The 144,179-nt window shown below is 42.2% G+C and overlaps 1 long non-coding RNA gene across 1 annotated transcript; it reads left to right on the top strand.

The window, feature by feature from the left end:
* The first annotated feature begins 48,248 nt into the window (after positions 1-48,248).
* On the top strand, positions 48,249-118,501 carry LOC309871044. Its single transcript, XR_014314986.1, has 3 exons — positions 48,249-48,432; positions 111,887-112,008; positions 118,430-118,501. It is a non-coding gene; the product is annotated as an uncharacterized lncRNA (long non-coding RNA).
* The last annotated feature ends 25,678 nt before the right edge of the window (positions 118,502-144,179 follow it).

Here is a 144,179-nt window from a genome sequence, read left to right as displayed (position 1 = left end):
CGTTATTTCTCACAAGTCTGGCTAGGCTCCCGCAAGCATGTGCAGACATCTGGACTGTCATCTGGAGACTAACTTGTCCTGGGTGACATGTGGTGGGATCAGCTTATCTCCTCTCCATGGGGCACCCCATTCCCCAGCTCCCCATTCCCCATTCCCCAGCTTGCTAGCCCAGGATTGTTCACATGGTGGCTGGTCAGAGTTCGAAGAGAAATCGTGAAGTGGGGAAAAGGCAGGATGGGGAAAAGGCAGGAGGGCCCGACTCAGAGGAGATGGGATGACAGAAGCAGAGGTTGGATTGATATGGCCATGAACCAAGGCATATGGGCGGCTTCTAGAATCAGGAAAAGGCAAGGAATGGATTCTCCCTTTGAGCCTGCAGGAAGGACACAGCCTTTGCCTTTAGCCCGGTAACACCCATTTCAGACTTGGAACTTCCAGAGCTGTTGTATAAATTTGTGTTGCTTTAAGCCGCGAGGTCTGTGATAATTTGTTACAGCAGCAATAGCCAACTGAGACACCACGCTTTTGCCACAATGTAGACTCCGCTTTTCAAAAGTCCCCGGATGACTGTGGATGTTCTTGCATGGCCAAGAACATTATCACTCAAGAGCCAGACAACCAGACCCTGCTGTGGAACCTGCGCTTCAGAGAAAGCCCGTCTCTGGCCCTCCTCCAGCTGTGCCCATCCCCATGGAGCCAGGCATCTTGCAGGCCCACGCTACACCAACTGGGGCTTCACCACAGCAATGGCGGCCTCCCAGAGGCATCTGTCAGATGTGCCAATTCATGAGTCTTACCCCAGACTTACTGGAGCAGAACCCCCAGGGAGTGAGGCCCAGCCATTTGTATTTTAAGAAGCCCTCCAGCGATTCTGAAGTAGGTTTAGGATTGAAGACCACTGTCACCCAGGGTGTGTGTGTTGGGGGTGGGTGGGTGGGGGGTCTTTTCCCAGGATCTATCCTTCCCAGGGTCAGCCATGCTAGAATGTATGCCTCCTGGAGCCCAGAAGATGGCAGTCTGGAAGAGGGTTGAGAGGCCGACTTGAGTTTTATGGCCTGAGGTATCTGTTTGAGTGCATGGGAGGTCCGGGTTTTGCTGGAAGTAGCCAGGGGAGGGAGGAGAAGAGGGAATAGACTGGAGTTCTCATTTAATCTCTTATTCCCAAGAGCATCTGGTCATAGCAATGAACCAAAAGAGGGGAAAAGCGAAGTGCTTTTGAAAAGTGCTGATTTGTATGTACTTAGAGAAATCGTGTTTTAGGGCTTGAATGTGATAATAAAACTAGTAACAATGACAGTAAAAATAAATAGTGATGTAGTTTTGGAATGTTGGTGAGGTCCACAGGGGACGGACAAGAAAGAATTCTGGAGAGGTCTTTAGTGCAAAAAGGTGATTGTATTAAAGCACAGGGACAGGAAGGGGGGTGCACAGAAAGCTATTGCACTGGGATTGTGAGGGGGAACTGATTATACACTTGCGAGGTCAGGACAAAGGGCTTTCATATGCTAAGGAAGACTCTCAGGATACTGGAAGCCTTGCTATTGTCAAACAGGTCGTTTTTCCCTCTAGCAAAGCATCACTCAGAGTTGCGAGTTTCCTGGAGGAGTGTTACACTGTGCCCGCCTAAAGTATTTGTCAAGGGGCTACAGGCTATAAGGAAATTTAATTTTATTTACATTCCCTTCTACCTTTGTTTTCCACATCACTACGGAGGGAAGGGTGATGTTAGGGCTCCAGGAAATTGAGTTAATGGGTCTCTGAAAGTGAGGCTATTGATAAGAATGCTTTCTCCTTGTAAAGCACGAAGACATTGCTGGCGTAGAGACTCAAGTCCTGCAGGACTGTGCTCTGTTATTTTTCCCCTTCCCATAGTTCTAAGGCAGCAGCCAGGAGTTCCTGAGGAAGGTCACACATAACTCATGGTGGGGGTGCGGTTTGGGGGCGATGGGGTGGATTGTGACGCGTCAAGCTCTTGCTTTGTGCTCAGCTTGCTTTCTGCTCCCTCATCAAATCACCACCATCATCATCACAGTTGCTATCTCAAGTCTGATTCCTGGGAAGCAGAGCCTGAGAGGATTCCTGTGCAAGTGATTTACAGGGGAAGTGCTCTCAGAAGGAAGCTAGGAGCCCCGGAAGCTGGAGAGAAAAGGGAAAGAACCCAAGCAAGGCAAAGCCCCAGACTCCACCTGATCCTGAGGGCAGGCCTGGAGTGGGAGTTACACCTCTTCGTCCATCTGCCCAAAGGCTAAGGACCTGGGCTCTCTGACTGAGGCTCCCACATAACCTTCTGCTTGGGGCAACCCCTGGCAGGCAGGCTGCCTGCTGGGGCAGGTGAGGTGGCTCCTGTAGCCCAGGGCCAGGCCTCTGAAGAAGGTGTCAGGTGCAAGCTGTTTGCAGCAAAGCCTACAGGGCCTTGTGAGGGGTGACGCACAGAACCAGTAGCCTGTTACTCTGAGAACCTGAACATGGCACTGACCTGTCCACTTAAGTTACCCTGAGCTCTTGGTCCATGCCAGACTCTGTTCTCCGGGCTTCTCTTGTATTCAGTCATCAAACTCTTACCTGCCGCCCTCTTCATTTTGCAAATGTGTAACCTGAGGCTTAGGAAGATTAACTAATTAGACCAAGGATCCACCAGAGGTAGGAGGTGGCTGAACTGGGATTCAGACCCAGGCAGTGCGGTCCCCAAACATCTCTGCTAATGGCCCCCTCTTGCCGCTGCTGTCCCACGGGTCCCACCTGCCCGCCCTGCCTCCGGCCACTTGCAGGGACAAACCTTATTGAAGGGCAGAAGGAAGGTGCTTTTCCATCTCTCCTTCACCCAGCAAATCAGAATGAGGCTTATGAAGAAAAGGGAATTTTTTATCAACCACGAGAGAAAATCTTAATCTGTATGCTTAATTAGGTCAGATACCCACTTTCCTCTGAGTCTTTTCTAGTTCTTTGAAGTCAGAGGAAGCCCTGGGCTTTGGAGAGGGAAAAAAATGTAGAAAGGGAATTGGGAGGAAACCCCCCACATACACACAGAAGGAAAAAAAAAAATCAATCGTCAATCTTCTTTAAGGATTGAATGCAGATAAAGTCAGCTATCAACCCTATCAACATGGAAAAAAATGCTTAAAATAAAAACTAGGGCAATCCCCTGAAGGAGGGAAAGCTTGGCATCTGTCTGAAGACTCTTCTACCTTGTTATGAGCCTCACTTGCCTTCTCTCTCCCTACAACACTGGAATTGCTTGCTGTCAATCCAAGGACTCCTTGAGGGTTCTGATATTTTAGGTAAAACAGAAGGCTCAAAACATAGGTCTGAAATTTTCAGAGGGCACGTGAGGGGTATTTGCTGTGGAGCAGTGTGTGCTGGGGGAGTGAGTGTAGGCGTGGTGGGTGAGGAGGTCCCACTTTCCTGCATGTTCAGCTCTGATGCTTGCTACCATGGGGGCCGCAGGGCAGTAACCTCCCTCGAGACCTTCTGGGATTATGGCCATGTCCTGTACCTGCACCATCCAAGACGGGCCACGACTCACACGTGACTGTCAACTTGAAATGTGCAACTAAAGAACTGACCGGTTAATTTTCCTTAATTTCAATGAATTGCTGAAGTTTCAAAAGCCACATAGTGCTAGCGGCTACCGTAACAGACAGCTTAACTCTAGGCCCTAATCTTTTATGGATTTGGTATTTCAAAAAGCACCTGCAAAAAGAGATCTTTAGAGATCCAGCCTTTTTGTGCATTTGTGCAGATGAAGAAATCAAGTATGTCAGTTGACTTCTGCTGCTTGAAATAACAGCCATTTATTTATTCCATGATACCCTTGGATATAAATTCAGGATGGGCATAGCTAGACAGTTTTTATTGTCTCCCAGGGCTAAATTTGTGCCATTGTGGGCAACTCCTGCTTAGCTGAGAACTGGCTGGTCTAGGATGGCCTCAGTGGGATGGCTCATTAAGGCTCAGTGTAGTCTCTCATCCTCTCAAAGGCTAGCCTGGGCTTTTGCACATGATGGCTCCACAGGGTTCCAAGAAAGGGAGCCATAGTGTACAAGACCCCTGAGGCTTAGTCTCAGAACTTCTGCTGCATTCTGTTGGCTAACGTCAGTCACATGGCTGGCCCAGAGTAAGGGGCCAGGAAATGGACTCCTTTTGCTGGGAGATACAGGGGAGTCACATGGAAAGAACGTGGATATGGGGAAGCATGAATAATGGTCTTTTTTTTTTTTTTAAATCAGCCACATTGAGGCCCCAAGGGCACAGTGACTGGCCTGAGGTCACAAAGGAAACTTGTAGTGGGGCTGGGAACCAGGCCTGAGACTCTTGACTCCCAGAACACTGCAGGCCCTAGTTTGGTTTTTGGAATCTTTCTTGTAGCCCTTACTTTTGTGGGCCTTGGTTTCTGTGTCTCCAGAAAGAGGGAGAGGCACTGTGTTATCTCTGACTTCCCTGAGCTCACAGTTCCCACAATTGGACTTGGTGGTTGCCTTCGAGTAGGGGGCCAGGGGAGGGACAAAAGCAGGGGGTGGGCAGATCAGGGATAGCCCCTGTGGTAATCCTGAAGGCTGCCTCTTTTGCAAAGGAGCCAGAAATTGTTACACTCGACCAATGTAAGGTATTTACCTATAGGCTCCACCTCTTGGAAAGAAGTTGGTAAAAAGACTGAGTTGGGAAAGGATAGAGTTTTCTCTTCCAGGTTTTTCTCATTTGTAATCCACCCACTTCCTTTTCCTTTCATAAATATGATGTCCGTGAGTGGAATGATCTGAATATCTTCCTAGTTCCAGAAGCCTGACAGTATTTTCACATCGATCTCACATTCGATAAATCACGCCCTGTGGATCCGTGAACTGAAAGGCCAATAAAATGCCTCCATCAAAAAGGCTTCGGCGGGAGGGAGCGCTTCCCAATTCCCGGCCCTGAGTGTTCCGGAGGCCATACCCCTGACTGCGGGGGCCTTGGACCTCCCTGCTGTCCAGATTTGTGTACCCAGTCATTGGCTCCCAAGTCTTCACTTGTGAAAATAATTTAGTGGAAAGGAAGTTATTCAGAGGAAAGGGATCTTGGAGAAGCTAGCGGTACTCATGAAGATGTTGGTAAAGATGGTTAGCTGGAGGAAGAGGGAGAGAAGGGGGAAGAAGGGGGGAGGAGGGAGCGTGAAGCTGGAGTGGGGGCAGCGGAAGAGGAAGTAGATGGGGGGGGGGAGGAAGGGGAAGTGGGAGGAAGGGCCGAAGGCAAGTAAAGAGAAAGAAGAGAGAGAGGAGGAGGAGGGAGTGGGAAGCTGGGCTGGGTAGAGAGAGGAAGAAGGTGAGTGGGGAAGAGGGGGAGGAAGGGAAAGGGCTGAAGGCAAGTGAAGAGAAAGAGAAGGAGGAAAAAGTAAGGACGGGGACTTGGGGAAAGTAGACATGGAGGGGAGAAGGGATGGGGAGGAGAGATCAAAAGGGCAGGGCCAGTTCTGAAACCCCAGTACCCCAGGATGCAGACACCATGGTGCTCTCTCTCTCTCCCTCTCTCTCTTTTGGAAATTAATGATGTAATGGCATTATTAAAGGATTCTTGAACAAGGCAGCACCCCATCTCGCTAAGCCACACCCATGGCTTTTCCCTCTGCACAACTGTCTTCCCTCTCTCAGGGGCCTGACTCTCAGGGGAATCCAGCCGGAATCCCCTAGTTTAGTGACACATGAATGTGACTCAGGTGCAAGACCCCCTGAATTTGTTCTATCTTCCCAGTCTGTGTGCCTTCCAATGAGTGGGGTCGCTTCTTTGTGTGTTTGTCTTTTCACTTACAGAAAAGGCTGAGCTGTTGGAGGTGGTTTTTATTTTAAATGTTCTTTGGCTAGGAAACTATCTCCAGGTGACCCGTTGTAAAGAAACACACACATACCCTACAGACAAATAGGGCCGCTCTGTTTAAAGACAGTTGGGTTAGACCAGCTTTCTTAGGTTGGGATCACTGGAAACAGACCCTGAAACTAACCAGTGTTCTCCTAAGGAAGTGCTTCCTGGAGGGGATTGAGGGAAGAGGATGCCAAATTCCCAGCCTCTGCTGGATCCTGAGGAATGTTCTAGAGCATCATTTAGGCCTCAGAGTTTATCCCCATAGAAGTAACGGAACTGGGTTTTCTTCTTGGGCTGGAGGCCACAGGAGGATATAATTCTCAGCAACTCCCAGCTGTCAGTCCTGGTGAGGAAGGTGCTAAATCCAAGGACAACCCTCTGAAAGGGGTCACAGGGGCCACTTCTTAGCAGCAAAGCCCTGTCCAGCTGGGAGACAGGCACAAGGAACCAGCAGAAGGGACCCAAGGGAATTTGGACAGGGTACCAACAGTGTCTATCATGCCATCTTTATGAGTTTCCCCAAAAGCTAGTGGTCCACAGAAAGTGAAGCCTTCCTAGACCGGTCAGCCCTTAGACAACCTTCCAGCTGACCACAGCATGGAGTCACAGGGTGGTGCCCAGCCTAAATCAACAGAACGGTGGGGGAGCCCCAATGAATTCTTAGCTAAATAAATTGGTGTTGTTTTAAGCCATTAAGTATTGACACGCTGTGTATGCGGTGATAGCTCTCTGAAGGAATGATCAGGGGGAAGGAAATGATCTGAACCCAGAGTCTAATTTCTATCCCAACAAACATCTGTAAGTAGAAACCAAAGGTGGGGTCACTACTGAAGTCAGAATTGGCTTGTATCCAATTTTTTATTTTACTTTCTTTTGCAATGGCACTGAACTTCATGAGACACCAGATAGTTCTGCCTGGAAGGAGGCAATAAGAATAATGTCTCTGCAGTTATTACTGAATTAATACTAGACAATTGACCCTTTCTTTCAAATCATCCCCAGCATTTCAAGCTACTACTGGGTTTTAATCTACTGCCTTATCATCCTTGAGGTCACCGCTACAATGGCATTTGTTCTTGAAAGATAAGTCAGCTTCTTTAAAAAGAAGGCAGTGAATAATATAAAGAAGGAAAGAATAAAATAAGATTACATGGCTAAGCAAAAAAAATGAGGGGGAATAAAAGAAGAAGGAAGGAGAAATTAATTGAACTGTGCTTTGAATGATTGGCTCAGTGTCCAGCGTCTTAAACAGTCAAGATTACAGTAGGGAGGTTAGTTCAGTATATATTTTGTAGACATCATCCCTGACTTTAATTGAAGCTATTTCTAAGCATCAGAGGAGCCCACATACAAAAGCCTGGTTCAGTATGACCTTTCTGGAGATTTTGCTGATTGTACCTTAAGGATGTATCTTACTGTGGTTCCAGGGAAGTACCTATCACTCTGCTTGACATCATTCCTCCCCAAAATCGCTCCATTTGCATAAAAAATTAATATGAGAAGTGTGGTGAGCCACTAGGCAGATGGAAGCCTTTGACTAATTAGTTGAGAATGGTGACAACTTCAGAGACATGCTTTGGAACAGATTTAGCACTGACACTACTCTGCAGATACAGGAACACAGTGTCACTTTCCCGGGAGTTGGGAGAGCAGGGAGTGCCAGCCTCAGAAAGCCTGGTGTCTTGGCGTTGGAGCAGGAGCACCCTGTCTGTCCACCGGTGACATTCTTGTTTGCAGAGCTCCCAGAATGTCTTCTCCAGCCTTGTTGCACCTTTCCCTTTCTTCTTCCTGGCCTAGAGGGCTGGATTCCTTCCCCTCCGTCAACCCCAGACCCTGTCCTTAACTCTGCACAGGCCTTGCATATCTGGTACTTCTGCTTCTGGACCACTCATATCTTGATTGATAAAAGAATCGCCTTTCAGAGGCTTCAACCAATACCCAGCTCATACTCTCAAGGATCTGGATTTAGGAATCAGGGGTGAGGCCAGACAACTCTCATTCTCAGCCACTTCCCAGGTGCTGTTGGTGTCATTGGTGCAGGGACAACACTTGGAATGGTTCTCCCTTAAGAAAATGATATATTGATCTAAGCACAGTGTCACAAACTAGCCTCCTGCAGACGAAGTTCAGGCCCTCATAATAGACCAACTTTCCCTTATAATATTTTAAAGGGAAATTACCCTAAAATATCTAAATGTTTTGGCTTCTTTTGGAAACTAAAAACATCGGTCACTGTCAATGACTTTGATGTCAGTATGAGCATCTCCATTTAGAGGGGACATAGACTCCTCAATTTGCTACAGTCCTCCCCATCCCTGCTCATAAGACCCTGGGCTTAATCCATCATTTCCTTCAGGTGGTTGGTCTCTATTGGTCCCTAAGTTTGTGTCCCTTTTAATACAAACTAATTTATATTAACCTTCATGGGTAACAAAACTGCATTTTTGCAAGGGCTTTCTGGCAGTGGTGCCTTAATACAGCTGTGTTTTACTGATGGTGAAAATCTCAGGCTACTGGGGTCAGGTTTGTGAAGAACTAGGCGGCTTCTCTAAGGACCTGGCAGAGCAGTCTCCTCGCACATCTCCAGCAGATGAACCTGGTTTCCCAGAAGTTCCCGTGTAATCATTTGGCAATAGATGAGAAAAGACCATGCATGCCCTCTTCTAAAGGAAGAACCTTTATAAAATGGGAGTTTTATTAGAATGAAGCTGGGTTAATACAGGCTTAAGTTCAGAGATGCAAGACATTTACTAGGGTTCTGCTTTGGAGAAACCCCATTCTCTCCTTCCATTTCTCCTTCATCAGTTCCTTATTGCCTGGGTTCAAATTCTGGCCTGGTCATTTACTTTGTATATTACCTTGGTTATATTACTGAGCACTAGAGTGCCTTGGTTTCCCCATGCATAAATCACACCAACTTTGCGAGGTTATATGTGATGGTTAAATGGGATAAGGCACGTAAAGGTCTTAGAACAGCCAATGCCTAGTGAATGGTTAATAAATGCCATTAATACCTGTTGGAGAAGGTAGGTAGGCAGAAGACTCAATCCAATCTAAGCTCAAATTCCTGACCCACTAGATATTGATCATGTGATCTTGAGAAATGTTGCCCTTCCTTTTATCCATTCTTCTGACAGGTACTTACTGAGCCTAAAAGTCCTCACTGGTAAAATTGCAATAGTAGTATCTACTGCATAGAACTGTTGTAAAGATTAAACAAGATAAGTCGTAGAAAATAGTGCTTGATGTGTGAGAAGTACTTAATAATATTACGTTGCCCCACATGAAATTGCTATTTTTATAAGTTCAAAATGGTCAAATCCTAACAATTTTTTGCAATTCATACTCTACAAGTAGTACTGTTCTTGCTCTTGATATGGTGGTTGTTGTGGTTTTATTCCTACCAACTCTATAGGGTTGAGTTAGCTCTTACTGTGAAAAACAACATCAACAGAAAAAACCTGCTCAAAACCCAGAGGGATGAAACCATGAACCCTATGAACCCTATTTCTCATGAGTCTCATGAGCCTCTGGATCAGCTGGGTGGTTTTGCTGTTCTGGACCAGACCTGACTGATCTTGACCGGGCTCGCTCATGAGTCTATAATCACCCAATAAAATGGATGTGGCTGACTGGTCTTGGATGTCCTCACTCACTTGTCTGGGGCAATGAGGATGACTGGGCCATGTGTCTCATTCTCCAGCAAGCTAGTCTGGGCTTATTCATGATGTGATCACAACATTCTAATAGGAACGCTGGCCTCTTGGGCCCAGGTGTGGCTCTTGCAAAGCATCACTTCTGCTGCATCCTTGTGGCGGAAACAAGTTCTCTGGCCAAGCCCAGAATCTAGAATTCAGGAAATAGACTCCACATTTTGGAGAAAAGGACTGAAAGTCACATTGCCAAGGGCAAGCATTCAGAGAAGGGAGGAGGATCCAGGCTTCTTTTTTTTTTTTTTTTTTAAACCAATCAGTCTGGGACATGAGGTATAAATAATACTTGTGTTCCTTTGCTTCATCATTTATATTATTTAACTTAAAGAATGGTATTTGCCAAGCAGTAAAATATCCCCCTGCCTTTGATGATTAAGTATTTTTATCTTCCTTTTGGGTTTCCTGGAGTTTTTGGAGGTTCTGATTGGGACATGCATGGGTGGTCTTTTTTAACACCTCGAAGACTCCTGTTCTCTACCTTAAAATATAAGAAACCCAATCACCTCTGCCAGAAAACATAGTAACTACATAGCAGCTTGGTTGGTTTAACTCACATCTCTTGCTGATGAAATGCACAGCCTCCCTGGATATTCTTTTTATCCAGCACCTCTAATCAGTAGCAAGAACTTCAAAGACACTGCTAAATGTACTGTAGTCGTATCATAAAGAGGGAAAAAAACTCTGAACTCTCCAATTTTTAAGACCTCAGTCACAAAAGACTTTATGAAGACTTAACAAAATCGATACGGATTGAAATAATGAAAGCTAAAATTGCCATGTCACTATATATGCCTTAAACTGTTTCCTCCACTCACTATCCTGATGAAGGTACTAATGCTATTCTCATGTTACAGATTTAAGAAAATGGAGGCACAGATCAGCCAGAACCTTGCCCAGAGTCACCCAGATAAGAAGTGAGAGAGTCAGGATTTGAACATAGAAACCCACTATTGGGACCTACACACTTAAAACATGATCAAATGTGAACCAAATGATATGGTTGTCCTCTCTACCCAAATAATATTAAAAATATTAAGTCCTTTTCAATTCTACCGAAGATCCAGAAACCATGACTAGGCAGATTGTTGCTCAGTAAGAAAACAAAAATACAGTCTAACTTTTAAGAGCTGCCCATCAATAAATTGCAGTGTAAGGTATAGGTTCCCCGATCCAACTGAACATCACTGACACAAGAACTCAGGGACTTAGCGTGTCTGGGTGGCTCATTGGTTAAGTGTCTGTTTTGGCTCAGGTCATGATCCCACATCCTGGGCTGGAGACCCACATTGGGCTCCTTGCTCAACGGGGAGCCTGCTTCTCCCTCTTCCTCCCCTTTGTGTGTGTGACCTCTCCTCTCTCCCCCCCTCTCTCTCTCTTTGAAATAATAAAATCTTAAAAAGAACTCAGAGACTGGATTCAAATCCTGGCTCCTCGCTTTTTCCTGTGAAAGTGTCTAAGGCATCTTCACGCCAGCTTCATCATCTTAAAAAACAAAGAAGACAAAACCACAGAACAACTGTAAGACACTCTGTAAGTTATTGTGAGGATAAAGTAATATATTTAAAAGCTCATGATTCATTATAGATCACCAGTGAGGATTCATTTCCTTTCTTCTACCATCGTAAGAGTTGCCCAACAGAGCTTCTAAGGGATCTTACAGGAATCAGAAACATGAGGCTATGTCATGTATCAGAAAGTATGAGTCCAGCTACTTGGTTCAAAAGCATCACCTGGGGACTTGTTAGATATTCAAATTCATAGGCTCAGCCCAGACCTACTGACTGCTGTCATCTTGGGGTGGAGCCCAGTATTCCCTGGTGATTCTCATGCTCTATCAAGTTTGCAATGCCGTGGCCCAGATGACCTCTCTTCCAGCTCTAATTCTATGGTTCCGTTCTCCCTCCCTCCCCACCACCCATGTAGTAATTGCTACCGTGTGTTGAATACCTCGTCTGCTCAAACATGTGAATAAATACTTGGCATGCATTTATTTAATCCTTGCACCAGTGGGGTTGGTGCTATTATCATCCCCACCGTACAGATGGGGACACTGAGAAGTTAAGGAACTGGCACACTAGGATTCCCATCTGAATGTGTTTGGAGCTCTGGCTCCAAAGCACTCTGCTCATCTCATCACCACATAGGGTCTGTCATGACTCCAAGAAGGACCTAGAGGGAAGCTTTTTGTCTTTCAAATCTATTCCTCTGATAATGCATTAGAATAAAGAAATTAATCTATTGATCCTAGAAAAGTCATAGAGAGGGCCCAGGTGGAAGGTGAGTGGCTATAACCTGAGTCCCCGCAAGAGGAGAAAATGCTGGGAGGCCACAGGGCTGTGGAGAAGGGGGTTGGGAGGTTCCTCCTGGGGGTGTGTTCAGCAAACAGGGACCTGGTGGGTGGAAGTGCTGCCTTCAGGGCCCTGCAACTGAGAGACACAGCTGTAGGTAATTATTTTTTCCTAGCTATAAATAAAATAATCCTAAGAAGAACAAGGTGGGGGAAGAGCAATTGGGGGAGCTTCACTTACGCTCTCCCCCCATCCACTGCTCTGGATGATAAAGCAGTGAGTTGGTTTTAACCATTTCCTGCCACCTGCTAGCCCCCCATGCCCCTCTGCCCGGAATGTCTGGAACAGGTCTTAAAGCAGAATTTGTGGCCACCTGAGCCTGCAGAAGAAGTGGTCCTGCCTGATGCAGAAGACAGTGGCAGCAGAGATCCAGGTAGATTAGTGTGTGAAGGAAGAGAGACCTTGTGTCCTTGTCACGCTGGAGCCCTTACCTCCTCTTTGCTGCTGCTTCGGCCACATAGCTGGTACTGGCCTCATGGTCAGGCACTGTTCATTACAAGTGGGGCGTCAGGATACAGGCAATAGTCAGAATTTCTGATGATTTGAGAAGGATGTTCCGGGCTTAACTCAAACCACTCCAGCTCCAGAATTCCATGAGACCATCATCATTCCTTTGGCAAGAGATTCTTAGTTTTCTAAAATGGCAAATAGTCCTGAGGATGGAAACACACCAAGCCTCCTCTCTCATCTGAACCTTCATGGTCCAAAGTCACTTGCAGTGATTAGATTGTGATGTATTTGAACAGGGAGAATACCGAAGCTCTAGATGGTTGCTGTTTGATGGGTGGTTCTGGGTCAGCAGAGTTGTACAGCCCAGGTGCCTGGTAGAAATACAGAGTCTCGGGCACTGTCTCAGACCTCCTAAATTAGAATATAGATCTTTAAAAAGTATTTGATTTGTTCATTTGTCCGAGAGAGAGGGAGCACAAGCATGGGGAGCAGCACGCAGAGGGAGAAGCAGGCTTCCTACTGAGCAAGGAGCCCGGTGTGGGACTCGATCCCAGGACCCTGAGCCAAAGGTAGACGCCTAACTGACTGAGCCACCCACAGAATCTGAATTTTAGAACGTGTCCAGGTGATTTGTGTGTGTATTAGGGTTTGAGAAGCACTCATCTAGATGTCTGACACTCAAGTGGGGCCACATAGCAGTTGCTGGGGGTTGGGGAGAGAGGACCAGAAGATCGTTCAGCTTGATGAGCAAAATATACATATTCTGGAAATGTAGCAAATTCCTTAAAATGTACGTGAAGTAGAAAGCAGCTGAATGATGTAAATTTGACCCCTGACTGTGAGTCAACTATTAGGTCAATAGCAACATCTTTCGGTGGTCCTGTGGGGACAGCACTGTGGCCCTCCAGTGGACAACAGTGAGGGTAAGGATCCTATTGCCTGGCTGGCACCTGCTAGGCAATCTTTTACAACAAAGTGCTGGTTAACAGAAAACTTCCAGCCGTGGCGTTCTGACAAATTGTCAGCCATCTACCCAGAGTACATTTAGGTTTACAGCCCCTATGGAATGTTGTTCCTGAGGAGCTTGTCTTAGGTAGAGTCAACATGTAAGCTTCCCAGAACCTAGCCTTGTTGTGTAAGGATCTGGAGGTCTCCAGGTTTTTGATCTTGAAGTTGAGGAAGGATCACTGTTCCAGGTACCACAGGTGGAGGAGGTTTAGGAGGCTAGGGCCTGTATTGAGGCCTGGGGACCTTCTGTGAAGTTTCTTGTGATTAAGTTCAGTCAAGACTGCTATGAACTCTTGAGAAGGCAGACCATTGACCTTGGAAAGTCTATACGGCCCATGTTGCCTCTCTCATGATGATAAAATGGAGAGAGAAATTCAAATTAAATCATGTCTGTGTTCTCAAAACATTACTATCATTCCTATTTTAGTAATTTCCATGACCTCTCATAGTCTCAGACACCCAAGATCCTTTGTCATGCCCAGCGGACCTTCTCAGCTTCCCAACCAGTGACTTTGCAGCTAGTATCTGAAATGCATAGGGAGGGGCGCACATGTCTGTGGGGAGCCCACACTGCATTTGCCTGTGTGTCCATACAGGGAGGAGACTCTGGAATCCACAGTACCCTCAGGATGGCTTGGCATCCCAGGTTAGGATGTCTCCTCTTCCATGAAATGGAACACATCCATAGGATGATTAGCCTAAATAGAAATGTTGAATCCTAAATGAGATGCACAGAGATGGCCCCGGTACCCATGATATCTTATGACTTATCTGCCCCATGCATTCTATAGAAGATACACATATCTTCCCCACTTTTGATGTGGTCCTCATCTGTTTCATTCCATTCAAAATTCTCAGAGGTTAGTCTCTCATACCCACATAGTGATTACTGGAGAACCTGGCTGGAGGGGCAGCAATTTATAAAATGAAAATAGACCAGCTGTAGACTAAATCAAATAGATGTGAACTATTTACGGAAATGAAATGAGGGAATTCAAATGAGGTAATTATCTGGAGTGCAATTTCATCGGCTCTAGATTTTCAGGGAGAGGTTACTTCCCTTGTTTACAGGGAAGATTCTTATTGCATAAGGCTTAATTGGGGATGCTAACGTCTGTACCTCTTTTGAGCTGTGAAATCTCACCCACAACAAACCCAAAGGTTGTATTTGAACCATGGGCACTTTGGAGCCTGTGGAAGGGTCTCTGTCAAAAGGCCTGGACATCTTTCCTTGAAGGTCTGCTCTTCCCATTACTAGCAAATTAGATCCATCCCAGTGTCTTAGGCATTGTTTTAGGGATAGGGCAGATCCTACTCTTGCTGGATCTACATTCTAGTGGAGCAAATGACCAAAATATATCCAATAAATATACATCTAAGTATGCACATGAGAATAGAAAAAGACACCAAGACCAAGTGTAGCTAGGGTAGGTGGGCTACCCTTTGGCCATGAGGGTCAGGAAGAGTGACTCCAGACAGACCAACAAAAGCAAAGGCCCTGAGGTAACAATGGGCTCACATGTGTGGTTTTTGTTTGTTCATTTGTTTGTTTTTTTAAGATTTTATTTATTTATTTGACAGGCAGAGATCACGAGTAGTTAGAGAGGCAGGCAGAGAGAAAGGAGGAAGCAGGCTCCCCGCTGAGCAGAAACCAGATGCGGGGCTCGATCCCAGGACCCTGGGATCATGAGCTGAGCCTAAGGCAGAGGGTTTAACCCACTGAGCCACCCAGGCACCCCAGTGTGTTTTTCTTTTTAACAGACTTTTATAGCTCTTAGCACATGTGAGGAATTGATTTAAGCATTTTGCAAATAGCACATCATTTAATTCTTGTAGAAACCCTCTAAGGTAATGCTGGTCTTCTTTATAAAATACTACATTTTACAAATCAGAGTGTTGAAACACAGTTTAAGCAGCTCTCTACCTTTAACTCACAGGGCTGGTAAGTTGTGGAAAAAGGATTCGAACCCAGATCAGACCCCAGGGTCTGTGCTCATAACCACCTTGCTGGTAGTTTTCAAATTACTACACATGGGAACATTTAGGGATCTTTAAATACTGTCGATGCCTGGCTCCCTCCCTCAGCCATTTGGATATAATTGGAATGTGCTGAGAGTTGGACAGTGGGATTCTTAAAAGCTCCCAGATGATTGGGATGTGCAGATGATTTCGAGACCAAGGGCATTGCGCCATGGCATTAAGCATTAGCATTTGAGAGCCTGAAAGAACACCAGTATGTTTAGGCTTAACCAAGGGAAGGAGTGGGATTCCCTCCCTCTGGCCCCTGTCGGTGCACATTTGCCAAAATCAACAGCATCCACATCAAGAAGAAATGGTCTTCTCTTGAATCAAGAACACCTTCCTCACACTAATGATACCATTCCCATAGCACACGCCCAGCTCTTCCACCCTGCAAGGTACACAGACACCTTATTGCCTGACCTCAGAAGAGCACCCTACAAAGGCCATCAGAGGCCAGTTCTGCTGGGGCAGGGGCAGGAACTAATCCCTGAATCCGATGATACTGGCCCATTAGCTTCAAGAGAGGCCATTTTATATATTCTGCATGCGTTGATGCTCAAAGTGGACCCTGATTCTTGCTCCCCATACTAATGGATTAGTTCACACTTGTGCTATAATTTGCTTTTCCATTTACCAGAAAGTTGGGTGAAATCATCAAGTGATTGACCCCAAGCAGTGAGGGAAAGTCCTGCGTTGGGGTTACGAGCAGCGTGGAAACTTAGGGAGTCACTAGATAACTTATTGGAACTGGTAAGGGACAAGAATCATGTCATTGATTCCAATATTTGGTTCAGACATATTCCTAATATCTCAGCAAGACAGGAATTAGGACTATTTTTCTGGTGCCAAGGTTCTCCTTGGTAGAATTCAGAGGAGGTTAAGTGGTTGCCATGTGCCTTTGGCTTGAGTTTTGACTGCTGTATGCATAAGTTGTTTTGAGCATCTACAACAGGCCTTCCAGAGTATCCCATACCTGAAAGAGGGAAGTGACTGCTCTGGAGACAGAGAGGAAATAGCAATTAAATAAGAGAACAGGGAAGTTAACAAAACGTCCTGACACCACATTTGCTGAGTTGTTGAACTGGAATTGGAACTGGAATTGGAAATGAGGATGTCTTTGCCAGGCATGACTGATTAAACTCCACACCCCTATTCGTATGAGAGGAAGCCTTCCAAAGACTCCTGAATGGGCAGTGAAGTGATGAGAAGAGATGATTATGGCACAGATGCCAAGAGCAGGCTCCATATTACTTACAATCCTATAGCAGATTTTACGTGATCATAATGTTTCACGAGGGTAGCAGAGGCTGTGCTGTAAAATACCCCATCAAAATCCCAGCTGGCAAGCTAGGACTTATGAAACCAAGCTGCAGCGTAGGAAGCCAGTGTCATCCACATTCTCCATTAATGTTGTAAACAATTAACATTCACAAGTAGTGGCTCAGAGCTCACTCCTAGTGTGAGGATTCATGGGGTTTTCTTTTTTTTTTTAAGATTTTATTTATTTATTTGACAGAGAGAGAGAGAGAGAGAGAGAGAGAGATCACAAGTAAACAGAGAGGCAGGCAGAGAGAGAGGGAAGCAGGCCTCCTACTGAACAGAGAACCCGATGCGGAGCTCGATCCCAGGACCCTGAGATCATGACCTGAGCCGAAGGTAGGGGCTTCAACCCACTGAGCCACCCAGGTGCCCTTCATGGGGGTTTTCTATACAGCAGAAAGTCAGGTATGAGTCAAAAGCACTTAATTAGAGTCTATCCCTCCAAGACTCCTAAAAATATGATATACTTAGGTCTACAATGAGTTGTATTTGCTTCTAATGTCAAACACTTTGGACAGGTCATGATGCTTTCAATATTCTAAGGTAAAGTTTAAAAATGTTGGTGATATGTGTATTCCCTAAATGAGTTAAGTGCCAGGCATCTGTGGATTCCAGCATGTGGTTTGTGGAGAAAGGATTGTGGTGGAGGGACGTGGGAGGACTCATACTCTTGGCAGGGTTGGAGAAGGGAGGCATCTAGTACAGGGAGTCTGAATGTGTGTGTGTGTGTGTGTGTGTGTGTGTAGATTTGCATACACACTGTGTATGTATACATGTATTTTTAAGTGAATACAGATGCTAGTCAGTTAAATATAAAGTTTACTTATTTCACACTAGCTTTTTTGCCATTTTCTATTTTCTTAATCAGGAAAGACTAGAATGTTAATAATAACTGCACTGTTCCCTTTCCTTGAAGTAACAGGAATCAATTCCTTGGGTTAATGAAGTGGCAATGACAAAACCAAACACAGACACTGCGAGGGAATGTACACCTGCCTTCTATTCCTCCTGGGTGGGGGATTCCTAGGCGAAAGAATTCTAGATCTGCCTCAAAATCCTGGACCAAGTCAGGCCATTGGGCAGAGCGACAGGGCTGACAGGGCCAGATCATGCTGGGCTGACATTGGAGAGAGAGAAAGAGGGGAAACTGTTGTCATAGGAGTTTGCCAGGATGAATCCTGAGAGAGAAAAGTTGGTGATGAAGGGTTGGTGTTTAGTGGGTCTGGTTGGATGGAGAGTTAGCAGAGTTTTAAGAGGGGCAGGAGAGAGAAGACATTTGGGCAGTTACTTTAGATGTGAAATATTAAGAAGGACAAATAGCAGGAAATGGGACTCTAAGTTTTCCTTAAAGTTAAAATGAACTAAGGGGATTCACTTTTGAAAGATTTCAGGAAAGCTTCAATGTCCATTGCAGATAGAGTTTGGCTGATGAATCACATTTCTTTGAATATAACACCATACAGGAATGAATTTTAGGAATGAAACCATGGAAGACTTTATCTTACATAGGCTGTAATGGTTCTGCAATACCCATACCTTTTCTCTTTTTCTTGCCCAACTGATACCTTGTGAGACTGAAAAGGATAACTATTGCAGCTAGACAAGCTTTCTGAGCCTAAGGAGGACAGAATCTCTGATATAGCAACTAGATGTGGACCTTGTTATTCTTAATGAATAGATATTAAAGGCTTTGGTGTTAATCAGTGTAATTTGCTGACAATAGCCTAGTCATAGTTCTAGGTAGTAAATCAACAAAAGAGGTCACGTGAGGAAGAAATTAGGGTATTATATTTGCTGTCATTTTGAGCAAGGGGAAGTGTTGACTAGGATTTGGGAGGGAACAGCTTGCTGTTGCAGATGGCCAGAACCATTATCAAGGGGAGCCAAGGGGCAAGTATGACATGAGGCAATCCAGTATTAATTTGGAGTTATGAAAGTCCAAGACACACCTGCCAACTGTAAGCTCCATGCCATGCTCATCTTCCTGCCAAAAGTGAGTGCAGCCATGAAATACCAAGCGTACACTAGTGGCCATGGTCAAGAGGAAGGTAAAGGGTTATGAGGGAAACTTATAATGCTCTGCCTCACCAAAGACAAGGCTGAGTTTATATGAAACCAGAGGAAGTCATGCAAAGTGGAATCTCCAAGGGCCCAAAAGACTTGATTAGATTTTTTCCATTATTTGCTCTCAGAGCATCCTGTAATTTCCATTCCTAGCACTCCTCACAATTACAAGTAATTATTAAGTAGTTATTTGTTAATGTCTTTCTCTTTAGATTATAAGTTCCGTGTGAGCAGGGATAATCTTGTTTATGGATGTATCCCTAGTGCACAGCCTACTGTCTAGTTCATGGTGTGGTCTTAATAATTACTGGTTCATTGAATGAAAAAAAATTAGTGTGATCAAGGGTAGAGCAGGAATGAACACCAATGTCTAGGGGACTGATGGTGTAGGAATGTGATCCAAAGGAGAGAGGTAAGAAGAAAAGATACACAAGTAAAGTTTTAGGAAAAATAGTAAGTTCCTCCCATTTAGGGTGAGACTATGTCTAGAAGAACCTTGATCAGTAAGGTGTGGCATGGACCAGAAACATCAGCATCACCTGGGAGCTTGATGGGAATGTGGGCTTTTGGCCCCTTCTGATGAAATAGAGTCTGCATTTAAACGGATGTCCAGGTGATTTGTACGTACATTGAAGTGTGAGAAGCATTGTTCGACAGCATGAGCAAATATCTTGCTTCCTAACATAATTCTGAGACTGCTGAGGGCACTCAGAATAACAGTGGCTAAAGAGAATGGAAGCAAGGGGGGATACGCCCTACTGAAACCATGACATAATAGATGTGATGTTCAGTCTTCAGATAGGGAAGTCTCTTGCTATTAGCACAAGGAGAAGATGAAGCAGCTTAATGTAGACTTATCATTGCCAGTCTTGAATTTGGTCTCTGTGAGATAACTAAAAGACAGCAAATCATGCCAAGTTCTAGTGTTATAAACATTATTGACTCACATGGGGAAATGTTACACCATCCAGATAGAGAAATGGAAGGATTGAAGTGTAGGGACTATTTCTCCACAATTTATTCTTACCAAGTGGCTGGATTTAAGTGACAGAAAAGAGAAAACAAGCATGAACAAAGGAACCTTAGAGATAAACAGTTGATTATATGAATGGTATAGGTCAGTGATAGTCAAACTGCATCTTGTAGAATTTGTAGTTCCTCAGGGGTCCCTCAGGGGATGACATAAGTGTAAGAGGCTGAGGAGGAGACAGAACAAGAGACTATATTTCACTAGAAGAGCTGTTTTACCTATCTTGGTTCTACCAAGTCCTGGAGTGATACAATGGAAACATAGATTGGCTTGCATGCCATTTCAGATAGATGACTAAATGAGGGTTTCATCAGTGGGAACAGTTTTAATCTAAACAATTGTAAAAGGTCATGGAGTATGTTCAGACTTCCCTTGTAGGAAAGGACAGAAAATATAGAGACTGAGGGAATTTCCTTTTGTAGGTACCTATTATTTAATCCAAATATGTAGCATTCATGGCATCAATATCACTTGATCCCAGATTTCTTTCCACCCAACCCTAGAATTCCTCTTAGCACAGAACTTGAGGCAGTCATTAACAATTGCTTGGGAATGGTACTAGAATTGATTTTTTAAAAAATAATTTGAGTTCCAGGAAATAGGAAGACATGTCAGTAATTTCTCCAATTATCTATATTTTACTAATGAAATGATGATTTTATATGGGACGAGAAGTGAGCATTTGTTAATTTTCCTAGCTACTCAGTACCTTTTGGACACCCTTCCTATTACTGGGGTATTTCCTATCTTATAGATCACACCTCCCCAGGAATGTAGCGCACAACACTCCTTTGCAGACAGTCTCCAATAATTATATGCACCTGTATAAGACCTTTGTTTGGATGAGAGCAGGAAGATGAAGGTGGCACGTCACTGATTCCATTTTTGGGGTGAATGGGGGCATGAAGGTATCTAGCTTTCTAAGATATTTCTAAGACATTCTGACACCCGTCTACCCACTTTAATGTTGCAAGCTGAGATATCTTAATCCAGCTTCAGCAGGAATGGAGTCCAGGCTGGAGCAGAGATACCCTGTGCTTTGAGCACGTTGTTGTCTTAATAGACTCTAGACCTGATACTCTGGCCCTCCTGCAGATGCTTCAGTACGCTTTAATATGTTTCTTTTCTCCTTAAACTGGCTGGAGTGGATCCCGTTGTTTGCGCCCAGAATCCTGAACTGTGGTTAAAAATAAAAGCTCTAATTCTTCGTCTTTCCTTGTGTTAATTATTGATTGCTGCATAATGAATTATAGTATAACTTAGTGGCTTACAACAGTAATAAAACTGTATTATCTCTCACAGTTCCTGTGGGTCAGAAATATTCAGGTTGATTTTGCATTTGAGATAGGGGCTAGGGCAGCAGTCATCTGAAAACTTGACTAGGACCAGAGGACCGGCCTCCAACATGGTGACAAGTTGGTTCTGGTGGTTGGTAGTTCTTTTCCATATAGACTTCTCTATAGATCTGCTTGGCTGTCTTCATTACAAGTGGTTGGCTTTCACTAGAGCAAGAAATCCATGAAAGGAGGGATGGTGGTAGGGAGAAAGAAAGAGAGGGAGAGGGAGAGAATGAGAACCAGGAAGTCCTTTTTATGACCCAGCTAGAGCAGTCACATACCATCACTTCCACCACATTTTATTCATTAGAAGGGATTCCAAGTCCAGCCCACATTAAGGGGAGGGGAAATAGGCCCTTCCTTTTGAATAGGTCCCTGCCAAAACATTCGTGGACACCTTTTAAAACCATCAACCATGCTCTTTGCCCTAAAAACCTGTAGTGCCTTCCTTTAGTAGGTGAGCTAACCTGCCCTGCCCTACCATGCTGAGCTGAGTCATTTGGCTTAATTTGGCCAAAGGATCTTTGAGACATGATGATGCAAGTAGAGATTTGAAAAGTGCTTGCAGGTTTGCATGTCTCTACTTGCTCTCTTGTGTCTCTGCAGTCACCCTGAGAAGGTATCCAGAGTAAACTATTGAATATTGAGAGCTACATGGGATAGAGTCAAGTGTATTAGTTATCTATGCATATCACATTATCCCAGAACTTAACAGCTCAAGACTAAGCATTTATTATCCTTCAGAGTGTCTGTGGTTTAGGAATTCAGCAGTGGCTTAGTTGGTTGGTTCTGGCTCGGGGTTTTGGCTAAGGTTACGGTCATCAAAAGGCTTGGCTGGGACTGACGAGTCCACGTCCAAGGTGACTCATGCATGTGTCTGGCAAGTTGGTGCTGGATGTTGAGGCCTTGGTTCCTCATCATGAGCATCTCTCCATAGCGTTGATTATGTGTCTTCACAACATGGTCTGGCTTCTACTTAGCTGAGTGGTCCAAATGAATAAGGCAGAAGCTATAATATCTTTGGTAACCAAGCCTTGGAATAACTGTCATCTTTGGAGGATCCTGGGAGGTGATTGCACAAGGGCAAGGATGTACTGCGAGGCAAGCATCACTGGGTACCATCTTGGAGGGTCACAACCACATCAAGTTGTCATAGTCATTCTAGTTGAGGCCAACTTCTATCAGCCAATAGCTAGCCTCACCCCAGGCATGGGAGCAAGCTGAGGAAGATCAGCAGAGCTGCCCAGCCACCCTCCTTGCTGACTCCAGATGCGTGAGCCATAAATGAAGTTTCGTGGGTGTTTGGCAGCATTATTGTGCACAGCCACGATAATGTGCTGATACAAGCACATTAGTGACACTGGGAGACATTTAGAGGATTATGAATTAGAACTGCAACGAGAATCCCTAGGCTTAGTTTTCCAATTGGTTAGTACGAAGATTCATATATAAAAAGGATCTCTGCCTTTGAGGACTTGCATTCTAATAATTCACACACATTGAAGCATTTGAGCCATTGATTTATTTGTTTCTCCTACAAAATAAAGCATAGGAATAAATGCATGCAGTTGCTTTTATTCTGAGTTTGTTCTCAAACTGCTTTTGTGTGCAGAGAGTAGAATTCTTTTGACTGAACTTTTTAAACTTAAAAAAAAAAATTGGCTTGGGGCACCTGGATGATTAGGTCGGCTAAGAGTCTGTCTTTGGGTCAGGTCATGATCTCAGGGTCCTGGGTTTGAGCCCCACATCGGGCTCCCTGCTCAGCAGGGGTCTGCTTTTCCCTCTCTCTCTGCCCCTCCACTTGTTTGTGTGTGCTCTCTCTTTCTCAAATAAAATATTTTCTTTTAATTGGCTTTATTAGGTAGAGTTTACTTATAACAAAATTCACCAACTTTAAGGCTCTATTGAGTTTTAATAAATACATATGGTCTCATAATCGCCATCACTATTGAAATATAGTGCATTTCCATCCCTCCCCAAAGTTCGCTCATATCATATGCATTTTTAAGTCAACTTTTTATTGCAGTAAAAGTACAAGCAAGTGCAAGCTTGATGAATTTTCACAAAGTGTATCCATCATTCAAATCAAGAAAGAAAGCATGACAAACACTCCAGGGGTTCCCACATGTTCTCTTTTTCGAATGGTAACTACTAATCTGGCCTTCATCACCATAAATTAGTTGCCGGTTTTTGAATGTTAATGTAAATGGAATCATAGTATAAGTATTCCATTGCATCTGGTTTCTTTTGTTAAACGCTATGCTTGTGAGATTTTCTCCTATTGCCTCTTCTAGTTGTAGTTTATTCTCATGGCTAGTATTCTATTGTACGAAGATACCACAATTTATTTATCCATTCTCTTCCCGATGAACGTTTGGGTTATCTCCAATTTGGGGCTACTATGAATAGACCTGCTATGAACATTTGGTACATGTTTGCTGGCATTTTTATTTTTATTTTTTTATGGTTTTGCCTGTTTTTAGGGGATTGAAGGAATACAATAGAATAAAAAACTGCCCATTCATTTTGATTAAGTCAACTGATTTGGGACAATCACTAAAAAAAAAAAAAAAGAAAACAGACTTTTCAGAGGACATTTTCCCTGGTGGAAGATGGCGCCTCAGGTTTGCATTTGTTCTGTTTTATGAGAAAAAGAAAATAAAAGAGTGTATTTTGAAATTTGAGAGACAGGTACTGAGACGGTCAAATTGTTCTTCGTGTTGCAGGCTCTCTGCACTGACCTTTTCTGCCTCTCTCTCATTTTTCTTTCCCTCTTCCCCCCACTCCCCCCCACCCTTCTTTTCCTTCAGGCATTTTTAAGTAGATAGGAATTTCAAAGACAGAGGTGAATTTTCCTCTGATGGGGATTTCTTTTTTTCGTGAATGTGAAGATGAAGTCAAGTGATTTTCAGTTTGCTCAAAATGATTTCTTTTTCTGGGAAATAGTTTTGGGCTTTCATAAACATTGAAGCATTTTTGTTGTCTCAAATTTCATTCTGTTTATTGCATCCTGCCAGACAGGTCTCAGTAAGCCATAAGGAAGGCCAGGATGGCCATCATAACCCGCATCCTCTCCATCACTGGGATCCTGGTAGCCCTGCCTTTAGAAGCAACCTAACATTTCATCCACCACCATTGATGGGCAAGGTTCAGTTTGGGCTGGCCAGGCCCCGAGATGATCTACAAATAGCCGTTTGCAGGCTGTTATTTTATAGACTATAGGTTAGTGTGAAAGTCCCGTTCCTTTTAAGGAAGCTCATCTATTCAAAATTGAAATCACTTTTGTACAAGGACTGTTGGAGGACAGTCCTCCTACGTCCCACATGCCACATGTGTTTTAAGGAAAAATTTGCAAATTCTAGTTGCTTCTAGTTCTTTGACAAGTCACCAGTTAATTCATCCTGAGACGTCCTTTCCATCCATGTGGGCATGTGGTAAACATGTGTTGTCAGTGTCCACTCCCCATGGATCCTTTCTCAAGAATGCTTAATGACCCCATCCGGTTGGTCCCATGACTTCACCCCCCAGAGTGATCTCCGATGGGTTCAGTCAACTGTGTTTGAGCCTCTGATCTGGTCATCACTGGCCCTTTAGTCATCACTGGCCCTTTAAGTCAGACCCTTTGGTTTGAGCTATTAGGAGAGCACACTGTATCATTTTGTAGGATTTGAAACTGGAGGATGGGGCCCAGGGGTTCCTTGTAGCTGTCTTCTCTGCAAAGCTAGGGCCCCTTGTGAAAGGATGTGACACCAAGGAAGCAGTAGTTGCCATGTTTAGGCTCTATCATTTGTTCATTCTTCTTAGTTAAGCGGAAAAAAGGAGTTATTTCCTCCCTTCCTCCCAATTGTGATCGTTTCAGTAAACACAGACCCATTTTTGCCAACTGTGCTGAGGACCTGTGAGTGGCCATGAAGCTGCCTATGCCTTCATTTAGCCTGACTTCAAACAGTTTGCAGAGGAAGCCTCCAAGTAGCCACGCGGGTTGGGGTGTGTGTTTCTCCCCCTTCATGCAGATTGGACTCTGAAGTCCACATGTGAGAAGGCATTCTTTTTGAGACAGAAAACTCACTCAATAGAAGTCGTTTGCATTTCTATTTGAGCAGCCTGGAGACAAATATAGTGAAATGAATAGCCTTTTAATTTAATTGGCTTCCCAGTGTGAATCCAAAAATAGAAGGCACAATCCATCTTGGAGTTACTGTAGAAATCACTGAGATCCAAAGCCCAGCACATAACACCCCCAGAGTGTAAGCATCTTTCCCACTGATGCCAGACCTCCCACAGAAACAGAGGCAGAGTCGGGGCGGGGGGGGGGGGGCTAGTCCCAAAGGGACAATTGCGTCTGTTTATTGGTGACTGGCTGCAATTGTCTTCTCTTCTTCAAATATAAACTATGCATTAAAGGCATAAGAAAAAGAAGTGCTATTATATATTTGCATTCTTTTCAAAATCAAAATAGAGCCAGTGGAGAGAAAAAAATATATAATACATTTGATTTTTTAAAATAGAAATAAAAGAGGGTATCATAGCATGGTTAGAAGTGAAAGCCTGGTCAAAAGCTTTCAGAAGGTCCTTCTGACAGCTCAATCTTCTGCCTCTTAGAGCTAACAGCTTATTGGAGAGTCCTGGGGTTAATCTTGACTTTGGGTTGGAAATGAGGAAAAAAGGAGAGGCATGTGCCGTCTGGATTACAGGTCAACATTCCAAAATTTTTATACACTTGAAACACATCTAAGCAGAATACTGGCACCTCGTGCTCCTCCTCTCCCCCCCGCCCCCAGCCCCAGAGCAGGATTTGTGTGAGAAGGCACACCGGAGGTAGTGCCTGGTGCAGAGGAAAGGAGAAGCTGATGGAGAACATTAACCATTGAGGAGAGCAGGTGTTTTTTTCCCTAAAGTCCTCTCCTCTGCTAACTAAAAGAGCCACTTATATCTAACTTCTCCAAAATTTCTATTTTTCTCCACTCTCAAGTGAAAACGTGTGCCTTGGGTTGAATAACATGTTCTTTGCTGAAACTTTGGTGGAATTAAAATGCCAAGGGATGGGGGAGAAAAGAAACATCATCAAAACAAGTCCTTTCATTTGTAAGAGAATAAATTCCATGATTTGGTGAGCCAGAGGCTCCCAAGAGGAGAATACTAGTGTCCTATAAGTAGCAGAGAACTCCCCACTTGATTCAACAACTTTCCTTGCAGTAGGAAACTCCATGTTTTCCATGCTCCATATTGAGCAGAGCTCAACTCCATGTCCGGGGCCGGCCTGGATCTGTCCTCACCTGCAGCGGAGGGGGAGCAATTCCCAGTGTGGAAGGATAGGCTTTAGCCCCCACATCCGAGACCGTGGTCCTGGGCAAAGGAGCCCAGGACCCTCAACCCAGGACCTGCCAACCTCCTTTGTAGGAGGTTGTAGTAAATTTTGGTGTAGTTGCGTACCTCCTGCCCTGCCCAAGATTCTTGGGTGCCTCTCCTTCCCCTCAGTCTCTCATCTGGTTCCTGGCCAGCCTCATCTAAGCCTCTACCTGTGTTCATGTTTTCAGCACATTAACTCTCTTAACTCTCAGAACAACCTGATGAGATGGGGGTCAGTCACATCGTGGGACCCATTTTGCAGATGGAGAAAGTGAGCCTCGGAGAAGTCACTGTTTCAAGTCCCTGCAGCGTTTACATTGTAGTTGGGATTTTCTGAAGATGGAGCAATCTTTCTGCCCCCAAAGATTCTATCTCCGGTAGAGAAATTCCAGGAGCTGGGAGAGGCTGTGTGCACTGGTGTTCTTGAGGTAAACCACTTAGATCGCGCGCTTGTGCACATTTCTTTTGCACTTGGAGCTGTGGAGGGGGCGATTCTATTTGCATTGGAGAAGTGGCAGCAAGCTTTGGAACATTAAAGTGAAGACTGATTCTTAGGCTTTGCAAACAACGAGTCCTTTTATTTTGGAAAACACTTGTCCTCCCTGATGTCAAGTGTGGCATTGAAAGAGGCAGAGTTAGAGAACAGGACGGCAATAAAGAGAAACACATTTCGTTGCCCTATCCTAACTCAAAGCAGGCCGTGCTTTGGGCTTCAGGTTTTTTCCATCTGTGGCATGAGGGCTTTTCATTAGGTGATTGCCAAGTCCCCTTATTTTAGCAAACTTCTGCTTGCTCTTTGAGAAGAGGAATTAGTTTCCCATTTAATATGCAACATTTTTTTTTTTTTTCCTCCAGCGCCTTTATCTTTCTCACCTTTGGGATCATTCCTGGCTTCCTTCTTGGGCTGTTAATAATTAATAGCACTGACGTTTATAAGCCAGTGGTAATATGTTTTGATTTTATCGTTTCTTTTCATGAATTATGGATATTATTAAAAAGCAATTTTTTAAAAAGTCCAAGAAGGGAATGGAAGTTGAAAGGAGGTCAGAGGCGATGAGAGGGCACACTATCCCGCTCCTCCATCATCTGTCAGGTTTAATAAGTAGCTTTCAACTTGAAGGAGCTCCTGCTCTTTCTCCACGTCTCCCTTCATGGGTGGGAAGACACAGCCGTAGCTGGAATATAAATTCATGCTAGAGCCTTGAAATCCCCCACCTGCCAGCAGTCACTACATAAAGCGGATTTTTCTTAGATGTCATTCAAGAGGTAAACCCCTGAACTGCTCCTGAGTGAGCACACTCAAATTCTGTACAGACTGAGAATCAGGAAACTAAAGGTTTCATATTGACATTGTCTTTTATTGACCAGCTGTGTGACTTTGAACCCGGCAATGAACGTGTGGGGCTCCTTATCTCTCAAATGTTAAAACAATACCAGGCTCATCTTGGTAACAGGGCTCTTTTGAGAGTACGATGAAATTGTAAATGTTAAAAATCAAACAAAACACAATGTCTGTTCTTTGAATCACACCATGAAGAGAAGGAAAAGGCAAACCACAAACAGAGGGGAAAATATTTGCTGAACATATCTAACAAAAGACTTCTACCTAGAATGTATAAAGAAATCTTACTGCTCCCTATGTCATTTTTAAATGGGTAAAATATTTGAATAGATGCATTACAAAAGAATATGTATGAGTGGCCAGTAAGTACATGAAAAGATGTTCAATGTTGTTAATCATCAAAAAAAAGCAAATTAGATCCAGGACACAATGCTACATAATCATAAGAACATCTCAAATTTTAAAAATAGGAAAGAAAGACTGACAACACCAAGTGCTGGCAATGGTGAGGAACCACTGAAACTCTCCTACATCCTGGTGAGAATATAAAATGGAATAGCCATTTTTGAAAACAGCTTGATAGTTTTCTTCTAAATATACACTTACCATATGACCCAACCATTGGGTTCCTGGGTATTTACCAAAAAACCTGAAACTTTGAACAAGACCGGTTGTATGTGAATGGTCAGAGCAGCTTTCTTCAAAATTACTCAAAACTGGAAACATCCCAAATGTTCATCAAACATGAACGCAGTTGAATACTACTCAGCAATGAAGAGGGAAATACTTAAACAGAAGGAGTTGGACTCAGAGTACTTATTGTATGATTTCATTTATATTAAACATAAGAAAAGACAAACCCAATAGTTATTAGCAGAAAGCAAATTAGGAGTTGCCTAGAACCAGAAATTGTTGGGTGGGGTTGGTGATCACAAAAGGACACCTGGAAGTTTCTGAGATGATGGAACTGTTTTAGGTCTTGACTGTAGTAGTGATCACACAGGTATATATATTTGCCACAATGTATCAAAATATGCACCTAACAGGGCGCCTGGATGGCTCAGTGGGTTAAGCCTCTGCCTTTGGCTCATGATTTCAGGATCCTGGAATGGAGCCCCACCTTAGGCTCTCTGCTCAGCAGGGAGCCAACTCTCCCCCCCCCCACCTGCCTCTCTGCCTACTCGTGATCTCTCTCTCTGTCAAATAAAGGAAATCTTCAAAAAAATAATAATTAAAAATATGCACCTAAAATGAATGTGCTTTCTCTCTAGGTTTCATTTGAATAATTTTTACTACTAAGTCTTCAAACTTACATATATTTTCTTCTACCATATTTTGTTATTGTTGCAAACATTGCATTGCATTGTGTTTGTCATCTATGGAAGCTAATTTGAGTCTTCTATTACCTCTGTGTCTTTCCTTACATTCATGTTTTCTTCTTTCTTGAATACATAGAATGTATTTATGATCCCATACATTACTTGTATAAGGTCCTTGTATATTAATTCTATCATCTGTATCATTTCTCATTTTTTATGATTGATTTTTTTTTCTTCTTTACATTTCCCTACCTCTTTCAATGGCTGATAATTTTTGACTGGGTATCAGACATTGTAATGTTGACATTGTTGGGTGCTAGAGTTCTTCTTTTGGTATTCTTTTAAATATACATGAGTTTTAAACTTAGAATGCTTTGATTCATTTGAGACTTGCTTTTAAGCTCTGTTAGACAGGACCAGAGCCTTTAGTCTGTGGCTAATTTGGTCACACTGCAGAGGCAATATCTTTCTAAGTACTCAACCATATCTCAAATAAGCGTATGCAAACAAATGAGTAATCAGTACTCAACCAAATGTGTATCATGAGTTTTCTCCATTCTGCTGTTGGAAATGGCAATTATTTTTAATTCGGAATAAGCTCTGAGTAATTTTCCACCTGCTCTTTTCCAGTGGTTCTTTCCTTTGCCCTGGGTAGTTTACTCACATGCAGAGTCTTATCAGTACTTTGCTAAGGATTTGATAGGAACCCCATGCAGAACTCTGGAGCTTGCTCTCTCTGCTTCCATCTCTTTCCTGCTATTCTGCCCTGCAAACTCTAGCTTCCTTGACTACTCCTTACCCCCCTGACTCTGTGAGGGTTCCTCCTCCCTGTGCTGAAACCTAAAAACTCTCCCCAGATAATAAGCTGGGGCAATCACAGATTCATGTTGTTTATTTCTCCTTTCTTATGGACCACTGTACTGCCCTGTTTGTTGTCCAGTCTCTGAAAGCCATCATCTATTTTGCCCCATTTAAAAAAAAAAAATCTCTACACCCAAGAGGGGGCTTGAACTCACACCCCTTGGAACAAGAATCACATATTCTACTGTCAGTCTGGTACCCCTCTTTTGTCCAGATGGTTTTAGTTATTGTGGTGGGGGGCATATCTGGTCTTTGTTACTTCATCACAATGGGAAGCAGAAATTCCAAACGGGGGCATTTTACTTCATGTGACTTACAGGTCAATAGATGTCATGATGCATTCTCATCAATGGGGCTGCACCATAGCCTGGAGGCTCAAGGTAGCTTTGTAAAACTTTGTCGTATTGTGTAAGTTCTGGAATGGGACCGGAGAGTCTGACTAGGAACCACAGAGAAGTAGATCATTGACTCACTTGGCCCCACCACGCATCTATTACCCATAAGGTTGCTGCAACCCATATGGCTCTTACCTTTTCAGAGTTTACTGGCTCTGCATCACTTTGCTGGCTATGCTCCCAGCAGTCTGGGAGTGCCGGAGAATCAGATCCTCCCAGAGCCGACTTCAATCCATGTCTAGGGGGAGCTGGTGTATAGACACTGCAGTACCTTGCTCTTCAGGGAGGCAGCCCTTGAGAGCGTCTTCTACACCGTTTGCAGACTTACCCAGCAAGATCAACCTTCAGCTGCTTGTAGTGGTCAGTTGTTTGATATCATACTCTTAACTCATTATCTTTCCTACCTTGTCTTACTGTTTCCTTCCTCCTCCCAGACCCCTACAATTAGAATTTCCTGGCATCACCTCCCTGCCTCCCGAATAACCCATTTGTAAATGAATCCTTGTCCCAGGGTCGGCTTCTGGAGGGGCCCTAACGGTGACAGTAGCCAACCATACCTTAACCAGAAGCAGGCTGCCCAGGTTGGAGAAAGAGAAGGGATCCCAAGCCTCATCAGCCCTCAGTTTTCTGCTTCTCTGTGCCTGTGCTCTCACACCTGAATGATGTAGCATAGGCCTTTGGTGGTGGAAGGAGCAAACAATAATCCATTTCTAGAGGGCAATTTTGACAGTAAATATAGTTTTAAAGATGCCTATCATTTTTGGTTTAGTGGTGGTATTTCTAGAAATGTACTTAAAGAAAATGAATGAGGGTCTGTGCAGTTTGGCTCAGAGACTTTGCTGCACTGAGGCTCTGTCTGTATATCAGAGAAATGGAACCAGCCTGGAGAAGAGCAACAGGGTACATGACAGTGACAGCGCACTCATAACATGGAATGCTTTGTAGTCATTACAAATGCTGTTAGAGATTAATATGTTTTGGTGGGAGATGTTCTAGTGTAATGTGAGGTACAAGAGGTAGGTTATATAGCAATAAATATAGTATGATCTTATTTACTTCGGTTTTGTAGTAAAGGAAATTTCCATTTGAACCTTGACCATTCACAGAAAAGCTTGACTCCCATGTAACACAGAGCCGGCTTGAGCCTCCAGCAACTCATACTGGACTCAGCTGAGAACTATACACCAGGATTGGACTGGAGAAGCAGATGACATCATGCAGATGACGTCACATAGTGATAATGACTAATCTCAATGGTAACTTTTCAGTCCCCCTTTGGTTACAGTTGCAAAGTTCCATTTGGATCCTTCCTAATTTAGAAAACTGTATCTCACTCTTACCTTCTATTTGACTCTCACTACTCATAAGGAGAGGCCTGCTGAACTCCTCCTCCCAGAAGAATGCAGCTTTCCTTGTCTAGCATACTGAGTTCATCCTCAACAGAGACCATTTGGGGTCTTTGGTTTTTCTTTGACGTATTTGAATGAAGTTGGTCAAAGGTTGTAGTCAAACAAATTTTACCTACAAGTCTTTTCTGAATACTTTTATGTGCCTCTTACTGGTGCAATGTAAAACATAACTTTGAGTGACTGACCTAAGCAGACAGAGGACCCTGAAGAAATAATCTGAATCAGAAATGAAAATTCTTTTACCTCCTACCCACCCTTGTCTCTCTCCCCTCTTTCAGTCCCCCCGCCCCCCTGCTCATATGAGGTTCCAGTTGAGTCATAGGGATGAGAGTAGGGGAGGAGGTTCAAGGAGAGTATTTTGGGTAAGAGCTTGGATATAAATGAAAATAAATAAATAAATAGTTCAGAGCGTATTCCCTGACTAGGTGCATAAGAGAGATATGTAGCCAGAGAATTTTTGAGCCACCTAAGCTAATGTTGCCAATTAATAGTTGAGGGATAAAATCCAATGAGATTAAATGATTTTCAAAAGTCTAACAGCTAACAAGTAAGGGACCAGAACAACTGAATATTTGCATTAAGTAGGCCCTCAAATTGTTTCTATTTATTTATTTATTCAAAGGAGAACCTGCCTCTCATTGTCCCACTTTTTATTTAGAAAAGGCGAGAGCAGGTGGGTTTGCATTGAAGTTATTCATGGGCTTGGGGGAATCATTTTGAGAAGACAGAGTCTATAGACCAGGCCAGGGAGTGAGACTGCCTGAAAGATGTTTGCAAACTAAGAAGCCTCACATTTCATCCTTTGCAAGCTTTGATTCGGTGGGTGAGTGTGGGGAGGGGCTTAGGGAAATGTAGTTTTCAATTGACCCCCAGCTAATTCTCAAGCCAGCCGAATGTTAGACTCTGGACTTGACCAAGCATCCGCAGTCTGGGACCTGAAGGGAATAAAAGTGGGAAGAAGAAAGAGGAAATTGGCTCACAGGATTCGGTTCCGACCAGTTTTTTTCTTCCAGGCAAATTTCTTTTCTACCCTGATTGGTGTTTGTCCTCAAATGAAAAAGTGGAATGTTTACAGGAATTTGCCAGTGTGGGTGGAGGAGGACTGGTGAGGAGTCTTCCAGATTCTCCAAGGCAAAAAGGATAATAGAACCAAGGCCACCCCTGTTTCTGCTTCAGGGAGCAGTGCATGTGACTTTGCTCTGTCTTTTTGCAGAAGAGGGCTGTCGCACGTCACCATTTTCTTTAAAAGCGATTTCCCTTCCCTTCACTCCAACATCAGCTCAAATCACAATATTTTGTCTCCTTTTCTAATAAAAGATGGTGCTTTGCTATTTGAGAGAACTGACAGGTTTTCCTCATCCTTTGTTTGATGAAAGTCTCCAAAAACTTTTAGAAGCCCTGCTGATGGTTTCTTCCCACGTTTGAATGAAATGCACACCGGAAGCCTGGAAGCCCAGGAGCAGGCAGGTGTGTTTATACTGATGCTGCTGCTGTTGTTCAGTTTGCTGTTAGGGAACTGGCTTCTTTATGCTGCAGACTTTAATATTATGGAACCCTAGGCTGAGGTTAGGTCCAAAGACTCTTTTACTGTCCTCTCATCTTTCCAGCTTTGTTCACTTTGGACTTTGAGTGGGTCACGTTCCTGGAGTTGTGGCAAGCCTGAAAGAGAGGTCCCACCCACGACACATAGGAGACCCTATCTATCTTAGAGACTTCGTGATTACCAGCAGGAGAAGGATTGGCAAATTTTTTTCCACAAAAGGCTAGGTAGTAAATATTTTCAGCTTTGTTGGTCTTGGTCACAATTATTCAACTCTGCCATGCTGTCTTGAAAGCAGCCATAGATAAATGAGTGTGGCTGTGTTCCAGTAAAACTTTATTTGCAAAAATAGGTGCCTGGGCTGGATCTGGCCTTTGGGCCATAGCTTGCTGACCTGTGGTCTAGGATGTCAGGAACCTATAAGTGGAGACAGGGCTGAGTTTGAATCCTAGATTGTCTACTAACTAGCAATGTGACCTTGGAGTAGTTACGGAAACTGTGAGGCTTCCTGACGTCAGCAGTAAAATGGTAACACAATCACTAGCTTGTAGGTATACTGGAAAGAGGGCTGGAACAAGTCCTGGATTGATCTTCGACCACATGTAGGAATCTGGCCAAGACTATGACATCACTTCATCTAGAGATCTAACTAGAAATTGGACTTCAGATGCTGGGGCCCCATGGGCTAAATTTAGCTAACTGAGGGGTTTTATCTGGATCCCGTGATATTATAAAGACTTTTCCAGTATGAATACTTTTAGATAATATTGCATGTTTTCGATTCGTCTGTCACTACTACTTTGTTGTCTCATGGCTGGGTAGCTTCACTTTTATTTTTATTTCCTTTTATTTATTTGTCTTTGGATAACTTCACTTTTTAAATGTCCTTCCTGGTGTCTATAGGTATTAAAGTTTATGACCCTTGATTGGAAGGAGTCTGAAGACTTTGCCAACTCCGAATGAACTTAACTATGCCACTCTCTGAGAATGATGCCAAAAGTTTCACATTTCACATTTAGGAACAAGTCACCCAAAACGGTGGTTTAAAACCAAACCAAACAAAACAAAAAAACAAAAACAAAAAACCCCAACAACCTTATGCCTTACTTCTTCTGAGTCTAGGAGTTGGCTAGACTATTCTGTTATCACAGGTTGGGTCCAGCTGACCTTGCTGGCCTCTCTCATGCATTTGTTGTCAGCTGGTGACTCAGCTGGAAATTGCATGGGATAGGTCTGCCTCAGCGTAGATAATGCCACTCTCTTCCATGTGTTTCTCCCAAGCCACCAACAGGACAGCTAAGTCACATCCTCAGAGAAGTGAGAGGGGATGCAGATAACATGCTCTTACAAGCTTCTGCTTGCTTCAAGTTTGCTACTCTCCTGTTGGTCAAAACAAGCACACGGCCAAGTCCAGAGTCACTTCTAAAGGCATAGGGAAGAGTGGAGAGTGGGAACCACCAGTGCAATAAGTCTATCACAGACACTAAAGTGATGGTTTGTGTGACGGTAATGGGAACACCATTATCCTCTTTATCATTGCTGGACAATGTGGTAACTTTCTAAAAACAGAATGGGACCACGTTTAGGCAACAAGGAGGGCTGGTGACTTTGAGTGTGTGTGTCTGTGTTTAGAAGGGGAGATGTTTCTCCTTTTCTTTTTTCCCCTCAAACCAAGAACAAAAACAGAGTTCTGGAGACCTTTGAAAACTCTATCAGTCCTCTGGGGAATTGCAGGAGGGTGATTTTAAGGACACTGTCAAGTGGGAGATCTTTCCAAACAAATACCGCTATCATTTTTGACATCATGAGCTGCTTTTGCATTCTTTGCTTGGGATTCATCTTTGGAAAGATGGCTATTTATTTCTGACTCACACCAAGAAAAAGTATTTATTATAGAAGTGAGAGTGAATAGAAATAACAAGAACAGAAAACCTCACCACTACTACTATCACCAACAAAACATGGATAGGTTATTTTTGCAAAGGAAAAGTTGTGAGTTTTGCACATGGTCTAGTGAAGACAATAAAAGATATGAATCAATACTGATTTCCTGCATCTTTTCCTTTGCATACAGGTGTTGTTAATAAGGTCCCACAGGTAAGCATCCGAGATAAAATGATGAAGGCTGACATTGTTGAGACTACTCATTACTTCCATTAGTTTTTTTTTCTTTTTAAATAAGGTATAATTTCAGGTACAGTAAGAAAAGAACCTGTGTTTTCCCAAAACATTGTTTTCAATGTTTTAATGGAGATGAAAAATGCCAAGGCGCAGAACTCTCAGTCCATCTGACATTCCATTTACTAAGTGCTTAGTAGCACAAGAAAATAATGAGCAGAAAGCCAGAACTGAGAGGGGCAAATCCACTGAGGTGAGGTTGGGTTCCTTGACGCCGGAAGTGCAGTCCCTGGAGAGACAGCATCCCATTACCCGGGGGTTTGTCTCCACGAGGACCTGCGGAATCAGTCTGCATTTTATTAAGATCCCGAGGATTTTATAGCATATGAGCATTGGAGAAGCGCTGGTTTCTACTTAATTATGTCACAAATTAGAGGCTACATCCGGATTTGGTGGAAACATTGGTATTGCAAAACATTTATTTGTAGACCACGTTAATAAAGACGCCAGATCTGTTATCATTTTCGGGCCACAGTGTTTTATGTCTGTCGAACAGGGACTCATAACTCCCTTCCAGGATTTTCAAAGGAGTTGAAGCAATCAAGCCGGAGCTGTAATAAAGTGCTCTGGAACAAAAAAAGAGATACATAAATATTGGGTCTTATTTTATTAATGAAGGGCTTCTATCTAAATCCTTTAGCTAAATTCAAGTCCTCAACACTGAGGAAACTAATGAGGTCCAGAAAACGCGATTCTGTCTTCATGTTCTCACGAATATCCAGCCATCCACCCTGGGTAGCTGGCAAGCTGGCCACTGAATCCGCTCTAGGAATCCGCTCCCTTAGGTCAACGATGACCCATCACTCTAGAGGAAGGTCCTAATGCCTGGCATCTGATCCTAAAATTTTTTTGCTGAAAATATCCTCCAACCGGCAGTATAAGCCTCACTTGGAGGCTTGTTTTGGGAGCACAAACCCTCCAGCCTGAACTCCAGAACTCCAGAACTGGAATTTGCTTTTTGATGAGATCCTCCTTGATTCCTTTTTTTTTTTTTTTTTTAAGATTTTATTTATTTATTTGTCATACAGCAAGAGAGAGCACAGGCAGGGGGAGCAGCAGGCAGAAGCAGAGGGAGAAGCAAGGTTCCTGTAGAGCAAGGAACTGGATGCGGGACTGGATCCCAGGACCCTGAAATCATGATCTGAGATGCTTAACCAACTGAGCCACCCAGGTGTCCCGGTCCTCCTTGGTTCTTAAGCAAATTAATCTTGAGAAGCACTGATCTAAGTGAGTACATGTTAACTGAAGAAGAAAGAACTTCCTCTGCCCTAGGGTCCTTCTAGCTGGACTTAGAATCCAATGGACATGACACAGATTAATAGGAGAAAATCGTATTTAATAGGTGTATGTGCAGGGAATCCACACAGATGTGGAAATTCCAAAGACAGTGAGGCAACATGAAGCTTATTTGAGCTAAGGAGAGGGGGAAGGAGTCTGAGGATACAATGGGGAGGCAGGCCATTAGCCCAGAGGTGAAAGGAGATGTTGGAGATGTTTTGAAAAACAAGGTTGCCCTATTGTGTAGATAAATTTCTTAGGTAAGGGGGGCACTCTGTTAATTGCTCTCTTCCTGGTACAGGCTCTCCTTTCCAAAGTAAATTTAGTTGAGTGGAAGACAGACAGCTTTTCCTGCTGGGTTTGGATTACTTTTAATTCAAAATAATCTTTATGCCAAAGTGGCCCATCTTGGGGCAGCCCTCCCTGGACCCCTCCAGAACCCTGACTACACATTAGAATTCCATGGGGCCTTTAAAGATCCCAATGCCCAGCTTCACCCTAAGCAATGAAATTAGAATCTTTAGGAGAGACCCCAGGTATCTATCTATTTTTAAAGCTCCTAGATGATACTTGGATATACTATTTGGGGAGTACAAAGTGAGATATGGAGAAAGGCCAGGAAGAGTTGGGGGCTGGAGTTACTTGAGGGTTTTTAGATTAGAGATCCTTGGCAAGGGGAAGACAACTGGAGTTTGGGTGTGAGAGGAGTAAGAAGTAAAGAGTTATGACAGAGGAAGACGCCCACGTGGAAGCTCGACTGTGGAAATGGCTGAGGAACTTTCGGGGAAGGGGAGAGCTAGATCCCACACCGAATGTTAAGTAAAGATATGTGCTTCTGTGATAGAAAGACCAATGTCTTCCCAGAACTGTCCTAAAGACTCCACATGTTTGGCCTCTCTTATGGAAAATAAGGAATCAGAGCCGAGCCCAATGTTCGAGTTTATATAGAAAATGTATGTTCAGAGTGGGGCGATGATATAAGTTGCCAGATAAAATACAGGACACCTGATTAAATTCTAATTTCAGATGAAAAACGAAAACGTCTTTAGTGTATGTACGCACTATGCGATATTTGAAATATCTGAAATTTTCAGTTAACTGGGTACCTTGTATTTTTATTTGCTCAATCCAGCGACTTTATGATGAACCCTCAACTGGTTCATGAGAAGCAGGCGCTGAGGTTCTGAGGCCTCATAAAAGACTTAGTGTTGAGCCGGCAGAAATCTTGGCAAGGACGCTGTGCTTAAAATGAACCGAGGCGTCTTATGTACGTTTGGTTTAAACCAGAACGATGTTCTCTTTACTCTTCATTTTCCAAACTTTTTTTCTATTCCACTTGATCCAGTTTTCTTGGATCTTCCCTCCTGCCCCTCCCCCATTCTCATTCCCTTTTCTTTGTTTATTTTTTAAAGGAAACTTGTCCTCGACTTTGGGTTTATTATTTTCTCAGTGTCCTCCACGTCTGGTAAAAGAGAAGCTCCTATTCTTTTTTTTTTTTTTTTTTAAAGATTTTATTTATTTATTTGACAGAGAGATCACAAGAAGGCAGAGAGGCAGGCAGAGAGAGAGGGGGAAGCAGGCTCCCCGCTGAGCAGAGAGCCTGATGTGGGGCTCCATCCCGGGACCCTGGGATCATGACCTGAGCTGAACGCAGAGAAGCTCTTATTCTTGAAGTCAATTCAAATTTGTTGGTATTTTTGGAACAGCCCTTATTTACTTACCATATTCTAGCCTACCACAGCTTTGGAGATGTGTCCATAAATTTATATTTCTGAAGTGCTCCGTCCTCCACTACTTCGTGGTGGACAATTTCCTGAGGTAAGAACCCAAGTCAGCTCAGCGTGCAGGAGAACCAGAGGAGGGTGGAGATGAAGAACAACAGCGAGATGAAAACAAGAGTTTTTGTCTGAATCCAGCCCCCACCACCAACCTTCTCTCCCTGGGCTGGGTACAAAGAGCTTTCTGAGCCGGGGCACTGGGCGGGCAGGGGATCTCTTTCAAAACCACTGAAGTCTGTTTATGTAGATATTATCTTCTTTTGAAAACTGCCCAAGGTGGAGTCTTGTGAGCCATTTCTCAAGAGCTGTCCCAGACCATTCCCAAGCTGGGGTGGTGATGGAGGTACCGGAAGAATGAGAGACAGACACTGGAATGTTCTTTACTAGCTCACCTGACAAAAAGAGAAGAACGGAATAGAGCAGTGGTTCTCAAATTGTGGTCTTTAGACCAGCAGCATGGGCATCACCCAGGAACCCATTAGAAATAGAGTTTCAGGCCTTACCCCAGACTTGCTAACCCAGAAACTGTGGGGGGTGGCCGGTGGGGAGGTGCGGGGTCCAGTAATCTATGGCATAAAAAGCCTTCCAGGTGATTCCAACGTATGCTGAAGTTTGAGGACGACTAGGCAATTCTACTTCTTCACCCTCCATGAGAAAACCTCATCTCTGTTGCCAAGCACCACTGTCTAGGTGGGTGTGGGCTGCCCAGGTGTGCTGGGCTGTGTGGTCCAGACACTGTGCATGCATGTGGGAGGGGGGGTTCTTTTTCACCTAAGGAATCCTTCTCTTTAGTTGGATGACAAAAAGGGGACTAGGATAGCTAAGGACAGAGGGAATGACACAGACAGAAATGAAACTTAAAAAACCAACAGAGACATACAGAAGCGAGGGTAAACTTTATATCCAGAGCAAAAATGTACTGAAACAGAGATTTAAATTTTTATTTAAATACTACATGTAGCCATAATAATACCGGCCACTACTTTTGTTTGATATATGACACGCACTGCACTAAATGTGGTTCGATCTGGTCCTACAGCTAGCTGCATATAAATGCTGGGTCAGGTCGCCACCAGTGAGATCACGGCCCCAGAACCAGGCTTCGAACGGGCTGCTCTGTAGAGCACAGCTCTCATCCTAGTGGTTCAGGGCCTGGGCTGCATACTGGACACTCCCAGGAAGCTTTAAGAAAGATGGATACTTGAGTTCCAGCCCCAGAGATCTTGATATATTAGGTCTGGGGTATACCCTGAGCATCAGAATTTTTAAGCTCTCCTGGGATTCAGATGGGAAGCCAAGTCTGAGGGCCACTGTCTTATCAAGTCTGTAGCTAAGTGGTTCTTCAACCCAGGATGCAAATGGGAAGCCCCAGTTTCCTCTTGAAACCATACTGGTGGTAAGAGCCCATCTCCTGAGATCCTGATTTTAATTGATCAGGGGTGGGGCCCAAGTATTCGTGTTGTGCCAGTGTGTCGCCAGGGTGTGTGTGTGTGTGGGGGGGGGACACTGCTCTCTTAAGGCTGCTGAGAGCCCAGGGGATAGAGGAGCTGGCTTTGCAATATGGCCTTGACCCTGACTGATCACTGCTGATTAAGTCCTCACCTGGAACTGCCTCTGGTTGTCTCAGAACGGCAGGAATCAGACAGTTCAGTTCAGGATTATTGACAATTCAAATGAAGGCTGTGCGTGTGTGTGTGTGTATGTGTGCACATGGTAAGTGCTGTGTAAGGGCAACTCTTAAGAATAAGAGGCTTAATTCCCCCAGTTAAAGATAAGGGAAGAGGGTCCCCTTCTCCTCCTTTTTGTCAGAACGTTTACTTTAGAAAATGTCAGAACAATTACCTTCAGAAACCAAATAAGCCTCTGTCAGCTTTATGACCCAGGCGTGTCCTTATAAGGACCTGGGAGCCATCTCCTTGAAATGCAGACAGCACTCCCACCCCCAGTCTCTTTGGGAGGTAGGAGCCAAAGTTGGTGAGCACCTCATTTCAAGCTGTAAAATTACTGCCTGCCATAGAGCTAGGAGTTTGTGTTTGTTCCTCTGGAGAAAGTCCTTTAGCTAACATCCATGGTCTCCCCAGTTAGCCAGCAGAGTTCGGATGAACTCTGTGTGACCCATAGTGCTGCCCAACCCTCTCACCTGAGGGCTCGTTATTGTTTATCTTGAAAATGTTCCCATAAAACAATTGTCTTTGTTTGCCTATGTAAACAGGAGCGGGCGATTTCTTTCCACCTTTGTGGTCTCTTAGCAGATTGCCTGTGACGCACATCACATTCTGGTTTCATGCTTATCCAGCAGTAGAACTGCTTTCTTTCTCTGCTGACTTTGTGGGGCAGATTTCTGGATTGGGAGAAGATTTTTTTTTTTTTTAAATTGCATTTCCTGGACAATGTGTGTGTCTGTGTGTGTGCATGTCGTCTCCCCCATTGATGCTGAGGGACTTAGCCTGTTAAGATTCCCACCCTCCCCCTCCACTCTACCTCGGTGCCTCATTTCTGCAGGTTTTATCACTTTTTAATTTTGGTTTTCCTTGAAAGGTTTACTCAAGAAGAGGCTTTGCTCTACTTAACAGAAAGGTTCGAATGCCAGTGAACTTTGTTTCCTTGGGGTCCCCTCTGGCCCCGACACTCTGGGAATCTGAGGCTCCTACTAGGACCACAACCCTCACAGTTCTGGAGTTCCCTGATACGTCGGAGTCCCACCCTGGTGCAAGGAGGCTGGGAAGAGGTCCTGTACCACTCCCCAGGGTGTGTGTGTGCATGTGTGCATGTGTGTGTGTGTGTGTGTGCGCACGCCTGAAATTGCTTGTGGCAGTGGTGTGCCTGGGTGTAGACAAAAAGCAGAGATAAGAGAGTGAGGGGACGTAGCAGAAGGGTGGTGGTAAAAGTGAAGAACTAGAGAATGTTCTTCCACTAGGAAACAGCTCTGTGACTTCCAGACCCTATGACACATGATTCTAGCCTTATTTATAATAGTGTTTTTGAGAGTCCATGGGTAAACAAACCAAAATGATATTTGAGTTGTTGAGAAATGGATGGAGGTATCTGAGTTTGACTTGTACCAAAGACTAAGAGTTTGGCCAGGTACAGAGTGACCTGTGGAACTGCCTCCGATGGCCCCAGTGGAGGCCCAAGATGATTAGAGCTGATGGGTGCTCTCTCTTCTCTTTTTACTCTCACTGTTGCTACCATAATTTTAGTGACTCAGTGGGGATCTGTGGTGAAGAGAGTGAGCACAAGACCTCCCAGATTCTCTCTCTCTCCCTTCCACCCACCCCCCAACAAAAAGCCTCATTGTGCTCACTGAACCCTGGTGCCATGAATGGGGCCTTTATTGCAGCCACATTTCTGAGTGTGCTCAAGTTTCCCTAAGTGCGATGGTTTTGACGTCAATTTACAAAATCATAAAATAGAAGACCTGGAAAGAATTTCTGAAATGGTGTGATCCAACCTCTTTCTTTTCCTTATTGGTAACAGAAAAGAAGAAAAAGAAGATAGAAAAGTCAAGAGACTTGTCCAAGATAAAGCAGTTGGCTGGCCACAGAGTTCGTTAATCCACTGCCCCCAAATCTAGAAACACTTGACCAAAACTCAGCAGATTATTTTTTTTCCCCAGTTTTGTCCCATTTACATTTCTATGGGAAAGATATGGACATACAACTCCATTAAGTGATATATGATTTTCTCCGATTTACCTGTTTAGGAAAAGTTTAGATCCGGAATTCAGAATCCCTCTTCAGCCCCTTGCCCTTCTCCACACCCCAGTCCAGGGTGAGATTTGCTGTCGAATGTGTTTGTTCAGTGGATGTATTTCCTTTGAAAGATTTCTGCCTTTCATCATTGTTGGAACAAACGGAGAGATCTATGTCGGAATGAAGCTGGAATCCTTGCAAGTTAGAAGCATGCATTTTACTTGAGTCTTGGATTTCTGTTTGCCTTGATCTCTAGACCAAAGTATGGATCTCTTTGTAATTAGTAGCGTTTGTTTTTAGGAGGCTTGTTCTAATGTCTCCTCATCTTTGTGCCTTGGTTCCTCTACCCATCAGGTTCTTTCCTTACCTTAGCTTTGATGCTTGCCATCTACCTTCTGCTTTTCCTCCTCCCCCTCCTCCTTTCCCTTCTTCCTCCTCTTCTTCTGCTTCCTCCTCCAACTCCTTCTCCTCCCCCCTCCTCTTGCCCCTCCCCCTTCGTTTTCTTCTTTTCTTCCCCTCCTCCCCCTTCTTCCCTCTCCTTTTCCTCCTCTTCCTCCTCCTTCTTCACAGTTTCTATTCAGAAATAACTGGCATACATCATTGTAGAAGTTTATGGTGTACAGTCATGGTTTGATTTACTTTTATTGTGAACTGATTACTGCCGAAGGTTCAGTTAACATCTATCTTCTCATGTGGATACAATGGAAAGAAAAGAAAGAAGAAAAGAAAAAAGGAAAAACAAAATACTCCATGTGATGAGAACCCTTAGGATTTACTCCCTTTGCAACTTGACCGTGTATCAGACAGCAGTGTTAGCTGTAGTCATCCTATTGTATGTTATATCCCAGGTACTTATTTACGACTGGACATTTGTGCCTTTTGACCCCTTTCCTCCTTATCCCCCTACTTAACACCTTCTAGCTTCTTTTTAACCTCAGTTAACTATTTCTTTATCTGAGAAGACCTCTGTGAGCTCTGGGCAACGCTGGTGGGTGTCTCTGTTACTTCCTAAACACACCTTGGCATGACACTTGTCACAGGGACCTGCAACTGTTAGCTAGACTGAGAAAAAGTGAAGTAGAACATTTCACTCTTAAATGCATCATTCTAAGTGAAGGACATGAAACCAAAAATGCTGCTGTATGATTCCATTTATGTGACATTCTGGGAAAGGCAGAACCATGGGGACAGAAAACAGATCAATGGTTGCTTGGGGGTAGGTGGAGGAATTGACTACAAAGGACAGGAGGGGATTTGTTGTTGTGATGGAACTGCTCTGTATTTTGATTGTGGTGGTAGTTACAGGATTGTATGTGTTTGTCAATAGTCATAGAATTGTATGCCAGAAAGGGTTACTTTATTGTATGTAATTTATACCTTCATAAATCTGACTATAGAAAAAAAAATAAGAACATGAAAATACCAGCTCTTAAAAAATAGTTCCAAACTGTTCAAAATTGTAAACTTTCATTTAACAACTAAACTAAAATAAATATAGCCTTCTTTATTCTGGGAGCCCAGCTATTACACCTTATTAGAAAGAAAATTCCTGGGTGCCTGGGTGGCTCAGTCAGTTAGATGCCCAACTCTTGGTTTTGGCTCAGGTCATGGTCTTGGGGTCATGAGATGGAGCCCTGCATTGGGTTCTGTGCTTAGCATGGAGTCTGCTTGGGAGTCTTTCCCCCTTTGTCTCTCTTCCCCTCTGCTTCTCCCTCTCCTTTCTCTCTTTCTCTAAAATAAAATAAATAAAATCTTAAAAAAAAAAAAAAAACCAACGGGAAATAAAACTCCACTTGGTCTCAAAAACTGAGTTATTTTGGAAATTAGTGTGGAAGTGCCCCCCACCCCCATAATAAGCATAGGATTCTCTTTCTGTTCTTTCTCAATTCTGTCACATTGGCCAAGAAGACATTTCAGGGGGCCTGTCTTCCTCTCTTTTCAGAAGGGTGACCCAAAGCTTAATTTGACCTTGAGAAAATGGGCCTACTAAACGTAAGTGGTATTAGGGTGGCCTCCAAACTTAAGGAGTTTGGGTCCATTGAGGGGGCCATAAAAGCTGCTGTGATTCTCCAGGGTTCTGTTTGTACAGTTTAATAGAGGAGCCTGCCAGATGCTGAGCCTGAGGCATTATCATGGCCATTAGGTGTAGGCTGCTGCTCAAGGCTCCAGAACCAGCAGACATGTGAGGACAAGGGACTCAGGTAGCACTTGGCCCCTCAGTGAGTAAAAATATGGTGGGGATCAGATGGAGGCCACAGCGCAGGAAGTACCCAGAGGACCCTGGGATTTGATAAGTCTGAGGATGGGATTTTCTGCCTGCCTCTGTTAAGATGAATTTAGAATGGGACTATATGGCATCCAAAGGGTGATGGAAGTGGGGGCCAAGAGCTAGGAGAGGTGAGTACTTCCCAATCCCTGGCCATTTCCTGGGATGCTGATCGAGGTGGTATTCTTATGTGGATGAGACTGGATTTTTTCAGAAGTCTAACTGAAATTTCGTATTCAGGGTAGACCCTTCGGGGATCCATAATCATGGGTGTGTATCAAATGAGCAGAATATAATAAGCTTAGCCACCCCCAAGAAACTACACTTTGTTCTATCAGTTAGCATCTGAACTTTATTACTTTCACCCTGATTGAATGCTGTTTCCAAGCTTCAGAGCAATTTCATTGTCTAATACAGTAGTCATTAGCCACACATGGTCATGTAAATTTAAATTTAGAATAATTGAAATTAAGGACAATTTAGAATTCAGCACCTGAGCTGTATTAGTCCCATTCTAAGTGCTCAATAGCCCACAAGGTGACTGCTGTTCAGGGCCATGCGGGTGGGCAAAATCTTTTCATCTCTGCAGAAAGATCTATCAGACAACACTGACTATTCCCTCAAAAGCCCAAAACCCAAAGTGGTTCCCATTTGTCAACTGGATAAAAACACATAATCCTAAAAATTCAAGTTCAGCTCGGGGGCCACAGCACCCAGACTCCCCTTTCTCAGCTTTCACAATGATTTCAGCATCCCGGAGATGACAAGAGATTTGGCTCTTACTGAGTCTGTGCCTGGATCGTTTCTTGTTCATGGACAACCTGGTTTATTTCTGTCGCAAAAATCATCTGGACTTCTTTCCTAGTAGCAAGTGTTGAGGTGCTCCAGCCTGTTCTGGGGGGTATGTTTTTGGAAATCTGGGAAAGCTCCAAGGACTGAGTCCCTACCCCTTCGTGGGGACTGCAGGCCAGCCTGTGCAGCACTGCTGAGAAAGTGGCCTTCAGTTATATCCTAAGCCATTGGTGTTATTGTCCCCCTCAGGTTGTCTCGTCTGCATCTGTCTTCCCTGCTGGCTGTTTTTTCACAGCCGTTATCTGTGCCTGTGTTTGCTCTGGGCCTGTGGTTAAAGTTATATTGCTTGCAATTCTCTGGGAGAAAAGCCTCTTCCATGGTGCCATGCTGGTAAATGTTGAAAAACTGATTCTCTGGGTTAAAAAAGGCCATGATTTGTAGCATTTCCTGAATATCATGGTATAAATTCTTGCACCCTAGTCAATTTCAAGTTACCAGCCTGAGGTCAAGGAGCACAGAGCTGGGAAGTCTTCCCACCACTTAGATACCATGGCTGCAAATAGCCTTAAGTGCACGAGGATAGTGAAAGAATTAGAGAGTGATGAGTGTTAAGTATTCGTTATTTTTGTATTTGTTATTATTATCTATTTAACTTTGAGTTTATATAATTAGATTTTTCCTGATGGCTGTATTTAACCATTGGCTCACAGAATTACTGAAAATTTCACAATTGGCTCTCCTGGGCTGCTATGAGCTGGTTCCAGCACACCACTGACCCCCCTCCTGTTCCCCAGGAAGAAATATAATTAGCTTTTACAATGAGTGGTCTGTTCCTAATTTAACCCCTTTGTGTGTCTGGCTGACACTGGGGGAATACTCTGGAAGATCCAGATATTGTAGGAATCTGCCATCTGTGAGCACCGTAAGGCTATCTAATTCAATCAGATCTTCCATCAAGAGAAGTAAATATGCACAAAGATTTAGAGAATGAAAACTGACCAGGAGCAGAAATCGCTGCCTTCTCAGAGGGCTTCATCTGCATGACCATTGTGAAGATAAGCCAGAAAATGTGCTGGTTGGGAAAGCAGGTGGACCGGAATGACTCCTGCCGGCTCGCCCAGAGCTTACTGACCACCTGTTACTCTTACTTGAGAAATCTGTGGGTTTGTCCTGTGTGCCATTTTCTGTTTTTAAATGAGTAGCCCTGTTGCCCTGAAAGCTGGACTCTCGTGTTATACTTTATTGTACTGAAAAATGCCATTCAGTGCTTATCGGTTGCCTCTGAGTTTTCCTGGGATCATTGAGAATTTCTGAAAGTGGGAAACGAGTGTTTCTTTGGTGGAGTGGTTTCTGCAGTTCCTGGTATGATGGCTGGTTCAGAAAAGGTACTTGACACAGGTGGAGGGAATAACGGTTGAGATGCTAGAACACACATGTTCTGTTTAGGGAAGGGACAACTTGCTCCATGCTGTTGGCTCACTTGGCTGTTAATTACAGGCATGCCACTAAAACTGTTAAGCACCAGAGGTGCCTGGGTGGCTTAGTGGAGTAAGCCACTGCCCTTATCTCAGATCATGATCCCAGAGTCCTGGGATCGAGCCCCATGTTGGGCTCCCTGCTCAGTGGAGGGTTCTTCTCCCTCTGCCTTTCCCCTGTTCCTCTACCTTCCCCTCTCCTGCCACCTTCTACCCTTCACTTCTCTGGTCCATTGTCTTGATCTCTCTCTCTCTCTCTCAGATAAATAAAATAAAATTAAAACCCCCAAACTGTTAAGCACTTTCCTACTGTTTCCCCCAGATCTTTACACCCCCATGGAGCAAGAGGGGAGGACAGCAGAGTAAACAGAATAAAAGCCTGGAACCTGAAGGTTCTGTTGATAAATCCCAGGTCTTCTATTTCCTAGCTGAATCACCCCAGATAACAGACATTATTTCCAAAACTCAGTTTCTGCATCCATAGCACGGCCATATCACTTCCACTTCCCTGAGTCATCAAAACTGCATGAGCTGATACATGCAAATTAGCTGGCTCATGGCCGGCACTCACCAGATGACGGTTATTAATATAATGAGTTTCCATTTTCTTATTCGCGTTCCTTCTCCGTTGCTTTCATCAGAGATGACCTAATTTGTGCATACTGTCTCATCCCAGTGGAACCACAACATGAAGGTTAATTCACCCCCCTGTGGCTTCAGATGCCATGCTATAGATGAGGGGGTGACGAAATGAGTCAGACACACCTGCTACCTTTAAAGAATTTAGAAATCGGTGGGTGAGGGGAACATATAGTCAAATCATTATGGTAGGATATTAACCAGGAATTGTGCTATTGGAAACATAATTTGAGAGGGAAATTGACCAAGAGAAAGAAAGGTTCGACTATTAACTCTGAACACACAGGGCCAGACATTTCCCGGATCTCTGACCCGTGACCTTTTTTGAGAGCTTTTGACATTCAAAACTAAATCCGTGTGCATTCCCAAGGTAAGTGGGCCGTCCTATGGTCTTTCTCTGGGTCAGCTAAAGTAAATGATGGTAGCCAGATATCACCGACTTTTTATCCTTATGGCTTGATTCTCTCTGCTGAGCTAAAAAATAAAGCCGAGCTCTGACGCCTCGGGATTGTTAACAATTTTGATTATTTTTGGACAAGAGACAGCACTAGCATACCTCTTATCTCTCAATTATACCACATACCTCAACTACTCCAGAACCTTTCCTCTACAAAACAGGAGATCTCCTGCTAGGATCTTCACCTGTCTCTGTGGAGTCCTCTCCGATTTGGGCATTTCAAGGAAAATGCACTGAGGGTTTTTCATACATTTGTACTTCTCTACTTCCCTTCTGCAGCCCTTATCCCCATTTCCACCGTCCGACAGTTTATTTTCTATTTTTATGAAATCGGCATTATCAATGCTAAAGCTGGCCAGATGTGCGTGCATACTTCTAAGAGGATACAACTTTAAGGAAAACAAATTAAGCTCTCTTCTCCCTCACTTGCCCCTCCCCAGTGTGCCCTGCACTGAGCTTCTTCTAAAGGAATGAAACTCCGTTTGAATGGCCGATCAGGTGTGCAGTTCCTTCCTCCAGCAGTCTGCGTGGTGCTGAGCAGGTAGAATCTCCATTTATGCATAATTTCTCCAGGGTCTTTTGTATCCTTTTCAAGCTTTTTGGTATGCCGGTATATCCTATTAAAATGAAACCACTCTGGGGGCGCTTGGGTGGCTCAGTGGGTTAAAGCCTCTGCCTTCGGCTCAGGTCATGATCCCAGGGTCCTGGGATCGAGCCCAGAGTCGGGCTCTCTGCTCAACAGGGAGCCTGCTTCTCTCTCTCTCTCTGCCTGCCTCTCTGCCTGCTTGTGTTCTCTGTCAAAAAAAAAAAAAAAAGAAAGAAACCACTCTAGAAAATGGTGGTGCTACCTTCAGCAGTTCTCACTTCAGCCGGGAATTGCATAGGGATATTAAAAACTAGAAAAGTTTCAGGATAGGGACTGTAAAAGAACAGAAAGGGACTTGAAAGAGTCCACCTAGGAATTTCATAGAAATGCCAAATCTCCGGCCGCCCCAGATCTGCTGAATCAGGATCTCTGGGGATGGGGTCCAGAAATCTGTGTTTCAGCAAGCCCCCCAGGTGATCCTGATGTGCCCTTAACTTTGGGAAGCACTAAGCTAACCCACCAGTTTAGATCCACTTTTCTTCAACTTCTGCACAAGTTGCAGTAGCCTGGTTTTATAAAATATTAGAGACTTCCTCTGACGTAAGGGTAATTTAGTAAGCGTACCACATTTCAACATACTTATAATGTTTGTGCTGCAGGTTTATGTTGTGGAAGGATGTCTTTCCTCACTGTACTGCAGTGTTCCCCTTCCTTGCAGCTTTTACCAAAAAAGCAACTTTTGAGACACATCTTATTGATAATTGTAAGCAATACAGGAGATAATTTTCCACAATTCTTGTTGATCCAGAATAAGTTGGCCATGATTCAAAGCCAGTCAGGAGGGCTCTCAAACCCCTCATAGGTTTGTGAACAGGACTGAACCCCTGTCTGAGGAGAAATACAGAATATAAAGGAAAAATATATGGTGGGCTAAAAAGTGGAAAAGCTATCGAATATCTGAGAATTCCATCTTTTTTTTTTTTTTTTTCCTGCTAAGATAACAGGATAAGAGATTTTTCCTCCTGGTACTGTATTGTGCTTGATAGGTTTTGGAACTGAGTGAAGCAGATTGCACTTTTGGAAAATCACTAGGGTCATGGAATTACTGGAATGGGTGTCAGAACCCTTGAACCCTTGTTCTGTTCTGTCCTGATGACTCACTAGCTTTTTGAACTTGGATTAAATCAACCACTTCCTGAGCCTCTATGCTCACCTCTGTAAAATGGGGTTATATTATTCTTCTCTATTTTGAAGGTTGCTGTGAGGCTAAAATGAGAAAATGTATACAAAAGTCATACAAATATGCAGTATACAGGCCCAGTGTTACCCTGGGGCCAGTGTCAGAATTCCTCTATACTGCTACCCCTTCTGCTTTCTCTGTGTAGAAACAAAATAGTCTCTGTTTAGAAACAAAATAGTCTGAGGACCAGAAAGGGACATTTGAGGATACACGTGGTCCAGAACTTTCCAGGGAGCCAGTAGGAAGGAGAGTCCGAGGGGCGCCCGGGTGGCTCATTGGGTTAAAGCCTCTGCCTTTGGCTCAGGTCATGATCTCAGGGTCCTGGGATCGAGCCCCTCATCAGGCTCTCTGCTCAGCAGGGAGCCTGCTTCCCTCTCTCTCTCTGCCTGCCTCTCTGCCTACTTGTGAGAGTCTGAGAACCCATGCAGAGGTGGCTGGCCCATTCTGGAGGTCTAGACTGAAGTCTATAGGTTTTGCTACTACCTAGGGAAGCCCATTCAGCAGAAGCCTTGGAGAGGAGATGCACGTATACATGTGGGGTCTTTAGAGGTACTTTCTGAGCTTGTGACCCTGCCAATCTAGAGGAGGCATCAGTGGGCTGGATTGTTATGGGGCATTATATTGTTGGCAGCCAAGATATCTGTGCCATGGCCAGCAATAGGCATCTCTTCTCAGAGTTGCGAAGTCCCAGAGAGTATAGCGTAGAGGGAGTATTTCTGGAAAATGAAACTTCATGAACCTTGACGGAAATATTCAAGGACACAGTCTAACAAATAAGAAGTGATTCACAACATGCATCTCAAGATAGGAAATAGGCAAAGCAGAGAAGGGCGAGATCAGCAATGGCTCCTGCTCTTCTATGTGTATAATTATAGGAAAAGGAAAACAGCACAACAGAGAGCAAACAAAATAATCTGGGCAAATAAACTATTAAATAAACTTTACAGAATAAATTTAAATCAGCTAAATTCCTTTTCCGAGTAGAGAGATGATCAGATTATACAAATTGACAATAATCAACTACATGCTTTTCAGAATTATTACACGTAAAACCAAGTGATAATAAAATATGGATGATAAAGGGTTTACCAAAGGTATGCTAGGAAATCAACTCAAAATGAAGCAAACAGGAGACTCTTAATGTTCAACAAAACGAAATGCAAGGACAAAGCATCAAAGAGGAAAAAGAGAGGGACAGATAATGGTACTACTTTTTTTCAGCAAAGGAGATACGATAGTTGTAAAAATTTATGCAGCAAACATCACATCTGCCAAATACAGAACGGAAACAGAACAGACTAGAAATGTAAGGAAACTGGGACAAAGTACAATTAGAAAGCAGCTGTTGGTAAGCAGCTTTCTGTGTTCCAAATATCAAATAAATGAAAAGTGAGTAACAATGTGTTGAAGAGTATAATCATTAAACTCTAGTAGAAACATGTGAGGATATGGACACGACAAACCGTGAATATAGACCTTTTTCTTTGTGATCCATCAAAGAGTATACTTTCCTCCCTATTTTGATGGAGCAACTGCTGGTAATGATCATGTATTTAGCCACAAAGAAAATCTTAATGAAATATCCTAAATAGACATTTTATAGACCATATTCACTGATTTGACACCATTAAGCCAGAAATCAGCAATAAAAAGGGTAGAAAGCACATTAACTAGATGGAAGTTAGAAGCATTCTTCTAAATAATTCCTGGATCGATAAGCAAATTAAACTGAAATTACACACTATTTGAGGTATTTGGAAAATAGTGTAAAAAGGAACACTTGGAACAAAAGAAAAAGCTATGGAGTGTAGTTAAAGCTCTATTATGCAAAAATAGGTCTTTATTGCTCTTGTTCTTTACAAAGGACAATCAGTAAGTGAACTTCATTTTCAAATTAAGAAATTTGAAGGACAAATAAAGTGAACCAAAATAAATGAGAACAGAAGCAATTGATTTATTTAATTCATTTTTTATTATTTTTTTTTTTTTTAAAGATTTTATTTATTTATTTGACAGACAGAGATCACAAGTAGGCAGAGAGGCAGGCAGAGAGAGAGAGGAAGGGAAGCAAGCTCCCTGTTGAGCAGAGAGCCCGATGCGGGGCTCGATCCCAGGACCCTGATACCATGACCTGAGCAGAAGGCAGAGGCTTAAACCACTGAGCCACCCAGGCGCTCCGCAATAGATTTGTTTTAAAAAATAGAATTAGAACAAAAATAGAAAGGAAACATCAAACAAAAAGCAATTTCACTGAAGAGATGAATAAGATAGACGGGCAAACATGACTGGTGAGAAAAAAAAGACAAAAATGTGCACTCCGTAGCCTGAGGAAGGAGAGAAACTTATGATTTGTGAGAGACTTAAAAATGTATTGGAGACTATGACACATAAATAATGTATTATAAATATATTACACATAACATTATACATATACAGAAATACTATACATAAATATATTGTAAAAAATGTTATTACCTGAAAAAGTATAATTGAATAAAATGAGCTCAACAATAATTAAAATATCTGGTTAAGCCAAAACCCAGTAAATTGATGGTAAAATAATTAATTATCTACCATTTTAAAAAAATCACAAGATAGTTTTATAGTCAAATTTAACCTAACGTTTAAAAATATGAAAATTTCTCTGTAATTTAAGTGATTAGAAACTGCAGGAAAATGGTAGAAGCTAGACAACTCATCTTTTTCTTTTCTTTTTTTTTTTTTTAATTTTATTTATTTATTTGACAGAGAGAAATCACAAGTAGGCAGAGAGGCAGGCAGAGAGAGAGGAGGAAGCAGGCTCCCCGCCAAGCAGAGAGCCGGATGTGGGGCTCGATACCAGGACCCTGGGATCATGACCTGAGCTGAAGGCAGAGGCTTTAACCCAGTGAGCCACCCAGGCACCCCTGGGCAACTCATCTTGATGAATATAGTCTTAAGACCAAAACCTGTTAAGTTTCATATGCAAAATAAAGCTCTTAATCAATTTACTCATGGATATGGATGCAGATTTTTGGAAATAAAATGTTAGTGAAGAGATTTCAGTCAAATAGTATAATATGAATGCCATACCCAAATAATATTTATTCAAAGAATTAATAGAGTTTTCAAGTTTTGAAGCATATCACCAAGTTTTTGCCTCCATAAGTTAAAGAGAGGGAAAGCTGTATGATTGTACCAATGGAGACTGAACGAGTACTCTATGAAGTCCAGCATCCATTCCTCTTAATAATCGTAAGTAAAATTTGAGTAGAAGGAAGGAAGTAGGCATTGTAAGGACTATTAACAAAAAACATGAAAATAAATGGTAAAACCCTGAAGCTAATTCCATTAAAATATGGAAATATTAGGGATAACTTCTATTATTGTTAAAATTGAACAATGTATGACAAGTGCTAATTGATGCAATAAAACTCGTAAGTAAAATATCAGCATAAGTACAGCAGAGAAAGAGACTCAGTCACTGTATCTTTGCAAAATTCAAGAGACTCCCAACTAAGCTACTAAAATCATTAAGAGAACAGGGACATTGGGATTGAGAGGGATTGCAAAAATATACACAATCAATAGCTTTTCTTCATAACTGAAATATCAAGTTAGAAATAGGAAAATATTATTATTCATAATAGTGACCAAAAAAGAAAATATTTAGAAATAAATAAAATGAGAAGAATATAGGTTAGGTGGAAAAAACTATACAACCTTACTCAAGGATATAAAACGAGACAAAAAGTTGAGGAAAATATATTTCTGAATGGGAGGATGAATATCATAAAAGTACCAATTCATCCCAATTTAATGTATACAAATTTAATACAATTTTAATCTGAATTGGATCTGGTCAAAATAATTAAATTCCATTGGAAAACTAAATGATTAAGAAGCCCAAGACAATTTTGAAAAGGAGTAATGACTAGGGACTGACTTAGCATTTATTAAATTATTAAAAATAATATTACACTAAGCTATTACATTAGTTTCCTGTGGGTGCTATAACAAACTACTGCACACTCAGTGGGTTAAAACAATAGACATCTAAGGGCAGGCACCTGGATGGCTCAGTAGGTTAAGCATTTAACTCCTGATTTAGGCTCAGGTCATGATCTCTCTGGTGGGTTGGAACTCTGTATCAGCTCTGCTTGTTCCTCTCCCTCCTCCTCCCCTTCTCTTCCCCTCCCCCACCACTCTTGCCTACAAGGATTAGCTTGCATGCTCTCTCTATCTCTTAGTTTAAAATAAATAAATAAAATCTTAAAAAAAAAAAACAACAGCAGAAATGTATTATTTCACAGTTTTGGAAGGCAGAAGTCTGAAATCATGGTATCATCAGGACCTTGCTCCCTCTGGAGGCTCAATGGGGTGAGGAATCTGTTCCTTGTCTCTTTTGCTTCCAGTGGCTGCCGGCAATCCTTTTTATTTTATTTCATTTTATTTCTTTTCAGTGTTCCAAAATTCATTGTTTATGCCCCACACCCAGTGCTCCATGCAATATGTGCCCTCCATAATAGCCACCATCAGACTCACCCACCCCCTACCCCGTCCCCTCCAAAATCCTCAGGTTGTTTTTCAGAGTCCACAGTCTCTCATGGTTTGTGTCCCCCTGCGATTTCCCCCAACTCACTTCTTCTCTCCATCTCCCAATGTCCTCCATGATATCCCTTATGCTCCAAAAGTAAGTGAAACCCTATGATAATTGACTCTCTCTGCTTGACTTATTTCACTCAGCATAATCTCTATTATGCTGAGTCTCTCTGAGAGAGTCAATTATCATAGCAAAAGAATACAAGAGTTGGGTATTCATCCTTTCTGATGGAGGCATAATGCTCCATTGTATGTATGGACCATATCTTCTTTATCCACTCATCTGTTGAAGGGCATCTTGGTTCTTTCCACAGTTTGGGGACTGTGGCCATTGCTACTATGAACATTGGGGTACAGATGGCCCTTCTTTTCACTATATCTTTATCTTTGGGGTAAATGTCCAGTAGTGCAATTGCAGGTCATAGGTTAGCACTATTTTTAATTTTTTAAGGAATCTCCATACTATTTTCCAAAGTGGCTGCACTTGGTGGCTGCACCACCAAGAGTGTAAGAGGGTTCCCCTTTCTCCACATCCTCTCCAATACTTGTTGTTTACTGTCTTGTTAATTTTGGCCTTTCTTACTGATATAAGATGGTATCTCAATGTGATTTTGATTTGAATCTCCCTGATGGCTAATGATGATGAACGGCAATCTTTGACTGATGGCTGCTGGGTTCCTGTCTCTGCCTCCCAGGTCACACTGCCTCCTCCTCTTCTTGGCAACTTCAGTCTCCTCCTGTAAGGACACTTGTGACAGCATATAGGGCCCACCCTGATAATCCAGGATAATCTCATCTCAAAATCCTTAACTGAATCCTATTTACAATGACCCTTTTTCAAAAAAAGGTGACATGTACAAATTCCAGGGATTAGCTGTGGCTATTTTTGGAGGGCCAGTTTTTCTGCCTACCATGGCCACCGTCATCAGAACCTTTTGCTACCAGAGCAGGCAAGTAGATCAATGGACAAAACAATGGAGAAGTAGAACCATGTATAAATGGGAACTCAATCTATAGCAAAGGTGGGGTTTCAGGAAATGACTGGGAAAACATGCTTTATTTGATCATTGGTCATCTGTAGAAGAGAATAAAACTAGATCCATGTCTCATTACTATATACAAATAAGCCCCCAATTTATCAAGTATGCAAATGTAGGGGGAGAAAAAGTAGCAGAAATTCTAGGGGAATATCTATATAAATTTGACCAACAAATTTATATATGATGAGATAAAAATAAAGACTTTACAATGACACAAGTGCCTTTCAGAAGGTCAGGAGTCCAAAGTTCAGTAAAGATTATCATGCTTTTTGTACGTCGTTCTATTGTTTTATATGTTACAATGAGCCTTATTATATGTGTGATAATAAAAACAAAATGATTAATTTTTTTTAAAGATTTATTTATCTGTTTTAGAGACAGAGAGAGAGAGCATGAGTGAGAGGGGCAGAGGGAATGAGAATTGCAATCGGACTCTGGACTGAGCATGGAGCCCGACATGGGGTTTCATCTCAGGACCCTGAGATCAGGACTTGAGCTGAAACCAAGAGTCAGATGCTTAACTGACTATGCACTCAGGTACCCCTAAACTGAATAATATTTAAAGGAAAGAAATATTGCCTGTGTTTTGGAGCCACAGTGATATGATGAGAGTCTTAGCTAACACTATTACTTAGTATTTCTGAACCTTACTTTTTCATCTGTGACAGGGGTATAACATCTACCTCTGTAGACTGAGGTGATTATATGTTCAGAATTTTTATATTGAGGGGTTGTAGGTATAGCTGTAGAGAAACAGGGCTGGGGTAATGCCTAGGGTGTATATATGTAGTTGATTTGAAAGGCATGCAAATATGAAACCTGAGAATAGGGAATGGGAGGCCAGAGATTCGGGATGGGGCTTTGGGCCCCATCTCCACCTCCACCCCAAATATCTCTAGTTGCTACCACTAGTCGCTAGGGCTCAAAAATATTAATTATATCTATTCTCAATTGACACGGTGATTAGAGCACACTTTCAAAGTGAATATTTCTAACTTTAGCATCTTACCTCCAATCTTTTGTAAAGTCTTGAATATATATTTTTTTCTTTTATATTTCCTGTTCCTAGTTTCTGGATTTATCTTGCTGAAAGAGAGAAGTATTTTCTGAATTTCACCAGCAAGGCTGTTGTGGGAATTTCTTAAAGTGTTTAGATTAGAGTGCTTTGAATGACAAAAGTCACAATTTCCTAAGCCAATATCCCATCAGTTAAGACACATTCAAGTCTAGGAGATTATTATGCCCCCCCCTTTCACAATTACATCACTTATTTGAATAATAAATTGGCATCATTTTTAGAGAGTAGGATGAAAGAGCTGAAGAATTCTTTAGTTTATTTCTTATTTCAGAGACCAAGGAACCAAGGCCAACGATGGATCAAGGGGACCTACCAATGTCACAGGGCTTGCTTCTGCTGAGTGGGGACAAAACCTAAGCGTCCTAATCCCAGTTGGTTCCTTCCCACATACGTGGCCCTGCCTTAGGAATATATGGACAGGGGCTCCTCCAAGTCTTCCTGGACCAGTCTGTTGTCCTTGTCTCTTAAAGCCTTGAATGGCTGCTCTTTCTCTTTTAGAGGGTGAATAGGAAGTGTCAGAATTGCATTATTCTCCTCCAACACTCTGCTGTGATTCTTTTCAGTCTGAACTCCCTGTATCACGGAGTTCTAGACACTTCCAAATACTAATGAGGCGTCTTAGATTGGACTGCACTGACTACCCTGATGAGTGAAATGGACACGTAGACCTGACAGGCTGATTAATAGGGACAGAAATGGGAGAAAATATCCTGACAGAGATACGCTACTTAAAAATTACTCTAAGATGGGCACCAGTCGGTGGAGCATGTGACTCTTGATCTTGGAGTCATGAGTTGGAGCCCCATGTTGGTCATAGAGATTACTTAAAATAAGTAAATAGAAAATGTTTAAAATATTTTTTAAAATTAAAAAAAAAAAATACTCCAAGAGTGATGAAGTAAACAACCAGCTTCCTGTTGGCATGCCAGTCCTCTGTTCCTGAGTGGAGTTAACACTATGGGGAAATTTAATTTTGACACACATAGTTGAGGGAAAATAATTTCTCTAATCCTTCTGAATTTAATGTCGGACAATCAGATCCTGAGACTAGGGTTGGAGTGCAAGTCAATTATGTGGGTTGTGATGGCAGGTTGTGCCTACAGGGCAGTGAAGGGTTGAGACATGGAAGCGAAGAAAGCCCAGGATAGGTTAATGACAAACTACACTCTGAACAACCATACTCAATACCACTGGGGACCTCTAGGGGACAGTGTAGAACACTTTGGTGTTGTCCCACCAAGAGAAACTGGGGCATTTATTCACCAACTCCTGTTCCTCATCTGCTGAGGGTAGTTTCTAGAGATGCTACTTCTGACCAGCCCTGTATGGGGGCAACAAAGAGAAAGTCCTTACACAGGAAGCTGGCAGCTGCTTGCGGCTGGTCAGCTTTCCAGGAGCACCAATACCATCTGCTACAATGACCTTCTAAAAAGATAGTTCACATCTTAATTTTCCACACTTTATTTCATAAATAGGTGAGGGTTCAGAACTTGACCTCATAAAGATAATTTAGCCTATATTCTTAAGCAGAGTGCAAATAGTAAATTCGTCCATTGATCAGCATTCTGTTTTTAGTTCTAATGGGAAGGGAAATAGTATTTTTAATTGAGATTCTAAATCTTTTGGCTATTACCTGAAAATATTGAGAGTGGCTGGGTCCTGACCAGGAAGTTAAAGACCCATGTAGTTCACTCCAATTATGACATTTAAGCCCATATTATCTCATTGGCAGGAAATGAGACTCCCTACAAACATTTCGCTTTTCAAACTGACGAGCAATTAGAGCTGAAAAAGACATATAAATTAAAATATTCAGTGCATTTGCATTGGGACTGTAAATCACCATAGTTATCCTGCTCACAAAATCCACCCAGTAGGGTATGGTCCCTTGGGTATGTACTTCTCTAGATTTCTCTCTGTCGCCTTCCTTCTCTGTGCTTACTTCACCAGGGGTGGACCTAAGAATGGAGGCATTAAAATCAATCCTGTTTTGTGTCATGTGAGAATATTCTCTGGCAATGACAGTACTTCTTCTTTTTTAAGTTGTGATGATTTTCTTCAAATCTAGACATGCTCTTATATTATTAAGGCTGGTACCGTTACGTGTTTGCTGCATCGCCATCTGAGGCTCGTCTCATTGCCAGCAGCTCTCAAATCCTGACTTTCTGTCTAAGATATAAGATATTCTGTCTAAATACCCAGAAATGCTATTTATGGGTAATTATAAAATCACCTTGCTCCAATTGATTTACTGGAGAAATTTCTCTCCACGTGTAGAGCTCATCCCAAGCAGACGACAATGCTGATTGTATTTAATGATTTATTGAATGCTGCCAACTCCAGCTCTTTCTCTCAGTTTTTAGTTGGTGGGTTTGAGCAGTGTTTCAGGTGTACTCAGTGCTGTGGAGATATTTGGTAGATCCCAAAACACAGCCCCTGTTCTCTTTTCTCTCTCTTGCAGTTGATTTGATTGGGGTGTTTTCTGTTAGTGTGCACTTGTCAAAAGGTGTGGGGTATCATCTAAGGTTCTCCAGCTCCTCCTGATTGTAGAATGTGCTGTCAAGATGCTGGGATGTGGGTGCCTGGGTGGCACAGTTAGTTAAGCTTACCTTCTGCTCAGGTCATGATCCCAGGGTCCTGGGATCCAGTCTTCTGTCAGGCTCCTTGCTCAGCAGGGAGCCTGCTTCTCTTCTTCCCTCTATTTCTCCCCCTGTTTGTGCTTTCTCTCTCCCTGTCAAATAAATAAATAAAAATCTTTAAGAATAAAAAGATGTATGGGGCACCTGGGTTGCTCAGTGGGTTAAAGCCTCTGCCTTCGGCTCAGGTCATGATCTTAGGGTCCTGGGATTGAGCCCTGCATGCGGCTCTCTGGTCGGTGAGGAGCCTGCTTCCCTTCCTCTCTCTCTGCCTGCTTCTCTGCCTACTTGTGATCTCTGTCTGTCAAATAAATAAATAAATAAAAACTTAAAAAAAAAAAGAAGCAAAAGATGTGGGGATGTTCATTTAACTAGAAGTAACAAAGACACTCAACAGGACTGAGCTTATGATGAACTAATTGTTTAATAACAGAAAGTGAACTTAATGACATCAAGTTTAAAACCCATTTTTGTTATGGAATACACTTTCCAGATTGCCAATATTATGTTACTGTTTTTTTTTTTTTTTTTTTTTTTTAATAATGGATATATCGTTTTCAAGGAGCGAAAAGCAAGGATTAAGTACATAAGTCAAGGGGTGTATTTATCCATGTAACATACATCCTGCTCAAGATACAGAACATTCTCATCATCTTAGAAACTCCCTCCTGTTTCCAGTCAGCTTCCCCCACCTTCGGTCAATCACTCTTATGCATTCCATCATTACAGAACAGTTTTGCTTATTCTTGAATTTTGCTAGCTGCTTTTACCCAGTATTACATTTGGTTTTCAAGATGTATCTATGTAGCTGTGTAAATCACGTTTGTTTCTTTTTATTGCTGAATCACATTCTATTGTCTGTTTTTATAGTAGCATCCTTCTCAAGTCTCTTGCTGATGGATATTTGGATTGTCCTCAGTTTTTGGCCATTATGAATAAATATTCTTGTACAAGACTTTTGGTGGGGTTTTCTATTTTCACTTCTATGGAATGAAATCTGAGAGTGAAATTGCCGGATCATGAGAAAGGTCTGTGTGTAAATTCATATTATTTTTATGGTTTAGAAATGTTGGCTTAGGGTTACATGGTGAAAGATAATAGACTGCTAAAGACCACTCCTAAAATTTAAACTGGATTTTTTTACTATATATAGTATTCAGACATTTCTACCTATATACTGCATATTGTTTGCAACGCAGGGTGTTGGTTTGCTTTCTTGACATGTGAGGGTGTGGCCTGCAGGCCATTTTGAGGAGTATATTCAGCCTGGAATGTCCCTCAAATGCTAATTTTTCTTCTCCTCCTCCTCCTCCTTCTTCTTTTTAAGATTTTATTTATTGGGGCGCCTTGGTTGCTCAGTGGGTTAAAGCCTCTGCCTTCAGCTCAGGTTATGATTTCAGGGTCCTGGGATGGAGCTCCACATCAGGCTCTCTGCTCAGCAGGGAGCCTGCTTCCCCCCCTCTCTCTGCATGCCTCTCTGCCTACTTGTGATTTCTCTCTCTCTCTCTCTCTTTTTAAAGATTTTATGTATTCATTTGAGAGAGAGAGCGCTTGCGTACAAACGGGAGGTGGGAGAGCAAGGCAGAGATATTATTCTCTTGAGCAAGAGAGGAGCCCATGACATCAATGCCATCTCCTGATGGCGAATTCGGGTCTTTTCCTAGCCCTGGGACCAGGTCCTGTGGGAGCTGGGGAATAAGATGCCTGCTCTGATCACCCACAAATGGTGTGAAGGGGTGCAGGTTAGATATGGAAACCACAATGCAAAATGTGAAGTCAGAAAAGCTTCTGGAGGAACAACTGAGAACAGAGTTAGGATTACATGATAGACAGTGATGATTTTAAGAACTGTATAATTTGCTCCTTTACTTAGTTTGCTTTGTTCTCCTCTGTTTTCCCTTCAGTGGTTTGTAAGTTCAGTAAGTAAATAAGCCTCCCAGTGAGGCCGGCAGTGGGGGTCTTCTGTGGTCTGGGGGCTGAAAAGATACTTTATGGGGCAGAGTAGGTTGCCACAGAAGGGAAACCAGACCTGAAAATCTTACCTGTGTAACCTTACAAATTCATGGTTGACAGGCTGATGATGGCATGTGCTCTTCCATTCCAGGAGGCTCACGCTAGAAAGGGTATAGTAAATCTCACCCATTACCATGAACTGACCTACTTCTGGCTTTGTGCTGGCCCAAGTAGTCTGTGCATTGTGTGACCTTGACAAGTCCTCACTTGGTAGGTCCCCTTGGGCAGTTTTGCTTGATGAGTGCAATGCTAGAGGGTTTTTTTTTTTTTTTTTTGCCATTACGCAGTCAAAGATGATGTAATTCCTTAATGAAATGCCTGGATTTCAGTCTAGGCTCCCTTTTAGCCTATGAATTTCCTGCATGAAAGATGGCCTCTTTTGATGATATGGGAATTTTGTTGCTTGGCCTGAGCTCTCTTTGGCAATTCAGGATGATTAAAATGTCTGGAGAACATCTTGAAGGAAAGCAGTGCTTGATGTCCCATTGCTGTCCGATCCTTGAGTGGACCTCTGTGTCTCCTGGCGCGCGCTCTCTCTCTCTTTCTCAAACTTTATATCATTTATGGAAGTGCTGCCAGGTGAGAATACAGCCTTGCAGAAGATGTGGGGAGATGAATTAGGTCTTTTGATATCTGAAGTCTGGAGAGCTATAACTTTCCACTTGTAGAAGTGCCTAGAGTGTGGCATTTACTGAACATAGGTTACTCAAAGAACAGGTCCCCATGTTCTGAAAAAGTATTAGATGTCAAGCCTCCCTCCCCTCCATTAGGAATTGTAGTTTTAAAAAAATGCAGTGTTGGACTCTCCTTTTTTTCACTATTTTTTTAAACCAACTACTGGACTGAATATATTTGCTTGATCTTTTGTCACCATAGGTCCCCAAATCACCCAGTGAGAATGCAAGCAGCAGGCAATTTAATTTGTCCACAGTATAATCTCAGGTCCCTTCAAGAAAGGGCTTTTAGAGGCTCCTGCTCCCTAATTGTGGAATTTACTACCAAGTTCTAGGCCCTGTGTCCTGCCTGTCTCTGCTTAAAATAAACTAAAGCTTTCTGCATTCCCGGAAGTGAAGCTGGGGGCAGGGGGCGGGGGGCAGAGAGAGGTGGAGAGAAATACTTATTGCTCAATGTTCAGGTTACCCCCTGAAAAAAAAGGGTGTACAGATTCACACTCATGTTACTCTTATTTCTGTTTCAGGAGTCTGATTTGAGAAAATAAGAGTAGTGATGATACAATCAGGGAAAACATTTGAGGACAGGCCTGGAGAGGGAGGAGGGGAAAAAAAATACAGGGCAAAGCAAAGATCTTAGAAGAGCCAAGGAGGGAATAAATCAACCTATTCTCTCCTGTCCTTTCCTCCTACTTCTCTGTGACTGCAGTGAATTTAGTGGCTTTCTTAATTCAGTGATGTTCACATATATCACAGGGCAGTTCTATTTGCTGAAATATTTATTTGCCTTGAGTTGGACCATATAAAATGTTAAACACAGACGTGGTAACTGACACATGCTACCTTCCTTTGCTTTGCTGGAAGCTTTTGCCCAGGGCATTAAGACCCCAGGGAGGGAATGGAACCCCTTCCAGCACCCTGCCCACCCCCAATGCTGTGGCAGCCACACCCCAGAATCTGGCAGTAATGAGGACAGAGGATTTCTATGACCCTATTTATCTTCTGGTCTCGGTGATGTGCTCTGAAATTCAGCATTTTTCCTTTGTTACTTATTCATTTAATATATGAACTGTAAGGCAGAGAGACCACATTTACAAGAATTCTGGTAAAAGGGAAGTGGTGGAAAGAGTGAACAGATTTATGAATATGGTTTCATTATAAGCTTCCCATGGGAGATGGAACTCCTTTCCCATTGCTATACAATAAGGCTATGTTAAGACTCATTGGAAATAGATGTCACAGCACAGGGAGCAAGAAATTTTGTGAATCCCAGGGCTTTTGATGACCTGTGTTAGGGACGTAAAATGACATGATGAGTAAATATTTTAGCTTTCAAAGAAATGGTTAACGGCATTTAAATACACCCCCCCACCACCACCTTGTGCTAGAATCTTGCACATGCACAATCTTGACATCAGTAAATTAATGGCCACTGTCTTTTTACAGTGAGAAGAGGTGTTATTCAGAAGGCCAAGCAGGTACCTGGGGTTCTGAGACCCTTTACTCAGCCTGTCATGGAATCTGATTATTTAGGAGGCTTTGGGGATTAAGAGCAGCATCTCTTCTCACAGCCAAGCTTACTTAGCTCTTGCCCTCGTTGTAATGTGTGAAGAAAACTGAACATAGAGCTTTCCACTTGGCACAGGGAGCCACAGTGCAGCCATGATGGAGGAGTTTCCTCATTTATACTTAAAGTCAAGAAGAATACTAGTGTGTGCTTTCTAAGAGAAAGGAATGATTTTCATGCTGAGAAAATGTAATCCTTTGCCTTCCCTGGGTGTCAGTGTCTTTCTGAAGTAGAGATAGGCCAGTTAAGGGGGGGAGGGGTCAGAGGACTAGACTAATTTGAAGATGGGATGGTCACAGGGATGCGTGGGAACCAGGGTCTTGAAGGTTTGCATCAGGAGAAGCAGAGAAGTGAGTCAAAGTCAGGTGGGATTGGAGACGCTGAGAAAAAGAATAAATTACAGGGGCTCGAGCCTGAGCTGGAGGTAAAATGTGAGTTTCTGAAGATCAGATCAGATCTAGAAGATCTGAAGATGGCAGCTAGAAGATCAGATGAGGGTATCATTTTGCTCCATTACCACCTCTGACTTAACCTAGACTCCAGCATAGAGTTGAAGCCTCAACAAATATTTATTAGTTGAATGAGGGAATAAATGATTGCAGTAGAAACGGAGGAACTGGGCAGTATACCAGAACATGTTCTGGGGAACCAAGACATAAGGCAGAAATACTCTGAGTAGAACAGGGGAATCATACAACTTCCAACTCCAGGTAGAGGCAAGGATGCCTTTCTGGAACCAGGCAGGAGTTCAAATCCATTGTGCTTAGATTCTGGGTATATATATATCCAAAAGAATTAGAATCAGGATCTTGAAGAGATATCTGCATCCCCATATTCACTACAGTCTTCATCACAATAGCCAAGATGTGGAAACAACCTAAATGTTCATTAATGGATGAATGGATATAGGAAATGTGGTATATGCATACAATGGAATATTATTCGGCCTCCTAAAGAAAAGGAAATCCTACTATATGTGACAACATGGATGAACTTTGAGGATTTTTTCTAAAACAACCCAGTCATAGCAGGAAAACTACTGCATGCTTCCACTTGTATACAGAATCCAGAATAGTCAAACTTGTGGAAACAGAACAGAATGGTGGTTTCTGGATGCTGGTGCAGGGAATGGAGGGTTGCTGTCCAGTGGGTAAAAATGGGTATGTTCTAGAGATCTGCTGTACAGCACAGTGTCTACAATTAATAATGTTATATTGTGCTCTCAATGTTTTATTAAGAGGGCAGATCTCTGTAAAGTGTTCTTACCACAATTAAAAAAAGAAAAAAATTAGCTGCAAGGCTGGCTTGATACTAAATGTCCTATTCTCAGGCCAGTGGCCTTTACATTCCTGCTGAGTAGACATGGGGCTGTTATCTGAGCCTGAAATGGAGTGCTGTTACAAAAGGCCCCAGCTACACAGATCGAAGAGCATGGGAACCCGTTTTCCTTGACTCAACTGGCTCCCAGAAGACTCATATTTCATGAAGCGCCATGTTTAAGGGTACAGGCAGGAAAGGCGATTTGGTGTTGCTATTTGTGCCTCCAAATCTTAAGTGGGATGTATGTGAGAATATGTGTATGTGTCTCTGTTTAAGAGAGAATTTCAGGTAGAGGGAGTACACAGAAGGAGGGATTAGAGAAACACTCACACCTGGGGATACACAGAGATATGGAGATATAGCAAGATAGAGAGATACAGATGTATTTAGACACAGAAGCAGAACAGGAAAAATGAAGGTATAGAAAGAGTCAAGCACAGGTCTGGTGGAATTTCTTCCTCCCCTCTGCCCACAATTAATCATACGGTTGGCATGACTGACGATGGGGTGGTTCAGATTTTAATTGGGACTCTAAGGGTATGCTTCTGTTAGATCTTAGGAAGGTTAGAGAAGTTGAGATTTAAAAAAGAAGAAAAGGAAACTAGCCTCAAAATTGAGAAAAAGTACTCATTACAAAAGAGAGTCACTATGATGACAAAATTAAGTTTGGAAACACAGAAAGCACATCGAGATTGACCCTAGTTCTCCAGGATGTAAGGTGGGTCCCAGTGACCTGCCTCACAGGCAAACCATTGTGTTAGATATTTGGTTCTGAGCATTCCCCCATATATCTATATCCATGTAGATCCCCAACACTATGATGATTGAAAAAATATTTACAAATCAAAACATTAATAAGCAGATGCCCTTTTTATTGCTCTGACTCATATTCAGGTGAACTCCAGGCCAGTTTTCTTCCTGGCAACTCTGCCCCACCTTACATGTAAACAGAAGTAATTATAAATCATACTGCAGGCTAGTCAACAGGAAATCTTCCAAGCCTGGGCTTTAATTCATTTTGGGTGATAGTTCATCTCACACACAGCCCCACCAGACAGGAATAACTTACTTTAATTGGCCATCATTCGTGAACTGGAGCATGGTCTACTTTAGAAATGACACTGCCACTTTATTGTAACTGTATTTCTCTGACTCATGGTTATCTAACTGAAGGGAGTGGATCAATTTTTCATAAATCATAAAGGTATGTAGAAAAATAAAGTCGATTTCTTTCCCCAGCCCTTTCTAGCTCTCTACACAATGACGAAAAGTAAAAGAACACTGCATTCAGTGACCATACAGCTATACTTGGAATTCTCCCTAAGAATATGGTCTTAGGTGGTAAAAGCGAGTGGTCATAACCTAAAATTGGGAAAGGGAATGACAAGGGCCATGGTAACTAGGTAACATTGGTAACTAGGCTAATCTAATACAATCAAGACTCTTGTAGCCCTAATGATGACAATTGCTTTGACCCTAGAGTCTTTGTCCTTTATCAGAGAGCTCTTCCTAGGGACTGGGATGATCCTCTATGCAATGGCATTAGGACTCCTATACCTTTAAAATGCCAGGGAGGTAGCAAAGATATATCCTAGAGTGTGGAGGAACAGACAATGAGGAGGCAGTAAATCCCTGCACTTCACCAGAGGCCTCTGGGGCCACTTTGCTATGTGGATGGAAGACTGGGCCATGAACCTCAGTGTCATTTCCTTACTCTCCTTTTAACCAAGGCCTTGGAAAGGCACAGAAGGAAGGCATACCCATTCTGTTGCCAAGAATCACGGTCTTTATAAAGACAAGACCTCAGTGGAAAAGCTCTCAGTTTTTCTCCATTGAGAATGATATTTGTGGTGGGTTTTTCATAGATGGCTTTGATGATATTGAGGTATGTGCTCTCTATCCCTACACTTTGAGGAGTAGGGATAGAGAATGGATAAAGAAGATGTGGTGTATATATATATAATGGAATACTATGAGCCACCAAAAGACATGAAATCTTGCCATTTGTGACAACATGGATGGAACCAGAGGGTATTATGCTTAGCGAAATAAGTCAATCAGAGAAAGACAACTATCATATGATCTCCCTGATAAGAGGAAGTGGAGAGGCAACGTGGGGGGCTTAAAGGGTAGGAAAGGAATAAATGAAACAAGATGGGATTGGGAGGGAGACATAAGTGACTCTTAATCTCACAAAACAAAACAAACTGAGGGTTGCTGGGGGTAGGGAGGTAAGGAGAAGGTGGTGGGGTTATGGACATTGGGAAGGGTATGTGCTATGGTGAGTGCTATGAAGTGTGTAAACCTGGCGATTCATAGACCTATACCCCTGGGGCTAATAATATACTGTATGTTTATAAAAAAATATAAAAAATTATTAAAAAAAAGACAAGACGTCAATGAGCAGGTTATTCCAATGGGGCAGTGGCATCATGCTAATTTGACCATGGTCACTCTGGGTGCCCGGATGATGGGTGAGGCCTGGGCTTTAGTGACTCCCATGCTGCCCTTTTCCTGGGGTCTCTATACAAATAATTCTGTGGCACTGGTTTAGAAATCCACACGCTTTCCCAGTGGGAGACAGCCACTTTTGGTTCCACTACAACATTTCAGTCACATGCTTCTAGATGATAGAGGAAGTCCCATGGGTAATTAAGAAGGGTTTTCTTTTCAACTGGGGAGTACGGTTTGTAAGGAGAAGAGGAACACAATGTAAAGGAGATATAGGTCCGCATGTGGCTATGGATATGCATACAAATGAATTATAAGATAAATTATAAGAACCTGGATTATAATATAAAATTTTAAGCAGTGCCCACACACTGTGAAGTCCCTATTCATGCCTATAGTTTGGAAGAGGGTGTGGTCATGAACAGAGCATATCTGGAAGCACTGGATCTTGTTTTGGAGGCGCTCATGCTCCCCTTTCCTTTCCTGTAGCTTTTCTGAGTAAATGAACATCCCCATTCTCTTCCTTGGAAATCCAAGGGGCTCACTGTATTAACTTCCATACAGTAGGAAATAAGTGAAAGCCACCAAATAAGGTTAAGTTTGATACCAAACTCTGTTGTACTTTGGAGCGCCTTTTCATGTGTTTACATGAAACGGACTCATTTGTGTATGTGTACATGTACATTATGGCAGATATAATATGTATTTGGGGGTTCTGGGAAAGTATAATTAAGGCATCGTGTAGCTATCATCTGTAAATACTCAAGAATAACCATCCTTGTATGAACCTGGTATACTTTGATTTGAAAGACTTCAGCAGGCCAAATTTTCTTACAAATTACTGACTTGGAAGTATTCTTACCTGATCCCTCCCAGCAATATATTTCAGTATAAAGTACATTTACTTTCCCCACTTTCTTCCTAATAAATGGTGCAGTTTAGGAAAAGATAATCGACTCATTGATGCATATAGGGCTAAGGGGCTTCTTAATTTTAGTTTTGTAAAGAGTAGTTTTGGCTCTTTGCCGCAGTCTCCCAGTTCTAGAACTTGCTAACTTAGTATTCTGGAATCATTTGTTTGGTTGCCTTGCCTGTGAACACACCTCTGGCTGCATCTGTAAATAAAATGAGTTTGAGTCGATTTTGCTGTGTCTTTCAGTGTTTCAATTTAGATTTCAAAGGCTGCTCTGTGAGCATTCCTTTAAAAAATGGGCTGTGGATAGATGAACACAATAGAAAGACAGAATTTCCCAGCTAAGAATGCCAGGAGACATCTCTAGGCAGTTATGGAGATAGAGATGTCTGGAAAGTTTATTGCCCTTAATTTGCCCAGCATTTTCTCCCCTGCCACCCCTCCCACATTGGTAAGTGTTAGCTGTTTAAGGGAGCTTGACATTTAGCTTTGGAATGAACACTTTTTTTTTTTTGGTTCCACTTAACAGCCAGGGTAAGTTTTCATAGGTAATTTAGCAAAGGCCAAACTTTTCTAATAATGTAGATTTGATTTATATAGCCAAGCTTGCTATTCTTACTCCTGAGAAGACTTCAAACTTGGGTGGCTTTCAAAACAACACACCCCAGCCCCACTCACTCACTAAAGCCTGTGGCCCCCCAGGAATACCTGTTCCCCCCTGACTGTCCTATTCAGCATTCCTGTTTGTCTCTTACTCACCTGCTCTACCAGTTAGAGTGATGGTGGGTGCAAATGCCAGCTCTTTTTATTTCTGATTCCTCCTTACCACATAAACAAGTCACTTCTTGTGATAGTGACACATTTTCTTGTCTCTTTTTTTTTTTGTTAAAGATTTTATTTATTTATTTGACAGAGAGAAATCACAAGTAGGCAGAGAGGCAGGCAGAGAGAGAGAGAGGAGGAAGCAGGCTCCCTGCTGAGCAGAGAGCCCGATGCGGGACTCGATCCCAGGACCCTGAGATCATGACCTGAGCCGAAGGCAGTGGCTTAACCTACTGAGCCACCCAGGCGCCCCACATTTTCTTGTCTCTTGATGATAAGAACAAATCGGACATTTTTGGCTTGTGACCAGGGGGTCAAGATGTATTTGTTCAATGCCCATTGCATGCATGGGCCTCACTACACAAAATTCTTATTTGCTTATCCAATATCAGTTGTTTCCAGCCCACCTCCCCCACCCAGTAATCCTTCTTCTTTTTGGGTGTATGTCATTTGGTTCAGGTCACTGTCCTCCCAGGGTGAAGCGGGCTCTGTTCCCATTTCTTTGTCTGTGACCTGCCTTGGCCAATTGAAGCCCAGTGCCTCCCTCCCAAATCTGGCTTCAGTAATTGGTTAAACGTAAGCATTGATCTGATGAGCGCCAATAAGAGCTGAGAACGGCCAAGACTAAGGACATCTTTTCCCAGTGGGGTGGGAGAAAAGCAAATCATAGGCCTGGAACTGAGTGTTCACCCAAGGGGATAACCCCTTGTCCCAGAGCTTGTGTGGGGAGGTAATAATACCAGGTCATGTTTGGTGTGTGGGCTGATGGAGACACTGTAGTGTAGGAAACAGCACTATGAATAAGGCTTCACATTATGGAGGACATAGAATTCAGCCAGGCCTTGAAGGATGAAGGGGATTTGCAGACCCAGGGAAGGTCCTTCTGTATTTGTTTCTCCTAATACTCTGCCTCCATGACATATCTTGGGTCTCTGTTGGGTGTCTTTTCTCTCTATTTGGTTCCCTAATGCTTCTTTTTCTTAGGATTCTGTGCTTGGATGGCTGCCCATCATGTTCACTAGCTCTTGGTTCAATCAACAACATAGTTTTTGATTACCATTGCTGTGTACAAATAATTCCCAAACCCATTTTTCCTATCCAGAGAGACATTGGTTTTAAATTCTAGCACTCATTTCCAGCTGGCAACAGGTTTTAGCTTAATGTTGACTAATGACACTATGATACTTTATTGTCCCCCATAATGGAATATATCCTGAAGTCATCCCAGAATTCTCCCTCTTTAAACTTCAAATCATCAGACTTGGTTTATTCTGCTCCCTCCATATCTTGGCAATATGTACTCTCTTCTCCACTCCCCTGCCCTTATTCAAATATCTCTTTTTCAAGAGTCTCCTATTGTTTACTTTACAACGTTTGCCTTTCTAGTGTGAGTAAGATATCTTTGTTTTTGTTTTTGTTTTTCAAATCTGTTCTTATCATGTCACACCCATATCTTGGGTTCCCTTGGCCTAATAAGATTATACCCACATTCTTGAGCTTGGTGTGTAACAGTCCTCTTGACCTGATCCTTAAATTTCTTTTCTTACATTACTTTTCTTGATTCAGTATATTCCTAGCCATATCAAGCAAACTGTAGTTTCCCCAAACACACTGCGTTTTGTGTACAACCACTTAACTGGCAAATAATATCTGTTGGCTTTGATGCGCCAAAATAATAAGCACTAGTACTGTTTGGGGGAAAAGCAAGGATACAGAGAGGTAGTTGAGCACAGTCAGCACTCAGGCAGAGAGACTGACCACCTTCTCCAAGGTGGATGGAGGTGTAATCTTCTGGGCTACAAAATCCTCACCAAAGGAATGCACAGCAGAGAATAATAGTAATGTATGAATAGTAGACCTTCAGGAGGCCTAACCTGAAGATCCAGTCCTCTGTAAGTAAGTAAATGGTTCCTTTAAGTTTAGGTGGAATTATGTCAGGAATCATCTCAATTGGCCAGGTGCTGCACTGAAATCTTGGCGTTAAACAGAACAATCAGGTATGAACACAAAACTCACATATCTCTCTTAAGATTAGGATAATGCTGCCCAGCTCAAAATCATTCCTGAATTTGGGTTGGTCATCTAGTTATCTCTGGGGTCATGCTAACCAGATTCTTAGACCACTATTAGGACCATACTGCAAGATATGATGGCTTCCACCTTTCATATTCCCTCTATCTGATTTACCTTTCCCTGACTTCTTTATCTGATAAGATACTGATGAGCTGATACTTACCTCTCAAAACTCAGTCTGGATGTCACGACCTTTGTAAAATGTCTCTGCATTTCATCATCATTAAGAGAACCAGCTTTTATATTCTGGTGCACTTTATAAGCCCTTCAGTGGTCATAATTATATTTCCTCTGACCATGTTCTGTTTTTCCTGGCATCTAGTACATACTGGATACTGTCTGGCAAATAGCAGGTGCTCACAAGTAGATTTTTGAACAAATGATTGAATAAGATGTGGGATGGAATGAGCAAAGATAACAAAACTGGAGAGTCAAATATACATAGCTTGTGTATGAGATCTTGTTGGGGATGTGGTGGAAAATAGATTGCAGAAATTGATTGTCAAGGTCAACCAATTTGTTTTAGTAGTGAAACCCTGCTATAAATTTACAATATTGTGAATCTGATTAAATAAAATGTGAAATATCTAAACAATGCATTATAATGATATAGAAATAGATTAAATGATATAGAAATAGATTAATTGATAAAAAATTTCAATTTGAATGCCAATTTAAAGTATTGATGTAGGACAATGACTCATGGGGTTGACTCTGGGAATAAACTAGCTATACCAGTCAGTGCTGCTGACTGGTATAGCTACCAGGTTAGCTGCTGTAACAAATAGCAAATCCAAAGCCTTGACTCAAAGGAATCCAAAGCCTTGACTCCTTCTAATCTCAGTTGCTCCCTGTCTTTTCCGGTACTTGCAGGGTCCCCTACAAGAACTTGCCCGAGTATCCGTCAATCAACTCCTCCTCCAGCCCTACTCTCACCTGCCCACTTCCGACTACCCCTATGGCGACACCCCCTGTCAGCAGGAAGTAGCCAGAACCAAGTCGACACCCCTGACACCATTATATTAAGCAAAAGGTCGGAATGTTGGGCTGGCAGGAAAGGGCTACTTAAGATGGTGAAAGTTCCCGCCACAAGACCTGAGCTCAGACAGGAGAACAAAGGTCCAAGCAGGAATCTGAGACCCTCCCTCAGGGTTCCCATGGACCAATGGGACCCTGACAAGCAGGAATCTGAGACCCCTGCTCCGGGCTCCTGTGGACCAATGGGATCCTGATGAGCAGGCGGGATATCCAAATAAGGGAAACTTGCCAAAAGACCCCTGAGCTTTTCCCCAAGACCCCTTAAAAGCCCCCTCCTCCCTGCCTTGGGTACGACTTCCACCACTCTGCTTTCCAGAGTCGCGAAACCTCGCCCGAGGGTGCCCACCTCCTCCCGGCACAACTTTCCTGGCTCCCCTTCTCCTGAGCCCTGAAACTTCACCGGAGAGCATTTTTAATAAACCTTGCCTTACACCCAAAAAAAAAATCCAAAGCCTTGACTCAAAGGAATTTTGTCACTCATACAAAATGCAAAGAGGGTATTTTGTGTTGGTAGCTGTGCTCCAAGCAGTGAAATCAGGGGCCAAGTTTTTTCTATCTTGTAACTGTACTGCTGTATGACTAAGATTATGGACCAGAGTTCAGTTTTGTGGTCCTACCGAGGTTTAGGGGGACTAAGAAATGTGGCCTTCCTGTATGCCTAGGAGGAAAATGAAGTGGTTTCATGACCACCAAACCCTGTCCCTAGTGCACCAGAAAATAAAAAAAGGAGAGTCTACCTTTAAAGCAAGCTGTACTTCAATGGAAGTCATATTTACAATTCTGTTTTGTCTATCGTAAGAAGTCTACCTTAAGAAGACCTGTAAAAAATTACAAAAGGCATGTGACATTATTTTTCAGCTTTGGAAATGGTTGCTTTGTACTCATTCAAGTCGACAGGATAATTTAACAGCAGTGATTCTATCAACATCATCATCACCATCATCATCATCATTATCACGTCTTCATTGAAAGCCTAATATGATATATAGGTCAGCGCACTGGGTAATGGAGTTTCAAGGAGGCATAAAGGCCTTGAGGATTTTATAATCGCGTTGGGAAGTCAGAGTGACTACATTTGTAAGGTAAATCATAATGCAAGACTGCATGTGCTTCATGCTAAATGAGTGGCAGTGATATTATGGAGAAATGGGCCTCCTCGAGATGGATGTAATGGACTCTAAGAAATATAGGTATTGCCTGTATCAGAGAATCATATACTATAAAAACCATAAAAACCATAGACTAAGAACTTTCAGGATTGTAGGCCACTTCCTTTATTTTATAAGTGAGTGTACTAACCTGTCCCTAAAGATGTCCTCCAAATCCCAATCTTAGGCAATCCTGCTCTTTTTCCATAGGGTTGGGCTGACTCCATGACTTGTTTTTCACTCAAAGGATGTGGCAGAAGGGGCACTGTGCCAGTTGCAGGCTGAAGGCTTAACGAGACCTGGCAGCTTCTGCTTCCATCTCTTAAATACATACTCTGGGAGAAGTCAGCCACTGTGTCAGAGTTCCAGCACTCTGAGACAGCCATGCTCTGAGGAAGCCCGAGCTAGCCATGTGGAGAGGCTGCACAGAGAGAGAGACACCCAGCTAGCCATAAGCCATTCCAGTTCAGGGGCCAAGCATTTGAATGTGACAGCCATCTTGAACTTCCAGTTCAGCCAGTCATTCAAATGACTCCCACACAGTTGCCATCTGACTTCAGCCGCAAGCGAGAACTTGCCAGCTGGGTCCACCAACTCACAAAACCATGGGTGCTTTCACACAGCAGTAGATGATCATACCAATGAAGAAACTGAGGTCACAGAGCTAAAGAAGCCCCCCAAGGGCAAGCACTACTCATGACCAAGCCAGGAGGAGAGTCACATTCTTTGATTGACTTGTAATCCAGTGTATTTGAGATCAGGACTTCCCAAACTTTAGTGGACATCGGAATCCCCCAGAGAAGTCGCTGAGTCTCAGACTCCTGGGCTTACTCCTCAGATACCATGAGTCAGTGGGTCTGAGGATTTGCATTTCCAACAAGTTCTCCAGTGGCACTGTTGCTGCGATCTGTTGAACACACTTTGAATCATCCTGCTGTCCATAGACCTGGCCAGGTGATCTTACAGCTCAGGTTAGGCAAACAGCCTCTGCTGATTTTCCATTGTCCTTCTCCACAATTACCTGCTTGCAGTGTTTCCAGGTAAGTAATTGGAAAGTACAAAGTGACAGGATTTGTTCAGGAAGTGCGCAGTTGCAGCTGAGCCCTGTTTTAGCTTTTTCAGCTGTAGGCTGAAGAAACGCATATGGTCTGTGAGGATAGACCCACTTATCTGAGTTCTGCTTTCCCGAGGTATGACAGCCCAGGTTTCATAACCTTGTTACCAGAAGCAATTAGGGGCATCATCCAGGTTTTCAGATCCATTTCCCATGGAGACACACGTTAGGAATCTCCCACAGTGAATTTAATTAGCAGAAAATGTGGCTCAGCCAGCGACCTGGAGTGCAGATAACAGTCATGGCTGCCCAGCAATTGCCGCTCCTTTCTCTTAAAAAATGACAAGTTTCCTAAAAGGTGGTGATGAGTCTCAGCCGGACGTCAGGTGGGACTCTGTGCAGCCTGATTTCGTGTAATCAAGCAACCCACACATCTTGCTTCTATTCAATTTAAAGGACTCACCTAGGCTGAGATGCTAGTGAGAAAAGATAATGGCTTGCGAATGACAGCATTAGGCATTTCCTTCGTGTACTCAGGCCTCTGTTGGCCACAGGTGTATATTTGCAGAAGTTTTGAATGTGACACAGTAATCGTACCTACTTCCGGAATTGTTATTGAAGATTATCTGATGAGTATTGATATCCTACATTAATGGTGGGTATGCTATGAATCTGTTTGAGATATCTCTGCCTAAAAAGCCATAGGATTATGGTCTTCCATTGTGTCCCTGGAGTTTAAACATGACCTTGTTAAGCATTCATGAAAGTCATAGGCAAACATTTGTCAAGCATCAGTGGATGAATAGACCCCTCCCATGTGGAATATTTATGCTATTACAATACCTATTAGATATGATGTGAGAAATTGATTGAATATGCTCCTTGTACTATAATCCTACATGAGGATTAATGAATATATTAAGTACCAGATGGTATAATTTGGCATGGACTAAAGCTATTGGTAAATTGAGAATTTTTAATGTCCCTAGAGTTTCTGGTTTGGACTAATTGATTGATGGTCAAAATTTAGCCAGTGCTTTTGCATTCAGGGGGCTCTGTGGCTTTGGGTGGGTGGTCACAGTGGTGTGTGACTCTAAGGGGAGGATTTCATTATGGAAAAGGAGCTCTTGGGTCAGTTAGTAAGTGCCTCTTATTTTCAGTTGTGATACCAATTCACACTACTACAAGCAGCAACAGTTGATGTTCTCCCATTTCCCCCCAGCATTTCCAAGACAGAACAGTATTATTATTATTAAAAAAAAAAAAAAGTCTTGGTCAATCTCGATCACACCTCTTTGTTTTTCAATAGTCAAATAGAAGCTAAAGCTGCTTCTATTTGACTATTGAAAAAGATGTATTTTTGTCTTACATTTATTGGCTATTTGCTTCCTTATCTCTCCTTCTGGCCTATTCATCCACATTAACCTCTTTTCTATTGCAATTTTGTCATCCTTTGCTATTCATTGGAAATACTTCATTTACAAAAGTTTGTTGAGCCTTGAAAGGTGTTGGTCCTTGAACCACGTCAGTAACATGGATCGAGGGCACTGGGGAGTATAACTGATCTGTGTGCCCAGGTAAGTTGGTTACATAATGGGTGTTCCCAGGCAAAGGTGTCTGTGAACCGCACCCAAGTGTTTGCATATGGCATAAATGAAGACTATTTGCAAAATTGGGACTAGCAGGCAGCTCTCTATAGAAGTTGAAGTTTTGGGTAATGTGTTACTTTAATTTACATTCACTTTACAGTCTGTGCACATGAGAGTTGTATGGAAGAGGTTTAATTTTACTAGCTGCGGAAAGCAGGAAGGTGGCTAGCAACAGAGCAGAAAGAGCTGGGCTGTTTGCTAATGCACTTGGGCCTCAGCTGTAACCACACAAAGCAGGACTAACTGGGGTGGAGTCCATAAACAGGCAGTTCTCTATCTTTGAGGGTTATTTGTTTTACTGAGCCAACATGCTTTTCCTAGTTAACATTTTCTGTAGTGTTCTGTTCTCGCCTCTGTTTAAAAGGCAGGTAAATATAGTTTGACGGTGTGTGGAAGGAGAAAGTACTGCCAACCTCATGTTGGTGGGTTAAATGCACTGTGTCCTTTTACTTTCCCATGAAATCCAGACGTGCTGAGCTTGCAGGTCTTTTGAAATAGGACAAAATTGAGCTTAAAACCTGAACTTTTCAGGTGAGAGGGCCCTCATCTTCAGTAGCCACTCCCCAAAACTCTTAAAATAGCCAAAACATCTTATTTAGTTTTATCATGACCCACGACAATTTTGTCACATTTATTGTTTGGAGTCACATGTTTGGGCATTTTAATCAGTGAAAGAACTCTAGTTGGTTGAGAATTTAGTTTGTGACTACTGGGAAATTTGATTTATCTGTTTTAAGCAACCATCTGGAATAAGTTTATTTGTATTGCATGTCATGCATATATTTATGCTGCAAGATCAAAATCCTTAAATTGCATCCTTTTGAAATTTTATATATTATATAATGACAATTGCCAACACCACAATGAAGTGATTACATGGCTTTCAAAAATGGAAACATTGTGCAACAAAAGGATTACAATGTATAATGAAGAAGTTCATTTACTCGAATATAAATGTGGTGAATAATGAAATGCATACACTATGAGCTGAGATGAATCTTCTGTCATTAGAAATACAATTAGTGTATTGAAATTTCTAAGGTCTAACAAAAGTAAACAGATATATTGTTATCCAGCCAAAAATAGATAAAATTTATTTGTGAAAGTTTTCCTTAATTATGTCATAAATATATCAAATAACTTACAGTTAATAAAAACTGCAAAATATTGATAATGCGTATATGTATACATGTGCATGTGTGTATTTTTTTAATCAGAGAGCAGTGTTTATCTAGGTCTGTTCTGTGTATAATTTGAAGTCTTCTAGGTAGCTTTCAAGTGCTCTGCTATTTTCCTCTCTTTCTCTCCCTCTCTTTCCACAAACACCATTGCCTCTCCTTATGCCTTAAACACTCCCTACAAAAATCCTTTCATAGGAAAAGGTCTGAGGAACACAGTCATACAAAAGGTAGACTAATGGAGCACCAACTTTGCATGTATATAGTATGGTAAATCCCTTTTGACATTGGAGTCATACCAACGTGGGTTGGAATACCAAAATTGCCACTTCCTACTTGACAGTAAGTTACTTAGCCTTTCTGAATTTTCTTTTATAAAATTAAATATCTGTGTGTTATATTCCTGTAGTGTTAAATAGTGTATTTAATATATGGCTCTTGATAGAGTGTGTTGCTCATAATGAGTTATTTTTAATTTTTTAATTTTAATTTTTTTATTAATATGTAATGTATTATTTGTTTCAGGGGTACAGGTCTGTGAATCATCAGTCTTATACAATTCACAGCACTCACCATAGGACATACCCTCCCCAGTGTTAATAACCCAGCCATCCTATCCCTCCCACTTCCTCCCCTCCAGCAACCCTCAGTTTGTTTCCTGAGATTAAGAGTCTCTTATGGTTTGTCTCCCTCCCTAATCCCATCTTGTTTCACTTTTTCCCTTCCTACCTCCCACAACCCCTCGCCCTGCCTCTCAAATTCCTCATATCAGAGAGATCATATGATAATTGTCTTTCTCTGATTGACTTATTTCACTTAGTGTAATACCCTCTAGTTCCATCCACATCATTGCAAATGACAAGATTTCAGGTTTTTTTGGATGGCTGCATAGTATTCCATTGTATATATATACATCTTCTTTATCCATTCATCTGTTGATGAACATATAGGCTCTTTCCATAGTTTGACTATTGCGGACATTGCTGCTACAAACATTTGGGTGCACAAACCCTTTTGGATCACTACATTTGCATCTTTAGGGAAATACCTAGTAGTGCAATTGATGGGTTGTAGGATGGCTCTATTTTCAGCTATTTGAGGAACCTCCATACTGTTTTCTAGAGTGGCTGCACCGGCTTGCATTCCCACCAACAGTGTAGGATGTTTCCCCCTTCTCTGCATCCTTGCCAACACTTGTCATTCCCTGACTGGTTAATTTTAGCCATTTTGACTGGTATGAGGTATATCTCACTATGGTTTTGACTTGTATTTCCCTAATTCAGAGTGATGTTGAGCACTTTTTCATGTGTCTATTGGCCATCTGGATGTCTTCTTTGCAGAAATGTCTGTTCATGTCTTCTGCCCATTTTTTGATTGGATTATTTGTTCTTTGGCTGTTGAGTTTGATAAGTTCTTTATAGATTTTGGATATGATTCCTTTTTCTGATATGTAATTTGCAAATATCTTCTCCCATTCTGCCAGTTATCTTTTTTTTTTTTTTTTTTTTTAAGATTTTACTTATTTATCAGAGGGAAAGAGGGAGAGAGAGCAAGCACAGGCAGTCAGAATGGCAGGCAGAGGCAGAGGGAGAAGCAGGCTCCCTGCTGAGCAAGGAGTCCGATGTGGGACTCCATCCCAGGACGCCGGGATCATGACCTGAGCCGAAGGCAGCTGCTTAACCAACTGAGCCACCCAGGCATCCCTTATCTTTTGGTTTTGTTGACTGTTTTCTTTGCTGCACAAAAGCTTTTGATCTTGATGAAGTCCCAATAGTTCATTTTTGCCCTTGCTTCCCTTGCCTTTGGCGATATTTCTAGGAAGATGTTGCTGCGGCTGAGGTCGAAGAGGTTGCTGCCTGTGTTCTCCTCAGGATTTTGATGGATTCCTGTCTCACATTGAGGCCTTTCATCCATTTTGAGTCTATTTTTGTGTGTGGTATAAGGAGATGGTTGTTTTACTCTTCTGAATGTGGCTAACCAATTTTCCCAACAACATTTGTTGAAGAGACTATCTTTTCTCAAATGGACATTCTTTCCTGATTTGTCAAATATTAGTTGACCATAGAGTTGGGGGTTTATTTCTGGACTCTCTGTTCTGTCCCATTGATCTATGTGTCTGGTTTTGTGTCTGTACCATACTGTTTTGATGATTACAGCTTTGTAATAGAGCTTGAAGTCTGGAATTGTGATGCTGCCAACTTTGGTTTCTTTTTCAACATTCCTTTGGCTATTTGGAGTCTTTTCTGGTTCCATTTAAATTTTAGGATTATTTGTTCCATTTCTTTGAAAAAAAATTGATGGTGTTTTTATAGGGGTTGCATTAAATGTGTACATTGCTTTAGGTAATATTGACATTTTTGCAATATTTATTCTTCCAATCCATGAGCATGGAATGCTTTTCCATTTCTTTGTGTCTTCCTCAATTTCTTTCATGAGTACTTTATAGTTTTCTGAGTGCAGATTCTTTACCTCTTTGGTTAGGTTTATTCCTAGGTATCTTAGGTTTTGGGTGCAATTGTAAATAGGATCAGCTCCTTAATTTCTCTTTCTTCTATCTTGTCATTGTTGGTGTATAGAAATGCAACTGATTTCTGTGCATTGATTTTATATCCTGACACTTTACTGAATTCCTCTATGTGTTCTAGCAGTTTTGGGGTGGAGTCTTTTGGGTTTTCTGTATAAAGTATCATATCATCTGCAAAGAGTGAGAGATCGAACTTCTTTGCTGATTCAGATGCCTTTTATTTCCTTTTGTTGCCTGATTGCCGAGGCTAGGACTTCTAGTATTATGCTGAATAGCAGTGGTGACAGTGGACATCTCTGCCATGTTCCTGATGTTGGGGGAAAAGCTCTCAGTTTTTCCCCATTGAGAATGATAATTGCTGTGGGTTTTTCATAGATGGCTTTGATGATATTGAGTTATATACCTTCTATGTCTACACTGTGAATAAGTTTGATCAAGAAAGGATGCTGTACTTTGTCAAATGGTTTTTCAGCATCTATTGAGAGGATCATGTAGTTTTTATTCTTTCTTTTATTAATATATTGTATCACATTGATTGATTTGTGGATACTGAACCAACCTTGCAGCCCAGGAAGAAATCCTACTTGGTTGTGGTGAATAATCCTTTTAATGTACTGCTGGATCCTGTTGGCTAGTACTTTGGTGAAATTTTTTGCATCCATGTTTGTCAGGAATATTAGTCTGTAATTCTCCTTTTTGATGGAGTCTTTTCTGGTTTTGGGATCAAGGTAATGCTGGTCTCATAAGATGAGTTTGGAAGTTTTCGTTCCATTTTTATTTTTTTGGATCGTTTCAAGAGAATAGGTATTAACTCTTCTTTAAATGTTTGGTAGAATTGCTCTGGGAAGCTGTCTGGCCCTGGTTTCTTGTTTGTTGGGAGACTTGATGACTACTTCAGTCTCCTCACTGGTTGTGGATCTGTTCAGGTTTTCTCTTTCTTCCTGGTTCAGTTTTGGTAGTTTATGTGTCTCTAGGAATGCATCGATTTCTTCCAGATTGTTGTTTAGCTGGTGTATAGTTGCTCATAATATGTTCTTAAAATTGTTTGTATTTTTTTGGTGTTGGTTGTGATCTCTCCTCTTCCATTCATGATTTTATGAATTTGGATCTTTTTTCTTTTTGATAAGTCTGGCCAGGGTTTTGTCAATCTTATTAATTCTTTCAAAGAACCACCTCCTAGTTTCATTGATTTGTTCCACTGTTCTTTTGGTTTCTATTTAATTGATTTCTGCTCTGATCTTTATTATTTTTCTTCTCCTGCTGGGTTTAGGCTTTATTTACTATTCTTTCTCCAACTCCTTTAGGTATAGGGTTAGGTTGTGTACTTGAGACCTTTCTTGTTTCTTAAGAAAGGCGTGTATTGCTATATACTTTCCTCCTGATATGGCCTTTGTAGTGTCCCAAAGATTTTGAACAGTTGTGTTTTCATTTTCATTTGTTTCCATGAATTTTTAAAATTCTTCTTTAATTTCCTGTTTGATCCATTCATTCTTTAGTGGGATGATCTTTAGCCTCCATGTATTTGAGTTCTTTGCAACTTCCCTCTTGTGGTTGCATTTGAGTTTCAAAGCATTGTGGTCTGAAAATATGCAGGGAATGATCCCAATTTTTTGGTATCAGTTGAGACCTGATTTGTGACCCAGGGTATGATCTATTCTGAAGAATGCTCCATGTGCATTAGAGAAGAATGTGTATTCTGTTGTTTTGGAATGGAATGTTCTGAATATATCTGTGATGTCTGTCTCTTCCAATGTGTCATTCAAAGCCTTTATTTCCTTGCTGATCTTTTGCTTAGATAATCTGTCCATTTCAGTGAGGGGGTTGTTAAAGTCCATTGTTGAAATCCCCTACTATTATTGTATTATTGTAGATGTGTTTCTTTGATTTTGTTATTAATTGGTTTATATAATTGGCTGCTCCCATGTTAAGGGCATAGATATTTAAAACTGTTAGATCTTCTTGTCGGACAGACCCTTTGAGTATGATGTAGTGTCCTTCCTCCTCTCTTACTACAGTCTTTATTTTAAAATCTAATTATCTGTTATAAGGATTGCCACCCCAGCTTTCTTTTGATGTCCATTAGCATGGTAAATTGTTTCCACCCCTTCACTTTAAATCTGGAGGTGTCTTTGGGTACAAAATTAGCTTTTTGTAGACAGCATATTGATGGTTTTTTTTTTTTTTTTTTTTTTTTCCATTCGGATACCCTGTGTCTTTTGATTGATTGGGGCATTTAGCCCATTTACATTCAGGGTAACTATTGAAAGATATGAATTTAGTTCTATGTATTGCCTGTAAGGTAATGTTGTACTTTGTACTTTGTAAGGTGACTATTACTGTATAGTGCCTCTGTTCCTTTCTGGTCTGTTTCTTTGCTTAGAAAACCCCTTTCAATATTTCTTGTAGGGCTGGTTTGGTGTTTGTAAATTCTTTTAGTTTTTCTTTGTCCTGGAAGCTTTTTTTTTTCTCCTTCTATTTTCAATGAGAGCCTAGCTGGATATAGTATTCTTGGCTGCATATTTTTCTTGTTTAGTGCCCCGTATGTATCGTGCCAGTTCTCTCTGGCCTGCCAGATCTCTGTGGATAGGTTTGATGGCAGTCTAATATTTCTACCATTGTAATTGTATGTTACATACCTCTTGACCCAAGCTGCTTTCAGCTTTTTCTCTTTGTCATAGAGACTTGTAAGATTTACTATTAGATGATGGGTGTGGACCTATTTTTATGGATTTTGAGGGAGGCTCTCTGTGCCTCCTGAATTTTGATGCTTGTTCCCTTCACCAGATGAGGGAAATGATCTGCTATAAATTGCTCCAATATACCTTCTGCCCCCTCTCTTTCTTCTTCTCTGGGATCCCAATTATTCTAATATTGTTTCACCTTATAGTGTCACTTATCTCTTGAATTCTCCCCTCATGGTCCAGTAGTAGTTTATCTCTCTTTTTCTCGGCTTCTTTATTTTCCATCATTTGGACTTCTATATCACTAATTCTCTCTTCTGTCTCATTTATCCTAGCAGTAAGAGCCTCCATTTTTTTAATTGCACCTCATTAATAGCTTTTTAATCTCAACTTGTTTAGATCCAGAAGGGGATTTTATTTCTCCAGAAAGGGATTTTCTAATATCTTCTATGCTTTTTTTCAAGTCCAGCTAGTACTTTGATAGTCATCATTTTGAACTCTGGTTCTGACATTTTACTAATATCCCTATTGATTAGGTTCCTAGCCATTGGTACTGCCTCTTGTTCTTTTTTTTGAGGTGAGTTTTTCTGCCTTGTCATTTTATCCAGATAAGAATCAATGAATGAGAGAACAAAATACTAAAAGAGTAGCAACGACCCCAGAAAAATATATCCTAACTAAATCAGAAAAGACCTGAAACTGGAGGAGAGAAGAAAGGAGGAAAAAACCAAACCAAACCAAAACAACAACAAATACACACACACACACACACACACACACATTTTTAAATTTATATTCATATACTTATATATCTGTAAATATATGTAATACATAAATCTCTTCCTATTATAAATTATTATTTATATTTACATTTATAAAATTATTAATATAATTTTAATTATTTATACATTATATAATATAAATAGAACAGAGCCACACACTTGATTTTGGGTATATTTTGGTCTGTTAGAAGAAACTGCCTCCCAAAATTTTAAAAAAAGGAAATCTTATATATATACAAAAATGAAAGTAAACACAATGAAAGGATGGAATATGACTGTAAATATAGGAAAGAATGTGATCAGGCTGGAGACTAGAACAAAGTCTTGTGCTAGACTTAGGGTATATTTTGATCTGTTAGAGGAAACTGTATTCCAAAATTTTAAAGAAAGAAAAACCTGTGTGTATACAAAAAATAAGTTTAAATATAATGAAGGGCTAGGATATAACTATAACAATGAAATTTTTTAAAGATTTTTTAAAAAGGTATTAATAAGATAAAATACTTAAAACATTAAAATAGGAAAGAGGAAAAATTTTAAAAAATAGAATAAGAAAAAAATAAAATAAAATAAATTATTTTGAAAGACTAAAGAATCATGGGGAAAAAGCCATGAAGTCTATGTGCTGTATTCCCATAGCTCTGATGTTTTGCAGTTCTCACTGATTAGTGAATTTGATCTTGGCTGGATATTCTTATTGATCTTCTGGGGGAGAGACCTCTTGCCGTGATTCTCAAATGTCTTCGCCCCAGGTGGAATTGCACCACCCTTGCCTGGGGGCAGGCTAGATAATCTGCTCCAGTTCACTCTTGGGAGCTTTTGTTCCCTGAACACTTTCAGTACAGCTTTGGAGGACAGGAATGAGGATGGCAGCCTCCCAATCTCCTGCCTGGAGGAGCTGAGAGCTCGGGGGCCCCACTCCTCAGTGCAGGCTCAGAGAAAAGCAGTCAATCCCTCCCATCTCCCTGTTCTGTGGCTGCACTCCATGCTCACCTGGCCTGTGACCAAGCATTTCTATCTCTGGCTTGTGGCCCTGTTTGTAGTCTCCAAACCCAGCAGATTCCTGCTGTGTGCTCCCACACTGCTCCTCCCAGAGGAGGAAGGAGGGAGTTCTTTCCAGATCTGCCACTTGTGGAGTCTCTCCTCGAAGAGCAGTGGCCCAACTGTGCCTCAGGTCATGGTCTAAGGTAACACCTTAGAGCCCACTCCTCAGTTCCGTCTCTGCAGTCGGCTTCCCAACTCCAATACCAGGGAGCTCTGCCACACTCAGACACTCCTGGTATTTTTGTGACCCCACAGGTCCTGGGACCATGCTGTCCCCACAAGTGCTCCATCCCCCAACCCCCTACTGAGCCTCTGGAGTGACATCCTACAGTGGAGCAGACTTGTAAATGTTCCAATTTTGTGCTCCATTGCTCCACCAAATGCCAGGAGCTGCCCGCCCCCACCCCCCAACATTTGTCTCCCTGTATGTTGCCTTGGATTCTCTTCTCTGCACATCCTACCTTCCAGAAAGTAGTTGTTTTTCTGTTCCTAGAATTTCTGCTCTTCTCTTCAATCTCCTGTAGAGTTTGTGGGTGTTCAGAATGGTTTGATAGCAATCTAGCTGAACTCCTGGGACCCAATGATAATTAGGTTTCCTACTCCTCTACCATCTTGTTCCTCTCCCCACTCATGATGAATTAATAATATTACTTCCTTTCTGCTGCTATAATGTTTGTTTCTTTCCCTAATTGCAATGTGATCTTTTTGGCCAAGGTAATTATTTTCTCATGTCTTCTTCCTTGTTGTACTAGGTAGGATATTTCAGTTACAAGTAACATAGTAGCTACCTAAAAGTAGCTTAGGCAATGAAAACCTTTATTATATACCATAGCAACAAGCATAGCAATAGATGGTTCCAAGGATGGGAGAGTGACACAATGGTGTCATGAAGGATTTCTCTTTCTGCCCCCCCACCATTGCCATATTGGATTGGGCCTTTAGCTCTCCTTCCTCATGGTTGTAAGATGGCTGCTACTATTCCAGGCATCACATTATAGCCATGGCAACATCCAGCTGAAGAAGAATGGTGTCTCTTACTTGCATCTATTTTTATTGAGGTGAAAAAGATTTGTTATCTCTTAAACCTCTCTAAGAAGATTTACCCACAGGTTCCACTGGCCAAAATTGTGATATATTTTCATGTCTTAGTTTTAAGAAGGGGCAGGGAAACTAGTATTTGGGGGGCTCTTTTTTTGGGCACCAGGACAAGGAAAATGGGAAGGCTCCCAGGAACATCTGCTCCATCCCTAAATCATGTAAGTACTTATTTTGATGGGGTTGTATGGAGATGAAATTAGGTTATGTGGCAGACATGTATATAAATTTATCAATAATGGGTCATTTTAAGGAAATCTACAAGAATGTTTCTCAGAAGGTGAGGTTGTGTGTATCCAACCTATGACTTATGGGGCAGAAATTGATTTTAACAGCTGAGAATGCCCTCCAGATGTTCTTTCATTGTACCAGACATGTAGGAATTATCTTGCTCAAGGCCTTTGCAGGAGAGGTTTAGGGGTTATAAAATAGCCTGAGACTTTGCTTTACCTTGGTTATGAGTAAGAAACAACTATCTGGAGGACCAGACTGGTGGACCAGTGATGGATAAGTTGCTACAGAAAAGATGATGTGTGGGAATGCCTGTTCCACCTAGAGACCCAACAGTCACATTTTGCGGGTTGGGGAAAGCACCAGCCATTTCCGGAAGGGCCAGCCCCAGATATTTATATTTTGTTCTTTTGTTCTACAAATATTCATTGAGTCAATTTTTAAGCAGGCATTGGGCTAGGTGCTGGAGGTTTAAAGGGAAATAAGTCAGTCCCTGTCTTCATGGAGCTCCTGATCAAGACGACAAAGGCAGCTATGCAGACAACTTTACTTGGCTCACTGTATTGGGTTATTTTTGTAATATGTTCTAGATGTGCTAATGGTGAGCATGGGGCTGATAACTCTATGTGGAAGAGGGACTCTCAAAAAGTATCCATGTTGGTGGGTGTAAGGGTTTCAGGTAATGAGGGAGGAAGGGTGCCCATTCGAAGTCATGAGATAGCAGTAAATTCCACATTGACACTGTATTCCATACTTTATATAAACATATCCTCACAATCTTTACCACAGCCAGGCCACCAGGGTGATGTTGTGTGGTTCTTTCTCTATTTTACAGTTGAGTTATCTGAGGTGTGGGAGGGTTGAGTGCCCTGACCTAGGTTGCATAGTCAATGGAGGAGTTGACATGGTGGGGTTGAGGGGAATGCACGTTGCATTTGCTAATCATACTGCCTTCTTATTGCCCTCTGGGAGATACCCAGCTCTGAGAATCAGGGGTCAAGAAGATGACAAGGGAGACCCATCATCAGGTTGCACAGTGGAGTGCTATATGTCCCTGCTCAATGTCTGTCACACTCTGTTTTCTGCAGAGTGGTACTGCAAGATGGTAGCCCTCACATCCCTCATTGGATAGGGCACCTCCGGAGCTATGCCTGAGAGGGAGGGCGGGAGAAAGAGCACAGATCCTGCAAATCTTGTATGAAGAGCATTTATATTTGATCATAGTGTGAACCAATTCAGAATTCTGTGTGCTGTGATGCCTCATGTGTTGGAACATTGGTTTATCTCACTAATATTCCATGGCATACTTCTACTTTTTTTTTTTTTTCATTTTTGTATCACTTAGTTTCTGTATTTAGCAAATAGGGTTTTCAATTCAAGCTTTTAAATCCTGGTTCCACAACTTGCTAATTCTGGAATTGCTGATTTGGAATCCTGTCTACGTTAAACTCTCAATGCCTCCATTTCCATTATTGGTTAAAAGGTTCTACTGATAGCACGTTCTCAGCGTTATTCATAGAGGCAAATGAGCTAATATTTGTAATGTGTTTGGCACATCTATCCCTCTCTCCTCCTTCCTTATGCCTTTAAGTCACCTGTAAATTTTCAGCCAGGGAAACTTGACATTTCTGGGTCTATTGGTTTAGGCAGGGCACTAGGTTTTAACCCAAGCTATATATTAGAATTACCTGGGGGAATTAAAAAAAAATACTGGTGTCCAGGACTCACTCTGGACTAGTTAAATAATGTGCCTTGGGGCACATTATTGCTTTTGTAAGACTTTCCCAGGTGACCCTAATGTGCAGACTGGACTAACAGCAACCAAGCTACAGAGACTGCTTCTCAATTTTTAATGAGCATACAGATCTCTTGGGTTCCTGGCTAAAATTCAGATTTTGTTTTGATAGATTTGGGGTGAAGCCTAAGATTGCATTTCTTTTTCTTTTTTTTTAAAGGATTTTATTTTTAATTAATCTCTACAATCAGCATGGAGCTCAAACTTACAAGTCCGTGATCAGGAGTTGCATGCTTTATTGACTGAGCCAGGCAGGCACCCCTGAGACTGCATTTCTAACAAGTGTCCAGGTGATGCTGATGGTGCTGGTCCATGGACCACATTTTGAGTAGCAAGAGGAGCCAGGGAATGAGAATATCTCGCAGACAGGAATTCTGTTTGCAACCAGGCAGCGACAGCTAGATAATGTCCCAAGCTCATGGGCCACCTCTTTTCTGAAATAAAAGTTGAGTCAAGTGGACTGCTTTCAAATGGCTGATGGATTTTGCCTCCTCTATTTCTGCATATCACAAAGCCATAACAGTGAGGCTTGGAGCCTCAGAGAGAGAGAGAGAGAGAGAGTTCAGAATTCCAACCATGGAAGATCCTCAGGACTGTTGGATGAATTGAGATTCCTGGTGGAGGGCTCACAGGAGCCTGCTAAGAGGCTGCTGGAGGCTTGGGGTGCAGAGGACATTAAGATTTCTATCTGAATAATACCTTCAATCTTTAGTAGAGATCAATATGGAGGGACCACTTAGGTTTCTAAAGACAATGTATTTCATACTTAACATGCATGGGCTGGGAGTCCAAATGGGGTAGTTGTTCAAACAAATTCCTACTCTAGATTTTTCTGATCAGTAGATTTGGGTGGGGTCCTGAGAATTTGCATTCTAACCAGCCCCTAGGTGATGCTGCTGGTTTTGGTCACACCTTCGGAAGAACTCTTAAAAGCCAACAAGGGAACATTTGACTGGGAGCATCTCCATAGACTGTAATAGCAAATCTATTTGCTTCACAGCAAAAATTCTTCTTCATCATTTCTCTGGGCCAGAAATGACCTTATGGGGAAAGGTTCAAGGGAAGAATCTGTCATGGGGATGGGAGGTCATTTCCTCCCCATTTGGTCCCCAGAGGTGAAATGGAGTGCAGAATTCAGTGTGATGCTATAGGATATTGGGGTGCAGGGGTGAATCAAGAGAATGGCTTTTGAACATCTTCAATCATTGGAAGGGTGGTGGGTTTCTAGGCTGTAAGACTACTCTCCATTCATTTCAGGACCTCCTTGCACCCCCTTGCTGGATGGCTAATTAGACTACCCTGATGACATAGTTACCAACACTAACTCTTCTTGCCTGGGAGGGGATGCCATTACTAGAAATTAGGGATATCAAGAAGCAGTAGGAACCACCAAGGAGGCTTTTGAAGCTGTTGTGATCTTTGATGTGGACACATTAGTAGGCAGGTATACGGAAGCCCTAATCCTTATTTTATCCCAAGAAGGAGAGCTAGGTTCAGAGGGCAGATATCTGGAATGACAGGAATGGATTTAGTGCATGCTTTTTTAGTCCTCCCTGCCTTTTCTTGGGAGCTGCCTCCATCTCCATGTCACATCAACTCTCTGGCCATTGGACATATTCTGCTATCCACTGCTCCTGTCTGTGGTCCTGGGCCATGACTTCCATTTGGAATGTCTACCTTCTTTGCTGGTTGGGGGTTGGGATCCCAGTCTGTTCTCTCAGGAATTTCTGGATCTCACTGTGTTGTGGATAGGGGCAGTCAAATTGGGTTGAGGTGGGAGCTCAGGACCTTCTGCCTGAATAGGGCCTGCCTCTCACCTCCTGGCCTGCCCTAAAACTGTGTGATCTCACAGAAGATTCTCCCAAAAGGGAGAACCCAGGCACCTCACTTCTGTTGACAGATTCCCTCTGGGTCCTCCACCCCAGCCCCAGCCCAGGAAGGCTCCTTTCAGCCTCAGCCATTGTGGTTCAGGAAATGCCCCAAAGTCACACCCAGTCCTGAATCCTCCCTACTCTATGGCTTTTGGGTAGCAAAACAAACAGAAATAAAAATAATCCTTTTTCTGTTTTGAGCACTCCAAACTTTTTTTTTTTTTTTTTTTTTTTTAACATTTCTGGTTTGCAAATGAAAGCTTTGGTTTGAACAACTACTCCTTTCTCTCCCTGAAATGGCCTTTCAAGAGGCAAATCTGGAATCAGGACCCAGCACTGAATTTTTTTTTTCCTCCTCCCACCGAGCTCCACCCCATAAGCACTGGCTGCCTCAGCCAGAGTGGGAGGGAAGAGGGCAGGAAAGGGCAGTGAGAACCACTAGGAATGAAAACATATTGGGTAATATTTCAGACTATCACCCACTGTGCTCTCGGGGCCCACGAAGCTGCAGGTCTCAGCACTAGACCCTACCCAGGCCTCCTTTGCCCTTCTCCTCTGGTTATTCTATTCGCCTTTCTCCTCCCCATTCTCCCCCTTTTCCTTGTCTTCCTTTGTTCCAGATTCTCTGCAGAATTACAGGTCAGGCTTCAGGGGCAAGGGGATTGAGCAAGATAAATAAAGTCGAAGATACCTTACCTTTTCTTGCCTGAATTCAAAGAAACTGCATTCTCATAGAGCCCACAGTCTTTTTGTTCTCATTTGTCAATAGCATCGAAAACCTTCCCTTCTTTTCCTTTTAATTCTTTGCAAGCTAACATGAGAGTAAAATGTAGTGGAGTTTGCATTTCCTACAAAATATTTCTCTTCATATGTGGTTTTAGGTGTCAAGCTTGGGAGAATATGATTGTGACTCGTATGGAGTCTTTTTATGCTTAGAGCTAGTGTGTGCTAGAAGGAAAAGTGTGCACGCATTGAGAACCCGTTTTCTGGCACTCAGCATATAGGTATAATTAAAAGATAATGATGCCACTAACAGGGCAGGTCTGCTTCAGCGTGCTGGCTGCCATTTCCAAGTGCAGCCAGGTCTGGCTGTATTGCAAACCGTTCTACCAATGGGCAGGGGAAAGCGCAGAAAGTCCAAGAAGCAAAATGTAAAAATGACAGCAGGTAGTGAGAGCCCAGTAAGGCTCTGGGATTGGGACCTCAGGAAGCCAACGGCGGCAATGGGCATGTAAAGAAACAAGTTTTATTTATTTTTATTAACAGGTTTTATTGACTTATTTGTGCATTGAGTTTTATTTTGAACAGTATATTGCACTCGAATTTCTTCTTGGTGGCTAAATTAGCACAGACATAATAGAATCGTAGAAATTAGCTTTGCAGTGGGTTTTAATGTGGAGATGATTTATCTTGATCCATTTTTTTCTTTTTCCCATCCAGAATGCTTTTTATTCAGTTGAGGTTTTTTTTCCTAATTTAGCTTTTGTTGTTGTTTTAATTAGAAGCAAAACCTGTATGTTAACCGTTCCTTATGTATTTACCAGATATTCTCTATGTGTACTAAGAAATAAAAAAAAAAAAAAAAAAGAAAGAACGACTTAATGGCCTGAGACTCTGATGGTAAAGCTCTAGTTCTTGATTTGGATGCTGATTGTACCATCCGTCCTGGTAATTTTAATTTGTCACTTTTCTGTGTGAATGTCTTTTTTTTTTCAATAAATAGCTTACTTTATTTTATTTATATATTTTTAAAGATTTTATTTTTTTATTTGACACACAGAGAGAGAGAGACAGAGACAGAGAGCACAGGAGTGGGAAAGGGAGAAGCAGGCTCCCCAAAGAGCAGGGAGCCCAGTGTGGGGCTTGATCCCAGGACTCTGGGATCATGACCTGAGGGGAAGGCAGATGCTTAATGAATTGAGCCACCCAGGCACCCCAGTATATGGTTTACTTTAGAAATTTAGAAAAATTGAGTCACATCTACAAATCCCTTTTGTATAGTTCACATAGACGGGTTCTTTTTATAATTAGTTTTGAGGACAGGAAGGTCTCAGGGCAACTGATAAAGGTGTATGGTGTATAAAATATTTAAGATAAAGGGTATTGAAGAATATTCTAACCCATCCCCTCCGTTTTTCCAGTGGAGAGGAGAACGAGAGTCTAGTGGCTTAAGAAATGTTAGCTAAATATGTAGAAGAATGAAACTCGACCATTCTCTTATACCGTACACAAAGATCAACTCAAAATGGATAAAAGACCTCAACGTGAGACAGGAATCCATCAGAATCCTAGAAGAGAACATAGGCAGTAATCTCTTCGATATCAGCCACAGCAACTTCTTTCAAGATATGTCTCCAAAGGCAAAGGAAACAAAAGCGAAAATAAACTTTTGATACTTCATCAAAATCAAAAGTTTCTGCACAGCAAAGGGAACAGTCAAAAAAACAAAGAGGCAACCTACGGAATGGGAGAAGATATTTGCAAATGACAGTCCAGACAAAAGGTTGATATCCAGGATCTATAATGGACTCCTCAAACTCAACACACATGGAACAGGCAAACATATCAAAAAATGGGCAGAAGATATGAACAGACACTTCTCCAATGAAGACATACAAATGGCTATCAGACACATGAAAAAATGTTCATCATCATTAACCCTCAGGGAGATTCAAATTAAAACCACATTGAGATATCACCTTACACCAGTTGGAATGGCCAAAATTAACAAAACAGGAAACAACATGTGTTGGAGAGGATGTGGAGAAAGGGGAACCCTCCTACACTGTTGGTGGGAATGCAAGTTGGTACAGCCTCTTTGGAGAACAGTGTAGAGATTCCTCAAGAAATTAAAAATAGAACTTCCCTATGACCCTGCAATTGCACTTCTGGGTATTTGCCCCAAAGATACAGATGTCGTGAAAAGAAGGGCCATCTGTACCTCAATATTTATAGCAGCAATGGCCATGGTCGCCAAACTATGGAAAGAACCAAGATGCCCTTCAATGGACAAATGGATAAGGAAGATGTGGTCCATATACACTATGGAGTATTATGCCTCCATCAGAAAGGATGAATACCCAACTTTTGTAGCAACATGGACGGGACTGGAAGAGATTATGCTGATTGAAATAAGTCAAGCAGAGAGAGTCAATTATCATATGGTTTCACTTATTTGTGGAGCATAACAAATAGCATGGAGGAGAAGGGGTGTTAGAGAGGAGAAGGGAGTTGGAGTAAATTGGAAGGGGAGGTGAATCATGAGAGACTATGGACTCTGAAAAACAATCTGAGGGGTTTGAAGTGGCGGGGGGTGGGAGGTTGGGGTACCAGGTGGTGGGTATTACAGAGGGCACGGATTGCATGGAGCACTGGATGTGGTGAAAAAATAATGAATACTGTTTTTCTGAAAATAAATAAATTGAAAAAATTATATATAAAAAAAGAAATGCTAGCTAATAAGAGGTAGAGGTAGAATTTGAATCTGGGGTCATATATTCCACTATGTGGTCTGTGTAGCAACATAAGGAACCTATACTACATTGTGGCAAGAGTTTCTTGTGCCTTGATAACTAAACACTAGGTATACATTATCTCATTTAATTCATAAAACACTTCTGTTGGGAGATGGGATTTTCATTCTTGTTTTTCAGATCAGGAAACTGAAGCTTCTCAAGTTAATGACTTAGTGGAGGTCATACAGTGAATATCAGAGCTGGGATTGGCACCCAGGTCTCTCTGACCCCTGGCCTCAAGTTTTTAACATCCTGTCGTCTTTTTAACGTGCTGTCGTCTGTTTTCCACACCTAAAATTTTTTGTTTTGATTTTGATTATTTCTGGACTCCAATTTTACTTTTTCCTTTTGGTATGGAACATTGAACAGGGTAGGAGAAAGGACGAGCTTCTGTGGTGAAGAAAGTAAATAGCCAAAGGTGGTCTACCAGCCTTTATATTATATTAATTATATATATAATATAATATATTACATATTATGTACATATTAAAAAATTAAACAAATATATCCTAAATATAGTCAGCATTCTATCTACTTAAACAAGAATTTTACCAACCTTGGTATATCTAACTATGATGTTAAGCCAGTGAGGACAGAGGCTGCTAAAAAGAACTTGTTCACTGAACAAAGACTTCTTCTGCCCTCGAAATGGAACTTACAAGTTTCTGTAGTGGAACAAAATTAAACTGGAAGTGTCTTCCCACCCCAGCGACATGTCCTTTTCCCACATTAGTTTAGGGAAGTAGATACACTGCCCGCGGGCACCAGCCACTGCGTTGCAGAAAAACCAGACACCTTCACTCCAGAATTATGAGCCCAGCTCAGTGCTCTGTGAAAATAGGTACTTTTCTGGATGATTTTGTGATTGCTTTGATGATGGGGTAACACTAAATGCTGTCATTACTGAGCTATAATGTCCGGAAGTAATTTTCTCCCAGCATCAGGGACCATAGAGAACTTGTTCTGTGCCTGTTATTAGTCTACGTTGGAGAGAAATTCATTTGCTAGAGGAAATTTATTAAGACACTCTAATTCAATATTTGTGTGAAAAATAATAAAATTGATAAATTAAAGGTGGGCAAGGCCAGTGAGCTCTGTTGTTTCTTTCCTTTAGGACCCACTGCAGATTTTCCATGTTTCCTCTGTGGCAGCTTCTTAGACACGTGATCTGTCTATTTGAATGTGGGATTAAAGACCCGTGTTCTTGGGGTAACAGGTAAATGCAGCCAGAAGTTCTGCTACTCTGCTAGAATATTATCATTCATAGCTCCACCATTATACAGAGCTGACCAAAGCCCTATTTTGTATAGAACAGTCTTTTTTCCACTTGAACAGATGATTCTTGGAGCCACCGAGGTTTCTCTTACCTAATCCCGAACTGGTCCCATCACTCAGAGTATAACATTTAGGAAGCTTAAAATAAGGGAACAAATTTTATTTTTCCTTGATTTTCACATTGAAATGCACCATAAATTTTCTCATACTCCTTTGAGAGTCCATCTATGGTGAGTCTTCGTCGTCGTCTTCTTCTTCTTCTCCTTCTCCCTTCCTCCTTCCTCCTTCCTCCTTCTCCCTTCCTCCTTCCTCCTTCCTCCTTCCTCCTTCCTCCTTCCTCCTTCCTCCTTCCTCCTTCCTCCTTCCTCCTTCCTCCTTCCTCCTTCCTCCTTCCTCCTTCCTCCTTCCTCCTTCCTCCTTCCTCCTTCCTCCTCCTCCTCCTCCTCCTCCTCCTCCTCCTCCTCCTCCTCCTCCTCCTCCTCCTCCTTCTTCTTCTTCTTCTTCTTCTTCTTCTTCTTCTTCTTCTTCTTCTTCTTCTTCTTCTTCTTCTTCTTCTTCTTCTTCCTGCTTTTCAGTTCCTTCAGCTCCTAAAAGAACCCCCTAATGTGTAAACATCTTTTCTTTGAGGTGTATATTTTCTCCTTCCCTGAACTCATCTACTCTCTAGCTCAGTGCTTCCCAGATTTAGTGCACTCAGAATCATCTGGACTGTTTGCTAAAATACAGACTGTCAGTTCCCATCTCAGAGACTCTGACTCAGTAGGTCTGGGGCAGACCTCAAGATGGTGCAGGTCTCATGGTTTTCCAGATGCTGCTGCTGATCTGCAGCACTGCTCTGGAATGCAGATAATCACATCTAGGTAGATGATATAGTGTTCTAGAGCTTCCTCAGGAACTTGAAACTAATTTTTCAGACTTCCTTCTGGAGGGCTCTCTGCCCTCAACATTACTACGCCATCTTCTTACCTTCATGTGTTTACTAACAATGCCTCCTGTTGAATTACTGTATTGTATACCTGCAACTAACATAACACTGTATACTCATGATACTGGAATTAAAATGAATAAGATGAAATAAAATAAATAAAAACAACAACAACAATAACAACCTCTCCTTTACTATAGGTAACCAAGCTTGAGGTATCAAAATTCATTTGCTCAACTTTCTCATCCTTTTTGCTTTTGTTCCGTTGAGTGCCAAGTCCAGCAATGCCCATATAATCCATGACCCTCATGGTTACTTTATGCTACAAACACTTCCGAATCTCTAGAAGTCTTTTCCCATACCAGCCTCTCTTATACTCTCTGATTTAGCTATAGCCATATCAAGCACTTAATGCTTTTCTTTTTTTTCATATATTTTTAAAAATTCTTATATTTTTAAAATTTTTTTTCAGTGCTCCAGAATTCATTGTTTATGCACCACACCCAGTGCTCCATGCAATATGTGCCCTCCATAATATCCACCACCAGGTTCATCCAACCTCCCACCCCTCTCCCCTCCAAAACCCTTAGTTTCTTTCTCAGAGTTCAGTCTCTAATGGTTCATCTCCCCCTCCGATTTCCCCCAACTCATTTCTCCTCTCCATCTCCCCATGTCCTCTGTGTTATTCCTTATGCACCACAAGTAAGTGAAACCATATGATAATTGACTCTCTCTGCTTGACTTATTTCACTCAGCATAATCTCCTCCAATCCCGTCCATGTTTATACAGCATTGGTGGTATAGTGGTGAGCATAGCTGCCTTCCGTCCATGTTTATACAAAAGTTGGGTATTCATCCTTTCTGATGGAGGCATAATACTCCATAATGTATATGGACCATATCTTCCTTATCCATTCATCTGTAGAAGGGCATCTTGGTTCTTTCCACAGTTTGGCAACCGTGGCCATTGCTGCTATAAACATTGGGGTACAGATGGCCCTTCTTTTCACTACATCTGTATCTTTGGGGTAAATAGCCAGTAGTGCAATTGCAGGGTCATAGGGAAGCTCTATTTTTAATTTCTCGAGGAATCTCCACACTGTTTTCCAAAGTGGCTGCACCAACTTGCATTCCCACCAACATTGGAAGAGGGTTCCCCTTTCTCCACATCCTCTCCAACTCATGTTGTTTCCTGTCTTGCTAATTTTGGCCATTCTAACTTGTGTAAGGTGGTATCTCAATGTGGTTTTATTTTTTTTTTAAATTTTTTAATTTTTTAATTTTTTAAAAGATTATTTATTTATTTATTTATTTGACAGGCAGAGATCACAAGTAGGCAGAGAGAGAGAGAGAGAGAGAGAGAGGGAAGGGGGCTCCCTGCTGAGCAGAGAACCCGATGCGGGACTCGATCCCAGGACCCTGAGATCATGACCTGAGCCGAAGGCAGCGGCTTAACCCACTGAGCCACCCAGGCGCCCCTCAATGTGGTTTTAATTTGAATCTCCCTGATGGCTAATGATGATGAACATTTTTTCATGTGTCTGATAGCCATTTGTATGTCTTCATTGGAGAAGTGTCTGTTCATATCTTCTGCCCATTTTTTTATATGATTGCAATTGACAGTACAGACAAAAGGTTGATATCCATGATCTATAAAGAAATCCTCAAACTCAACACACACAAAACTTATTGCCTTTCTGTCTTTAAAAGTGCTGAGTCTTCAGCCTCTAACAACTGTTTTCCTTCTTTTCATGATTATAACTTATAGGTCATGGATGGATGAAGAGCAGTGTTACATTATTTTAAAGACTTTGATTTATTAGATTTATAATGGAGACCTGAAAGAATCTAGTTTAATGTGTATAGATGATTCTTGGGATAAATTGGGCTAAGGACATATTTCTTCCTCTATTTTTTTCAGTTCTACTCCATTGCTTTTGAAATTCAAGTGTTATCTACATAGAGAGAAAATGGAAACGCATCCTCCTTCATCATCTTAAGTCTATCTTGCTGCTCCTCCCCCCCACCCCACACCCTTGAATAATAAGCTAACCATAATAATTATGGTCACCTTGGCTTCCAAATAAAAATCTTCAGGTCTATTAGGAAGTCTGGGATATTTGAGGAACATTTCTTTAATTTATGAGGACCTAGGTCAGAGTATCCGGAAATAGAAACTGACCTATGGAATCAAGATAACAAAACATTCATGAATGTTTTGGATTTTCAGGGCTTTCTGAAAGTCTTTCAGAAACATGTTACACATTTCTGTACCTTATTAAACAAAGATTCAGAACGAAACTTGTCTTTTCTTGAAAACTCACAATAACCATAGTGAATGCCACTTTTTGTGTCATGCAGTGTTTTTCTGTCTTTTCTCCAGTTTCCAGGTATGGCTTTATAGGGAGCTAGCGAGCCTCCTGCAGCTCTCCTGCCTTAACAAACTGCTGATTTTAATCCACCGGAGCTGGCAAGTTAGATAAGCAAGTAGGCCACAACTGTATGCCAAGTACATAGAAGGCCAGGAGATGAGCCAGGAGGGCCTCTCTGTCAAAGCACAACCCTCGAATTTTGTGCTTTATCGCAGCCATTTCAACAATCCATAGTGACTCTTCCCTCCTTCCTCCTAACCCTTTCCTTTCATCCTTCCCTCCCTCCCTTGTCTTCCTTTCCTTTTCTCCCTCTTTCCTTCCCTCCCCACTCCTTCCTTCCTTCCTTCTTTCCTCTTTTCCCACCCTTCCTCTCTTTCCCTCTTTCTTTCTTCGTTCCTTCTCTCTCACACTTGCAAACTGACTTTGGATTGCTCAGCTATTTCTGCTGTTTTCTTCAGTGGAGTTTCCTAGCAGAAGACTGACCTTCAGAGGAGTACAACTCAATTACATTTTCATGCTTTCATAAGTGTACTGTGTCTTCATTTATGAGAAATATATTTAAGTCCAATATAAGGATGCTTACTGGAATTTAATTTAAAATAATTTAAAATTTGTGACATGAACATTCTGGGACAGAATTTAAAGCCTCCTTTATATACATTGACCACATTTGTGTATTTTGTTTCTTGCAAAATTTAAGTTGAAATTGTAGATCATTTTGTGTAATGTGCACTTAGAGAAATGGCTTTTACACTAGTTGTATAAATTGTGCTAATTACCAAAGGTTTTTGAATTTAACTGGGAAAGAAAAAGGAGACATATTATAATTTTGGAATAAAACTGTACTATTAATTACCAATCTCTATTGCTGTTTACATTCTGTATTGACAAACTTAACTTGCTGAGGGCTAAAAATTGATCTGTCCAGACTCATTTCCATTACAGTTAAAGTCATTATGTGAAACAACAGCAGCATTTGCAAAGGAGAAAGGATGTATCTATCTTCACAATTAACTAGGAAACTTGGCAATTTGGCATTTCAGTCTATTGGGTCCTTCTTGTAGGGAATGTAATTGTTAAAGATGTGGTATTCTCAAATGGCAAATCCCAACCACTGAGTTAACCTGTGCTCTGACAGTAAGGTTACATTGTGTACCCCTGTGCAACTAGACCTAAGTGTGACTCGAGACTTTTTCTTTGTAGGTCACCAGTAAATGTGTATTTATCTATAGAACCAGGCACTAAGGAATACAAAATTATAAGAAAGGTATAGCCCCTATCCCTGAGGATCTGCTATTTTGCTGGAGAGATAAGACAATTGAATAAAACACATGGTGAAACAAATGTGATACATGATGATAGCACATAGGGATTTCTTTCTGGGCTTAAATTGCCAGGGTAGATGATAGGTGAAGAAGGAGGTGAAAGAGATCAGCGTGGGCTGGTGTTGGGGGAGGAAGCTGGGCTCGATTATGACCTTGAGTACTTTCTTAAAAGGAAGGAAGCCAGAGGCAGAGACAGTTCGCTAGAACCCTGCCCGAAGTGGAGTTTCCCCAGGATGCATGAAGTCAAAGTGAAGGTTAGTAAAAACCCTGAAGGATGCATAGGAAAGTGGCGATGCATAACTACCCTTTGGACTTGAGAAGGCGTCCTCACTGGAGCGAGCATCTGTGGGTGGTGCGGTACTAGAAGAGGGAGGCTCGTCCTCAGTGCCTGTGGCCGGGAAGACGGGGTTGAGAGAGGTGTTGTCAGGGATCTAATCGAGACCTTTCAGGAAATCAGATGTTCTTGGGCTGGGTTCCCTGGACGCAGAGCCTGAGATGGAGATTCTGGTGCAACTGATTTATTGAGGAAGAGCTCTTAGGAGAAAGGGAGGGAGGGAAGCAGGTTAGGGCAAGGGAAGAAATAAAAAAATAGGCTTTCTTACCACTAAATTGAGGTTCAGGCTGATCCCATGGAGAGTTCTAGAATATCAGTGACACCAGAAGGCTCTTCTGACTGATGTAAAGAGGCCAAGTTTTTGTACTCTGTGTATTTCAGTCATTAGCCAGCTGCAGGTTGCCTCCAGGATGGGTGGGGAGGGCATAACCTCCCAGGTATTTCCAGACAGGTAGCTTCTGTCTGTACAGGCAATTCTTTCGCAAATGGGGCAGGCAGCAAGGCTTTGGCAGGCAATATCTACACATCTGGGGGGAGAGTTACACCTGCTCAGGGAAGGGGATTCGGACAGGGCACCAAGGGATCTACCACACAGATCTTCTTACTCTCAAATCAAATGCTCCTTATCCAGTTTCTCCTCCCAGTGGCTTACTTACACTCACAAACCAACACTCTGACAATTACTTATTTAGAAGGTAAAAGCAGTGTACCCCCTGAAAGTCCCTCCCCCACTCCCCAGGGATCTACTGCTGTCATATCCCTTTTGTGTCTGGTTGTGCCCGATTCCCAACCTAAACTAAATATGAAATGGCAAACGAGTTTATGTGTGTTATAGTCAGCATCCAGACAGAGGGTGGAGGGGCCTTTGGGACCCATCCCATAGGTAATAATAGCCCTGGCTTTGGGGACAAGAATCATTTCTTATTGCTTGGATAAACTGGTGGACATTTAGAAGAGTACTTCACATGTAGGAAGACAGGTTCATGTTCATCTTCTCAGGCATACATGTGAAAAGCAAACACAATTTAGTATCATCCAGACCTAAAACAACAAATGCCTCACCCACCTAGAATTTTAATATTTGGAGAGACAGGGGCAAGAAGATTTCTGGCCAGAAGTTTTAACCCTGGCTTCCCATTAGAAATCTGGGGGCACTTAAGCAAACAAAATACAACAATACCTATGTGGATTCAACAAAATCTTGGTGTAGAGAGAAAAACCAGTAGGCATTGCTGTTTTGTTTTTTGTTTTTTTGTTTTTAATTCCCAAGAGACTATAATGTACAGCCAGGATCTGTTCTCAATCAGATAACTGTTATTATTCAACAATCTGCCAGGAGCTCTGTGGATTAAAAAAACAAGCATGTGTTTTTGTTCTTGAATCCGAGAATTTCAGCTGATAGTATTTCTGGTCTAGGTTCGTGCATCTGGGGTCAGCTGTGTCTGGGGTAGATGGTTCTGTTAGGCTTGATTAGAGTTTCACCTGGTTGGGGGTCATCTGGCTGGTAATTGGGCTAAAGTGGCTGTAGCTGAGACAGTGAGATTCTGCTCCATGTGGTCTCTCATCCTACAGGGTAGCCCAGCACATTCAGATGGTGGCCTAGTAGGGTTTCAAGAAATAGGGCAGAGACATGGGGCACCTGGGTGGCTCAGTGGGTTGAGCCTCTGTCTTCGGCTCAGATCATGATTTCAGGGTCCTGGGATAGAGCCCCGCATCAGGCTCTCTGCTAAGCGGGGAGCCTGCTTTCTCCTCTCTCTCTCTGCTTGCCTCTCTGCCTACTTGTGATCTCTGTCAGTCAAATACATAAATAAAATCTAAAAAAAAAAAAAAAAAAAAGAAAAAGAAATAGGGCAGAGACAGAAAATCTCTTGAGTTCTCAGTACAGAACTGGTCAGGTTTCCCTCTACTCCAGTCTGTTGGGCACAACAAGTCCCAAGGCTGGCTCAGAGTCATGGCAGGAAGGGACTCCAAAGTTAGAGGGTGTGTGTGTTGAGAGAGGAAGGTTGATGATTGAGGCCAGCAATGCATTCAATCTACCACTTAGACCAAGGTCCCTAACTTTATGGTAGGACAACTGACTGTTAAAGTAGTTAATTTAAGACTTAGCTATTTCATCCACACATCTATTCATTGTCTCCACCCTCTCCTCTGTCATACACACCTCTTCATTATGGGCAATATTTGAACTTTGGCATATAGCCATGGCAGAGACATTTTAACATACAATATGCACCTATTCTCTCTATATTTTTTTAAAAATCTAATTCTCTTGAATTATGTTTGTGCTCTGGACTCAGCTTACAGAGACTAGATTCAAAGATAGATGGACAAGTATAAGTACATACTTGGAATTCATTTTCTAAAGAAGTAATTATGGAGTATTCATCGTAAAGTATTAACAGCTGGAATATGCTCCAAGAAAGTGATCATGGAATTTAATCTCTCACATTTTGACAATTCATAGCCTTGTGATATTTCTGTGCATTTCCTTACCTGAATAATTGTTGCTCTGAAGGGAATGGATGGGTTATGGGGGAGTAAGTTTCCTGGGTTCTCTTCAATCTGGACAGAAACATGTTGAAGTAGATTATACACCCACAGATGACCTGTCATTCACTTTCCAGCCATTTTTCAAAATGAATATTAAGTATATTATTTTATCTTTGGGATTTACCATAATTGATGCCTTCACCATTTGGCCCTACTTAACCTCACCCCCTCTGGCCTAAAATCTAGCTCACCTGGAGTCATTCCTGGCCCCTTATTCATGCTCATGTTGTTTTTCCCACTTACTCCATCTCCCTGGGATGCTAGCCCTTTCCTCTCCTCTCTACTCTTTCAAATTCTGCCATATTCACAAAAAGCTACTCAAACTGTCCTTGGGATCTCTTGAGACTGTTGGGGCCATGCTAATTCTTTCATCCCTTGAATAGCCATGTAACTTATTATTTGAACATGCTGATGCCATCTGTCTTGAATGGCTGTCTGGCAGGTTTAGATACATAATCACACCTCATCTGATTGGCCTGTGAGTCCCGGTCAAGCCAGGTCAACTGCTTTGACTGCTGAGCAATAGACAGTCATAGGAATGTCACCTCCTTGAAACCAGGCTGTCCACCTGCTGTGCTCATTACTATATCCATGGCATTTAGCACATAAAAGATGCTCAATCCCATCTATTCATTGAATGAAGAAGAGCAGGCAATTGATAAATCCTTGGTATATCAGTCAAGAAATTGGTATTTCCGCAATAAGAAACAACAAAAACGTTAACATTTTGAGTGTGTGTGGAATCTAACATTTGTCCATCTTTCTATTGAAAATGAGCCCCTATGACATGGAAAACAATTTGTTAGACACTGGGTGGGGAGGGGCAAGCATAAACAAGACCTAGCCCTGAAAGATCCTGCAGGCTTGTGTAGGGAGACCATCATTACTGAGTGACTTTTGTATATGAGGTGCTAATGCTGGTGATATTGGATGACTGGCATGTGTATCAGCCACTGAAGTAAATAGTGTTAAGGATCCTACACTCAAACGTATATGATTATTGGTTCCCAAAGACCTGGGGACTTTGCACAAGACATTTAACTCTTCTGGGCCTCAGGGTTCTCATCTATGAAATCAGAAGAAGATCTTGAAGAAACCCTCTAATTCTTCCTTTCTCTGACTGGATTCTCTTGAGAAAGGCTTAGCATCCCTCTGGTGGAATGACATGGTCTTAAATCTGTAGGAACAAGTAAAAAAATCAGAAAGTGTGCCATCATTCTTCTGTTTTCCCGGTCTGCCTCTCATTACCAGCATGACCGTCCTCCATCTCACCACAGAGAACATTAAGGTTCTTGAGGCAGCCCTGGAGGACGTTTACCAGAATGCTTTTCAGCGTAGTGCCGTCTTGTTTGTGATCCTGTTTGTTAAAGCAAAAGCAAAACAGCAAGAACAGAAGTGTTTATTTCTTCCTGACTGGGCCTGATCTAATGCGTCTTTTGTTGAGTCCCATTGCTCATCCACCTACCCAAATGTTCTCTTTCAATCTGCGCAGGAACATAATGTAATGTTCGGTAATTTATCACTGTTACTAGTTCCCACAGACTGAACCAATGCATAATGGAATGCTTGTTTCCACTAGTCCTAGACCTCAATCCAGAAGCCTTGTCCCCAGGGGTAATTGCACATGACCCTATCCTTTGTGAGTCAAGAGCAGTGGCCTGTTTCCCTCCAGATTCATCTTCGCTGTCATCTTCACGGGGCCTCCCCTCAGCCCATTTCTTTGAAGGGTGTCCCAGATTTACGAACTCCCAGATTGAGGATGTTTTATAAACTTGGCCCTAAATGGGGGCAGATACTGCACATCATCTCATTGGTGCATTAACCTGTTTAAAACCTTGGCAAGGATTGATTATTTTAATGCTTGTCTTTCTGAGCTTCTCAGCATTGAAAAACGCTTTGTTTCTAGGATTGTGTTTGCCTGCCCTCCCACACAACGAAGCAAATGTCTCCATGACAGATGGGCTACCCTGCAGCCCTCAAAGTCAGCAAACTAAAGGCTTATTAAACTAGAGGGAAAACAAAGTCCAGATCCTCTGTGGAAAGTACCCTTTACTTACCCCATTTGGTCATTTATGGGTTTAAGTTGGTTGAAATCTATATATACATGGAGATTGTAGTCTCCTTATGAACTGGAGGCTGTGGCTGGTCAACATTCAATGGCATGCTTGAGGTTATCTTCTGGCAAATATTAAAATTTTTGTTCCAGGAAACAGGCTGGTCAGATTAGTCTGTGAGTGAGTTTGCCATCATGAATGCAAAACACTGACTGTGGGAAGTAGACAGAGGTCTCCCTCTCTGAGGGGAAAGAATAAATAAATAAATGAATCTCTACCCAAGCATGTTTAAGGTGTGTGTCTGTTGGAGGCTGTCTTATTGATGACACGCAGGACCCTGAGAGGGACTAGCATTTACTTGTTCATCCAGTGGCTTTCCCAGTGGAGTGAAAGGCAAAGGATTTTCAATGGACTGTAAAACTTTGGAGGGTCTGTCCCCCCTTCTGGAGGGTCTTTTCCTCTCCTCTGACTGCTTCCTAATCCAACTAATTCTAACTACAATGCCATCGTCACTTGTTTTGGTTACCTGGCCCTTTCACTACCCCAAAACAGAGTGGATAAAAACAAGAGCCGTCATTTATTTTGCTCACAATTCTGCAATTTGACCAGGGGTCAGTGGAGAAGGCTCATTGCTGCTGTCCATGGTATCAGTGGACGGGGCTCAACAAAGGGCTGGAAGAGCAGCTTCCGAGTCTACATATTCACCTGGCTGCTGGCCGTCTGCTTGAGTCTCAGCCTTAGTCCCTCTTCATGTGGGCTTCCATGTGGCCTGAGCTTCCTCACAGCATGGTAGTTGGGTACCTAGGGTAAGTATCCCAAGAAAGAGAGCCAAGCAGAAGCTTGGTGGTTGAGTTCCCAGGGTAAGCATCCCAAGACAGAGAGCCAAGAAGAAGCTATACTCCCTTTCATGAATTTGCCTGGAAGTTGCCCACTGTCACTTTTTTAAAAAAAATATTTTATTTATTTATTTGACAGACAGATCCCAAGTAGGCAAAGAGGCAGGTGGAGATGGGGGGAGCAGACTCCCTGCTGAGCAGAGAGCCCAATGTGGGACTTGATCCCAGGACCTGGAGATCATGACCTGAGCCAAAGGCAGAGGCTTAAACCACTGAGCCACCCAGGCACCCCCTGGTGTCACTTCTATCATACTTGTCCTACTCTACAAATCAGGGCAGTCACAAAGCCCTGTCCACATCCAGGGAGAGGAGGCATAGACTTTACTTCTTGATAGATAGCAGAGGGGAAGGCTCTGAAAGGTCATATGGGATGGGCCATATTGTGGTGCCATGTTTGGAATATAAAACCTGGAACTGTCCGTTCAGGCATGTTCTCTCTTAGCACTTGGTCTTTGCTTTCTCTTTGTCTAGAATGTTCCTCCCTTAGGTATGCATGTGGCATACTTCCTCTATAGCTTTGGTTCTTCAGTAGTTTCTTCACTTCAAGGTCTTCCCTGGGGGGCCTAGGCAAAACGAAACCCTGCCCCACTTCCTAATCCCTTTCCTGCTTGCCTTTTCTCCATAGAACTTGGCACAATCTACATACTGTATATTTTACTTATTTATTCTGGTTTTATTATTTTTTTTACTTTACTGTTCTCTTCATTAAATTGTAAGCTTCCATTAAGGAAAAGGATTTTAGTGTTTTATTCATTGCTGTTTTCCCAGAGCTACTAGTGCGCCTGGCACATAGTTGTACACTCAATAAATATTTGTTTGAGTAAATTAATGAACATCTGCCATCATAAGACACAAGAAATGGCAGTGACCATTTATTCTCATTTACTTTGATCCATAGGTCTTGAGTGCTGTCCCAGGCATATAGACACTCTATGATGATTTAATTAATGAAGTAATTAAATAAATATAGTGGTTTTTAAACTGTTTCTCAATTTGAGAAAATGAACAATAAACCAGCAGTATTCCATCTACTGTCGTGTATTCCCCGTGAGTACCCCTCCTTGTCTGCAAAGACAGTGCCAGCCAATGAGGATATTAAATTCTGCCCTAACGGTGCTACTCCAGCTTCCTGTTAGAGCCAGAAAGTTGTAAGAATGGAAGGAGGAAAAATCACAAGGGTTGCCCAGAAGAATAGACAGAACTCTGGCAGTGATCTTGCCTTCATTGTTCATCATCTGAAAGGGTTGACCTGTATGTCAGTTGGAAGGTGCCTTTCCCCCAATCTGGCTTCATGTTTGCAAGTTCAGATGTCCTAGAAAATGGCAAGAAAGCAGGAAGACAATTACTTCAAATATTATCATGCAGTTGATGGGGCACTTCTGCTGTCCTTGAGGAATGGCCTCTTGTTAACGCATGGCTCTTTAGATAGGCATTCCCTGCCTTGAGCTTGTGAGCACATTCTCAGGATGTGTTTGGAATAAAGTAGTGACATTACAAAATGTATTAATAAAGTGTCTTTTAAATTGTACATGCTCTTAAGTTTCTGTTAAATAGTACTCACTAAAGCATACAAGTTGGAATCAGGCTGGAACACTCTGGACCCGTTGTCAGGTATATTTCCCAGAAGTTCAAAAGGAGTCTGTTCTGGCTTGCAGTGACATTTCAGTGTGTGTACCATTTGATAATTTCTGCCCCCTCCCAGAGTAGAGAGAAAAGAGCCAAGAGCCATGGCCCCAGGCAGCTTCAGGTTGGTAGACAGGATCATAACAGTGACCTACATGTGTCACCTGAGTCAGGTCAGCAGCATATAGGGTCTCCATCACTCCCTGTTGCCTCAAGACCCTGGATCTGGAAATGTCTAGAAGAGAGGCAAAGGGTGGCCTGTTCTCCATGTCTGGTGGATTGTGTGAGGTCGGAGGTTCCCAGGGCTCCACCAGGGCTGATTCCTCCTCAAGCAGAGGTTATAAGAAGGAAAGGACTGACATGCTTTGAGCTCCTTGTGAGACTAGGTAGAAAGAATATAAACTATTAATGTAATTTATGTGCAGAAGCACTTTGAATATAAATGAAGCAACCAATGGCCCTTTTGATTGGCATTTATATCTCCTTTTATAGAGATCACATAGAGTAGTGTTATAATTCTTGACAGTTTTGATTGTAAAATATATGGGACTTTAAGCTCTCTGGAAGAAAGCAAAGATGATTAATATTAATAATGGACAATTAAATACACAACAGACATGGGTAATATGTTTTGTATTTATATAGCTATTGTTTTAACACATTGGAAAACACTATGCGCTTTATTGTCAGGAATGCAGTAATAATAAGACAGTATATTATTTAGGTCACATAAAAGAAGACATTCAAGCTAATCCCTAAATCCTATTAATTTCTTTACTCACATTACGGAAAAAACAAGAGCCATTTGACTCTACTATTCAAACTAATGTATTCAAAGCAATGTGCCTGATTAAAGACGTAGATCAAAATTCAAATAAGTTGGTTCAAATGCAGCCAGTACCATAGTCATTTGGAAGTGTCAAGGAAGACTGGATCTCTAAAAAATAAATAAGACACTGAGCAAATCAAAGTATATCAATATCACAGTGGTGAGCATGTTTTGTGGTTTTTTTTTTTTCTTTTTCTATATGCAGAAGTGAAGTAACTGGGCTCTGTCAGCAAAAATACGGTTCTAATAAGAGTGTGCACTGTTATGGGAGAAACTATTTCAATAGAAAATGCACATCCCTTAGATTATATCTAGGACTTGGAAAATTGCAAAAATGTTTTACCACTTCTATTTCCTAGTTCCTCCTCCCTTCCCATGGCTCTATCCATAGGCATGTGGAAAAAGTAGAGGATCCCACAAGAAAGAATGGGTATTCTGCTTTGTCTTTAGATCAAAATAGAAGAAATGAACAAGTGAATACTGCATATATCAGATCTTCATCCAAAAACCATTTGGACTGCTTTAAAAAAATATATTAGAGGTAAAGGGTGAAAAAGCAATAGAAGTAAAAATTTTAATAACATGTAGAAAATGTGATCCCCGAAATAAATAAATGACTAGTACATACTTGGTATTCTGAAAAGTCCTAGTCATGTAAAAGTCACCTCCCCTTACTTAAATTTGGGTTTGAATTTTTTTTTAAACCAAAGAAAGAAGACCACGTGAACAGTTATATAATTTACATATGTGTAATTACTCTTCTTAGGAAAACACACCTGTTTTATTTTCTAAGATTTGAAAGAAGCTTTTGTTTTGATTTTATCACATATTATTTTTTGTTGTTTGTTTTGTCTTCATTCCATGTGGACTTTAAAATAAGATTCTGGTGATAGACCCAGAAATAAATTCTCCCATCCCAACCCTTGTGCAGTTTGCTGTGGTGTGGAAAGCCCATCTGATATGAGGGATTGTTATGACTCTTCACTGCCCTGTTTACCTCTGAGGTCATATGACTTATTTTTAGTGATGTGCCCAGTAGCCTTTGCTGCATAAACGAGTTATCCCAAAACTTCATGGCTTACACCAAACAATTATTTATTTGCTCACAATTCTGTAGGCTGGCAGTGTGGGCTGGGCTAGACTGGGCCATTCCTCCTCTCTGGTCTTGCCTAAGCTCACTGCATCTGGAAGCTCAGCTGGAAATGGGTGGGCGGGGCTGACCTCACCCACATGTTTGGTGTTTGGAGGATTGAAGGCTGGGGTGCTTTGCGTTCCTCCATTTTGCCTTTCTAGTAGGTTAGCTTGGGTTCCTTCAAATTACTATTTCAGAGTTCCAGGTACATCGGAAATAGAGCTAGACTTACTTAGTTGAGTGCAAGGCACTGTTCAGTCCTCTCTCAGCATTGCATTTGCTGATGTCTCATTGACAAAAGCGTTACACGGTCAAGTCCAGATTCGAGGGATGGAAAAGCAGACTTCACTCGTGAAGGCAGGACCTGCAATCAATTTGGGTTTTGAATTTGAGGCTTTCTTTTCTTTTTTTGATTTTCTTTTTTCTTTCCTTTCCTTCCTTCCTTCTTTCCTTCTCTCTCCCTCCCTCCCTTTCCTTTTCTCTCTCTTTCTTTCTTGTCATTCTACTACGAGGTTCAATTTTGCTTCTACCGCTGGAGGGAGAGGACCACCTCCCCTTGCTGACACTGTAGGTTAAAGGAAAGAAATGTAGCTTCTACTCCAGTGTCCCCTGGGTGGGGGGGCGTCACCTGTGGGGTCTCTGAGATGCTCTTTCTGAAAGATGAATTCACCTCATGAGTTGAGACAGAAGGGGCTGAGAATGCATCTGATCTAAGAGGTGTAGGGAGAACAAGGAGAATATAGAAATGAACAGAAATAATGCAGGTGGAAATTGTGTGTATGAACATGTAGACATGCGCACAGGGGAGGTGAGGGATGAATGAACTTGTATTTCAGTGTTAACAGCTTTATTCCTTTGAGGGCAAAGGAGAATCATTGAACAATTTTAGACTTTTCTAAATCATCTCCCAAGTGTATATCAGGTTGTGGCTTAAGATAGATCCCAAAACATTATTACAAAACATTCTTTCTTTGGCAGGACCTTTCAAGATGCCTTCTTTTATTTCTGGAAGTTCCCAGAGGCACCTCAAATGTTTTTACAAATACAATCTTCTTAGCTACCATGTGGTGTCTACCATTTTCTCTGCCATGGTCCCCTGCAGGGATGTCAGCTGCAGAGGCCGCTGATGCTGGAAAATGCCCTTTGAAGATTCTGGGGATACACAGGTGCTGATACAGGCTTTGTCTCCCACTGGGGATGAAAGTGCTAGCATCAGCATTGTTGGGTCTGCAGATGCCCCTTGTATTCTTATAGCCTTGTAAAGGTTTTCCTACAATGGCCGCCTATGGATTTTACTGGTTGTTAAATTTGTTTTTCTGACTCAGTTGGATGAATTCTCTTGCATCAGTGTTTGAGTTCCTTATGCAAACAGAACTCTGATGAGTCTGCTTCACAGGTCCTTCACATAAACCTTGCATTCATTACCTGTGGCCTTGAGATGCTGTACAGCAAACAGCCACAAAGCCTTATGAGTCTATGGGTCACCTGAGTGGCTATGGATTGTGCATTGAACTGATAAGCTGTGGGTAGTCAGGTGGCTTTGTTGCTCTTGCCTATACTCTCTAACATATCTATGTGGGCACTTCGCTTAGGAGGTATGGCTCCATCCATGTTATCTCTTGTCCCCCAGCAAGCTAACCCAGGTTTGTTCTCATGGCAGAGGAAAGTTTCTAAGAGAGAGAACAAGCACTCAAAATCTCTTGAGGTTTAGGCTCAGAATCTCCACAGTGTGACTTCTCCTATTCAAAGCCAGTCACCAGGCTCCATCCAAGGGATGGAGTAATAAACAGACTTTATCTCTTGGTAGGAAGAGCTGCAAAGTCACATTGTGAGGGCTGTACATACAGAGGAGGGCAGAGAACTAAAGCCATCTTTGCTACCAATCTGACTACCACAGACCCAGTCACCTCTGAGTCCTGAGGTGAGCACAGGTTGGCAACCCAGACAATGTTAATTGCACTTTAGAAAGATTAATTTGGTAATCCTTCTAAAAGGGTAGGAGAAAAATTGATTTGGGTAGTGGTAGGGGAGGTTGGTGTAACCAGCAAAATGGCTTTTGCCTTAATATAAGTGATAAATCAGCAGTGTCTAGAACAGGAATAGCAAATGTGTTGCATACCGTGGGATTGATTTGTAGTAAATCCCTGCAGTGGGGCATTGAGGAGAATTATGTGGCCACTCTCCTGGGTGAGCTGAACACAGAGCTTTGATGGATTGGCCATGTTTGCCATGGTCATTGGTGGGAGGAATGACAGCACAGGACCAGCTATTTGCCATTTTTGTTCTACCAGGGGTGGTGAAGTGAGGTGAAAGAGTCTTTTGAAATTAATTAAGAGACAGAATTAAAAAGTATTGGAGATCCAGTGCAAACAAAGGAGAACTGTTATTCTAGGACAGTCCTAGATTCTGGATTTGGGTATTAGATGAATGATAATATCATTTCTAGAAGTGGGTCATATTATATAAGGAGTAGGTTTGAGTCTGTATGAGATAGGCCAGTCTTGTATCATATTGCAAAATATATTTTTTCTGTCATCTTTGGTGCATAACAAACCAACCAAAAGCTTACAAGTTGTGATGGTTAATTTTGTATGTCAGCCTGATTGGGCAATAGGGTGCCTCAATATTTGGTCAAACATTATTCTAGGCATTTCTCTGAGAGTGTTTTGGATAAGATTAACATCTTCATTGATAGACTTAGTTAAGCAGATTGCCCTCCCTAATGTGAATGGGCCTTATCAAATTGGCTGAAAGCCTGAATTAAACAAAAAGGCTGACTCTCCTTGAGTCAGAGAGAACTCCTTCTGCCTGACAGCCTTTGAACTGGGATGTCAGCTTTTTATTGCCTTCACACGCAAATTGGAACATGAGCTCTTTCTGGGTCTTGGGCTTCCTGACTTTAGATTAGAATTACACCATCTGTTCCATTGGTTCTCAGGCCTTTCGACTTAGACTGGAATTACACATTGGCTCTCCCCGGTCTCCAACTGGCCAACTTACCTTACAGATCTTGAGATTTGTCAATATCTATAATCACATGAACCATGCATTTAAATACTCACATATGCATCCTACTAGTTCTGTTTCCCTAGAGAACTTTGGCTAATATAGAAGCTTAAAGTATCTGTTTTACTTCTCAGAATCGGTAGGTTAGACATTGGACAGGAGGGACTGGGGATGCTCTGTGGTATTTGGGGTCTCAATGTTCCTCCCTCTGGCCTCTCCTTCTCAGGATGGTCTCATCATAACAAAATCTAGTCTGAGCTACTTTAGAGTTTGAGAGATGCCCTTAGGAGCAAGTATTCCAAATGGACGAACACTTCTTAAGCCTCCATTTCCATTGTTTGATAATGTCCCATCAGCCAAAGCAAGTCTAGTGGCCAGGTCCAGAGTCAGTGTGACAGGGCACTACACAAGGACATGGATACCTGGAGATGTAGTTCACTGGAACCATCAAAGTTAGCTTGTCACTGTGTGTGTGTGTGTGGGGGGGGGTTGATGTTCCATCTTGGGCCTATTAATTCTGATATGTCTATGTGATAGCCAAGTAGGGAGAGTCAGGTGCAATATGGGTCTGAAGCTACAAAAGGTGATTTAGCTGGATAGGTACATTTGGAAATCATGACTATATAGCAGTAATATGAAAATATTCCTCAATCAGGACAACAACCAATCAGAACAAAGACTGGTTCTAGTCTTGAAGCAGGGTCTCAGGGAGTCCCCTGTTATGCTAGGCATTTTCCCTGTTGTTTTTGGTGACGAGAGTTGCAGGAAAAGAGGCAGGACTGATAGGATTATGAAATGGCACTGGTGGATGGAGAGCACTGGGCATCAACTATTTACTAGTTGGTAGGAAATATTAGAATATTTTGACAACTAGTCTGAGTATCCCCTCTGTATACAGGTGATGGCTGAAGCCATGAGTAGTGTAGTCACGAGTGTACTGAGACTGAGCATTAGATGAAAAAAGATGATGTGACCAATATTTAACCTGGGCTACACAAGGCATAATATCATATGCTTCAACCTAAGTCATGATGAAACAAAAATAAGGTTAAAATGGATACCAAAATTTGATCTACAGGCAGGCAAACAAGAGGAGCCCCCAAAGGAAATTGAAAGAGAAGATTCCATGGAAGGCAAAGGAAGAACACAGAAGAGGAGGGAAGCCAGCAAAGGTCTTGAAAACCATGTCACAGAGTTCAGGTAAGATGATGACTGCTGGTCTTTTGTATTTGGCTACTAAGAGGTGACCTATATGAGTTCCATTTCAGGGAAATGGTTCATGGCAGAAATCATGTATCAGAGGCTCATGAAGTACATGGAAAGTGAAAACTTTCCTCTAAACTCATCTTGAGTCTACAGTATTTTCCCTTTGCCTTCCCCTTTGCCTAATAGTAAGGTGATGGAAGGTAATTGATTTGGAAGTAGTGTTAGGGGTAGTTTATGATTTTTAAAATGAGAAATACCTGCCCACATTTATATGAGAAATGGAAAAATAATATTTAATGATCCTTTGGCATGATGTTGTAAGATGATCTGTTGAAAAGGTCAGATAGGGAGTAGAAAGAGCCAAGCCCTGGGGTCAGGTGCTGGGAGTTCTTGTCCTAGCTTTTCCAGTTTTGAGGGCCAGTCCGGTCATGTTGTAGCAAATCTGTCTCGGTAAACAGTGGTTCCCAGCTTGATTGCACAGTAGGATGACTGGGAGGCATTTAAAATTCTCCAGGCTCATAGCTCACCCCAGACCCATGACCTCAGAATCTCTGGGGTATGCCTCGGCTGCAGTATGCTTTTTGAACTCTTACTTTATTTCCTGTGCATTTCAGATTGAAAAAAACAAAACAAAACAACAAAACTGCTTTAGAATATTCATTCTTTATCTCCTTTTGCCTCAGGTTTGGTGCTTTAGTCCCCAGCGTTCACTAGCTCTAACACCAGTGGCTTCCCATGGCAATGTGGCCATCACAGAACATCTCCCAGGGAAGTGATGCTCAGCTTTAGCTGTGTACTAGAATCATCTGGTGGCACTTGTAAAATGCTGATGTCAGGGCCTCACCACAGAGACCTGATGTAATTGATCTGGGATGTTGCTATGGGTTGAACTCTGTCTACCCACTGATATGTTGAAGTCCTAATCTCCCTCCTCCCCCCGCAAGATATGTTGAAATTCTAATCCCCAGTACCACAGAATGCAACCTTATTTGGAAACAGAATCTTTAAAGAGGTGACCAAGTTAAACTAAAGTCATTAGCATGTACCTCAATCTCATCTGACTAGTGTCCTTCTAAAAAGGAAATTTGAATACAAAGACTTGTACAGAGAGATTATGTGAAGAGAAATAAGGGACATGGCATGGCAAGATTAGATTGATGTTAGGTTGCCTCAAGGCAAGGAACATTGGGGCTTCCAGCAGCTGGAAGAGTCAAGGAGGGATGGTGGCATCCAGGTGTCAGTGGGAGCATGGCTGATACACACATTTCAGACTTTGAGTCTCTGGAGCTGTGAGATAATACATTTCTGTTGTGATAAGCCACGTAGGTTGTACTATTTTGTTACAGCCGCCCTAGGATATTAACAAAGATGGTCTTGGATAGCAGTAGTTTTAAGAGTGGCCCAGATGATGCTAATGGGCCAGGATTGGCGTTAGTTAACTATTAAGGGAAATAAATGTAGAGCAAGTATTCCCTGAGAAGAAAATGTCAAAATCAGTTTAGGAGCCACGCAAACCTAATTATCACAAGTGTAATATTTAGAATATAGTAATCTGCAGAGTAACTTTAATGCCTAGTTATATATTTCTTCCTAACTTGGGGTTTTGTATTGTAAAAGAGACATTTGCTGTCTTGCTCCTCTGCAATTTCTTGCCTGGATGCTCATTTTTGGTCTAATTTTTCACCTTCAGTGATGAGGATGTGGATTTCTACTTCCTGTGTGCTATACAGGCTTTCTCATGGCATATCTTTTACTTTTCATGCCTAAGGGCACTGACATGCACCTATCCCTATTGGACTTTATCCTGTTCATTTATAATGTAACATTTCTTCAATTTGTCAAAGTTACTTAGAATTCTGATCCTGCAGTCCAACATTCTAATTTCTATTACTCAAGGAGAGTCGCCAGGACAATTGAATTAAGAATTATATGAACAGGAGGAGGAATCAATTTCGAGAAGATCAGATAATGGAAGGTTTATTATATTAGGTACTGCATTAAAGTGTAAAGATGTATGAAAGATAAATGGTCAATGCATGAATTATACAAAGACTTCCTTAAACGAGCCTGTGAGATCAGGCCCTGTCCAGGCAGTGTGAGACGTAGAATTTTGTCACTGTCATTCAATGTCTGGTACACAGGCTGGCAGGATCAACATTACCTCAGAGCTGGTTAGAAATGCAGCATCTCAGACTCCATCCCAGAACTACTGAATTCAAATCTGCATTTTTACAGGGGCTCCAGGAGAAGCATGTGCATATTAAATTTCCAGAACCCTGATGTACACCTGTCTCTTGCGTCAAAGAACCCACAGAGTAGGCGGTTGGGGAGGCAAATTACAAATGTGGCAGATCAGTGCTCTCAAAGCATGGTCTGGAGGACCACCTGTATTTGAGTGACCTTCAGGTCCTGCTAAAAGGAAGGATGTACATTTGGCCCCTTCAGAGACCAACTCAGTTGGAATCTTTGGAGGTGGGACTCAGAAATTTGCATTTTTGATAAGTTCCCTAGATGAATTGGATGCACATTAAAGTCACAGAGTAACGGTCCCGGAACAATAGAAATTAATTTCGCCTCCCCACATCTGAGGAAGATGACAGCCTTCCATTATTAATAACAGCTGTGCCTGATGGCAGTGTCATGGACGGGCAGCTGCTCTTCCCTAGAGCAGTGTCATCGAAGGATGGTCCACAGATCAATAGCATGGCCATCCCCTGTGAGCTGGTTAGAAATGCAGAATTTCACACTTAACCCTGTATCTACTGGTATGGACTGAATCGTTTCCCCCTGCAAATTCTTTTTTTTTTTTTTTTTAAAGACTTTATTTATTTATTTGACAGAGAGAGATCACAAGTAGGCAGAGAGGCAGGCAGAGAGGAGGAAGCAGACTCCCTGCCTAGCAGAGAGCCTGATGCGGGACTCAATCCCAGGACCCCGAGATCACAACCTGAGCCAAAGGCAGAGACTTAACCCTCTGAGCCACCCAGGTGCCCCCCCGCCCCCCCCCCCCGCCCCGCTGCAAATTCTTATCTGAAATTCTAATTCCCAGTGCCTCAGAACATAACCATGTTTAAAGACAAGGAATTTGAATAGGTAATGAAGTTAAAATGAGATCATTAGGGTGGACACTGACCCAGTGTCCTTACAGGAAGAGGACATTTGGACACATGTGTGCTCCTAGAGGAGAGATTATGTGAAGACAGAGGCATCCATAAGGCAAGGAGAGAGGCTTCAGAAAAATATCAACCTTGATGACTCCTTGATCTTGAACTTTTAGCTTCTGGAATGATGAGAAAATACATTTCTGTTGTCTGAGTCATTCAGTCAGTGGTACTCCGTGACCATAGCAGACTAATATACTAATTAAATTAGAATCTGATTTTTTTTAAGATTTTAATTTTTAAGTAATCTCTGCACCCAATGTGGGGCTTAAACTCACAACCTGGAACTTGAGAGTCACAAGCTCTACTGACTGAGCCAGCCAGGTGCCCTGAGAACATGAATTTCTAACAAGATTCATAGGTGATTTGGGTGTATCAGAAGGTGTGAGAAGCACTAGTCTAGGACAGTGGTTCTCAAATTTTATAGGGCATCAGGTTTACCTTGAGGGCTTGTTAAAATAACAGATTGCTGGGTCCTGTTGTAGAGATTGCTTTGGTTTTCTTGGGCTGGGGCCAGAAAACTCTGCATTTCTAACAAGCTCCCAGGTGATGCCAAGGGTGTTGGTCTGCTGACCACACATGGATGGTTGGTACAGTTGGGACCAGCATCAGCTTCCCCTGGTAATTATTAGAAAAACAATTTTGGAATTCCTTCCACCTTCCGCCCCTCACTCCCCACCCCAGCTACCCCCAAGACTTGCTGAATCAGAGATTTGAGGGCTGAGTCTAACATGGTGACTTTGAAGCTTGAGTTTGAGAATTGGTGGTCAAGTGCTCAATGACATCTGGGCAAAAGGGCCATGAACAGTTTGAAACACTCCCTTACCTCTAGTTGATTATTTTGATGTTTTTCTAAAGGCATGCTTTCATCCCTCCAATTAAGAATCACAGCCAGGTAGTGATTTTGGTAATAGCCCAAGCAGTGATTCTTAAACCTGAAAGTGCATCATATCCCCCTGAATATTGGGCCCAGCCCCCAATTTATGATTTGCATGGGCGAGGGGAGTATCCCAGAACTTGTGTTTCTTAACAAATTCTCACTTGGTCCTTATGATGTTTGTTCAGGGACCACATTTTGGCAAACATTAGGGTTTGGAAAATACCATGATATGGGTCAAATTTTGATATCACTGATATGGCCGACAATATGGGTTGGCCAACCAAATGCTCATTCTGGAGTCATTTTTCCCATAGCTTTATCCGATATAGGACATAGGAAAAGGTCACTGTCCACTTTCTCAGACTAGTCTATATCCAGGGGTAAGCATGTGATCCTCTGACAAAATTGTGGCCATTGGGACTTAAACAGAAGTCTGCAAGGGGTGTGGGCAATTCTGGAAAAGTTATTGCACCATGTTGATAGTATATCTGGCATTGCACTTTCCCCTTCTCTGGCTTGGAACACAGAGATGATGCCTGGAACTGAAGCAACCTTGCTGGGACCACAAGCATACATACAAAAAGACAATGGGCCAACAAAATAAAGGTGGCAAAGGGGCCAGTTAGAAACACAGAACCAGTGCTCAAAACCTCTACCTTCAGAAGGTGCATTATGTGAGACAACAATCTATTGCTGAAGCCACCGTGAATTGAGTTTTCTGTTCCTTATAGCCAAAACTGCTTTTGATAATAAACCATCATATAATTAAAAAATATAGCCCGGCTAGCTTAGTCGGTAGAGCATGAGACTCTTAAAAAATATATATATATAAGTGACCTAAGGTTACCAGACTTTATTCTCTTAAGGTAGAACATAAAAACAAAACAAAAACCCAATAACATAAGAAAACTATAAAACTACCATTTAGCATCATGGTGTATAATAAAAGGCATGTTAACCTACAATAAAAAGGTAGAAAACTTTGACTAAATCTAGCTTTTGAAAATAGCTATATTCTTCATTTTGATGAAGATAAGTGTAAAGTTGTCAAAGGTCTCCAGACATCTCTAGACCAACAGTTGGTAGCTGCTAGCAGGCAATGGACACCTTACATTTTTTCCTCAATGAGCTATAGTTCAGGCAAATAAAGATATTCATTTGTCGAATAGTCTGTTTGGCTTATATCAGTAATCATCAATAAGTGAAGCTCATTTAGCATTTCATAAGTATGTTTTAACTTGGCTATATCTTTGTGGCTCCTACAAGGACTCTTCGTCAACACCTTCCTATAGAAGTTCCTTGAATCAGTTCATAAATTGCTCTCACCGCTACGTCCTGATACACATGTCTATACAGAAGCACACACACGCACAGTTAACTTAACCATCAGCCGTGAAAAAGGAAGCAAAGGTAGAGGCACAGAAAGCCTCAAAAATGGCATGTGTGTCTTAAAATCATCCTTTACAAGACGTGCTCATTACTGAGAAACTGCTTTGCTCAAACCTAAATCCAGCCTGAGGTTTTTTGTTGTTTGTTTGTTTTTTTTGGGGGGGGGGATACAAAATAATTAGTTTCTGAATCAGCTTTTAATCTTATGTTAATGAGACCCCCTACAGCCTCGGCTCATACCTTCAAATTAGAGATTGATCTATAATTAATAAGGCTTATAATGGCAGTACCTGGGACAAAGGAGATCTCTGGGTGGCTGGGAAGAGAGCGCAGAGAAGTGAGGGAAGGGCAGTTACCGTTGCATTCGTGCTGGATACGGACGTGACTCCTGGTGACAGAATGAAGCAGGTGTCTCAGGGTAAGCAGTCTGATGACTCAGCTTCTCTGACAAGAAAAGCAGCCACACTGCCCCCCTTGGAGATCTTGGGTGGGACTATGGGTGCTGCATCTGGTTCCCATCCTTAACAAGAGCATCCCTGCTCGTGTGCCCCAATCCACCCTTTCATGAGGTTCTCACCCTGGCTGGAGGAACGTGCTTTGAACTGCCTAGGGTGTCTGAGAAGAGCACCAGGGCAAGGACTCATTGGTTTCTTTCCAGCTATTTTTGGAGCCATGTGACTTCTTTACACTGTAGCTTTACAACCCCCAAACTCCTAGTGATTGGAGGAGGAACACTTGCTGATTAATTAAAATATAATTTTCTGTTCTATCATAATTGCAGCAGCAGAGAGGGAAAAAAAAATGTAAGACTTATTATTCCAAAAATGAAAATAATCCCCGGACAGTTTAGTCTTATTATGAGCTCTGTGTTACAATTTGTTTTCAATTGAATCAATAGAATAAACATGGAAATGAGCTCTGAGAAATCATTTATTTTTAAAGGATTTAAATGAAAGCCTGCATCATTTTGGTTAAAATTTTTTAGACTCCACTGGGATAGACCTCTTGATGGAGACAAAGGAAAGAAGAGGACTTTAGGCTTTGTGGTAGGTCTGGGACAACCCTTGGGGACTGCCAGTGCATGGTTTTATGACTGTGATTTCTAACTGTGTTTAAGACACCACAGTGGTTCCCCTGTTAGCTCAGGAGATGATGTGAAATTGTCTCCCAACACACAGAAATCTCAAAACACAATTGATTTCAGTTCACTTAGAATTTTTAGGCTAGGTAGCACTGGAAAGTGAGGCAGCTTGTCTGAAATGAGAGAGAAAGCCCTCAAGAGGCTCGCTGGGTGCCTCTCCTCCCTGACTTGGCTCTAGCATGTGGACTGGACTGTGAAGGGCATCAGTGTGAGAGGTGGTGACCCGGCACCTGGGGATTAGAGCTGGCTCTCCCAATGTAATTACTTGGTCCACTGGTTCTAATGGGAAGGAGGAGCTGATTTTTGCCTCTTCACTTTCTGCTGAGTCTTCATGTCACCTGCCAAGTTGTATTGCCTCTAGCTGGGGGTGGGAGGGTGCTGGAGAGAGTAGTGATTAGTGGTGGACACCTGGGGAATTTAAAATTTGCACTTTATAAATGTCCTGTATAAGTGAGTGAAGTGCCATTAGTGCTAAATACAAAAAAGTAGGATACACAATTGTGCATATATGTATATTTATATTCATACAAAAATTATGTATATTTATATTATGTACTTGTATATTCTGTATATTTATTTATAGTATATATTAGTACTTCTATGTATATACATTATTTTATGTAAACATATTTATAATATTACATATGTATGTATAATATGTACACATTTGCACATTTGTGTTCTGAAATGTTTAAAAAAATATGTATGTTATGGACATTGGGGAGGGTATGTGCTATGGTGAGTGCTGTGAAGTGTGTAAACCTGGTGATTCACAGACCTGTACCTCTGGGGATAAAAATATATTATATGTTTATAAAAAATAAATAAATTAATAAATGTAATAAAAAATATGTATTGCATGTATGCATGTGATAGGTATGATATTTATATATATGCATCTGTAATGTATTCCGTAGGTGTCTATGCTTATTTCTGTTTTTATATATAACATGTATAAATGTGTATGTGTGTCTAGATAGATATTTACAAAAATATCAATATATTAACATTACATCAATATATTTACAAATATATTTACAAAAATATATCCATGTGTATATGTTCATATATCTAGATAGGATATAGAATATACACTAATATATCAAATGAATAACGTGGTCATGTCCAGTATGTGGGATTACGGATAATTTTTATTTTCTGTCTTTCTGTAGTTTCTCTCTTTTTCTTTCTTTCTTTCTTTTTTTTTTTTTTTTTGTTGTTGTTTCTGTAGTTTCTAAATATTCTTTAACTATAAACTATTGCTTTTGCAACCACAGGAAAGTCAATAAAAGGAAAGAGAGAGATGCTTTCCTGCGTGTTGTACACATCCTCAGGGCAATTCTTTTCCTGCTATGATGAGTGAGGGTTCTTGATTCCCCTAAAGTGGGTCACTTTCTTTATCTCAGACTGTTTTCTGTATCCTCTGGGACAAAGAAGCATCGTCTTCAGGCCACGTGGGTTTGGATGGCTCTAGGGTTTGTCCCTCTCCTCCTTCCCTTCCCCTGGCATGCATAAGCTCACTCATCTGATATGACCACAGAGAATCTCCAGGGTCTTTCAAACGTTCCTGTTCTTTGTGTTCACTGATGCTCATACGATTTATCATACACATGTCTTCCTTCCCTCAATCTTTCATGGAAGACAAATCAGAAATGAAACTGTAGTAAGCATATACATGTTGGCTTCTGAATGGCTCAGTCAGTTAAGCATCCGACTCTTGATTTCATCTCAGGTCATGATCTCAGGGGTGTGAGATCGAGCCCTGCGTTGGCCTCTGTGGTCAACGTGGAGTTTGCTCGAGATTCCCTCCCTCCCTCTGCCCTTTCCCTTACTTGTGCTTTCTAAATAAATAAATAAAATATTAATATATATATATGTATATATATACACATATACATATATATATAAACAGGTTAAGCACAAGCTCTAGCCCAGTATTCTCATGAGTCTGAGATCTGGGAGGGCTTATTGAAACACTGTATTTCTGATTCAGTAGGTCCAACCGGGGCTGGAGGAACTGTGTTTCTAACAGACCCCCCAGGCAATGCCCAGGCTGCTGGTCTCTGGACCAGCCTTTGAGTGGCCGGGTCTAATAGCCCGCAAGGTGTAAACCCCAGAGCAGCAGGAGCAGCAGCAGTGAATTTGTTAGAATCACAGGTTTAAGAATCCATCCCAGAGGTGTTGAGTCAGGATTTGTGTTTTTAAAAAAGATTCCCAGGATATTCAATGAAAAAGAGCCGCCAGGATAGGCATGAGCAAGGAAGACAGGGGCTTTTGAAGGCAACTAAGAGACATGTTGAGCTGAGAGGCTCTGGCTACCCTCCTCTCCAGGGCACTTGGCCAAAGTCAGTGTCCTAAGTACTGGAGGGAGGGGATGCATTTCTCAGGAGTAGAAGAGCAAGTTGCTGGGTCCGAAGCATAAAATCAGAATGCTGATATATTAATTTATAGAGAAAAATAAAGATGGTGAGAGAGAGGTGGCACGGGTTGGGTCACTTCCCTGAGAAGGCATGTGACACGGAACATCCAGTCAGCCTCAGCAGGTGCACAGGTGAGCACAGGTCCTAGCAGTGAGGATCTTCTCATGAAGGGGAAGTTCTAGGGCATCCTCTTTGCCACTCTCCATTGGGATGGGAACAGGCAGTCTTTGCTCTCTGACTCTGTTACTTTAAACATTCTTTAGAGAGGTGAATACTTCAGTTAGGTCACCCATTATGCTTTTTAAAAGATGATTTTGTATATTTCTGCTCTGACTCCTTGTTTGTTTCCAAGTTTAACTATTAGAAGACAATTCTGCTTCCTTTTATACAAAGTTCCTTGGATTTGCCAGAGAGTGGGCTTTGTATGATCCTCCCAGATCGCTTAGTGATGTTTTATGTAATTTGGGTTTTTATCCCCCTCACTCAAAACAAGCTGATAAAATGTAAATTATTATCCCTACCTTTCAAACAAAAATATTGACGCCAGAAAGGTTGTTGTGGGTTGGATTGTATCCCCTCAAGTGATATGTTGACATCCTAAACCCCCAGCACCTGTCCATGTGACCTTATTTGGAAGTAGGGTCTGTGCAGATGTAATGAAGTTATGATAAGGTCATAGACACAAATGCACAGGGAGGACCCCATGTGAGGAAAGAGGCAGAGACTGGAGAGATTCATCTGCAAGCCAAGGAATGCCAAGGAAGGAAGGAAGACTACACCAGAAGTTAGGAAGGGTCAAGGAAGGGTTCCACCGGAGTCTTAGAGGGATCATAGCCCTGCTGACATCTTGATTTTGGTGATGCCTGATGATGCCAGAATTGTGAGAGGATAATTTAATGTTTTTTAAAACCAACTTAGTTTCTGGGTTGTTTTGTTTTGTTTTGTTTTTGAGGGGCAGAGGGAGAGGGAGAATCGCAAGCGTGCTCCATACTGGAATCATGACCAGAGCTGAAATGAAGAGTCAGTTGCTATACTGACTGAGCCACCGAAGTGTCCCTAGTTTGTGGTATTTTGTTAGGGCAGCCCTAGGAATCTAATACAAGGTATTTCTTTTTTCTTTTTCTTTTTTTTTTTTTAACTGTGCTGAGAGTTATCCAAGGTGGTGGTACAGGCAGACACTGATGGGACCTCTCCCAGATCCCCTCAGTCCTTCCCCTTCAGCATGCACTGACCATGTCAGTCAGAGGACACCTGTACCCCTCCACCTGAGTGCTTGTGCTTTCTCTGGCTCCTGAAGCAGGCCTGTTGGATGTGCTGAGAAGTGAGCACCTCCAGAAGCCATCTTCAGCCAACAGTGGAGGGGAACTGGAACGTGCAGCTTTGGGCCCAGGCAGGGCCACGGTTTCCCAGAGGTCCTCCATGGTTTCCCACAGTGGGGACCTGCTCATTGACTTCTCCTTCCTCAGCCCCCACCCCTTGCCAGTCTCACTTCCCCCTTCCCTAAAGGTGCTTCCTAAGCCCATCCGCAACAGGGAAGCCTCTGGGGAAGACCAGCCTTAAACAGATTTAGACTGACTCCTTCCTGTCTGTGTTCTTTCCAGCCCAGCACTTATAGGAAATAGGTGATGATATTTTCCTTCTTTAATTTTCCCTAAACACTGAGCACAAAGTTGGCAAAATACTTAAGAAATTGTAAACTGCATGAGTCTGTGGCTCCCTTAGAATTTGTCTGTCACAAAACCCTCTAGGAGCGGGGAGAGGAGAGAGAATAATGCTGTGAATCACAGGGTGAAGTTACATGGGTTGTATCTGACACTGGCCAGGCCCATGCCGAGCACCTTACACACATTATGTTGTTAAATCTCCAAGATGGCTTTGGGTGTGAGTGATTCCTGCTCAAGTTGGCCTTTGACATGGAGCCAAAGCTCTTTGAGGTCAAGTGTCATGTCTAACTCACTAAAAAGGCTAAGATAATTCCCACTTTCAAGATACTCTTCAGGGAAGTGAGGGGCAGGAGGGTGGTGATGCCTTCAAGATGCTGTCTATTAACCTTTAACTCTCCTGATACTTGATGCTTCTTAAGTGCTCAAAGAATGTGTAATGGAAGGATTGAATGATTGGCTTCACACAATCCTAAAGATGATACGTTTGGGGGATGCTTGTTACTGCGGTAAAATATACACAAGTTGAAATTTACTATTTTAGCCATTTAAATGTATAATTCACTGACATTGAAAACATTCACAATATTGTGCCACCAGGGCTATTTGTGATGGTTCAGTTCATGTGTCAACTGGAGTGGGCTAAGGGATGATGCCCAGACAGTGATTCTGGGTGTGTCTGTGAGAGTGTTCCTGGAAGAGATTAGCATTTGATTTGGTTGGTCAACTGAGTAAAGAGATCTACCCTCACCAATGTGGGTGGGCATTACCAATTCATTTGGGTCTGAGTGGCACGAAAATGCAAAATAAGGGGGAATTCTTTCTTCCTGAGGTGGGACATCCATCTTCTATTGCCTTCAGACACCAGAGCCCCTGGTTTCGGGATCTTTAGACTCTGAAGGCACCAGTGGCTGCCTGGTTCTCAGGCCTTTGGATTTGTACTGAATTATACCACCAGCTTTTCTGGTTCTCCAGCTTGCAGATGGCATATTGTGAGACTTGGCCTTCATAACTGTGTGAGCCAATTCCTATAAAAAATCTCCTCTTATATATAGCTATATATATCCTATTGGTTCTGTTTCTCTGGATAACTCTGACTAATACACTCTCTATTTCCAGAATTTTTTCATCACTCCAGATATCACTTTTAAAGTTAAGAATTCCAAGAATTTTACCGTTACGCATATATATTAAAGATTTCATTTATTTATTTGAGAAAGAGAGAGAAATCCAGGAAGCTGGGGTGGGGGTGGGGAGCAGAGGGAGAGGGAGAGAGAGAATCCCAAGCAGATTCTGCATTTAGCACAGAGTGGGGGGATGGAAGGGGCAGGGTACAATCTCCCAACCGAGATCATGACCTTAGCCAAAATCGAGAGTCAAATGATTCACCAACTGAACTCCCCAGGTGCCCCTATCTTTACATGTATTTAAAAAAAGTTTTCTGCTCTCTTCAGTGTATGGTGATGTCTGCCTTCTTGTTTACCAAATGGCGGCATCAGCATCATGTGCGCTTGTTGCCAAGGCTTCATTCTCAGAACCTGTGCAGTGAGGGGTCTTGGCTCTTAAGTTTCATTAGCTTCAGGACAGACCCATCTCTGTGTATTTATATCTAAGAGCAACTACTTTTTTTATTTGCTGAAAATCGCTGAAGTTCTGATCTTACTAATAAAGTGAAAAATGGAAGAGTTATTTTTGGTGTTCCTGGGATGACATACTGCTTGGATCTTTGCATTTCTGCCCATCTTCCCGTCATGTTTGGGTTACTGTCATCTGTTGATGGGCTTTTTCTCAGTACTGTCTTAGACCCAGCCAGGGGGAACCCTTGCTCTAACACTTGTGCTTGGGAGCACCCCATGCCTGCTAAGGTCCAGAGACAAAGCATTTTTGTCTAGATTATTCTTCAGGTAGCCAGGGCCCTAAAATTTATTTCCAAAGGGTCATAAAAGTTTGCTTCCAGGGCCCCCATGTGCCTCTTCCTGAGGTCTGCCCTTCCAAAGGTGTGTGAACCCTGAGGCCCAGGGATTGACAGAAAGTGGCTGGAGTATGGGCGAAGGTGGACGAAAATTAACCTTGCAGGATAGTGTCCAGAGATGTTTTCTCAGGACACCTTACATGTAGGCTCGAGCTTGGATGAATGAGAAAGGATGAGGGCCAACCCATAGATCCAGGACTGGAGTTGGCTCTCCTTGCACCACTATGTTCCAATACGATGCTCCCAACGGAGTCCAAACATTCAAAACTGCAATTTGGCTTTTCAAATGATTATGATGGAAGAGTATTTTCCAAGATATAAGGATAGAACACACTTTATGTAGTGGTTTGTAGTTTATCACTTTTCAGTACTTAGGCATATGGCATGTGGGCCATTGTTATGATCCTACCCTAGTCTTGTGAGTAATAGGAATGGTCCTGCTCTTTTCTTCTTTCACTCGTTTTGCTGAACACAACCTCATTAGACCAAAGAGCTGGACAAATATGCATTAAACTCAAGACAGGCTCTTGTTTACTTAATAAGAAGCCTGTTGTCAGGCAATCTCAGGGTTGGTTGAACAAGCTGGATAGTATCAAAGGCTCAGGCGTTTCCTTCCTTCTCATCTGTCATCTTCAGAATAGAGGTGTCTGTCCCTGTGTCACAGGATGGCTGACTGAGCTCTAAATATCACATTGTCCCATGACGGTGCTCTGAGCAGCAGTAAGGAGGCATCATGCAGGTTTTCTTCTCCTTATTTTTCCTAGTCAATGTGAAAAGTCTTACCCAAATGCCTCAGCAGAATTCTCTGGCCATCTTATTGGCTAGAACATGTTACATTATCTACGTGGACAAATTACAGGTGAAATGGAATGGGTTTAGACCAAATAGGATTTGTCCCCTGGGGGTTGGGCACATTATACCTGAACACAAATATTCAGGCTCCTTTCAGCAAAAAGGCAGAGAGAACTTGCCTTAGGCTGGTAAGCCATAACAACAGATAGAGAAAAGAGTTACTTTTCATAGAATTATAAAGGAAGATTAAGAAGTGAAGAAGGAAAGGAGATATGTCACAGGATAGAAAAGGCAGCCACGGCAGAGCTTGTAATAAGCAGATTGCGAGAAGAGAATGTTCAAATGAAGTTGTGTGGGTCTTCATTATAAATGGTGAATGATTAACGACATTGAATTTCCTTAAATTTATGGCTTGTATTTGTTACATAACACATCGCTAATAAATAACGTCTGAGGGATTAGTATTGCTCTTCTCCATCAACATTTTCATGATGTTGTTTTACCAGAATTAACTGTTGCCAGGAGAAAAATCAACTCTAAACCCTTCATTGCTCATGAAGTAAAACGACTTAATCAGCTCCTCCTAGCATAAATGAGAGTCTTGAGTCACCATTGAAAATCCTGATGAAGCATTCAACTTCTGACTCTGGGGGACAAGCAACAAAGGGCGATACATCCAAATGCTGCTCAAGTGTTTGGCTGACCCTGATGTATTTCTTACGTTGACCTGTCACTTGCCTGCCACTTAAAGTTTACATCCTGGTGGCAGTAGGCCTATGGTGCCCTTTTTCTATGCAAAGAATAAGGCATTTATATGGACCATAAATATTTTGACCTATAGAGAGCACATATATAACAAATGGCCTGGAGGGTAGAATTACATCTCTGTATCTCAGCGGCTACATCTCTACTCTGTCATGCTAAGTGGCATTTCGGGTTAGGAAGGGGCTACAGATCAATGATAGACATGATCTCTGCTACTGGAAGTGACATGTGGCAGGAGGAGGCAATGTGGGACTGACCTCTCTATGGTAGATAATTCGCTGTGTGCTGATGAGGCATTTTCACAGCATGGTGGCCAAGTTCCAAGAACAAGCATCCCCCACACTCTCCCCAGACACAGAAGTAGAAGCTGCCAGTTTCTTAAGGCCTGGGCTGGAGAATTGGCATGGTGTCCCCTCTGCTTCATTCTGTTTGTCAGGCAGAGAGCCTGGATTCAAGCAAAAGGGATAGGGACATAGATTCTACCTCTTGATGGGAAGAGTATCAAAGAATTAGGGGGACATATTTTATTTTATTTTTAAAAGATCTTATGTATTCACTTGAGAGAGAGACAGAGAAAACACACAAGCAAGGGGAGAGGCAGAGGGAGATGAAGAAGCAGGTTCCCCAAGGAGCCCACCAGGGAGCCCAAAGTGGGGCTCTATCTCAGGACCCAGAGATCATGACCTGAGTCAAAGGCAAATGCCTAATCATCTGAGCCACCCAGGTGCTTCATAGGGAGACATCTTTTAAAAGAACCACCTCATCTCAAATGTCATCTCTTCCAAGAGACCCTGCCTGGCCATGTCTTTTTAAGTGGCGCTACCCTCCCCACAATCACTGTCTGTCACAATACCTCTTGGATTTTCTTCGGAGCACAATTACCTAGACTTTCTCTGTGAATGCATTAATTTAATTGCATAATTGTAATGTCACTCCCTGCCAAGTATGCATTTTCCGGGAGAGCAAGAATGTCAGTGATGTTGTTCACAGCTGCCTCCCCACCCCCTGCATAGCATGGTAGGGGCCCCATAAGCACAGAGTTGGTACACAGGAAGTATTTGTTGAGGACATGAAATTTTCATCAACGACTTCTTCCAGTAGGTCAAAAGAGGGGTGTATCTCACCCCCACCATTCATACTTGTTCCCCAGCTTTCTATTATAATCTGGGGCTCTTATGAATATGGCCACTCCCAGACCTGAGAATCCAGCTGATTATCACAGACTTAAACTGTGAAGCTACCTCGAATCAGCAGGAGTGTGGCTGATTGTAGCCTTATGGAAACACACCAAATGCCCTGTCACACAAATTCCCAGCTCTGACATGAAAAAATTGGATTAGGAAATAGCTAAAGAAGAGATATTCATGAAGGCGTAGCTTTCTGAGGTGCGGAGAAGAAAATGTCTCTGCGTATTTGTTACTGTCCGTGGTTATAGTTACTGGGAAGCAAACAGTAATGGCACAGCCGTAATTCTGAGAAAATGGGCTGAGTGACTTATTGCCTGTTGGTTCAGAGCCTGCAAATCTGTTTTCCAAAGTGCAGCCGGGATAAAGCTACAGCTTTTTACCTTCTCCCGGGTCCTTTATCGGGTCCCAGGAGGAGCATACTGAGTGGGGAGGGGAGTTGAGAGAAGCTCACGCATCAGATTCTGTGTGTTTCAGGCTGGGGAGCTGCAAGATGGATATTCACCAGACTTCAGTTTTCATCTTAAATTAGTGATGCATCTCCATTAATGAGGGCAGACCTCACCATGATTGTGCATCTCTATTTCTTTTTGGGAAAATAAAGTCAATTAAAATCATTGCCTTTCGGAGGAGAAGCAATTCACACGGTCTTTTATTAGTAGCACAATGGTGTTGTTTTCCTTTGTTACCAAGACAGCAATTAACAGGTTTCTAATGGCACAAAGGTGGGTGACAAGTAAATCAGGCTATTAGGAAGGTGGCTGCTTTCAGACCTCTAAACAGAGTGGAAGGCACGCAGGATTTGCAAATAGAATAAAATATATGCTCTATGCCATTGGACTCTTCCCATGAATTTGTCGACCTGGTTCTAGTCACAGGCCTTATGTTGTTTGGTTGAATGGTATTTTCCTGATGCATGTTGAGTATTAAAATAATATAAAACAAACTTTTCAGTCATTTCTCAAAAGTAAGGAGTGGTTTTAGAAAATCTGATAGCTGTAGGATTCCAGGTGGGAGTTTTGGTGGTTATTTTTATATGTGGTATATTTTAATTCTTATTATTTTGATTTTTAATTTTATTTCTGTATTATAAATAATTTTTCTTGTATTGTTTATAAAGTAACAAGTTTGGCTTCAGGAGAAAAATGAAAAGAAATACCTTATTGGAAGTTAGCGACATTTTCCTCAAGAAGTCCCAGTGAGACGGAAGAAAGTAGAATTCAATGTGGTAGTAACATATGTGACCAGGATCAGTGAGAAAAATAAAAAACGACTATAGGTCTTCTGACAGGGATGGAGTAGGAAGAAGAGTCAGTATAGAAACCTAATATGATCAACACAGAGCTCTTCATCTTTCCTTTAACCCTAAAATTGCTTTTCTCTCAGCTCCTCGAACCCGCTCCTAAAATGCCTCTGTTCTTTCTATTTACCAGGTTGGAATATTCTACTTTTGATTCCTCCTATTTCCTTGTAGTTTATCTTTTTGTCTTTCCCTAAGATTAAAACTTCTAGACGTGCCATTTATTTCTATTTTGTTTTTCTCCTTAAAAAAAAAAAAAAAAGATTTATTTAATTATTTTTTGGCAGACTGAGAGAGAGAGAGAGCATAAGCAGGGGGAGCAGGATGCAGAGGGAGAGGGAGAAGCAGGCTCTCTGCTGAGCAATGAGCCCCATGCAAGGCTCTATTCCAGGACCCTGGGATCATGACCTGAACAGAAGGAAAATGCTTAACTGACTGAGTCACCCAGGTGCCCCTGTTTTTCTCATATTCAGCCTTTTCTGTTGGTTTTTTTTTTCCCCCAAGATTTGCATTTCCAGCTTGGAGTGAATGTTTGGTTTAATTATGGATCTACTGAGATTATATATAACGTCCAGGATGGAATTTTCACCCAACAGGTGTAAATATGGGGTTTGAACTCAGGAGAAATCTCTGGGGAAATCCAAATTTGAAACCCACACATGAAAAGACACAGTGGAGGGTTTCAATTGAACTGGATGGAGCTAGAGGCAGATTAGGTTCAAGAGCCCGTTCTCAAGGCTACTGGGAGAGGGAGAGCCAAAGGGGCATCCTGGGAAAGAAAACGGTCGGGGCAGTACCCTGCGAAGCAAAGAAGACCTGAGCTTGAAGGAATTGTCAAATATTTTAAAGACATTCAAGAAAGATGAAAAATGGGAGCAGCTGGTTGAGTGTGGCATTTAGGACTTCCCAGGTTTAATAGATTTTTTTTTTTAATGTTATGTTAGTCCCCATGCAGTACATCATTAGTTTTTGACACAGTGTTCCAAGATCCATTGTTTGTTCACCACACCCAGTGCTCCATGCACTACATGCCCTCCTTAATACCCACCACCAGGCTCAACCATCCCCCTACCTCCTCCCCTCTAAAACCCTCAGTTTGTTTCTCATGGTTTGTCTCTCCCCGCTATTTCCCCCAACTCACTTCTCCTCTCCATCTCCCAATGTCCTCCATGTTATTCCTTATGTTACACAAGAAAGTGAAACCATATGATAATTGACCTCTGCTTGACTTATTTCACTCAGCATAATCTCCTCCAGTCCCATCCATGTTGATGAAAAAGTTGGGTATTCATCTTTTCCGATGGCTGAGTAATATTCCATTGTGTATATAGACCACATCTTTATTCATTTGTCTGTTGAAAGGCATCTTGGCTCTTTCCACATTTTGGTTATTGTAGACATTGCTGCCATGGACATTGGGGTACGTATGGGCCTTCTTTTCACTACATCTGTATCTTTGGGGTAAATACCCAGTAGTATAATGAAACCAATTGGAATAGGAGCAAAGAGTGACTTGGGTGATGAAGTTCAAATGAGTATAAACATTTTTAAAATGGGTCTGAAAACTTCTCAAGTCACACTCACATTTTCTGTTGTTTTGGTTTGGGTTTCCCTGCTCCCCTCCCTAGACAGAGCCCAAGGGAAGGGCTCAAGTGCAGGCAGTTTATTCTGGAAAGTGGTCCTAAGCTACAGGAGTAGCATCTGGGGAAGAGGGAGACAGAAGGTGAGGAGGGTATGGGAGGCTGCGTTACAGAGCCCCTCCAGCCAAAGCTTTTTGTACCTCAGGGCTAGAAGGTGGGGTAAATGTTAGGCTAGCTCTCTACTTCTGCTTATGTCTTTCAAATCCCAACATCTTTGAAGCTCTTGTTTTAGTGTCGTTGGAGAAACATCTGAATTGCCTCTCCTCACCCTGATAACCTCATAAACAATCCCCACACCACTCTAATGATAATTTCAGCTCCCAAATGCTTGCTCACCTGCTCACCAATCTTTACGTTCAAAGCTTACAAAGTATATCTTCTATTTGACTTGGGAAAGGAAGGCTCCTTGCTTCCTGAGAAACAAGAAGCTTTATTACTACCAACACCCACCCTGTCACTGAATTTAGGCCTTTGGACACAAAAGTCAGGATGTCTTTCAGACAATACCTATGTGTTTATCATCTAAGACACCTCTCCACTAAAAGAGACACACATGGGCACACGTATATCAAGCCTGTGAATTCAGCACGTAAATACTCCCCTCTTTTCTCCTCCTGAGGGCGGTCAGAGGTGCTTCTATAACCCAAGTCATGAGGTCCCTAGGCAGATGGAGCCATACAATTAGATAACATGCCCTTGGACTGGCCTCCCCTCCTTCTCCATCTTACTCTGGGAGTACTGAGTGAGAGAAGGGAAGGGGAACATAAAGTGGAGAAAACCATAAATGAGTATCTCCAAGTAATGATATTCCACTCTTAATATCTTAAAGTGGATACATATGTGAGTGGGAGAAAGGAGGACAATAAAATAGGAGAAATAAGAGAAAACATCAAGTTGATATTTTCATCCATCCACATATCCAGCCACGAAAGTTTTATTTTTTCTTCTTTACTTGACTGTAATAATCTACACACTCATTGAGATTAGGCACTATATACTACCTATATTTGATCCCCTTATATTGCACAATATGATGCTGGGCATATGGTCATGGATGTTGTTCCCACACATTAGGTATATTGTTGACTTCAAATGTTAAGTCTGAGGACTATAGAGGTGTTTTCATCTTAAAACATCTACTAAAGCAGGTGAATACCTTTATCCTGCTTGGGGAGAGATGCTGTAGCAGTAAGGACTCATTAGGTCATCATCAGGCACAAGAACAAAAAGGAATAGCAAATTGCTCTGTGGGGGAAAATTGCCACTCTGTCCCTGGGCTTAACTACTGTTCTCTTTAGGATGTCCGAGGTGTGAGTGTCGCACATGAGTGTTGGCACTCTGGGCTTGGTTTTGTTTTCCAGTCCTCTAGAGGGGTTTACCAACTTTAATGGCCCACATTTCTCATCTCAGCCTAACCTCCCTACTTCACCAGAGTAAAACCCTTGATCTTGATTTCCTTTATAGCCTTGGCATGGTATGTACTCCTCGTACGATCAGGTGTGGCTGTTTATGCTATAAATCCTTTCCTGCTGTCCTTATCAGAGAACTCACGATTCATTTAGTGTATAAAAAATGCCAAATACCAGGACACACACACACACACACACACACACACCCCTCAATGCCTTCTTTTTATTCTCCTGAGGTTAGGATCACTTGTTAATATTCTCAAAAAGTCTCTCTCTCTCTCTCTTTTTTTTTTTAAGATTTTATTTATTTATTTAGAGAGTAGGGGAAAGGATAGAGGGGGAAGAAGACAGAGAATCCCAAGCAGACTCCATGCTCAGCACAGAGCACACACGGGCCCCAATCTCATGACCCTAAGGTCATGACCTCAGCGGAAATCAAGAGTTGAACACTTAACTAACTGAGCCACCTAGGCACCTCTCTCAGAAAGTCTTTCTCATTTAACCTGGGTTGTTGTCTACCATTTCATAGATTTTTGTGAAATGAACAATTTTCTGTTACATTATAACTGGGGCAGACTGAACACTCTTGGTTATTTCTACTTTGTCTTCATTTCCAGAGATTAGTGTCACTGAAGTAGACATTGAGCGATGATTTAGCTCAACCTTGTGTTCCCATTTGGACAGCACTTAATGGTTTTCCTTTTTAGTAGCAAGGAAATAGTTCAGGGATTTAGTTAATGTATAGTGTATTAAAAAAAATAATGTTCCCAACTAACCTCAAATTTGGACAGACATTGAATGAGGATTCTATCTGAAGACCTTTCATAACTTATTTTTGATAGAACCTACTAGTAGACCCACTTGAAGCTTCTATAGGCTGTTCTTGGGAACAAGAGAAAGACGAAGAAAAGGTAGCCCATTCTGTTCCTCCCCTTTCCTCACTCCCTATTTCCCACCCTCCCCACCCCACACTCCACCCTGTGTTCACTGCAGAAATTTAGAAGTAACAGGACATTTTACTTCCTAAGAAAGAGTACACAGGTTCTTTTCAATGCATTATCTAGGAGCTTTGTATCAAGTTGTGACATGAATGGACAGCTGTTAAATTGTTATTCTCTTTGTTCTGCTACTAACAAATTCCTTGGCTCAAGTACTCAAATAGATGTCCCTTTTGTCCAATTCTCCCTAAGAGCAAGGGGGTCTTATTTATGGCATGACTTTTGGATATCTTACTGGGAATCAGTTTCTAGTAAGATGATACTCAACCCCATTGAGGTGATAGGAATTGTCTGGGCAAAAATATCTTTCCTCTGAAAATCTCTAATGTTCCCTAAGTATATTCTTACATAATGTATGACATAACAAAGAAAAATCCCACAAGTATAGGACATAACAGCTTCTTTTTTTAAAAATTAATTTATTTATTTTCAGCATAACAGTATTCATTATTTTTTCACCACACCCAGTGCTCCATGCAATCCGTGCCCTCTATAGTACCCACCACCTGGTACCCCAACCTCCCACCTCCCCTGCCACTTCAAACTCCTCAGATTGTTTTTCAGAGTCCATAGTCTCTCATGATTCACCTCCCCTTCCAATTTCCCCCAACTCCCTTCTCCTCTCTAACTCCCCATGTCTTCCATGCTATTTGTTATGCTCCACAAATAAGTGAAACCATATGATAATTGACTCTCTCTGCTTATTTACTCAGCATAATCTCTTTGAGTCCCATCCATGTTGCTACAAAAGTTGGGTATTCATCCTTTCTGATGGAGGCATAATACTCCATAGTGTAGACATAACAGTTTCTGATATAAGCATGGAAGTGTCTCCATCACTGTAAGCAAACGTTAATCATGTATCTTTGGGGGATGGTTTTGTGTTTCTCTCTCAGGCTCCTAAGTTTCCAGAATCCTTTGAGAGAAAAACATTTAAAAACCTTAAACACTGTATTCTTTTGCAATTCCTAGAATGGTATTTTTAATGTAGATATTCAACAAATGTCCTCAGGAATGACAGGGTCAATATAGAAGAAGAATAAATTATACAAGAGATGCTGGCCATACTAATAAGAAACTTACAAATTTGATCACTCAATTAAGAGATCAAGGGGAGGGACTGGCCTTAAGAACTTCTGGAGACACCCACAGAAATTCTCATGCACTACAGGAAGAGATGCAAAATGGGACAGCCCCTTTGGAAAATGGTTTTCTTGTTTCTTATACAGCTAAATATATCTTTACCATATGAACAAGAAATCCTACTCCTAGATATTTATCTAAATTGGATGAAAACCTGTGTATGCACATATTTTTAGAAGCTTTTTCATAATTGCCTCGAACTGGAAATAAACGTTTGTCAACAGGCAATGGAATACTACTCAGGAATAGAGAGGAACAGAGTGCTGAAAAGATAAGCAATGGTACCTGTACAGATACTTGCATGGAAAAATCCCAAATGCATTGTACTAAGCGAAGGAAATAAGACCCCCAATACCACATACTCTATGATTCCATCTGTATGACAGTTTTGCAAAGGGCAAACTGTAGTGACAAATGAAACATCCATGGCTGCCAGGATATGGGAGGAAGGGTGACCGCAGACAGACATGTTGGGTGATGAACTATTCCGTGTCTTGATGGTGATGGTGGGCACACAACTGCCTACACTTGCCAACTCACAGAACTCTAACAACAACATTAAACTAAACAAAATGAAATAATAATAATAAAAGGCCTCCCTCACCTTCTCTCTTTCCTCCTTTCTCACCCAAGATGTGAATGAGTCTACTCGCTCTCTCTGTCTCATGATTCTTACTGGGCTCATTCTCCTAACACATATGGTTCCAAACTCTGTGTGTGGGTGTCTTACACCCAAGCCCAGGCTCCCATCCATTTAGCTTAGTAACTTCAGGGAAGAGGGGACACATCTTGTTTTTAAGTATGTGCATATAAAATCCCAGGAAAGGACTCCTTTGGCCCATTTTGGGTCAAGCGAACACCTCTTGGCCAATCATTTTGACCAGACCAATGGACTGCTATTTTTGGAAATCAGGTACTCATTCCTGTAACCATGGGGGTGGGGTACAGTGATAAACAGCTCTCCTAGTATCACATGGAATGGAGGGTGAGCCTATCTCCCAAATTGGGAGTGGTCGCCCTTGAAAGGGGAGGGAATGCTGGGCAGATCAAAAAGGCAGAGACCAGTCTTTTACAGGTCGTCCATTTGCAGGGTATGGGGAGGCCAAGAATTGGGGACTTTAATGCAATCAGTTACCACAAGCTGTTACAGTCAGGCATCCAAATTTGCCATGTTAACCTTCTAGAGTCACTGAGGACTTTGAGACAGAGATGTTCCTAATTGCTTAGAGTAGTTATGTCCTTGCTGTTCCTGTGAGATTGAAATCCTGTTGCTATTGTTGTACCTGTGATATATATATGTCTCTCTCTCTATATATATATCTTTTCTTTTTCTGGATCACAAATTCTTCTGAGAATCTAATGAGAGCTTTAGATCGATGCCCTTGAAAAATGTAGGTGGCACGAGGTCACATCCACATTTGTCCCGTCTGCTCCCCAGTTCATGAATGTCAAGAAAAGATTCTCTAACATTAGCCTATATTACATTCTCCCAGAGGGCTTGTAAAAGATGGCTGTATCCTGCCCCAGAGTTTCTGATTCAGCAGAGCTGGGGAGGGACCTTAGATTTTGCATTTTTAACAAGTTAATAAGTTCCCAGGTGATGTGGCTACTTCTGGCCCAGGGACCAGATTTGGCAATCCACTGCTCTCAAGCACAGACTGATAGTTCTGTCTTTAGGTTTGCTATATCACACGTGTCCAATAGCACAGTTTTTCTAGAGGGAGACTTAGCCACTAAAGAGTGTCAATTTGTATTTATTATAACTGCGGCACTCTTGATGCCCCTGTTAGGACACCACTGGGATCACAACAGCGATGCTAAATAGCTTCTTATGTATTGATTCATATCTTGCAACTGAACAATTTAAAACATGAACAATGTTCTTCCAGGGAATTGACAGATATTAGAAATTGGCCTTTAAAATCACTTAAAAATGTTAACATTTATTGTAAAAAGAGGCTGCCTTTTTAAGAGTCATCTGTGTGCTTTTAGTTCTCCCACTAGAAAAAAAAAAACACCTAATAATTCATAGTCATGTACTTTTACATGGTAAAGACCAGACTTGCTTAATATCCTATGTGTTTCCTCACACCATTCCAACCTCTTTAAAAACAGGATTTCTTGGGGCACCTGGGTGGCTCAGTCAGTTGGGCACCTGACTCTTCACCTTGGGTCTTGATCTTGGCGTCGTGAGTCTGAGCCCCATGTTGGACTCCATGCTGGGTGTGGATCCTGCTTAAAAAACAAACAAAAACAACCAGGGATTTCTTATTGGAGGCGCAATTCTGTCACATGGATGTCTCAAAATTTGCAAAATTTGCCAAAAAAAAAAAAAAAGGTTTCTTTTGCTGTGATCAATGAAGTTTTTGATTTCCAAAGTTGAGAATTATAAATAATGGTTTTATCATGCCTTCAAAAATAAACTGATGGTCTCCCTTAAGAATAGAATCTAGTGCCAGTCTTGCCATTTCTGCAGTTGGAATGAATGGATTCAAGGAATCCAAATTGTTAAGGCTTTTCTTCATTCTTCACAAAATGCCAAACCAAATTAGACTGATAATCCAGGCAACTTAGCCTGGACATTTGTGTAGTGTTTTAAGTTCCAAATGAATTACAGGCATTTTAAGTTCTGACATTATAGGCAAATTGCTGATATGTGGTCACTCTTCAATCTCTTTATTTATATCTTGCATCTCCTTCCAATATTTAGCCATTTTGCTTTTTATTTAAAACCTAAAAGGGCGCCTGGGTGGCTCAGTGGGTTAAGCTGGTGCCTTCGGCTCGGGTCATGATCTCAGGGTCCTGGGATCAAGGCCCGCATTGGGCTCTCTGCTCAGCAGGGAGCCTGCTTCCCTCTCTCTCTGCCTGCCTCTCCATCTACTTGTGATTTCTCTCTGTCAAATAAATAAATAAAATCTTAAAACAAAACAAAACAAAACACCTAAAAGCCAACTTATTTGTCAAGTATATAGAATTGCTGAGGCCCTGGAAATGATTGTGTGACCTGAGGATGAAGATTCCCTTATGTCCTTTCCTGTGCAGTGTGGGTGGGCCACACGTGGATTTACAAGGCATTTGTGGCTCTTGGTGGCAATATGGGATGTGTTCGGACACTTGAGGATCTAATTCACTGCAATTCCACTGTTTCCTGCAATCCAGACTTCTCCCTAATGGAGCGCCATTCTCCCCCAACGTTCTTCTAATTCTATGGCCCTTGAGGATATCTTGCTATCTTTTCCAGCCCCATTGTAGATTTCTGAACGAAGCTGACTCTGAGACTCTGAGAATTCCATGCAGGAATTCTTTTGGTGAGTTTTCTTGGGATCCTCTGTGGGAGAGTGAAAGAGGCAGGTTGGACCTGGGGAGAATCTGGGCTGTGATTCACTTGTCACAGAGGATTCCTCTGATCTAAGCCTGGGTAGCCCTGTGTCTCAAGTTGGGGCATGCACCTGGACCTTCATACTCGGAACAGGCATTCATTGCATGCAGGCTGCCCCTGGATGGGACAATGACCTGGTGAGGACATTTCTCAGGGAGGAGCTCAGTTCTGCACCAAAGTATCTGACAGTGTTGAAAGCTAGGAGGATGAGGGGCTTTGCAAGATATGCTCTGGCTTCCCTTATAACCCATGTTGTTGCAGGCGCGAAGCTCCATTGCTTGGCCAGTCTCCATAAGAAATCTATCCAAGCAAACTATTTAGTGAGTATAATTTCACTGGCTATGGAGATTGTGGGGAATTGTCCTCCCACCATTTCCTTGTTTCAGTTCCTTCTTTCTCCCTTCCCCGAGTTCTGTCCTCATCCCCCACCCCCCATCTCAGAATCTCCCTTCTTCACTGTCCTTCTCTAATGCAAAGCAGAACATGGCTCTTTCTAACCCAGAAGCCAAATGCCAGTATGAAAGGGGATAGAGCATGGGGGCTTGACCCCTTCCAGTAACCTAGTCTACATGATCCCTCCCAGTTTCCTGGCAGACTTGGGCCTTCCCATTGTCATTGTACAACAAGGCTTTCTTCTTTCCTTGCAGCATTTTCCTGCAACACCTACCTTATTTGGACTCAGGCCTTCAGGGCCTTGCTGTCTGGAGGTCCTCCTCTAGCTCATCTGTAGCCACATTTTCCTCACAAGGACAAGGAATCTGGAGGGCTGAGGCATACGCCTACCCAGAGCCCTTACACCTACTTTGACTCCAAGCAGCAGGTATCCAGATGTATTAGTTCCATATTGTTACTTTGCCAAATGATAACAAACTGAGTGGCTTAAACCAACTCAAATTTATTGTCTCATAGTCTGGGAGTCAGAAATCTGAGGTGGGTCTCACTGGACTCAAACCAATGTGTGACAGGCCTGGGTTTCTTTCTAGAGGCTGTAGGGGAAAATGTGTTTCCTTGTTTTTTTTTTTTTTCCAGCTTCTAGAGGCCACCTGCATTCCTCATATCCCTCTATCTTCAAAGCCAGGAGTTGCTGGTTGAGGCTTTTTTACATCAAAATACTCTGACTCAGGGCCCCTGGGCAGCTCGGTGGGTTAAAGCCTCTGCCTTCAGCTTAGGTCGAGATCCCAGGGTTCTGGGATCCCGCCCTGCATCAGGCTTTCTGCTCGACAGGGAGTCTGCTTCCCTCCCTCTCTCTCTCTGCCTGCCTCTCTGCCTACTTGTGATCTCTGTCTGGCAAATAAATAAATAAACAAACAAACACATAAATAAAAAAATCTTTAAAAAACAAACAAACAAACAAACCTACAAAATACTCTGACTCTTACTCTTCTGCCTCCCTTGTGACTACGTTAGGCCCATCTAGATCATTCAGGCTAATCTTAATAAGGTCAGTTAATTAGCAACCTTAATTCCATCTGCAACCTTTCTTCTCCCTTGTCAGGTGACATAATGTATTCATGAGTTCTGGATAGTTGGGTGTGCCCATCTTCGAGAGGCTGTTATTCTGCCCTCCACACCTGGACTCCAGAGCCCCCCTTCTAAACAGATCTAAGCTCATCTGCCTGTCCTGTGAATGCAGACCCACCATCCAGGAAAGCTCCCTAGGGCTGAAGGGGGAAGAGTAGTCACAGTGTGGTTACCTGGTTGTCCTGAAAATCTGAGTCATTATGAAATGCAAACCCATTTGGTTCATTCTGATATTGCTAGAATATTTCCAGGGTGATAGGAACATATCGGTGGTGGTAAGCCAGGGTACCTGTTGTGAGCCACAAAACCTTGTAGCAAACCTCAGTAATTCAGTCTTGCCAACCGGAAGAACAACATCATGAGTTTCTCCAAAGTGACAAGCGTCCAGGTAGTCAAAGCATGAAATAAATGGGTTTTGGTGTGAAATGATCAAAAGAGGAGGGGACCGAAGGCAATCTCCAGAGTCTGAGCATCTCCATCTTATGCTCTAAGAGTTTGACACCTTTCTTATTCTGGAAATTAGTAAAAGTTTATTTGTTGGGTCTTCCCATTATCCTCAGAATGGTACTGTTGTGCCCCCTGGTAACGTTGCAAAGCTCACTGCAGTGTGGGTGCCGCCGAAGCCCCGGGATTCACTTTCCTGTCTTTGCCTATTTCATTAGCTTTGCTCTCCTGTGATTCTTTGTGATTGGGCTGAGCTGTTCCCTTAACCTTTTTGATCCTTAATCCCTTCCCTTCCCCCGAGGAAGCACTTGTTCCCTTGTACTTCAATTTTCGTGGAATGCTTGAAATAAAACACTCCTGGCAGCTGACTTTGTATGAGGGATCGAGCCGTGGTCTCAGAGCATTTTCCTGGGAGTGGTGTCGAGGCACCTGTCACGCAAGCAATTGGTTGATTAATTGAAAAAAAAAAAATCACGGAAAGCAAGGGGTCATAAAAAATGATTCATACATGCCTTAAACATTTTTATTTTAACTTAAAACATATAAATTGACATTCATTTGCCAATCTTTGATGTAAGCCTCAGGTCTTTTCTCTTAATTGGCATGATGTGTAGTCTCTCTTCATAAATCACTCTCTTAATGCATCCCTTAAGATCCTCAACCTCACTTTCTTTACATTGGGGCAAGAATTAAAGTGACTTGCAAAGCAATCTGATTGAATAATCTCCCTCGATTGTTACCATCTCTCCCTGAGCCCTTCTCAGTGTTCTCAGCCACACCTAATTCAACAGTTTCTATACATTTTTTACTGGTTTGCTTGCCTGAAACTATTCTGAGGAACTCAACTTATTCTTCATGAAAGCATCTCTTCTTGTGCACTCATATTTCATATACTTGATTTACATAAAATTAATTTGCTTACCTAAAACAATCACGATTTGAATTCTAATGTATTTGGCGATAAACCCAGCTGACCCTTGGAAAGCACTCATAAGTTTTCAAGTCAAAGTAGAAGTGCCGTGGTTTACTAGGGAGATAACTTTGAGTGAGGGGTGTGGATGTTTGGGGCTCTGTGGCATGTGCTGGCTGTGCCCCTCCCTTGGCACCTTGACCCACCTTGGATGTCACCTGCAACTTTGGGGCCTTCCTCCCTTTAGTGACTAAGTAGAGTCTGGAAGTGCTGGGGACCTAGCCTCCCAAGGATCCACCCTCAATGAATGTGATTCATGAGGGATAGGAGTTGACGGATGAACACACTGGCCTCCTTGTGCTTCAGAGGATGGTTCTGAGACAGATTCTACTCAGCATCTCCCACCCCCCACCCCACCCCAGATGCCAACAGAGGCCACTGCTCATTGATACCGCCTTTATTGGCTTCCTCTCCTATTAGCTTCCCTTCCCTGTTCCTTCAGGAGTCTTCCTCATATCACCTCCCAAATTTGCACCCAAATTCTCAACTCCAGATCTTCTTTTGAAGGAACCATGTGAAGAGAAGCACCTGGCAATATGCTGTGTAGAGAAAACTGAGAGAATGGACCTGGCAAACGGATTGAATGAAAGCCACAGAAGAAACCCTCCATATTCTGGGAAACCTTTGGTCTCTCCCTTTTCCGAACCTGCAAGCAATTTCCAGCTTCATTTTCTACATACAGAGCGTTTTCTTGCAACCAATGTTTTGCCTTCCTTGTTGCAAACCTTGGGAAGACATGTCTTGGGGAATATGTTATAAGCTTCCAGCTGGGGCAAGAGTTGACTGGTGTCTTATCACAAGCCTTCTCCCTGAATTCATCTCTTTCACTCCGTTTGCCTTGATGTTACAAAACTAGCTATCCTGGGCCTTCAGCATCATCTGTGTCCCAATTTCTGTGTCCCACCCTGATTCTTAGCTCTGCTACACCTAGCCTTCAATGCACACATGGTTCTTGGCCTCTGACTAGAGGAATCCATCACTCAGCTGAGACCCCAGTCTTGGGATTGTGCCCTGAAACTTCCATTCCCACTTCCAACTCTCTTTTTTCCTCCCCACCATTCCCCTTACCTGTACTATGGTCATGGCCTCAGGCCCTTCTTTCACAGGTGGACTCTAGGTGGTATTTCTAATGCATGTCTTGATAAATATTTTCCTGTAAAGCTTACCTTCCCATCTCCTAAAACCATCAAAATGTTTTTCTTCAAAGATACACAATATTGAATTAATGCTCTTTCAGAAACAGAACAAAACCATTGTATTCTGTCTCCCCCATTCTTAAGAACAAGTGTTTGGATTGTAAAGTGATTGAACCACACTCCATTCTCTCTTATTAATGGAAAATTGGCCATAAATTGCCGAGGCGTGACTAGCTCATTTCCCAACACAGCTGCAAATGCTTTATGCTGGGATCACTTTCGATTTCTCAGAATGAAAGGAGAAATCTCTGTAGAACTGACACCTCTCTGAACAGTACCCGGAGTCACTCCCTACAGGGACCAGCTATTCTGAAGGGAGAACTGACTGCAGCTAAAGCTGTTTCCTTGCAGTGGCTGTCGATTTCCTTACAGCATGGTGGATGTGGCTGCAAACTTTGAAAGGGTAGACATTAAAACATTTTCTCTCTCTCTCTTTCATTTAAAAAACAAATCCAAAATGCATATATACCTGGGAAGTGCTGTGTACTTAATGCACAGTAGTTCATAATAACACCTTCTTATTTTTGAAAGCACATTACATTTTTCAAAGTATCCTCACCCATAAATTATCTATTTTCATCCTCAAACATCCTGGTGAAATATATTTTAGTATTCCCATTTTGTAGATGAAGAAGATGTTCAGATAGATTTATTGATGTGCTCAAGGACACAATACATTAAAAAAAAGACACTCGAGCTTCTATCTTCTGACACCACCTCTAGCGTCCCAGTGGAGAGTCATCTTTTGTTTCCCCCTCAGATCTTTTCTCCTGGGACCAGCCCTCATTTCGGGAAACTATTTCTTCCCCAATTTCCCATGTCATAGAGAGGCTGCCAAACACTGTGACCTACTCATGTCTCTTTCACAGGGTTTACAATCTGTAGGAAAGAGAGTTCTAGTTAGCATTGTTTTTTTCTTTTTAACTAAGAGCCAGAGGAAGAAGGTTCCTCCTTCTTATGTGATGAAGTTTTTGTTTTTATGTTTTTTTTTTTTTTAAGATTTTATTTATTTATTTATTTATTTGTCAGAGAGAGAGAGAGAGAGAGGAAGAGCATGAGCCGGCAGAGTGGCAGGCAGAGGCAGAGAAGCAGGCTTCCTGCTGAGGAAGGAGCCCAATGTGGGGCTCAATCCCAGGACCCTGGGATCATGACCTGAGCCGAAGGCAACAGCTTAACCAGCTGAGCCACCCAGGCATCCCTCATGTGATGAAGTTTAAAGCTGTTCACTGTCACGTGTCAATCTCATGAGAAATGCAGCCCAGCCCATGAGAATGAAGCTGACACTGGGCTAGGAAGAGATATGACAGATGGTAAGAGGGACCTGGTATGCCAGCTGTTGTGGCCAGATGAACCCAGACCCTACACAATGCATCACTTTTTGCCCTGGGCCCGTGGATTTGGGGGTCCATCACTTGCATTGAAAAGACACACGTTTCCTTCCCAGTGCATTGACTCACTTGAGCCTCGGAAGAACCCCATGGGTGAGGCATCTCAGTTATTACAATTTCCATGTTGGAACTGAATTACCTGAGACTGTTCATTTAAGGCTTATCCATAGACATACAAATTAGTCAGGGACCAAGCTGTGATTAGAACTCCCTCCTTTTTTATGCCACATCCTATATTTTTCTTCCTTGCCACACAATTTATCTGTTGCTGAAGGACAGAGGTAAAATAAGACAGAATCTTAAGAGCTGATTAGGTATAATTTTCCATTTTTCTTGAAATAATCTTCATGCTCTATTAACTCAGATGTCCCACTTGGAGGTGAACTATTTCCTCTTCCAGTTCATTCTATCCCAAATAAATTGTGGTTTAGTTTAATCATTGATGACCTAACATTGAGCATCTGTTTCACCTATGGACCTACATGAGATTTTAACCCAAGTGAAAGGTCCAATCCCTGAATTTAAGGATTGCATGGTCTTTTTTTAAATTTGTTTTTACACATTGCTCTGCTGTTTCTGTCATTTTTGCCACTAGGATTGGTACTCACATGAACCCCCTTTACCACGAAAGGGCTCCTTCTTCCAGCTGAATATTGATTATTACTGGCTCACAGCTGCCGGCTTTTCCTGAGAGAATTGCTGTAGGTTTCCAGGAGCTGCACTGTCTAGAGATGTGCGTAGGTCGTGCTTTTCTTCTGAGACAGCCCTCCGACAATGACAGAATGCTCCCAGTGCCCTTCGCATCTTAAAACTCCCTGTGGGGTCAAACGGAGACTAGCCTTCACCTGAAACAATGTATTTGCTTACCTTCTCTCTCCTTACTAGCCTGCTTTTCTCCCTCCCTGCCAGGTTTCTCCAGGTTTCAAGAATCTCCATCCTGTATTCTGCTTCTAGGGAAGCTGGCCTAAAATATTATCTTCCTGGGGGTTTCACTCTTCCACTTACGTCTTCCCTCCATGTCACATGTGTCCATTCTCCTGGCTTTTGCACCCATCGGCTCACATTCTTGCTAACTCGATTGGCAGACCAGGGTAGAAAGAGCGGCCTGGGCGTGTCTAACCTACATACCACCTATTGCGTAATGCTACTCACCTGGTTAGGCGGATAGGTCTGAAGACCGACGGATGTCCTGCATTGCCTAAAGTAGCAGAGCGGCAACTGTACTAATTTTAGCTAAGGACACAAAATGCCTGGGGATATAAAGATGTATTTTTTTTCTTTTTCCCTTAAAAGATCAAATTGTATGGACAAACTTGCAAGAAGCACAGGATAAGTTAAGAGTGGTGTGATTTTCACCAGAAGTGAAGGAAAGTCAGGAGTGGGGGGACTGATGTCAGGTACCCCTGTCCAGT

Source organism: Mustela nivalis, assembly GCF_964662115.1.
Source record: "Mustela nivalis genome assembly, chromosome: 8".
Taxonomy (NCBI): Eukaryota; Metazoa; Chordata; class Mammalia; order Carnivora; family Mustelidae; genus Mustela; species Mustela nivalis.
The sequence above is the reverse complement of the archived record's forward strand: the minus strand, read 5'-3'. Positions and strand labels throughout refer to the sequence as shown.